General features: G+C 41.7%; 3 protein-coding genes and 1 long non-coding RNA gene across 7 annotated transcripts; 2 read left to right on the top strand and 2 right to left on the bottom strand.

Moving 5' to 3' along the window:
• Nucleotides 1-10,846: 10,846 nt before the first annotated feature.
• On the top strand, nt 10,847-29,444 carry LOC106573775 (repulsive guidance molecule A-like). Its single transcript, XM_014149126.3, has 4 exons — nt 10,847-11,546; nt 16,266-16,384; nt 21,621-22,132; nt 24,612-29,444. The coding sequence occupies exons 1-4, from the start codon at nt 11,533-11,535 to the stop codon at nt 25,317-25,319; spliced, it is 1,353 nt and encodes a 450-aa protein (XP_014004601.2). The 5' UTR covers nt 10,847-11,532; the 3' UTR covers nt 25,320-29,444.
• A 1,775-nt stretch (nt 29,445-31,219) lies between these two features.
• chd2 (chromodomain helicase DNA binding protein 2) lies at nt 31,220-62,910 on the bottom strand. 4 transcript variants are annotated; one of them, XM_014149129.3, is made up of 42 exons: nt 62,689-62,910; nt 61,089-61,151; nt 60,863-60,922; nt 59,485-59,545; nt 54,789-56,566; nt 54,347-54,458; nt 50,101-50,326; nt 49,462-49,548; nt 49,152-49,213; nt 48,347-48,463; nt 45,992-46,168; nt 45,773-45,906; nt 45,096-45,321; nt 44,896-44,996; nt 44,636-44,677; nt 43,216-43,397; nt 42,936-43,060; nt 42,534-42,750; nt 42,168-42,257; nt 41,782-41,972; nt 41,459-41,647; nt 41,168-41,327; nt 40,771-40,923; nt 40,207-40,278; nt 39,312-39,461; nt 38,933-39,081; nt 38,724-38,820; nt 38,489-38,581; nt 38,188-38,361; nt 37,419-37,588; nt 37,148-37,329; nt 36,684-36,822; nt 36,349-36,499; nt 36,124-36,240; nt 35,863-35,985; nt 35,539-35,679; nt 35,156-35,269; nt 34,737-34,915; nt 34,091-34,190; nt 33,762-33,966; nt 33,371-33,632; nt 31,220-33,230 (listed from the first exon to the last, which is right to left on the bottom strand). In XM_014149129.3, exons 6-42 carry the CDS (start codon nt 54,406-54,408, stop codon nt 32,939-32,941), a joined length of 5,451 nt encoding a protein of 1,816 aa, XP_014004604.2. In that variant the 5' UTR covers nt 54,409-54,458; nt 54,789-56,566; nt 59,485-59,545; nt 60,863-60,922; nt 61,089-61,151; nt 62,689-62,910; the 3' UTR covers nt 31,220-32,938. The 4 variants fall into 4 exon arrangements, with proteins under 4 accessions (XP_014004604.2, XP_082818795.1, XP_082818794.1 ...); XM_082962669.1 differs by having other exon boundaries at nt 35,156-35,260; XM_082962668.1 differs by having other exon boundaries at nt 62,693-62,879.
• A 20,654-nt stretch (nt 62,911-83,564) lies between these two features.
• On the top strand, nt 83,565-89,385 carry LOC106573778 (uncharacterized). Its single transcript, XR_006759724.2, has 3 exons — nt 83,565-83,712; nt 84,618-84,749; nt 87,211-89,385. It is a non-coding gene; the product is annotated as an uncharacterized LOC106573778 (long non-coding RNA).
• Nucleotides 89,386-89,676: 291 nt separating this feature from the next.
• On the bottom strand, nt 89,677-133,350 carry st8sia2 (ST8 alpha-N-acetyl-neuraminide alpha-2,8-sialyltransferase 2). The gene is made up of 6 exons (XM_014149133.3): nt 132,865-133,350; nt 121,158-121,214; nt 120,558-120,701; nt 120,205-120,462; nt 94,619-94,912; nt 89,677-93,687 (listed from the first exon to the last, which is right to left on the bottom strand). The coding sequence occupies exons 1-6, from the start codon at nt 132,951-132,953 to the stop codon at nt 93,402-93,404; spliced, it is 1,128 nt and encodes a 375-aa protein (XP_014004608.2). The 5' UTR covers nt 132,954-133,350; the 3' UTR covers nt 89,677-93,401.
• Between the last annotated feature and the right edge of the window lie 10,829 nt (nt 133,351-144,179).

Raw genomic sequence — 144,179 nt, 5'->3', positions numbered from 1 at the left:
AGGGTTCTACATGGAAGCCAAAATAATTATTCCTGGAACCAAAAAGGGTTCTACTGAGAAACAAAAAGTGTTCTATGCGGACTAAACATTAGGAACACCTTCCTAATATTGAGTTGCACCCCCTTTTGCCCTCAGAACAGCCTCAATTCGTCGGGGCATTGACTCTACAAGGTGCCGAAAGCGTTCCACAGGGATGCTGGCTCATATTGACTCCAATGCTTCCCACAATTTTATCAAGTTGGCTGGATGTCCTTTGGCTGGTGGACCATTCTTGATGCACACATGAAACTGTTGTGATTGAAAAACCCAGCAGTGTTGCAGTTCCCTGACATACTCAAACCGGTGCGCCTGGCACCTGCTAGGCACTTATAAATCTTTTGTCTTGCCTATTCACCCTCTGAATGGCGCACACACAAAATACATATCTCAATTGTCTCAAGGCTCAACAATCCTTATTTAACCTGTCTCCTCCACTTCATCTACACTGATTGAAGTGGATTTAATAGGTGATATCAATAAGGGATCATAGCTTTCACCTGTATTCACCTGGTCAGTCTATGTCATGGAAAGAGCAGGTGTTCCCAATGTTTTGTACACTCACTGTATTACAGGTTCCACATAAAGTCTAGTCTATTGAAATGTATTTTTATAGAGATTTAGTAATAGCTTGGATAAGCATGACAGATCTCTATGTATGATTCATAATACAACAGCTTACACAGATCAGAGTAGAAGATTCATATTTATCCAGTCATATTTTGTGGATTATCTGAAGTCTCCATGCAAGGTGGCTTCTGTTGACATAATCTGTATTGCACTGTAATTTCCCCTCTCACATGAATGACAAATAATGATCTTTACCTCTTTCACCCACATGTATAATTTCTGCAATGTGTACCAACATTTGGGATGAAGCGATATGAATGTTTGATCAAATACTAAACACAAAATGGCAACACAGGCTCTTTCTATGACAACTAAACCAAAGATTGGCATGGTGTCAATGTATATTCTGTTGTTAATTTTGGGACTGTCAGTGAAGTAATTTCCCTTATATATTATTTGACTAAAGACAGCCATCTACGATAATGTGCATTCCAAAGTCTGTACAAAGTGGCAGCTCATCTAAATGTGGGAAATTATAGTCCATGTCTTGAGAAAATTGGGATCTGCCCTCTCCATTTGGGAGACGTTATGCAGCAAGAAATTCACAAGACAGCTGTTTTATTGAGATAAGCCTCTATACTGTGGGATAAATTAGCAAGACCAAACATGCAAATAGCAGCAGGCCTGTTGTTCTCCAACCCATACTGCAATGCAATGTTTTTGACAAACCACATGCATTATTCCAAGGACCATTCTGTTCGCTGTGTATGGCTCTGCACTAACCAATGTTCCTAATGGTCATTAAGTTTGACATGCAGTGTCATTCAGTCTGATATTCTCTATTTTGCATCAGGACTGTTTATACTCGCAGTCCATACACATTCCCTCGTCCCGGTTTGGTACATGTCTAGAATGAAACATTGCACATAATTCTCACTGGATCAGTGTCTGGGCTTTTAAAAAAAAGATTCACCTTCACTGCCTAGAATGAGAATGTGTTTTTTTAATGAGGGTGTAAGCATTCTACTCCGTACCTCAGTGTGTAAGGTTCTGCCAATTTACGGCTTTCCTGCATGTCACATTGTTACTGACTACGTCTGAGTAATTCTATGCAGTGCCTGCTCTCTACATAACACCAGCAAATAGATTAAATTAATTCTAACTTCTCATTATCAATGACAATGATGCTGGGCATCCCCCCCCTCATTTCAGACGTGATTCATCCAGTCTATGATACCTTTGAGTCCAATTTCATTTGAGTTTGTACACCAGCTGTGAAGAGAAGACATGGACCCGTCTTCATTTTTCTTTGTTTGCCGTTGTATTCAATTTAGTTTGATATCTGATACTCAGATTGGGAAATAGCACATCATTCTTTATTCAGCTGAACAAGGCGCCTAATACATAATGTATGTGTAATATATGCAGTCCATATCAGTGTAGTGTGTTTACACTCTGTGAAGGCCTCCAGGTCAAACTGGTAACAATGAAATCAGATTTTAATGTCTATTTATCTTCTTGATGGAACACATTTCCTTTTCATATCGACTTTGTCTTGAAACATGTTTGTTTTTTAGTATGTAAGCAAATTAGATTTTTCTTACTCATGATTCAATAATACAGTCAATAATACCATAATGTAATCATTCTAAAATGTATGAAAAGAAAAGAAAATGTACCTGTGTTGTTTTACTCGTGCTCTGACTAGAATGTATGTCATCATCTCTGTGATCTGATCTCACACCCTTATACAGTGTCACATCCGAGTGACACATTTTTTGGGCAGTAGCCTATTGTTTGACTTACAACACTGGCATCAATAGTTTGACTCATGGATCAGAGGACAAACAAAGATACACTACAGGGCCAGGGGTATGTGGACACCCCTTCAAATTAATGGATTCGGCTATTTCACCCACACCCGTTGCTGATAGGTGAATAAAATCGGGCACACCGCCATGTAATCTCCATAGACAAACATTGGCAGTAGAATGGCCTTACTGAAGAGCTCAGTGACTTTCAACATGGCACCGTCATAGGATGCCACCTTTCCAACAAGTCAGTTCATCAAATTTCTGCCCCGCTAAAGCTGCCCCAGTCAACTGTAAGTGCTGTTATTGTGAAACGTCAAAAAATTGCCTGTTCATGGTTGCAACATCCACTACTGAGTTCCAAACTGCCTCTGGAAGCAACATCAGCACAAAAACTGTTCGTCTGGAGCTTCATGAAATGGATTTCCATGGCCGAGCAGCCGCACACAAGCCTAAGATCACCATGCACAATACCAAGTGTCGGCTGGAGTGGTGTAAAGTTAGCAGCCATTGGACTCTGGACCAGTGGAAACGCGTTTTCTGGATTAATGAATCACGCTCACCATCTGCCAGTCTGATGGACAAATCTGGGTTTGGCGGATGCCTGGAGAACTCTACCTGCCTGAATGCATAGTGCCAACTGTAAAGTTTGGTGGAAGAGGAATAATGGTCTGGGGTTGTTTTTCATGGTTCAGGCTAGACCCCTTATTTCCAGTGAAGTAAAATCTTAAAGTTACAGCATACAATGGCATTCTAGACGATTCTGTTTGGGAAAGGCCTTTTCCTGTTTCATCATGACAATGCCTCTGTGCTCAAAGTGAGGTCCATACAGAAATGTTTTGTCGAGATCAGAGCCCTGGTTTATCGAGATCAGAGCCCTGAACTCAACCCCATCAAACACCTTTGGGATGAATTGGGATGGCAACTGCTAGCTAGGCCTCATCGCCAAACATCAGTGCCCGAACTCACTAATGCTCTTGTGGCTGAATGCAAGCAAGTCCCAGTAGCAATGTTCCAACATCTAGTGGAAAGCCTTTCCAGAAGAGTGGAGGCTGTTATAGCAGCAAAGAGGGGACCGACTCTATAGTAATGCTCATGATTTTGGAACGAGATGTTCGACAACAAGGTGTCCTCATACTTTTGGTCATGCGGTGTACAATGCAAATCACTGGCAGTATTAATACCTAAATTGCAAACAGTCTCAAGCATGGCTTCTCTATTGCCATTGGTCACCAGTATGTCACTCAGTATGTCACTTCTCTATTGCCATTGGTCACCATTGGTCACTCATGGTGCCTCCATCACCTCTCTCTCTCTGTCCTGACGTGTCATGATAAAGATGTCAGTTCAGATGTGAGCTTTGGGAAAAATTGACCAGTGGAACTAGTGCCCTAGGGCTGTTGGTACAGTGGGGGGGGGGGGGGGGGGGGGGGGAGTATTTGATCCCCTGCTGATTTTGTACGTTTGCCCACTTACAAAGAAATGATCAGTCTATAATTTTAATAGTAGGTTTATTTGAACAGTGAGAGACAGAATAATAACAAAAACATCCAGAAAAATGCATGTAAAAAATTGTAGAAAATGATTTGCATTTTAATGAAGGAAATAAGTATTTGACCCTTCTGCAAAACATGACTTAGTACTTGGTGGCAAAACCCTTGTTGGCAATCACAGAGGTCAGACGTTTCTTGTAGTTGGTCACCAGATTTGCACACATCTCAGGAGGGATTTTGTCCCACTCCTCTTTGCAGATCTTCTCGAAGTCATTAAGGTTTTGAGGCTGATGTTTGGCAACTCGAACCTTCAGCTCCCTACACAGATTTTCTATGGGATTAAGGTCTGGAGACTGGCTAGGCCACTCCAGGACCTTAATGTGCTTCTTCCTGAGACACTCCTTTGTTGCCAAGGCCGTGTGTTTTGGGTCATTGTCATGCTGGAATACCCATCCACGACCCATTTTCAATGCCCTGGCTGAGGGAAGGAGGTTCTCACCCAAGATTTGACGGTACATGACCCCGTCCTTTGATGCGGTGAAGTTGTCCTGTCCCCTTAGCAGAAAAACGCCCCCAAAGCATAATGTTTCCACCTCCATGTTTGCCGGTGATGGTGTTCTTGGGGTCATAGGCAGCATTCCTCCTCCTCCAAACACGGCGAGTTGAGTTGATGTCAAAGCGCTCCATTTTGGTCTCATCTGATCACAACACTTTCACCAGTTGTCCTCTGAGTCATTCAGATGTTCATTGGCAAACTTCAGACGGGCATGTATATGTATTCTTGAGCAGGGGGACCTTGCGGGCGCTGCAGGATTTCAGTCCTTCACGGCGTAGTGTGTTACCAATTGTTTTCTTGGTGACTATGGTCCCAGCTGCCTTGAGATCATTGACAAGATCCTCCCGTGTAGTTCTGGGCTGATTCCTCACCGTTCTCATGATCATTGCAACTCCACGAGGTGAGATCTTGCATGAAGCCCCAGGCCAAGGGATATTGACAGTTCTTTTGTGTTTCTTTTATTTGCGAATAATCGCACCAAATGTTGTCACCTTCTCACCAAGCTGCTTAGCGATGGTCTTGTAGCCCATTCCAGCCTTGTGTAGGTCTACAATCTTGTCCCTGATATCCTTGGAGAGCTCTTTGGTCTTGGCCATGGTGGAGAGTTTGGAATCGATTGATTGATTGCTTCTGTGGACAGGTGTCTTTTTTACAGGTAACAAGCTGCGGTTAGGAGCACTCCCTTTAAGAGTGTGCTCCTAATCTCAGCTCGTTACCTGTATAAAAGACACCTGGGAGCCAGAAATCTTTCTGATTGAGAGGTGGTCAAATACTTATTTCCCTCATTAAAATGCAAATCAATTTATAACATTTCTGACATGCGTTTTTCTGGATATTTTTGTTGTTATTCTGCCTCTCACTGTTCAAATAAACCTACCATTAAAATTATAGACTGATTCTTTCTTTGTCAGTGGGCAAACGTACAAAATCCGCAGGGGATCAAATACATTTTTCCCCCACTGTATGTTTCTTTGCCCGTTCAACACAATTAATGACCACATCATTTCTTATCGCCCATTAATAGAAAAACAGAAGAAGTCTCTTGATAACATTTACTGTATTGTAGCACTGCATTTTATGAAGGTTACATATTATCAAATGCAACTCTTTATTTATTTATATCTATTGTTCTTCTAATTTGTGAGGAGAATTACACTTAAATAATTGCCGTACTCTCACCTGTCAACTGTAGTCGTGGATTAAGTTAATGCATTTTTCATGAAGTCCACAGGACTAGGGATTATCTCGTTAAACGCTGTGTGAAAGAGAGATAAATAAACATATTTATTTCAGTTGGCACAACAATCACAGGAGGGGGTGTGCTTCTCTGACAGCCCTGACAAATCTGTCTGGTGTATGTCTGCAAAATGCACAGACACCTCAGCAGATATTCAGCTCACTGACAACTGCCTGATTAACTTTTGGCACCTTGTTGTTATGCTAGGTAGTAGACAGGTGGGCTAGGCAGCCATTAGGCAGTCAAAATGCTAGCATCCCGTCATATTCAAGTCAATGTAAACACTCATTTAAGAAATAATCTCTGTAATTTGTTAGAGAATCCTGAATAATTATCTCTGTACCTCTATAATCCCCTAAACACTTGTTCTGTCAATACATAGTTCAGTGGTCAATTTACCACTTAAAGTAACACATTACAACATTATCCACATTTTGTAAGTGACAAATTGAAAAAAACTTGTATGACTGATTGTTACTGTTCAATGTTTGGTATTAGGTGAAATTTAACATTATGTGGGTTCTGCACCTATTTGCATTCCTGTGCAAACAAATCAGAATCTGGAATATCCACCAAGCAAAAACAGAGCGATGGCTGAGAATGTAGACAAACCTGTATCCAAACAGAGGCTGTCATCACAAGCTTAGATATACGAGAGGTTCTAATGATAAGCAGATGAAATGAATAATGTTTTTGAAAAAAGGTTATTGTTTATTGTCATACAATACTTAATATTTAATTTGCGGCCAAATGCAAGGGAGGCACATATAGCGTGCAAAATTGTTGTGATCTTAGCTATGTGCTGAAAAATAACTTTAAAAACAAACCCAGACATATGATGTCCTTGCAGTTGACCTTTGAACATTAGGAAGACAGTTACTCTTTCCTGTATAGCTCTCTGATGGCTCATTCCTCCTTTTTCACTGATGATGGGGAAAGTAAAAACATTGAGAGGAGCATTAACCTAACAGAACCCATATTAATTACCCTGGTTTATTTATCTTCTGTCGCCACCATTGTTTTTTCTTTTGTTGTCCCATGTATGACCCCAGTCTGTTATATAAGTTTGATTATCATGTATAGCCAAGGTGACATTTACACACAAAATGTGATTTAAAGTTATCATTTATAGAGCTAGAATGGTGTCAGATAGAGGGGTATTTACTTTTACCTTGCATTTAAATGCCAACATACACATTACAAAGGTGTTTCATATATTAGCCTGACCCTTCCAACATCTTATCTGCCACCTTAACCTTTAAGCAAAATAAATTAGATAAAGCTTTGAAAGTGCAATCAGAAATATTTCCTTTTCAAAACAGTGTCAAAGCGACACTTGTAGAAATGTAAGGTATAGAACAGGGTGATACTATTACAGGTTAATACTACTTGATAGAGCAGTGTCTACATCATTACATCTGGATTCATCATATAATGAAACACTATTAATGCTGCGCTGTAATGTGTTCCGTAATGTTTTATGGCACAATAGATAGCATGGGCTAGTTAATGCAGTATAGGACATTTGGAAAATCCCCTTGAGTTGAATAACCACATCTATACTTTATTGTCAGAAACACTTTTAGTCATAGTGAGCAAAAATAACATGGTTTGTTTATTATGGCTATTTTTGTATTTTTGGGTCATGCATAGATTAATTGAATAAACATAAAATAAAGTCTAGTATGTAACCATTTGATTTCTTACTCCTTTTTACATGAACAAATTGGAAAATAAATGGTTTCGCTAGTATCAGGGGCTCATGATCTCCTTTCATGATAATTAAAAGGAATATCCTGAGCTGACAGTTGGACCCTTCCCAAATCCGATTTTCACCTCCAGTTTCTGTTTCACTGGCTGGGGTTTTCTGTGGGTGTCACGTCCTGACCATAGAAAGATGTTATTTTCTATGGTAGAGTAGGTCAGGGCGTGACGGGGGGATTCTATGTTTTCTATTTCTATGTTGTCAGGGTCTAGTTTTGTATTTCTATGTTGGGGTTTTGTTTGGGATGATCTCCAATTAGAGGCAGCTGGTCCTCGTTGTCTCTAATTGGAGATCATACTTAAGAAGGGTTTTTTTCCCACCTGGGTTTGTGGGAGATTGTTTTTGAGTAGTGTATGTTTCACCTCTGCATCACAGTTTGTTGTTTTGTTCTTTAGTTTATGTTTATGTATTGCATAGTTTCACAGTGTGAATAAAATGTGGAACGACACACACGTTGCACTTTGGTCCGTTTCTCCTTACGACAACCGTGACAGAATCTCCCACCACCAAAAGACCAAGCAGCGTGCCCAGGAGAAACAGGAATGGACTTGGGAGGAAATTATGGACGGGAATGGACCCTGGAGCCAGGCTGGGGAGTATCGCCGTCCGAAAGAGGAGATTGAGGCAGCTAAAGCGGAGCGGCGATATTACGAGGCACTATACCAGACACGAGGCAAGTGCGAGAGGCAGCCGCAAAAACAAATTTGGGGGGGGGGCACACGGGGAGATTGGCAGAGTCAGGTTGGAGACCTGAGCCAACTCCCCGTGCTTACCGTGGGGAGCGAGTGATGAAGCAAGCACCGTGTTATGCGGTGATGCGCACTGTGTAGCCAGTACGCATTCACAGGCTGGTGCGATCTGTGCCTGTGCCCCGCATTTGTCGAGCTAGGTTGAGCATCCAGCCAGGACGGGTTGTGCCAGCTCTATGCTCGAGATCTCCAGTGCGCCTCCACGGCCCAGTATATCCTGTGCCTGCCCCACGTACCCGGCCTCCAGTGAGTCTATTCAGCCTGGTACGCCCTGTGCCTGCTCCTCGCACTTGCCCTGAGGTGCGTGTTACCAGTCTGGCACCACCTGTGCCAGCCCCATGCATCAGGCCTCCAGTGCGCCTGCCCAGTCCGGGGTGTCCTGTTCCTGCTCCCCGCACTCGCCCTGAGGTGCGTGTTACTAGTCTGGCACCAACTGTGCCAGCCCCACGCATCAGGCCTCCAGTGCGCCGCCCTAGTCCGGTGAGACCTGTTCCGGCTCCATGTAAGAAGCCTCCAGTGATGATCCATGGTCCGAAGCCTCCAGTGATGATCCACGGCACGAAGCCTCCAGTGATGATCCATGGCCCGGAGCCTGTTGTAATGATCCATGGCACGAAGTCTCCAGTAATAATCCATGGCCCGGCGCCACCTGTGATAATCCATGGCAAGAAGCCTGTAGGGATGATCCATGGCCCGGAGCCTGTAGGGATGATCCATGGCACAAAGCCTCCAGTGGTGATCCATGGCGCGGAGCCTGCACTGATGATCCATGGCATGGAGCCTGCGGTGACGGTCCCCAGTCCGGAACCTCCTGAGACGGCCTTCAGTCCGGAACCTCCTGAGACGGGCCACAGTCTGAACTCTCCGGCGACGGCCTGCAGCCCAGAGTCTCCGGCGGCGACGGCCTGCAGCCCAGAACCTCCGGCGGCGGCGGTCTGCAATACAGAGCCTCAGGCAATGATCTACAGTCCGGTTCCACCGACGACAATCCACGGTCCGGTGGCACAGAAGCAGAGGGATCAGCGGGCGGAGCGGGGGTTATGCCCCTAACCGGAGCCGCCTCCTCTGTTGGAGGATCCGCGGGATGAGAAGATTATGTGTACTGCACCAGAGCCACCATAGACAGTAGTTACCCACCCTACATAAAATGTAGAACGACACACATGCTGCACTTTGGTCCGCTTCTCCTTACAACAACCGTGACAGTGGGTGTAGACCTGACAGACTTGGTATAATGGATTAAATGAAACTATTTAATCCATTATACCAAATAATGAGATTCCTCATGTCAGTATTCAGTGGTGAAAGCAAATTAAAGGAACTCACATGGAGCCACAGGAAGGATTTATTGATCCTTTCTTTTACTCTGTGTAATAATATGGTTGATTGCATCTGACAATGACAGATGAAATACAATGAGCTTGACATCTTTATATCTTAAAGCAAAAAATACAGTGGGCCTTCTATAGTGGTTCTATCTACTATGTCAGCACAGTAAATCATTCTACAAAACTGCAGAGTCTGTCATACTGATGTCAACTGACTAGTTGTATTAATTGACCATAGGCCTCTTGCTGCAGCGAGGCAGGCACCCGCTCCACCAGCTGTGTTTGAGATGGGGCCAGCATCCGGCACTTCTAAAGCCATTATTTTCACACTTGGGTGGCAGCCTTTCATGTGTGTGCTGTTACATCAATGTTAAAATGCTGCTTCTTTAAAAAAAAATGTTTTTTACCTTTATTTAACTAGGCAAGTCAGTTAAGAACAAATTCTTATTTTCAATGACAGCCTAGGAACAGTGGGTTAACTGCCTTGATCAGGGGCAGAACGACAGATTTATACCTTGTCAGCTCGGGCATTCAAACTTGCAACCTTTCGTGACCAGTCTAACACTGTAACCACTAGGCTACGCTGCCGATGGCTATCAATGGCTATCAATGATGGGCAGACCTAAGCTGTGACTGCAAATGACTACATTGCTACAGTTGAAGTCGGAAGTTGACATACACCATAGCCAAATATATTTAAACTCAGTTTTTCACAATTCCTGACATACAATCCTAGTAAAAATTCCCTGTCTTAGGTCAGTTAGGATCACCACTTTATTTTAAGAATGTGAAACGGCAGAATAATAGTAGAGAGAATGATTTATTTCAGCTTTTATTTCTTTCATCACATTCTCAGTGGGTCAGAAGTTTACATACACTAAATTAGTATTTGGTAGCATTGCCTTTAAATTGCTTAACTTGGGTCAAACGTTTCGGGTAGCCTTCCACAAGCTTCCCACAATAAGTTGGGTGAATTTTGGCCAATTTCTCCTGACAGAGCTGGTGTAACTGAGTCAGGTTTGTAGGCCTTCCAATAGTAGGCTATTTTGGCATAAATGTGAAATAGGCTTACTGTCTAATGAATTGTTAGATACTTCTGAATTTCGCTATAACCGCAATAACATCTGCTAAATATGTGTATGTGACCAATACAATTTCATTTGATTTGTAGCCTACTATAACAGTCTTCATTACTATTATTACCATTTGATAACAGTGGTTATTGTTGTTATAGTTGTAATACAAAGTAGTGGGAGGAACGAAATGTGGAGGAGGAGCATGAATCTTAGTTATTGTGGTTTATTAACATTTGTTGCAGCAGTGGATAATAATCATACCCACTCTAAACATTCGCCAATTGCCTGAAACGGCGTGAGGTGTCGGGGGACTGAAGTGGGGTCCCAGCGGCGTCATGCAGAGACGATCATTGTCTCTCTCACACTTTCTAACTAGCCATTTCACAACAGCGAGGGGAGGAAACGAGCCAGGCCAGAGATATCAGCAGTCCATGTGGAGCAGCAGCGGTGTCCCGAGGGCTCTTCCTCTCAACATCAACGAGAACCAACTAAACTGAGTGCAGGAATACAAGCGCAAAGATGAGAACAACTGTTGGAGTTAAATTCCATTCATATTTTATGAGACATGTTCGTTATATCGGGTGACTGTTTAGTCAAAGGAATGAGGCAGACGAATTGCCTCCAAGTGTAGGAGAATCAGTTAATTGACCAGGTTCTCTATCTCAACTACCAGCGAATTATTGTGTGAAAAAAAATACTTTAATCACACTCGTTATCCGATACACCATCGAAGGAAACCATGCATGGAATGCGGCATTTCCCACCAATTTAAACAATGTTATACGCGCTACATTTGGATTAGCGTGCTGTACAACACCTAGCTACCGGTATTTCGGGTGGAATATCGGAGTGGCTTCTTGCTCGCGCATTTTCGCTTTCCTCGCGTTCGGCAGCTAAACTTGGAGAGCTCCATGCAGTCGCGAAGGTTGGTATTGGCCGTTTCTCAATATAATGACAATTGGGCTATTTTCAGAGAGAAATTGAAGTCTGAAATCTAAACTCGTAATGTCGGTGGAGATTGGTGATATTTCTGTCAATGGGTCATTTTTGTCTCAGGGTTCTTTCCTATTTTTGTCAGTGGACTATAGGAGACAATGTATATTGTAAAGAGTAATGATTATCCATGTGTTGATTACTCTTTTAATAAATTAGACCCTGCTTTGTGTGCTAGGCTATAGACATTTTCTTTATGCTACATTTTTTGGGGCAAAATAGACCAATTGCATACACAGTACAGGCTACAAAATAGAATTCGCAATGCAAGTTGTCCAACTGTAATAATATGTTTTGAATGTTATTATAAGCATGGCAATGTGTTGACATATGGCATTGCTTTATCAATAATTGTATAACCTCATAGGCCTATGTGTAATTGTAAGTGCATCATTGTGAAGAATATTTATATTTACTCAATATGATGATATTAGGCCTACAATATCATATGCTTCTCCTCTTTCACATTGCTCAAATCAAACACTTTACGCACGCATTATTCAGGAAAAAACTGCAATTGGAAGCTTATAAGACAGCTTCCAATTAAGCGCCTATCATATTTGTGTTTTGAATAAATAAAAAACAGAAAGAGATAGGCTTCATTATTCGCAGTGATAGAAAGGAAACGGGAAAGTATCAGGATTCAATGTCGATGACTGATTAACAGTTGTAGGCTACTGTAGCCTAATAATTGCGCTAAAGCGCCACAAAGACAAGTTTTATGACATATAAACTTATCCCCGCACTCATAATGCCATGTGCGTTTGCCATGATGAGAGGTTTGATATCTAGAGTTAGTAAAGGTGTCATCTGTTGGAAAGTGTGAAGTAATTTCCCCGGTGTCATACAGTATAGGCTAAGACAGACCATGTGTCTATGGGCCAGATGCATTATTAGTGTATCTCCCCAAAATACAGCCTAATTAAACCAACTGGAAAATTGTAGTAGACTAAGTTTATGAATTTCAATCGACATGTAGGCCTTGGTATTGTAAGCGTACGGATAGGCGCTGCGTTTATATTCCAAGGTCAGTGATGGCAAAATAAGATCAAAACATCCATTTGTTCCATGGACTGATTAAGTTTGGGGTGAATGTGGTTTTATCTAGCATTACAGGAGGCCTTACATGGGGGGCCTTTGATATTGCTATTAGGCCTACAGATGTAGGATCTTAATTTGATCACCCTGTTGCAGGAGAACATTCCTGCAATGCAGAAAATGTAAAAATGTAGTGTATTTGAGGTTTAAAAAGGCTTTTGAAGTTTGTAATTTCCACTTTTAAATTTCATACTAGATTAACTAAGAAAAATGTATCAACCCCTACCAAAATGTCCATTCATTATAATCCACATAATAATTCACATTTCCTGTTGCTGCAGGAGTATTTTGCTGGTGTAGCAAACTGGCCCAAGTTAAGATCCTACATATGTACAGTGAGATGTCATTAAATGTTCTACAAGTCTAGGCTACATGTCAATTACCACACATTCATAAGCAATGCAAAACACCTCCCAGACCTTACAGAACATAAGTTAGTATGTTAAGAAATATAGCCTACTATCACTGTAATACCACTCAAGTGGCCCAACCAAACACAAACACATGTAGTTCCAACAAATTGGTTTGATAATTCAGAGTCATATTAATCTATAGCCATTGCCCATGTTCTATCTCTTTCCAGAAAAATAGTTAGTCTAGATGGTGTTTGGTGGTTCTCCAGTAGGCTAATGTCCCCAGGGTTTTTCATCAACCCTAATAGACTAGTATAACCCATAGGGATAGAAGACCCATCTTTGTATCTGTGCCATGATAACGCATGTGACAAAATGTCAATTTTAAAGTAGTACATTTTCGTCTTCTTAATTGGCTGATTTCTCCCAACTCATTGGAATCCCCACCCAGTTGACTCTTTTAAAATGGCGAACACCCTCAATGGCAATGTCCATTTTAAAATGGGTTATATCCATGATGAGTACTCAATCTATCTCAATGGTATAACCTTATTAGCCTACACAGTATGTATGTAAGCCTACATAACCTCTCAGCTGGATATTATTCTAAATATCTTCTCATTGAAGTGTAATTGTGCAGCAATAAGTTCAATGTCTTATTACATCAGCCACCTTAATTGCCTGATATTTAAGGATAAAAAGAATGGATCAACATGGTCAGAAACATTTTATGCCATACAAAGGACATGACTTGCTTTAGTGACAGCTCTACTGGTCTAGTTGAGAGTGTACTAACCAGCATAACATATCATTTGACACAGCTTAAAGAACAAGATTTGCTTAAGTATCTTTTTTACTTATATCAGGATTTCTCATCCTCTTTTTGATTAGTAAGGCTACTGTCTTTTTTGCTGTTTTTTTATCTCCATAATTTTTCACCCATTTTCAATTCTACACAGATTAGATGCTATTTGTGACAATCATCACTTAACTGAATCATTCTGTGTAGATCTCATTTGTTTTTGTACCCTACATGATGGCTTTAAGTTGCCTATGTCACTGTAATCATTTGACATTGTCAGGTGTCAGTCATCATGGTGTCATAGATAGAGCTTTTGTACTACTATTCAGTGCTTGACTTGAGCAGGAGCTAATTTGAGCTGAGTAGCGGCACCTCAAATGTTCTACTGCTTGAGCTTCTGCACCTCTTATAGCAGGGTTCCCCAACTGAACAGTACTGAACAAAGATATAAATGCAACATGCAGTGTTGGTTCCATGTTTCATGAGCTGAAATAAAAGATCCCAGACATTTTCCATATGCACCAAAAGCGTATTTCTCTAAAATGTTGTGCACAAATTTGTTTACATCCTTGTTAGTGAGCATTTCTCCTTTGCCAAAATAATCCATCCACCTGACAGGTGTGGCATATCAAGAAGCTGATTAAACAACATGATCATTACACAGGGGCACCTTGTGCTGGGGACAATAAAAGGCTACTCTAAAATGGGCAGTTTTGTCACTCAACACAATGCCACAGATGTCTCAAGTTTTGAGGGAGTGTGCAATTGGCATGCTTACTGCAGGAATGTTGTCAGAGAATTGAATGTTCATTTCTCTACCATAAGTCACCTTCAATGCCGTTTTAGAGAATTTGGCAGTACGTCCAACTGGCCTTACAACCACAGACCATGTGTAACAACGCCACCCCAGGACCTCCACATCCAGCTTCTTCACCTGCAGGATCGTCTGAGTGTGGAGGGGCTGCTGAGGAGTTTTTCGTTCTGTAATAAAGCCTTTTTGTGGGGAAAAAGTCATTCTGATTGGCTGGGTCTGACTCCCAAGTAGGTAGGCCTATGCCCTCCCAGGCCCACCCATGGCCGCGCCCCTGCCAGTTGTGAAATCCATAGATTAGGTCCTAATGAATGTATTTATATTGACTGATTACCTTATATGAACCGTAACTGTTGCATGTTGCGTTTATATTTTTGTTCAGTGTAGTTAATAAGGATGGTTAGTACGTTTCATATGAACTATAGGTCAAAGCACACGATAAGTGCGATTCACCACGTTACAGGCTTACCTGCTCCAACATATATTTACGCGACATATACTATTATTTAGGTTAGCATGTGCTGTTAGCAGCAACGCAAAACACTGTTCCCATTAAACAATTGACAAGAGACCCAACGTGACTACAACGAACAAATCTACACATTGAGGTGTAATTTGACACTTAGGAGGGGCCGAAAGCTGGAACAACCGCACCTCATTGGCCCAGTCAGTAGTAGGCAATTGCCTAAACTGCACCTTCTTGGCACTGAGGAAGTTCGATTAAACTGACTCGCGGTGCACCAGTCTATGGCCCGTGACGTGACCGGGCAAAAACGGTGAGGGAGGAGAGCCTGCTCAAATCGAACAGTAATCTGCGCTGCTCCATTATGTTGTCAACAAAGGAGCGCGCCCAGGCACGGCTTGGTCTTCGTTCCGAAACATACATCTCTTTTCCATAAAATATATGTTCAAATTTTCAAACTAGTCTTCATTGGGAAGGCAGATTTTTTTATAAATCAAAAGCAATTACTTTTGCGTGTGAAAACAGAAAATCGTACTCATTACTCCACGTGCATAATCTAGGTGACTACTTCACATTTGTTTTGAGCCAGTGTAGGCCAGTTGTTTGGCATCTGATTCAGGCAGGTTTTGTCTAAGGATACAGCTTTTGTCAAAATGTTGTTTTCATAGCAGGTTTAGAAGAACTTACACGGCAGGTTAGGATAATTAATGTAGCAGTTTAGGATGATTTGGTTAAGGTTAGGGGGGTTAGGGGCTATAATGCACCCCACATTTTTGGGGATAAAAACTGTATCCCTTCTAGACATGACAGGAAGCAACAAAACGAACGCAATCACTTTTCAGCCGTGCGAAACCGGGCCAGATAAAATCGAATCCCCTCACGCCGTAAATGGAAGATCGATTACCAGCTTTCACTGTTTGCTGAGGAATTGGAGTGCAGTCAATAGGCTTCTAGAAAGAAGGCGAAGTTGCTTCGAGAGTTCGAACCAAGTTCTTGTTCGGGGACATGACTGCATTCCTTAACTCCAGACCTCATGTAGCCTTCTGATTTGGGTTATTAAACCAGATAGACGATACGTATTGCTCCTAATTCATTTTTTCCACCTTCTCATTTGATTCCACCAGGGAGAGGAGAGAAGTGCGACCCCGTGCTGGATGGATGGTTATGGGGAAAGGAGCAGGAGGACCTTCGGCGCTTGAAGTCGGCAAGATCCTTGTTGTGTTTCTTTGCCTGTTTCCTTCTGGTAAGATAATATTAGAGATACTAATTGAATCATGCGTCTGTAAACAGTGTTAATATGATTTTATGTAGTTATTACAATCCTTGTTTAGTTACTCTCTTGAGGTCTTGCAAGGTTAGCCCAGTACCACGATGATGGCAAAATCCACACAATGAAAAGGACAAGACACATTGTTACATTGAGGCAATATTCACGGATACAATGTTAAATCGAAACAAGCTTTACAGAATGGATACATAAATACATTGTTACATTTAGCAAAAGCGTTTGCCGTCGTGCCAAAGCAGCACATTTTCTACAAATGTAGCATCCACTTGCAAGTTTTGCAGCTTACATTAACATTTACGTCATTTAGCAGACGCTCTTATCCAGAGCGACTTACACTCAAATATTGTATATTTAATACTATTTGTATCAACAAAAATTGAAGACTTACTTAATAAATTGTATGTCAACACTGGTAAAATGCATAAAATATCAGACCTGCGGAATCGACTGTCGGTGCAAACAGCATATTATTTCGCCTTTCTTGTGCTCCATGTTGTGAGTTTGAGGCCTATGCTATTCGTAGTAATTTTTCTGATAGTTATAGAAATAACGTCTTATTTTAATTTAACCGTTTTACGCAGCTCTAGGCTACTCAAGGGCTACACCCCCGTGCGGTTGTTTGTTTGGGGGGATGGGGGTAGGGTTTACCGATTCTATCCCCCTTTACTAAAGTAGCCTACTTTTTTGATTTGACTTATTTTGGCGTCGGTCAAAACAAGTAAAGTTAACCTGAACTGTACATCGAATTTCCCCATGAGCAATTCCATGCTTAGGTTATTCATTGTTTTGACCTGCATGGTTCTAGTAAAAGTAAACATGAAATAAAACTTGATCAAGCACAGCTAATAATGGTCTTACTTTCCTGTTTATGAGATACAAAAATACCATATCTCCATGCCCCATAGAACTCAATTTGCCCATTTTCCAACCTTTATATTAAAAAAAAATACTTTTATTGAACTAGGTATTTATTTAACAAGTTGGTTAAGAACAAATTCTTATTTACAGTGATGGCCTAGCATTTTCATCGGTTTCTTTCAAATCACTTAATGACAAATGCAAGTGTTTGTTTTTGAAGTTTATTATAGTTTATTAGTTCATTGCCATTTATCAGAGAGGTGATACATGCCTTTTGTTGCTGAGGCGGGAGTGGTGTGTCATTTGGGGGGGTGGAATCGTTGTTGTGGTGTGGTAGAGCCATCAGCATTCAACTGAAAGTGTGAAAGTGTTGCCTGCTCAGTTCTGAGGGAAAGTTTGGTGGAGTAAATGAAGACCTAAACTGAAGTTTGTTTATTAGGCGACAGCTAGGAGATCCAATTGTATTTGCTTTTAATTATATCTATTATTTTCCTATATACCCACCCCATATTTCATGCCTCCCAAAGAAACTTAAATTTCAGGTCATGTAATTTAAGTACCAGGGAATGCCTGTTGAAAATTGCATTACTCTTTGATTACAGCCTTCTGCGATGGACAGGTGGATATCTTATATCCAGTTTGAACTGTGGAATAGTGAGACCTCTCTTCTGTTCCAACTTCTGGTCCTGGAGCCCCCCCCCCCCCCCCCCCCCCATTGCTGATGAAACTCAACCTAATCCCTTTACAGGGCTAATTTATGACTCTGCTGGTCTCTTCTCAATGGCAAATTACATTGTCTTCATTCAGAGCTATAAGACTACCCCCTCCCACATTGGCTCACATAAACTCATACCCCCTCTGGTTCACTTCAACGAGCTGGATTCTCCAAAGGGAAGGTCTTTCCTCACCCCTGGTGGGTTTTTTTTTTTAAAGACTGATTTCTGGTTTTTAACCATGCACCAGGAGGATATAGTATAAATGAAAACACTGGGTAGGATACCAACTGGGGAATTTATGCAGTTAACACTGAGTAGCTTGTTCTGACTAATTCAAATCAAATTGTATTTGTCACATGCGCCGAATACAAGATGTGTAGACCTTACAGCTTACTTACAAGCCCTTAACCAACAATGCAGTTTTAAGAAAAATAAGTGTTAAAGTATTTACTGAAATAAACAAAGTTATTAAAAAAATGTAATTCAAGAGCAACAATAAAATAACAGTAGCGGGGCTATATACAGGAGGTAACGGTACAGAGTCAATGATGCAACCTGTCAGGATGCTCTCGATGGTGCAGCTGTAGAACCGTTTGAGGATCTGGGGACCCATTCCAAATCTTTTCAGTCTCCTGAGGGGGTATAGGCGTTGTCATTCCCTCTTACTGACTGTCTTGGTGTGTTTTGACCATGATAGTTCATTGGTGATGTGGATACCAAGGATCTTAAAGCTCTCAACCTCCTCCACTACAGCCCAGTCAATGAGAATGGGGGCGTGCTCGGCCCTCCTTTTTCCTGTATTCCACGATCATCTCCTTTGTCTTGATCACATTAAGGGAGAGGTGTTATCCTAGCACCACACTGCCAGGTCTCTGACCTCCTCCCTATAGGTTGTCTCATCGTTGATGGTGATCAGGCCGACCTCTGTGTCATCGGCAAACTTAATGATAGTGTTGGAGTCGTGCTTGGCCACACAGTCGTGGGTGAACATGGAGTACAGAAGGGGACTGAGCACACACCCCTGAGGGTCCCCCCGTGTTGAGGATCAGGGTGGCAGATGTGTTGTTACCCATCTTTACCACCTTGGGGTGGCCCGTCAGGAAGTCTAGGATCCAGTTGCAGAGGGAGGTGTTTAGTCCCAGTGTCCTTAGCTTAGTGATGAGCTTTGAGGGCACTATGGCGTTGAACGCTGAGCTGTAGTCAATGAACAGCATTTTCATGTAGGTGTTCCATTTGTCCAGGTGGGAAAAGGTGTGGATCTGTTGGGGCGGTATGGAAATTGGAGTGGGTCTATAGTTTCTGGGATAATGGTGCACCTAATGGCTACAGACGTGAGTGCTAAGGGTCGGTAGTCATTTAGGCAGGTTACCTTGGTGTTATTGGGCACAGGGACTATGGTGGTCTGCTTGAAATGTTGGTATTACAGACTCGGTCAGGGACAGGTTGAGAATGTCAGTAATGACATTTGCCAGTTGGTCAGCGCATGCTCGGAGTACACGTCCTGGTAATCCATCTGGCCCTGTGGCCTTGTGAATGTTGACCTGTTTTAAAGGTCTTACTCATATTGGCTACGAAGAGCGTGATCACACAGAGGTCCAGAACAGCTGGTGCTCTCATGCATGCTTCAGCGTCGCTTGCCTCGATGCGAGCATAGAAGTCATTTAGCTCGTCTGGTAGGCTCATGTCGCTGGGCAGCTCTCGGCTGTGCTTCCCTTTGTATTCCGTAATAGTTTAAGCCCTGCCACATCCGATGAGCGTTGGCGCTGGTGTAGTACGATTCAATCTTAGTCTTATATTGACACTGCCTGTTTGATGGTTAGTTGGAGGGCATAGCGGGATTTCATATAAGCATCCGGATTAGAGTCCCACTCCTTGGAAGCGGAAGCTCTACCCTTTAGCTCAGTGCGGATGTTGCCTGTAATCCATGGCTTCTGGTTGGGGTATGTGGGGACTACGTCATCGATGTACATATTGATGAAGCCAGTGACTACTGTGGTGTACTCCTCAATTCCATCAGAAGAATCCCGAACATATTCCAGTCTGTGCTAGCAAAACAATCCTGTAGCTTAGCATCTGTGTCATCTGACTACTTCCGTATTGAGCGAGTCACTGGTACTTCATGCTTTAGTTCTTGCTTGTAAGCAGGAATCAGGAGAATGGAGTTATGGTCAGATTTGCCAAATGGAGGGCGAGGGAGTGCTTTGTATGCGTCTCTGTGTGTGGAGTAAAGGTGGTCTAGAGTTTTATTTTCCTCAGGTTGCACATGTAACATGCTGGTAGAAATTAGGTGAAACGGATTTAAGTTTCCCTGCATTAAAGTCCTCGGCCACTAAGAGTACTACCTGGATGAGGATTATCTTGTTTGCTTTTGGCCTTAGACTGCACTCAACGAGCTGTATTAGTGTCAGCATCGGTTTGTGGTGGTTAATAGACAGCTACGAAAAATGATAACTAGTGTGGTCTACAGATTCTCTACCTCAGGCGAGCAAAACCTCAAGACTTCCTTAATATTAGATTTCGTGCACCAGCTGTTATTTACAAATAGACACAGACCGCCACCCCTTGTCTTACCGGAGGCAGCTGTTCTATCTTGCCGATGCACGGAAAACTCCGCCAGTTGTATGTTATCCATGTCGTCTTTCAGCCATGACTCAGATAAACATAAGATATTGCAGTTTTTAATGTCCCGTTGGTAGGTTACTCTTGATCGGAACTCATCCATTTTTTAATCCAATGTTGCACGTTGGCTAATAGGACTGATGGCAGCGGTGGATTAGCCACTTGCCGTCGAATCCTCACAAGGCACCCTGACCTACGTCCCCGATATTTCTGTCTCTTCATGCAACTGACGGGGATTTGTGCCTTGTCTGAAGTAAATTCTTCGCGTCCGTCCAGTACGAGGTGAGTAATCGCAGTCCTGATATCCAGAAGCTCTTTTCGGTCAATAGAGACGGTGGCAGAAACAAAATAAGTTACAAATAGCGCAAAAAAGGACAGCACAATTGGTTAGGAGCTCGTAAAACGGCAGTCATCTCCTCCGGTGCTATTACAAGAGTGGCCTGAGGTGTATGTTGGAGTTTTTAATAATTTATCCCCAATGTCCCTGTTGAAATAAAGTTTAGTATATTTTTTTACAAGTTAAATTAATACACCTTGTCTTCCACAAAAATATATATTTTGGTGATGCATTAACTTTTGCATGTCCACTGTATCTCTTAAACTGTGAATCTCACTTTATGTGCTGTATGTTCTTTAAGAATGCGGTTGTGTTCATCGAGTGTTGTGAAATCTCAGAGCAGAATTGATTTGAACTTGGCAAATTGCAGCCAGTTGGAATCCACATGTGGTGGAATTTTGGGTTTCTTTACACATGAGGTCAGAGTTATTTAATGGAAATAAATGCTCAATTTGTCTTGAGACACTGGGGAAAAAAACATGGAAAAACTAAAAGGATGCTGCAGGGCTTTTTGGAATTATAGAAGTCTAAAGAGAAGGCATTGCCCTTATATAGGTTATTGTTTAAGGTTTCCAAACACACAGATAAGACTGTATAACACTTGCTTTTATTTTATTTCTTTAGTGCATATGGTCCTAATGTTTTCTTCTTCTCTCTACAGTGAGTCTGCAGTGTAAGATCCTCAAGTGTAACTCAGAGTTTTGGGCCTCCACCTCAAGCTCCGGCCCAGAGGAGGAGTTCTGTACTGCGCTGCGGGCGTACAACAACTGTGTACGCCGCACCGCACGCACCTGCAGAGGCGACTTGGCCTACCACTCAGCCCAACATGGCATAGAGGATCTCATGAGCCAGAACAACTGCTCCAAGGAGGGGCCTACAACTCAGCCTCGAGCCCGGACCCCCGCTCCACCACCACAGCTCCAGCCTGACAGCCAGGAGCGCTCCGATGGGCCGGAGCAGTGTCATTACGAACGCAGCCTTCATCGCCAATCCTCGCCACCCAACTACACCCACTGTGGCTTCTTTGGAGACCCGCACCTCCGTACTTTCAGCGACGACTTCCAGACCTGCAAGGTTGAGGGAGCATGGCCCCTTATCCATAACAAATACCTGTCTGTTCAGGTGACCAACACACCTGTCGTGCCTGGCTCCTCTGCTACGGCCACCAGCAAGGTGAGAGGAGCCTCTACATCTCTCTATCATATTCACATGTTGAATCCATGACATATTGACTATATTGTGGGCACAGCACAGTTATCAATGTCAGGCATCCCCAGACACTCTAACTACTGATCAAGTATTCTGTGATTAATTCTTTGCCAAGGACCGAAACCTTGCAAAACTACTCGAAGTAAAATGTCACCACTTCTCTTATCATAGAATTACCAACAGACCTTGCAAAAAACTTCTGATAACACCTGTCTTCTCACTGCTGCGGAGGAGTGTACAAGTGTTCTAAGTAAAGAACTCAGAAATAGCAAAAAATATAGCATGTTAGCTAGCTATGTCCACTATTACATAATTGAGCTTCCAATATGGGCCCATAAAGGAAAGCTGTGTTAAAATGCCAGGTAGATGTTTTTAGGAAAGGGAACATTTTGTTGTCTGCCCTGACCAAGGCTGGTACTCCTCTATTCTGCCATTTTCTTACTAAAGAAAGCCCTTTCAGGGAATGGGAAAATATGTTGGCCTGCTTGTTTGAATCAGTAAACGCACAAATTGTACTGCAGTGATTAATTTGTAGGAGCTCTCAAATCAAGAAATAGTATCGTAAGTAAGACCTTCGTATGTAAGGTTCTGGGCCTCTTTAATGTGGGTAGAGAAGTAGGAACAGCCGTGTGGACTCTGGTTAATGTTTGGATCAGTTCCATCGCAGACCAAGAGGCAATACACAGACCAATTGTTGATCTTGATAAGGTTTACAAATGATATGCCAGTATTAAAACAGCAGTATAAACATCAAACGTTACCAGGTGGCTCCTGCCCTCTCGCTTTTTTTTGTTTTGTTAACAGCCAAGACTAATGTTAGGCCCACTGTATGTGTAGCAGTCCATACCCTAGCATTGTGTGTATGTGAATTAGAAACTGTTGTTTTAACTAAGTGCTCAAGCCATGCAGGAAACTGCCAACATTTTCTCCACATTAGTTGGCCCTCATACCTCATCAATTATCATTGTTTTGCTTCTATGGTACATTGGACGGCCTGGAGGGTTTACCCTGAAATGGCTTTCACTAACTTAAGGGGAAAACAAAGAACCCTGAGCATTTGTAGTCTGTGAATTCACTTAATATTCGGTCCACATTTGGTGACATTTTGGCAATCGTGATTGTGTGACCAAAAGGCCTCTGTGCGCTGTATCAGGGTTTACACTGAAACTTTGTCCTCGATCACATAAAGAGAGAGACCAATTTTCCATCATCAGACCTAATGATGCACTTTCAGCATTCAGGCTTTTTTTCTGTGCACTTAAGGTAATTATATTTGTACACAGCTGTACTTGGAAACAAATTAGACAGCTTTTTAAGTTATTCAGTCTGGACAAAGGGAAAACCATGCTACAGCCTATACAAACAAGACTTCCCTGGGTATAGCTGGACCATGGCATTGCTGGAGCTCTGTTTAACATTGGCTCCTGCTGCAGTGTATGGGAACTGTCGGTTGTATACTCTACCAGTGTGACATGCTAGCTGTTCCCTTTAGACTTCCAGTCATTGAGCCAACGACTATCCATTTAAAAGCTCTTCTCAGCAGAAATATATAAATGACATATTATTTTAGCGGTGGCGACAATTTAGCAGCGATGGGCCACCGCTGCCAAATGAATATAGGGGAAACACTGACTACCTTCATTAAGGGGGACGGTTAATGAAGCAATTTGTTTCTTTATGCACAGAGTTTTTGTAGAGGTTTTTGCTTGTTCTTAGATAAAGTTGTCCTTTGAAAACAGAGGAGATTGAGGGGTGTGCTGGGTGGCAGATGACTTCATTGGGTAGGGCATTTTGGTGCTCCCCTCCCCTGCCCCCTCCACTCTGAGATCAGAGCCTCTCGGCTGTACCGAGGTCACTTCTGTGACAACGGCTCACTGGCGTCCTAATGAAACCATGCAAGCGGAGAAGTGACCAACCTTAGTTAATTAGCCGCAGAGCATGCTCTCCCCTACTGGCCCAGTGCCACTCCCCAGAGCACAGTTCTGGGGTTCACAGTCACGTTTTTCACCACTATGAATGGCTCATCTTTGTGTCTGCACACTAAGGCCCGATTTAACATGGCCTATACCCATGTTTTCTGAGGCCGTTTACTTTGGCCTCCCCTATGTTGAGGCAGAGCTGAAATGTGACACTGGGGTGGTGGTGTAGATGGGTCTGCATTACACAAACTACTGGTGTTCTTAATGCCAAAGCACAAAGATACCCCTCAGTCATTTGTGTAGCCCTACCACTAACTCTTGTCCACATAAACATGACAATAGAGAGCATCCATACAGTTTCTAAATTCAACTGGTGTTCAATGATTTCATTCATTTGCTGTCTATATGTACCGTTTCTATTTTCAGCCTCAAAAGGCTCCACCATTACCTGAAACGTATTGACTGAGTTAACTATTGTTGTGCTGACTGCTATTTCTAATCTCCTCCCCTCTCTCTTGCTACAGTTGACAATCATCTTCAAGAACTTCCAGGAGTGTGTGGACCAGAAGATGTATCACGCAGAGACAGACGAGCTGCCTGCAGCGTTTGCCGACGGCTCCAAGAACGGCGGAGACCGCCACGGGGCCAACACGCTACGCATCGTGGAGAAGGTGCCTGGGCAGCAGGTGGAGATCCACGCACGCTACATCGGAACAACCATTGTGGTCCGGCAGGTGGGGCGATACCTGACCTTTGCTGTGCGGATGCCAGAGGAAGTAGTGAACTCTGTAGAAGACCGAGACAACCAGGACCTGTACCTCTGCCTGCACGGCTGCCCCGCCAACCAACGCATCGACTTCAGGACATTCAGGGCCCGTGCAGTGGAGGGCCACGGCCTGAGCAGGACTGGCAGCCCGCCCCATGGGTTTACCTACAAGGCTGCCATGGCTAAGTGTAAAGAGCACCTCCCAGTGGAGGACCTCTACTTCCAGTCCTGTGTGTTCGACCTGCTTTCCTCTGGGGACGTCAACTTCACCATGGCTGCCTACTATGCCTTTGAGGACGTGAAAATGCTCCACTCCAACAAGGACAAATACCACATTTATGAAAAGGATGCATTTGGGAGTAATGCGGCGCCAAGGGGATCAGATGTGTTCTCGCTAGTCCTCCTCAACTTTCTGGCTGTGTTGTTCATCTATAGTCCCCTGCCAACATCATCCTCACTATGCTAGCTGTCAGTGGGTGTGAAACAGTGCTCTCACCGTGTCATACTTCACCACCACTGCTCTGTCCTCAGTGGGTGGTGGCCAGTGGAGTCAGCGAGCCTTCCCATGCCTCTGAGGGGACAGCAGCCCATGTGCAATCAAACTCATCCCAGCCATGGTTTCATCGTTTTGTTGTTGTCGTCATATGTTGACTTCCATCTGGTGGTGAGGTGAGCTCTATGTGCTCCCACCTATCATTACATTCATTCTGCTGGTTTAAGGACTGGTCCTTTGAAGGGGAGCAGTGGTGAGTGAGGAGAGCCCAGGAGCCCCAGTACTTTGGATATCAAGCTGGGATTAAATCCCACATTCCCACTGGGACTGCATGCGCCTATGGGGAGCGAGATGAGATTATCTCTTGCAGAAAGAGGAGTTTGCTGATCTCCTCACTGGTTCCAAGCCAGTGGAGCACTCTGTGGCTCATGGGTCTGGGCTAGAGGACATGACAGGGGCTTTTGTTAACCTCTGGCCAGAAGTAGCTCCCTGTTTGATCATCTTCCAGCTTTGGAAAAGCTGTAGCTTTTTGGAGGAAGCTCTCAGCCAAAAGGATGTCAGTGCAGCGAGTCTAGTTGTCTGCTGTGGAGATTAATAGGTCATAACGCCAGGTCTTTTGTAACATTGTGTTTGTTTGTCTGTGTCTGTTCTGTGTGTGTGTGTGCGTGCGTACCTCTGTGGTTAATTGTGTGCTCCAGAAACGGTTGTGTGTGAGTGAGTGAGAGTGTGTTACTCAAAAGTGCAAGAAATCTTTCCTTGGGAGAAATATTTCCTAATGTTGTAATATTGCACCCCAGGTTCCAATATAGAACCGTCATGGTGGCCTAGAGTCAGTTGAAACTGCCTCTGCCTGCCAAGTGGTTACTTCTAAGTGAACTGGCAGACAGTAAAAAAATATTTTCACAACTTTTTACCTGTCAATCAGTGTCAAGGAGACTTAGTTCAAATATTGCCGTTTTAAAGTGTTAAGTATGATAAATGTATTTTTTGTATCAGGTCTAATTAGGAATGGAGATGTTCATAAGGAAAAAGCCCTGAACAAACTTTACCAAGGGCACACAATGCAGGAACGCAGATCACGTTTACACAGTATCTCTCTTCATTCACCTATCAACCAACCAACTTTCATGTACAATGTATCATGGCCAAGAAATTGACTTCTACAGATCATTTGTGACTGATTTTCTTTTGTCTAAGCAGTCAACAGTTCTCCGCAGATGTCGGTATATTGGTAATGTGATGGGTTTGAGAGAGGTAAAGTCACACTAGGTTAAAATAAAATGTTTTCCCACCCGTGGTGTTTCCACCAAATGGACTTGTTGCGGATACAAATCAGTGTGATGACATAGTGCACACAAAATGTACTTTAAGTTCAATGTGTTTCCATCGTATTTTCAACTCTACCGATAGTTTTGTCACAAATTGTAGAAAATGTGCCTACTCTGGTCTTGACACATGCGCTCTAGCCAACAGCTGGCAGATACAGTGCAGGTAAACTAGTCTACATTATGAGATTATTATGGATAAGAGCAAGAATGACACTCAATCATCATGTCACCAGACCCTCAACATTTATTGGAAAGGAGCATCAAGCTCATCACTGCACTTTCACCACCCTGTGAAGTAAATTATTTATTTCATCTGTAGTCTAATAAACGGCATTGTTTCCCTAGTCGGAGGACACACCATATCATCACGTGACTCCAAGTTCTTCGATATGATGGTTATTCTATTAATATTTGCGCATAAAGGGGTTTCCACTGCCATTTCTCGCATAATTAATTTTACCAACACAAAAAGATCCCACCATGTTGAATGAACAAATTATTTCTCGGCATTTATAAAATTGTACCAAAACCTCCTGTTTCTAACACCGCTGTCGTGATTTGTTTTATACGGAATGATTTTAGTCACATGGAAACGTGGTTACTGACCACTGTAGAGAGCAGGCCCTGTATGTAAAAGAGGGTGTTGACATGGCTCCGCTATAAGTAACATACGACTTGCATCTGTCTGTAGACCTGTTAATTTATGGCTTTAATCTTTGCCAAAGAACAAGCCCTGATGCCAACCATTCTCCCAACAGCTGAATTTTCACCTCTCTCTGTGAACTTTTGCGATAGTTTCCATTTGGATTGTGTAGAACGCTGGTGCTACTCAAACTTAGTGGATGGACTTATTCAGCGCAGCATGGTAAATAAGCTGTCAGTTTCTGGTTTTGAATTTGATCTTCTGTCATATGTGACATGCATGTAGCTACAGCAGTGGAGGCTGGTGGGATGAGCTATAGGAGGACTGGCTCATTGTAACGGCTGGAATGGAATCAATGGAAATTAGTCAAACGCATGGTTTCCATATGTTGTTTAATTCCTTTCCATTTATTCCATTCAGTGGTGTAAATTACTTTAAAGTACTACTTAAGTAGTTTTTGGGGTATCTGTATTTTACTATTTATATTTTTGACAACTTTTACTTCACTACATTCCTGTAGAAAATGATGTACTTTTTACTCCATACATTTTCCCTGACATCCAAAAGTACTCGTTACATTTTGAATGCTTAGCAGGACAGAATGGTCAAATTCGCACACTTATCAAGAGAACATCCCTGGTCATCCCTATTGCCTCTGATCTGGCGGACTCACTAAACACAAATGCTTTGTTTGTAGATGTCTGAGTGTTGGAGTGTGACCCTGGCTATCCGTCTGGTTGGCTTCATATAAGGAATTTTTAATTATTCATACTTTTGATACTTAAGTATATTAAACACATTCTTTTAGACTTTTCCTCAAGAATTATTTTACTGGGTGACTTTTACTTGAGTCATTTTCTATTAAGGTATCTTTACTTTTATTCAAGTATGATATTTGAGTACTTTTTCCACCACTGATTCCATTACAATGAGCCTGTGCTCCTCCCACCAGCCTCCACTGATCTACAGTACCATTTTGATGTGTTGTAGTTTCCCCATTGCATTGTCTGTGTAATCATTTCATTCACTAGTAAGCCTAGGGGCTCGTTTAAATTCGTACAGCGGAACTTCAGCGCTATAGCGAAATTGAAAGGTAATTTCTGATCGAGCCGACACATGCAGCGTTTACCGTGAATGCAGTCTCCGCGAGCCAGGAACCTTGCCTTTAAATGTCAATCATGCTATGGTACTAATACTTCAAAGGCATGTTATATGAAGAAAACATTGAACCTTTCATTCTGGTTGAAATCTTGATTTGCATTATTTGTTGTATATCCAAGTAAGGATAAAACCTTGTCAGATGATTTGCTTCGGGTTTTTTTTCTATTTCATCTCGGTTGAATATTTTGGGGTTTTACCTTCCTAGTCCCTTAGCACTCATCTATTAAACAACTTAACAAGGTAATATCCTTACACTGAAGTATTTGGCCTAACTACTGCTATGGGAGCATGTGCAGTTTGTTCTTAGTCTGGCCTAAAAAGATGATCAAAGAAACAAAAATGATTGTAACACTGAATCTTGTGTTTATAGATGTAATTTGTATTGTGAGTTTGATATATGGTTCCACATGTGTGATTGTATATGTTTGTGTTGAATTGCTAAAATATTGTATTATCTGTTGTGTTGAATTTATCACTACAGTTTTGTATATGAGAAGGTTTGGTGAATGTGACCTTTTTTTTATTTAAAAAGGATTTAGTGAAAACGTGAACATTACAAAGCTGTTGGGTTGTCAGGGCCTAGTTTTCAGCTATCAATTAATGGCAGGAATCTTACTGGTTACTGTAGTTTCAGAGCATTCCTTTACCTGCTCAGGAGCAGACAAGTTAACCTTGATTCCATCCACCTAGATATCTACAAAGGGAATACAAGAAAGTTTGTTTGGTGTTCATGTCTTTTCATTTTAAAGCACTTTATGTTTTTTCACCTGGCTCTTACTTGGTTTGAACTTGATTGTGAATAGAGGTTGTCAGACTTGTAACGGTAGAAAAATATGGAATAAAAAAAAAAAACGTCCGATTGGGAGAAGCCAGAAAGATCAAACTGTATGTAGGACAAAAGCGGTGCCACACAAACTGTTTATGCTGTAAATTATTTATTAAATAAAAGATAGCACACAAAGTTAACCTTTTTGTTTCATAGTGATGATGAAAAGCATTTTTTTTAATTCTTGATTCCCAGTGGTGTTGCATTCAGTGCCTTGATTTGCTTAGTTACACTGCCCCCTGGTGTAAGCGTTTTTAATGGTATGAATACATTTGAACTGCTCCGGGGGAGTCCTGACATATCATACAAAACAAGCATCTCGAAGGCTTGCTGAGCCATAGTAATCCAGGTGATCGCCATGGATGTTTAATATTAGTGTATTCAGACCCCTTCACTTTTCCCACTTTTGTTACAGCCTTATTCTAAAATGTATTAAATAAAATATTTCCTCAATCTACACACAATACCCTATAATGTCAAAGCGAACAGGTTTAGACATTTGCAAATGTATTAACAGAAACCTTATCTAAATAAGTATTCAGACCTTTGCTATGAAACTTGAAATTGAGCTCAGGTGCATCCTGTTTCCACCTGTGGTAAATTCAATTGATTGGACATGATTTGGAAAGGCACAACTGTCTATATATATATATATTTCATAGTTGACAGTCCATATCAGAGCAAAAACCAAGCCATGAGGTTGAAGGAATTGTCCGTAGAGCTCCGAGACAGGATTGTGTCGAGGCACAGATCTGGGAAGGGTAACAAAACGTTTCTACAGCATTGAAGATTCAAGAACACTGGCCTCCATCATTCTTCAATGGAAGTTTGAAACCACCAAGACTCTTCCTAGAGCCTGCCGGCCGGACAAACTAAGCAATCGGGGGAGAAGGGCCTTGGTCAGGGAGGTGACCAACAACCTGATGATCACTCTCCCATCTGTGGAGATGGGAGACCCTTCCAGAATGACAACCATCTCAGCAGAAGTCCACCAGTCAGGCCTTTATGGTAGAGTGGCCAGACAGAAGCCACTCCTCAGTAAAAGGCAGGACAGCCTGCTTGGCACCAAAATGACTCTGACCATGAGAAAGTAGATTCTGGTCTGATGAAACCAAGATTGAACTAGTTAGCCTGAATGCCAAGCATCAGGTCTGGAGGAAACCAGGCACCACCTGGCCAATACCATCCCTATGGTAAAGCATGGTGGTGGTAGTATCATGCTGTGGGGATGTTTTTCAGCTGTAGGGACTGGGAGACTAGTCAGGATCAAGGGAAAGATGAACAGAGAAAAGTACAGAGATCCTTGATGAAAACCTGCTCCGGAGCGATCAGGACCTAAAACTTGGGCAAAGGTTCACCTTCCAACAGGACAACGACCCTAAGTACACAGCCAAGACGATGCAGGAGTGGCTTCAGGACAAGTCTCAATGTACTTGAGTGGCCCAGCCAGAGCCCAGACTTGAACTCGATCAAACATCTCTGGAGAGATGCTCCCCATCCAACCTGACAGAGCTTGATAGGATCTGCAGAGAAGAATGGGGAAAAATTCCCCAAATACAGGTGTGCCAAGCTTGTAGCGTCAGACTCGAGGTTGCTAAAGGTGCTTCAACAAAATACTGAGTGAAGGGTCTGAATACTTAGCAAATGTGTAACATTTTTACATAAAATTTCTAAAAACCCGTTTTTGCTTTGTTATTATGGGGTATTGTGTGTCGATTGACGGAAAAAACGATTTCATCCATTTTAGAATAAGGCTGTAACCTAACAAAATGTGAAGGGGTCTGAATGCACTGTAAATGTGGGAAGGGTCAAGATTCCCAATGACATTAATAGCATTCACAAAGCAATTAACTATCATAATCAGACTGATTGTTGGTCTTATATTTTACTAGATGAATAAACAAGTGACGATGCGTTTCATAATGTAGGAAAGTTTAATACATATGTCTATTAACATTTTTACAGTACATTTCATGTGAAGAGTGGCTTTCACAAATATAAATTATTTCGGCTTGTTTTCAAGAGGAGAGGTCCAGTAGCATGGAGAAAAGGAAGGAAGGCGGTGTTGGTTGGCTATTTCTTGTAACAGATCTACCCACAGAGGACATAATACACAGATTCACCTGTGTAATGCTGTTTATCCTTTTCCCAATAACTTGTGGGAAGTTACAGAAGAACATGACAAACTAAACAATTTGTTCCCACCTCCAGTCTTCACTTAACAAGCATCCATTGAGAACAGTCTCAAACATGACTGTTTAATACTGCATCATTGCTGTAGCAGAGTACACGAATGTACATGAACCCATATACAGTATGAAAATATACACAAAAATAAGGCACAAATGGAGAAGCACACCAAAACACCAGAAATCATAAGAACCAGAGCAGGGCCAGTCTCTGGTTTGGCACTGAACCAGATTGACCAATAACAGCTCGTCATCAACCACATCCGTAAACACTCAAATGTCCCTTTGAAAATTTACCAGAAGTTAGTTACATTGCTGTCGCTGGGAATCAAACAATCTTTTAACTTTAGAGAAAGAGAAAATGATTTCCAGTCTTCTCAAACATCGTTCAATACTTTTATGGGTGGAATAAAGCGGTAGAGTGCAGTATTTCTAGTGCAATGTAAGATGCAAAAGTACCATTCATACATAAGACACAGAAATAAGGTTGAAATAGCTTCATTCTTTGCACATCTACAAATAAATGTTATTAGGGATAGCTTAAACATAGTCATAGTGTTCTTCTGAACCTTTGCACAAGGAATTACCTTACACTGCTTAGAAAGTTGTCCTTTCATTAGGTCCTCAACTTATCAGCGAGTAAGTGGTTTTTATCAACTTAAAGAAACTTGCAATGATGAATGTCTTTACAGAAGAATGATTATCAACAGTAATGAGAAATGCTCATTAAAACCTTTTAAATAGTCATTCTGAGGACTAGGTACTGGCAAACTGACTAATTTACTATTCTCCACTTCAATTTAGACAAAGATGCACTCCCATTTGGATTTTGGGAAGAAGGTGCATCTCTTTATGAAATGATAGTTGCACAACCATCTCAACATTAAGATTCATAAACATTTGAAGGTGAGGGTGACATGATAAATATTACATTTTTACAGAAACATTTCCTATGGACATCATAATGGCATAAAGCTAAACACAAAAAAGAAAATCAAAGTCATGGTTCCTTTGGGAATAATCCCATACCTCTAACAGTCAAAAAGGCCAAATACTGTAGGCACTTTTATGTTCCAAGATCAGTCAACGTCAACCTTTTAGGCATTGTAAGCTTTCCCCAGATAATAGTCCATGGGACTAGTGATCCACAGGCATTTTACAGACTCATCACTAACACTGACTGATCACCTGTCATTTCATCTAAAAAAACATCTGTAATAGATTTCAACATGGGCACAGACAGTTCACTACCACAGTCACACCTGGAGGAGGGGTTTGGAGTTTGGTGTTTGCTGGTAAACAGAGTATTTGCGACTGAGGGTGTGTCAGGCCAAGCAAACCAGTGAGTCTAGCCAGCCCAGACATGTCCTTCAGCAGCATGTGGAGTTCACACTGTGTTCATCACCTGAACAAAATACACTCACATTGTCCTTCAGCGGCAGTCCTCATGTCTTCCTGTTGTTCCAGTTGAAATCAGCCCCAGCTGCTTTCTGCTCTGCAGTCCGCTCTGCGTTTGGCGAGCGCGAGTCCTGGGGGGACTTCTGCGCCTGTGGGGAGCGTGGGTCCAGCAAGGGGGGGGGTTTGTTGTCTGGATAGGGCCGGGTGAAGTGTTCTGGCCCTGCTGGCCCCCTATGCTCTGGCATCCTCACCCTGAAGTCCTGGGGATGGCCTCCACTCCCCCTGAAGTCTTGGGGAGGACGGAAGTCATCGCCGCGTCTCCGCTTTGAGTCTGGATGTCTGGAGTGAGAGGGATGATGTCTTTCAGAGCTTACTACTACAGAGCTACAAGCTTTCACAACACATATGGTTTTAGCATTACATTCCAATACTGACAAATACAAATCTCTACATTGTGTTTGAAAAGGCCTAATTCTCACCTGTCGTAATAGGCATGACGGTCCCGGTGTTCTCGGTCGCTGTCATACTGGTCATACGGCCTCTTCCGAGGGGAGCTGCTGCTGCCGCCACTACGGTAACTACTAGAGCTGCTGCGGTAGGAGTCTTCACGCGGACGACGGTCGCCATAGTGATGGTCCTTATACCGATGGCCGTCATATGGATGATGTCGCTCGCTTTGCCAGGGCTGGTTGCTATTTCCAGGGTAGTTGTATTTACGATCTCTCTGCCAATCTCCTCGATCTTTTATAATGAGATAACATAGTGGCCGATGAGGTGTCGTGCACATATAAAAAAAATTGATAGAAATCCACACAATTGCTACCAAGTGGTAGAATTGTGCATACTTCATACAAAATGAACAACTCTTACCATCATTTCCAAAGTGTCGCTTGTTGGACTGGTTGTAGCCTTCTCTGTGAGGACCATGGGGGGACGTTGGAGAGGGGTGGGGCATGCCTGGATGAGACTTGGACAATGGCTGGGTGCCGGTGGAGTCTCGACTGGAACCAGACGCCTCTGCTCGGAAAGACTTCTTCCTGCCTGACGGGTCATCCCCCTTTTTTCTATGCTCCTTCTGAAAATTAGCAAAGGGCAATGTAAGGGTTAAGCATAGGACCAAGCAAAAATAAAGTTTGTCTGATTTTACTTGTTACAGAAACCTGTGAGTTTTCATTCTAGGAGAAAAGAGACCAGCTCACCTCCTCCTCCCGAGACCGCTTCTTCTGAGCCATCTTGTACAGCTTGTGAAGCTTCCTCGCTCCAAATTCTGTGAACTTAGACACAAAAATCCAGAGGTTCCTGCCAAACAAAGAGACATCTTGGTAAGTCATGTTAAGTCACAGACAAGAGAGTTGCCCTTAATATGGAGAACTATTTTAATGAAACTCAATGGCATCAGAATTAAAAACATAGATTGACCTAAATGACCAAGGAGTTGGTTTCATAATCAAACCTTCAGTGCGCATACACCGAGTGTAAAAAACATTAGGAACACCTGCTCTTTCTATGACGGACTGACTCGGTGAATCCAGGTGAAAGCTATGATCCCTTATTGAGGTCACCTGTTAAATCCACTTCAAATCAGTGTAGATGAAAGGGAGGAGAAAGGTAAAAAAAAACGCTCAACTGCTTCCCATGTGTATCAAGAATGGTCCACCACCCAAACGACATCAAGCCAACTTGACAACTGTGGGAAGCATTTAAGTCAACATGGGCAAGCATCCCTGTGGAACGCTTTCAACACCTTGTAGAGTCCATACAAAAAAGGATGAAACTCAATATTAGGAAGATGTTCCTAATGTTTTGTACACTCAGTTTATAACTTATGGTTGGCTGCGGGCTTACCGACGCCATGTTTTGACATGCTCTGGGTCGCTGTAGGCTTTAAGGCACTCAGTGATGCGGTCTCCTATCTTCAGCAGGCAGGTGCGTGTGTGTTGGAGCTGCTCCTGAACAGACAGGCCCTCGTCAGGCTTATCCAGCTGTTTTAGGGCCTTCTTCACCGGCCTCATGCGCTCCTTACACTGGACAGACACACACAGACACAGTTGACTCCGCTAAGTACAAGAGAGCTCCAAGCCAAAGATGATCCATGCTTCAATTATCCTCAGCTGTAACAGAACATCCATTATGTTTGACATATTAAATGGCTTATTAACACCTACATTAGTCTTCAATGTAGTTAATATGTTTCCTTATCCTGTCCATGCCGGTGGGTAACTAGCATGGCCATGCTCTAGTCGTGACAGGATGCAATAACTCACTATGCTGAAGTTCTCCTGGTCCAGCTCATCGTCCTCCTCTCCGATGGGAACAGGGTCACTCCCAGCAGTAATGTGGACTGGCCCCTGGGGCTTCTTCCCTTTAGCTCCTTTAGCCTGAGACACAGACAAACAAACAGACACACCACCAAGCAGGTTAACACAGATCTCCATACAATCACCTGCACAGTGACACTATTCCCCCCGGTGATCCAGGAGCAATCTTATAACCTAATCTGTACACCCCATCTTCCTCCTACATCCACCACCACCAACACAGACAAAGCTAAATGTTCCCCCATTTGTTAAGAAACAGGAAAGGTTAGTGGGTGTGAAATTGTATATTACCGCAGCACAATGCATAAAGTTTGCCACTGCCAAAGTACCTTTTCTTTTTTTGGTTTCGGACGTTTTTTGTCTTTGTCCGCGTCCTTCTCTTTTTTAGGAGTTCCGTGTTTTTCTTTGTTCTCTTTGTTATCCTTTTTCTTCTGCCTCTTCTTTGTGGGAGTTTTTTCAGTCCCGTCATCCTGGTTAAATAAAGAACACAGAACGGTAAATAAGTAAACTAGTTCTGGTGGACTACCAACAAAGACTGCATCACATTTCCCTTGTGTTCTCTATCCCAGTATTCTGTAACCAACAGGAAACTCCCTTGTGAGAAGGCTGGTGGTTGATAGGCAGGTAGAGCTGGGTGTTTCGAGATGACTTACCCTCACCTCCCCTTCCTCTGAGGGGTTGTCTGAAATGCGGGGGGAGGAGATGTCATTGCCCTGTTCATCTTTAGGAGCCTTGTTCTCTTTCTTCACCCGAGGCTTCCTCTTCTTCACTTTGGCCTGGGGGGGGAGAGATATGATGAGCCAAGGGGGAAACAAAGCTAAATGTTCTACTGTGCAGAAACCAATACCAGACAGACTGCACATGTATTATTTAAGAGAGGTCCTGTTAAACAGAGCAGCCATGTCTTTTCTAACCTCCTCCTTAGTAACATCTTTACAGTCCGCTTCTTTCTTCAGCATCTTCAGAAGGTAGTCTGATCTGGCCTGCAACTGCTTCCCTTGAGGTTTCTTCTCTGGGTCATCGGGGAGAATCTGTGCATATAGAATACAATTTGTTACCAGGAGCCAATCTAACACACAGTTTCATTGAGTTCCACAGCTTTCTGAGAACATTTTTTATTCTGACATTCTGATGGTTACCTTGTCTGCGAGTTTGAGATCCGGGTCGGTCTTCATCAGATCCCAGTTGCCGTAGCCATGCTCATAGACCCCCAGCAACAGTTGAGTGTCATCCTGCAGATCCCAGTCCACGTCAAAGTGAGGCACCTTCACTCTGCAGGTCAGTTGAAACCTGTGGCGGGAAGAGGAGAGGTGGTCAAACCCTCTGCTACTGCAGCCCATCATGACGATGCCCTGGTGTCTGCATCAGTTTTACCGCTTTTACCCACATCTGTTACAGTAATATTTATTTTCTGTGCATTTTCATCTGATAAAATGTTTCACAGGCCTCGGATATATCTGCAATGGTAACTTACTGGTTTCTCTCAGCAGGATTGGCTGGCACAGCTTTGTGCAGTGGCTCAAACTCCTCCTCGTGCTGAATGATGGACTTGGCATTGACCTGCACTCCTGAGATCTTGATGTTAATACCTCTGCGCTTCCCAGGACCTTTGGCTAAAGGAACCGGGTATACATGAGTCAAAACATTAGAACACACATTCTAAGCCCTAATTCCTAAAAATCTGAATCAGACAGGCCGTCAGACAGGCAGACAGGCCGTCAGACAGGCAGGCAGGCAGGCCGTCAGACAGGCCGTCAGACAGGCAGGCAGGCCGTCAGACAGGCCGTCAGACAGGCAGGCAGGCCGTCAGGCAGGCAGGCAGGCCGGCCGTCAGGCAGGCAGGCAGGCCGTCAGACAGGCAGGCAGGCCGTCAGACAGGCAGGCAGGCCGGCCGGCAGACAGGCAGGCAGGCCGTCGGCAGCAGTCAGACACACTCACCTTCACTGGGGTTCTCTCTGAGGTGCTCTTCATGCTCTTGGACAGCCGTCACACAGCTGCTATGGATCAGCTCTCCCAGTCTCTTCAGGTCTGCCTGGGATTTGTCCACCAGCTCTGAGTCCCGGGCAATGCCCTCCAGCCTTTCAAGCGGAGCTCCAAATTTCTTATAAGCCTTGATGAACCTGGTGAAGGAAAGAGTAAAACATGAACTAAGTGTTTAATGAAACACTGAGAAACCATTCAGTCTAAATGGCCAAAGAGACCTACAAACCTGCGGATCTCTGCATCAGTAAAACCCTCCACGTTGTTCTTGCGGGCTCTGGGCCTGCCTCTCCTCTTTGGCTTCTTGTCATCGCCGCTGTCGTCCGTCTCGCTCTCAGAGCCAGAGGAGCGGTGCTTCAGCTTGGAGCCAATGTCACTGTCACTGTCGTTGGCCTGGGCCTGTAATTGATAGACACAATACAACCTTCAGACAACAAGCAAAACCTATTTCCTACTGATTGTAATTGCCCAATGCCTTTTTGAGTTATGAATACCGAAATGTTTAAGGATGTTTGTTTTCTCTACTATAATATGAAATAAAATCAAGAGAAAATCTAATCAATAATTATAATTGAGTCACACTAATGAATAATTTTGAGGTGACTCTTCCATGCATTTCATGAATTTAGATAACCTTCAACAGCATAGGATATTATCTGTGTGATATAAATACCCACTGCTGCATCACAAGGGACAACGCTGCTATAAGCCCTAATGATTCATTAAGGAAGCTTCTCATGCAGTAGATTCACATACACACGTAGTGGAATCACCAGGGATTCACCTACACCGTGAGGCAGTAAACACCTCATTACCACCCCATCAGACCCCCAACCCCCGACAGAGAGCAGGAGAGGATGAAAGTAAACAGTTCAGCAGCACACACACTCCCTGGGGGAGCCCCTTCACACACAGCTACCTGAGCTGCACCATGGAGCAGTCACATCTCTGTCATGCTCCAGAGATCTAACGTGAGATGTGTGTTCTCTCCTGTATACCCTCTTATTGGAGCTCCTGCTTCTAGGCAGCATGTAGATGTCCTCCATCTCCTTCTGCTTCTGCTCCTCCTCTAGCCTTCGCCGTTGGTCCTCCGGGATGATGTCGTCCCAGTCAGGCACCGTCCGCTCCACCATCTCTGGAGCACTCTCCTCCATGTTGGAGAAGTTGGCCACCTGGAGGGAGACACACATGTACTGTCTGAGACTGGGAATACTATTCTATCTTTAGTTAGAATAGTAGCTAAAGGTATTCCGAGAAGTATTGTGAAAAGCAGACAGAGTTAGATCAACTTCCAGGCACCTTGAACTGAGAGAGAAGCGCATCTGTGGCACTTGATCCCTGGTCGCTTTCTCTGGTTTCAGCCAATCGCAAGATCTCATCAATATCCATCTCCTGCAAGGGCGAAGAGAGAAAGGTACAACGTAAATTACAAGAAACACAGACATTCTGCAAATTTGGAAGTTTGAAAATCGATCACTCATACAACTTAACTTTCAACAGAGCACATAATCAATAGAAATGTGTGTCTGTGTACCGTAGGTTCAGTCTCCTCTCCTTCTGCCTCTTTGAACAGATCTTCAGCTCCAAACTTCAGAATGGCAGTCAGCTCATCTTTATTGAATGGGTTGGAGCTGTGAAAAGATGTTGATGTTAAGTTAATTAAGAACCTGAGGGACCTCATGTTTTCAGTCAAACCAAAATATCACTCAAAGACTAGTAGACCGCATGGTGAAGTTTCCTCACTTTGAATTTCCGGAGTTGTTATCCAACACAGTTCGACCAGTGGTGTCCATTCTCTGAATTACAAGATGGTCCAAAACCATCTTCTTCTTGGCTCTCTCAATAATGTCCTCCTCCACAGATCCCTTTGTGACCAAGCGATATATATTCACCTGTTCAGAAATACAAGAAAGGAGACATTTAAATGTCTCACAAAGTTGGAAGACAAACATTTTCCATGATGGCTCTGCCAAAGAAAACGTTTGCCAAACTGATTACTAACTTTCTACTGTTCCTCACAGGTTTTATTCATTAGGATCAAGTCACCAGAATCAGACCAACAATCTTGTGCGTAGCTAAACCTTCCCTCAATACTTAGGACAGTGGGTCTAGTTGTAGATACCTGCTTCTTCTGGCCAATCCTGTGAGCCCTGGCCTGAGCCTGCAGGTCGTTCTGAGGGTTCCAGTCAGAGTCAAAGATGACCACAGTATCTGCAGAGGCAAGGTTGATACCCAAACCTCCAGCTCTTGTGGACAGCAGGAAACAGAAGTCCTGGACAGAGAAGGGGAGATTATTATTCTCAAAACAATTCACATAGTGCACCACTCCAAACCTGCTGAACATCACAGGTGAAGGGACGAAATGCCTGAAGTAGAGAACATGTCAAGTGTGATAACCGTTCTTGTGGCTTTTATGGTGTGGGTTCACACTTTATTTGGATATTCCCATATAGATGATCCACAAATGGTCATATATCAACAAACTACCTATTGCTAAGGTTACAGTAAGGGTTAGGTTTAGAACAAGTGTTAGGATAAGGGTTAAGATTTGAGCTAGGGTTAGTAGATAGTTAGTTGAAATGTTGTTGACAGTTATTGAACATCTACAAACCATCTACTTGGGACGATCCAAATAAAGTGTTACCTGATGTGGTAAAACACACCAGGTAACAGTCACAGCCATTTTGTTTTTACTTGGTTGAGCTACGCTATCACAGGTCAGTAAATGTGTCTTGCTAAGTTGACCTCAAAAGAATGATAACTTCTGAGGAAAATAAATCTTAACACTAGATGAAACAATGTACTGGCTGTCATGTTAATGTATGGTATCACTATGGTTATCTTCACGGTAGATACGTCGCCTGACGCACAAACATCAACATTCGCTGAGTAAGTGAAACGCATACCAACTGAGTTCCGACGCATATTCAGGGCTGACATAGACACTTCAAATATCAACGCCTCGAATGTCCAGACCTGCAATCTGCAATAGCTAAAACATAGTATAGACGACATACCTCAGAGCCTTCAGCATTAAAGTGGTCAAGTGCTTGTTTTCGTATTTCTCCCTTTATGGAGCCATCCAGGCGCTGAGAAGAGAGGGAAGGAGAGAGTTCAGGCCTTGGAACCTTGCCTGAACTCCAACCCCTAAGATCCCACTTGGGAATGCTCAGCTATACATGGCATTATATGATCCATCAGGCAAGCAGCATATTGTCAAAGAGAATTACAGCAGTAAAACTATGTCTAGTTATTTACCTGTGCTAAGACCCAGTGGTCACTCTGGCTCTGGGGACCAGCCAGTCCCCATCAAAAATAACTTGAGGATAAAAATAACTATGCCAGAGCATGTTTGCGGCAACACTGACACATGAGTCGGTTAACATCTGAGTGGACACTGCTCCAATATCTCAACAGCTACTGAAAACACCCTCACTAAGTCACCATAATAAAGATGGATTAACATTTCATGGAGATGTAAGAGAACAAGGACAAGTCATACAGAATAAAAGAACAGCAGGTACACTACTGAAGGTTTGGACCTGCTGCCTTGCCATCCCCTGGGCTGTGTTATACCCTACCTGGAATGGGTAGCGCTTCAGGGCCAAGTACTCAGCCAGGATGTCCAACATGCGCACCATCTGGGAGAAGATGAGGACTCTGTTGCCCCTGTCCCGAAGTCTGGTCAGTAGCTTGTCCAGAAGAACCAGCTTCCCACTGCCCCTCACCAACGCCTGAGATAAGCAAAAGGTCAAAGGTCAAACATAGGGAAATTAACATCTCTTCTCCACCCTCTAACAAACCGATACATTAGTGTGGCTACATGTAATCATGCTCTGCTGCCATTTTAACCAATGAGGGTATTTCTAAATGTTCAAAACAGCAAAAGTAGAGATAATTAGTCCACTGCATTATCACATGGACATAACACATCTTTTACCATAATGCGCTGAGCTGAGCTCTTCTTGCTAGTCCTACCTGCAGGTGCTCCTGTGGAGTGTCACACTCTTCCTCAGGCTGTTTGATGAGGAAACCATGGTTAGTGCACTTCTTCAGCTCCATGACGATGTTGAGGAAGCCAGAGGAGCTGCCTCGGGTGCCTTTCTGCAAGGCTCTGAAGTTCCTGGTCAGAATCCACCTGAAACAAGCACCAAAACACACCACCAGTTAACTTCAGGGACAAGGAGTAAGACCTTAGATACTCCTCAAATCATCTGTCCAGACAGACAGACATGGATAGACAGAAGCGCTACACATGAGGGAACGTACTTGTAGTACTGCTTCTGCACAGCAGACATGTCCACACGGAGGATCTGTTCTACCTTGGCAGGCAGGGATTTCTCCACATCCTTCTTTACACGCCTCAGGAGGAAGGGCTCAAGGACTTTGTGGAGGCTCTGGTAGCCATTGTCAGTCCCTTTACCATGCTCACATTCAAAATCTTCCCAATTTTCAAACCTTAAGAGGGTGAAAGTACAATTGCATTGGGATAAGAACACTGTAAATGAATACAAATGCACAGGTTGTTCTTCTCAAAGTCCACATTTGCCAAAAAAAAAATTATGTATTTTATAGAGAGGAGAAGTACATACTTGTCAGGCATGAGGAAGTGCAGAAGGGACCACAGCTCTTTGAGAGAGTTCTGCAGTGGTGTCCCTGTGATTAGAAGTCTGTGGTTGGACCGAAACTCGATCAGGGTTTTGTACAACAGGGAGTCGTCATTCTTTAGCCTGTGAGCTTCGTCCACACCCAAGAAAGCCCAGTTTATGTTCCCCAACACCCCCTACAGACAGACCACACACATTGAGTGAGTGGAGAGTTGTATTCAATCAAACAATTCATGTTTTCTTTGTCTTTTATTTAAAAAAAATTGTAATCAACTAAATGTGTACTATTTTGGTCAGTACAAATCGAAGCCGATTCAGTATATCGAAATACATCGGTCTGAAAATACTTCCAAGAAATACAGATGCCTTACCTTGTCTTTCAGTAGAATTTCATACGTGGTTATAAGTGCATTGAACTTTATTCTCTTCGTCTGATGGCATACCCACTCATAGTCACGGATCTGTTCAACACAAAAGCAAAGCAGAGGGGCGGCAGGTAGCCTAGTAGTTAGAGCGTTGGGCCAGTAACCGAAAGGTTGCTAGATCGAATACCCAAGCTGACAAGGTAAAAATCTGTTTGAACAAGACAGTTAACCCACAAATAACAATTTGTTCTTAACTGAGTTGCCTAGTTAAATAAAGGTTAAATAAAAAATTAAAGAGGGGGAAATTCATTTTTGGTTGGCAACAAGACTACAATGCTTCTTTCGAGTTTTGTAAAGAGGAGATTTCCGTACCGATTTCCTGCTCATCACGTCTCCCAAGTAGACCACCACGTTCATGTCGGGGGCCCAGGTGTCAAACTCTCTCTGCCAGGAGGTGAGGGTGGATAGGGGTACCACCACCAGGGAGGGCCCATACAGCTGGTGCTGGTGGAACATGTAGGACAGGAACGAGATGGTCTGGATGGTTTTCCCCAGACCCATCTCATCAGCCAGGATCACACTATTGCACCTGAAAAACACAGAACATGGAGTCTTATTAGGGTTACATTGATGCAAAAATTACCTACAAACTATCTAATTCCAGGTAATTAACAGTACACCTCAGTACAGTATCAGTACATCCACTAAATGTGATGAACAAAACCTTAATAATCTCTACTGTTTCTCGAGTGTCCCTCGTGACTTGATGTGTACCTGCACCAGGAGTGAGCCAGCCAGTTCAGTCCATCTAACTGGTAATCTCTCAGCTGCAGGTTCTCATCCCCAATGTACGATGGCTGGTTCTTTAGTGCAACAAATCTGGGCCTCTGTTTCAACACCTGAAATTAGAGTTAAAAAAAAATCACTGCACTGTTCTGAAATTACCATAGCTATATATTGTACATTTTTGTGTTCTAGCTGATATTAGTAAACGTAACAATTGTGATGAGTATTGATGTGCAATCTATCTAGTCGGGACACTTTCCTCACTCACTTTGCAGTCTTTGGAGGGGACTGTTTTACTGGAGTTCCTGTTGGTGAAGCCGTCTATACAGTGCTGGAACTTCTTCCCCAGCAGAGCTCCATCCTCCCAGCTGCACTCTGAATAAGGCAGGCCCATCCACTTACACAGGTACTCTGGCTCATTGGAAGAAGCACCATTCTTGTGGCTGTGAGCTGGTGTACAGTGAAAAGAACATCTTCAGTGAAAATGTTTTTCAAGACGTTTTAATCAAAATGTGCTTAGTATGATAATAATGAAGGTGCACTACATGACCAAACGTATGTGGACACCTGCTCGTCAAACATCTCATTCCAAAATCATGGGCATTAATATGGAGTTGGCCCCACCTTTGTTGCTATAACAGCCTCCACTCTTCTGGGAAGGCTTTCCACTAGATGTTGGAACATTGCTGCGGGGACTTGCTTCCATTCAACCACAAGAGCATTAGTGAGGTCGGGCACTGATGTTGGGCAATTAGGCCTGGCTCGCAGTCATCGTTCCAATTCATCCCAAAGGTGTTCAATGGAGTTGAGGACAGGGCTCTGTGCAGGCAAGTCAGATCTCAACAAACCATTTCTAGACCTCACTTTGTGCACAGACAGGGGCATTGTCATGCTGAAACAGGAAAGGGCCTTCCCCAAACTGATGCCACAAAGTTGGAGTCACAGAATCGTCTAGAATGTCATTGTATGCTGTAGCGTTAAATTGGAACTATGCAGTCGGGCAGGTTTCATTCTCCTGGCACCTGCCAAACCCAGATTCGTCCGTCGGTCTGACAGATGGTGAAGCGTGATTCATCACTCCAGAGAATGCGTTTCCACTGCTCCAGAGTCCAATGGCAACGAGCTTTACACCACTCCAGCCAACGTTTGGCATTGCGCATGGTGATCTTAGGCTTTTGTGCGGCTGCTCGGCCATGGAAACCCATTTCATGAAGCTCCAGACGAACAGTTCTTGTGCTGACGTTGCTTCCAGAGGCAGTTTGGAACTTGGTAGTGAGTGTTGCAACCGAGGACAGATGATTTTTACGCGCTTCAGCACTTCCGTTCTGTGAACTTGAGTGGCCTACCACTTCGCGGCTGAGCCGCTGTTGCTCTAGACGTTTCCACTTCACAATAACAGCACTTACAGTTGACCGGGACAGCTCTGGCAGGGCAGAAATTTGATGATTTAACTTGTTGGAAAGGAGGCCTCCTTTGACGGTGCAACGTTGAAAGTCACTGAGCTCTTCAGTAAGGCCATTCTACTGCCAATGTTTGTCTATGGAGATTGCAAAGCTGTGTGCTCGAATGTATACACCTGTCAGCAATGGGTGTGGCTGAAATAGTAGAATCCACTAATTTTAACAGGTGTCCACATACTTTTGTATATATAGTGTATGATAATGTTGGTGATGACATGAGAGACTTACAGGGGAAATCCGAGAGTCCCTGTGTCTTCCCGGTTTTAGTCGCTGAAAAAATACAAACAAAATAAAAAAAAAAACACATCAAATTACATTCCCCAAATAGCCATAATTGTTGATTACACTAATTCTGTAAATATATTATAAAGTGTGAAGAAAGAAGGTAAGTCTGTTGTAATAATCACCATTTTGTCAAATATATTTTCATCGATGAACCATTGCTGCTAGTCAATGAAGACACATTTCAAAGGAGTTTAGTTTCTTACCAATGACTCTCTCCAGAATATGGAACTGCTTATTTAAATCAGTGGTTAGCTCTTGCTGGCAGTTGTAATATTCTGAATCCTCAGGGGATGCTTTGCTCAACCTATGGAAGATAATCAGTGTCAATAAGTAAAAGAACACAACACTGAAAGGTAAAACTTCAATTGAAGCTACTTTACATGTGTACAAAACAAGCCCTCACCAAGCATTGAGCTCATCGTTCTTCTTCTTGAAGTTGTCTAGTTTCTTGAGTCCCTTGACCTTCTGTTGAGTGAGGGAGTCGATGCTCTCCCAGGTGTTGTGGATGTAGGACCAGCCTTTCCACTTGATCAGGTAATGGGTCTCTCCCTCATCCTTCTCTGGGTCAAAGTCGGCTCCTGGGTCCCCATTTTCCTCCACAGCATACTGGGTAGTGGAAGCCCCACAGGCTAAAATGGATACACACACAAAATTCAGACATTAATAATTTCAATATCTGAATATTATTCACACAGTTTAGATTCCTAACCAGGAGGCAGCCGCTAGTAAACAGAAGCCTTGTCTAGCATGGTAATATGAGCACCTTGGTTACGGTCTCTTTCAACACCAGAGGGTACTATAAAGCAGGATCAATTAGTTATCCAGCTAACTTTGATAAACAACCACAAATAATTGATATTCTGGTTTATTAAAAAAGAGAAACTTAGATATGAGTTTATATTTGTTGAATCAATTAGACCATGCCCATTTCAAGCCCATCAGAATATTTAGGCAAGTTATCTGGCTAACTCCTTGATCCTGCTTTGTAGCAAAACCCTTCTGCTGGCAATGTCTATTTAGATGGGTTAACACAATACAAGTGAGATACCGATAATAAGACACTAAGTGAGGATGCATCACCTCCTTTTTTGCCTGTCCTGGTATCCATGATCTTCTCAATGGTCTCGCTGTCATCTTCCGGCTCCACCTCAGCTCCCTCCATCTCTATCAGGTCGTCAGAGTCCGTCTCAAAGTCATTTTGGTCCTCCTTGTAACTGGCACAAACCAACACAATGCATGTCATGCACGGTAAACAATTTCCTTCAGATTTTATATTGAACAAGTGAAACATTGACATACCTGACTTTAGCAGACACCCTTCGCCGGGTTTGTCTCTTTGGGGTATCTTCGTCATCATCATCATCATCGTCGTCGTCATCATCATCATCATCCTCCTCCACAGATGACTCTTGTTTCCTGGTTTTCCTTCCCTTTGGAGGCTGCGGTTTTTTGACTGTAGATGATTTGTTCTGTGGTCTGTAAAATAGAGTAAAAAACACACGTATACCACTTCTAACCACTCTGCAAGACAGCCTACTTACTAGTTTTCCTCTAACAGCTCTAGCTGACTATAATCACTCCTAGCAATCTGACTCACACCAATGGCCTTGAGACAGCTTTCAACCCTCCAACCTCAGCAATATTAATAATTTATTGTTGATAGGTTTACAGGTGAATTTCTTAATTAATTGCTTTTAGAATACCAATTGATCAATGGGGGAAATCCTAAAGCCAACCCACAAAAGGGAAAAACAACAGGACAGTACAAAAATATTTAATGTACAGTGCATCCGGAAAGTATTCAGATCCCTCAACTTTTTCCACATTTTATTACATTACAGCCTTATTCTAAAATGTATTATAAATAGTTTTCCCCCCCTCAAGCTAAACACAATACCTCACAGTGACAAAGCAAAAACAGGTTTAGAAATTTTTGCAAATGTATTACAAATAAAAAAACTGAAATATCACATTTACATAAGTATTCAGACCCTTTAGTCAGTACTTTGTTGAAGCACATTTGGCAGCGATTACAGTATCGAGTCTTCTTGGGTATGACACTACAAGCTTGGCCCACCTGTATTTTTGGACTTTCTCCCCTTCTTCTCTGCAGATACTCTCAAGCTCTGTCAGGTTGGATGGGGAGCGTTGTGTCAAATCTTTCTTCAGGTCTCTCGAGAGATGTTCGATCGGGTTCAAGTCCGGGCTCTGGCTGGGCCACTCAAGGACATTCAGAGACTTGTCCCGAAGCCACTCCTGAGTTGTCTTAGCTGTGTGCTTAGGGTCGTTGTCCTGTTGGTGGGTGAACCTTCACCCCAGTCTGAGGTTCTGAGCGCTCTGGAGTAGGTTTTCATCAAGGATCTCTGTACTTTGCTCCGTTCAGCTTTGCCTCGATCTTGACTAGTCTTCCAGTCCCTGCCGCTGAAAAATATCCCCACACCATGACACTGCTACCACCATGCTTTGCCGTAGGTATGGTGCCAGGTTTCCTCCAGACGTGATGCTTGGCATTCAGGCCAAAGAGTTCACTCTTGGTTTCATCAGACCAGAGAATATTGTTTTTCATGGTCTGAGAGTCTTTAGGTGCCTTTTGGCAAACTCCAAGCGGGCTGTCATGTGGCTTTTACTGAAGAGTGGCTTCCGTCTGGCCACTCTACGATAAAAGGCCTGATTGGTGGAGTGCTGCAGAGAAGGTTGTCCTTCTGGAATGGTCTCCCATCTCCACAGAGGGACTCTGGAGCTCTGTCAGAGTGACCATCAGGTTCTTGGTAATCTCCCTGACCACGGCCCTTCTCCACCGATTGCACAGTTTGGCCGGGCGGCCAGCTATTGGTGGTTCCAAACCTCTTCCATTTAAGAATGATGGAGGCCACTGTTCTGTCTTGGAGTTCAAGGGACAATTCCTTCGACCTCATGGCTTTGTTTTTGCTCTGATATGCACTGTCAACTGTGGGACCTTATATAGACAGGTGTGTGCCTTTCCAAATCATGTCCAATCAATTGAATTTACCACAGGTACAAACATCTCAAGGATGATCAATGGGAACAGGATGCACCGGAGCTCAATTTCGAGTTTCATAGCAAAAGGTTCGAATACTAATGTACATTTATTTTTAATACATTTCTAAAAACCTGTTTTTGCTTTGTCATTATTGGGTATTGTGTGTAGACTGATTAAATAAAACATTTTTCTCAGCAATTTTAGAATAAGGCAGTAACATAAAATGTGTAAAAAGTCAAGGGGTCTGCATACTTTCCCAAGGCACTGTAGCTGATAATGTTAGCGAGCCTTCATCAGAACATAATTTTGGTTGACTTTAGGATTTTTAACTGTTCTTTTTTTGGTCATCCTTCTGAGTCTAAATACAAATATTCACTGCAATATAACAATATAGAATAGTATAATGCATATCATAGTTGATACAACATATTAAATGCACAGTAATAAATACACAGAAGAACATTTTGAACAATTATCAGATTGGAATTGACAGATTTCATATTTTCTATGTGACTGAAGGCTAAAAAGAAACCCAGTCATACAGCACTTTCAGACCCAAAAAAGCACTACAATAGCCAGTTTCTGATCACACACGATGGACATGAAAGTGGACAGATTAGCTGTCTGAAGGCCAGGCTTCACTACACCCTTACCTTCTAGCAGGAAGTCGTCTGGATCTAACTTTTTTCTCTTCCTGCTCACTGTCTGCACTGCTGGCATCCTCCTCATCATCATCATCATCATCCGATTCATCACTTTTCCAGGTATTTCTTACAACACAGAAATACCACAAGTTCACCCATTTGGGTTTATTAATGCTCTACACCGGGCTTAGGGTGCTCTGGTTAGCAAGATTTGATCAGATAACTAAGCATAAAGTAAAGTTCTGAAGACCACCTCAGTCTTGCTGTCTGAATCTCCTAATGAGCCACTTTAGACAAGTACAAACATCCACATATGCATGAAAATGGCAAGGACAGAATCCAGAAAATGTTTGGAAAAAAATAATGACAAATACCACTGAATTGAAAGATCAAACCAAATATATGTCTTGCACTTAGATCCAGATTGTCATGGGATACTATGGCTATATGTTCATGATATCAAGCAAGAATGTGATCCAAGGTTATGGAAGAGAGTCTAATTGGATGGCAGAAAGTGCATTTTGGAAGCAAAAAAAAAAAACATGGATTGCCAGTAATGCAAACATGTGCTACAGATAACGAACGTCATCTATGGCATTTGTCTGTTTTACTAACCCATTTACAATTGATTTGACAAGTAGACCTAAGTCATGATTCAATTGAGTTATTGTACAAATAGCCTAACTTTGAGCAGAATTTGGCACAACATAGAAAATTCATCCCATGACATGATATATTTAAGTGGATAAGAATAAATCAAAATCGAGAAGAAAATAAAACTGAAAAGTACAAATCTAATAATCTCAATACTCACTCTTTCTTCTTCTGTCGTGGTGCTTTTCTTTTAGGACTTTCACCTTCGGAGTCACTGCTACCCTGCAAGTGTGTTGAAATTGATTACATCTCAATGAGAGATTAGGCTTTGCCATAAGGGGTTGCAGCTAAATCGACCGAGACACCAATAAATCCACATGACATACACTAGATGGTGAAGCTTCTGCATATGAAAACCCCTTTGGGGAAAATTGACATTTTCAGTGGGGTCGGACTTTCAGTACGTGGAAGTTTTTTTTAAGCAATTCCATTCAGCAGTATTTCAGTAGATTTCATGTTGCACTTCTTACCCCAGCTCCAATATTGAGACGAGCAGGTTCTTGTCTACTGCGATTTGATCGCCTGACCCCATAGACATCTGGATGCTCTTCCCACATCTGGAATCAAATACCAAATTGGATCATCGCATCCTTGCCATTTTCAGTTTCCAACCCAATTGAGACAGGACTCCCTTTCTAAATATGCAGTGTCCATGCATAAAAGCTGTTGTGTAACTGATGGCGCGATATATCCCAGAGCCGACTTGGTGAAAAACCTGTTGATGTGCCCTTGTGGGCACTTAACCCTAATTGCTCCTGAATCTGAACGGAATATGAAGACACTCTGGATAAGAATGTCTGCTAAATGACTAAAATGTAAATACAGTACATGTCTTCTTCCGGCCTGGTATAGAAAATCTGATTTACAATTTAGAAACCATCAGGCAAATAATCATCAGGTAAATAATAGTATAACCAAATATGGGGAAAGTGGGATACCAAGTCAGTGGTACAACTATACCCATTCAACTGAAATGGTGCTTACATATTTGCATAGACCACAGACTTGGCATTGGGCTTCAATTTATTTCCAACTCTGCAACGGCCTTTCAGCCCTGCATAATATAACTCAAGCAAACTAGTTTGCAGTACAGGCCTTGCTTTGTTTACCTTCTTCACATCTGACAGATTGTCTTTCTTTTTAACTGGTTGTCTGTCCTTGACCTCTGCCGAGGCCTGCTGGGATTCACTCTCAGACCCGGACTGGCTCCCAGATTCAGAAGAGCTGTTGGATTCTCCTGAGTGATGCAATCTTCTCCTCTCCCTGCCCTGCTCACTCTCCGACTGACTCCCAGACTCCAACCCAGAGTGGTTCGATTCTTCTGAGGCCGAATTGCTATGGCATCAAAAATTTGGAATTTCAGTCTAAAACATTACCACATTTACTTAATATCATCCCTTTATAGTGCTGTACTTTCATTTGGTAAGCTATGCAAAGATTTCCCTTTTCAATAACAAGCCCATTTCCTTAATGGTTTCTCCAATCTCCCACCTAGTGTTGTCAAACACTGATTTGGCTCAACAAATTAAGACACTTTATTATTCAAAATTGTACACAAGGGCCAAAGGAAATTTGACTTCCCCTTTATCCTAACACCTCTGAAAGACACACATTCAGGTTGGAGCAGGGGACTGCCACGCTGGGCACCCATGGAGCCGTTGTTGTGGGGTGTTAATTAAGCGCCTTGCTCAAGGGCACAACAGCAGCCAATGTCATCTAGGATGTGTGTGTAGGAAGTTAACAGAGGCTTATTTCACAAAGTAGAAAAAGTTGGAGAATGTGTAACATGTTGTTTTCTAAGTGAATGGGGTTCCTGTAGTACTGAAAAGACTACACACAAAATGCTAATGCCTTTAGGTGGAAAGGAAACATCATTATATCACCATAGAGTGCTCAGATTAACTTTGTCATAACAAGACCACTCTCCATGCCAATCCAATCCTCTTAAAACAGATCTTTAAAAATAATTCCATAACCCCATGCAGGAGAAATTGCTGAAAACCACACAAGTGCTTCTCAATCTGGGATGTGTTTTATGTCCATACTATTATTGTTACGTTAAAATCTTTTCAAAGTATTTAAAAGTTGCCCACACTAAAAATATCTTTGCATTCATTCAATTCCTAACATAGCCTACAAATTTTCACAAATAACCATTACTGTTTTAAAACATTAGAGGGCGCCAAATAAGTCCTATGGTTGCCAGTGCCACATCAGTACATACATAGGGCCAACAGTGACTCCACCAAACACGAAGCTCCTACTGAGATTCTATCCAAAAACCAATTATAACATGAAGTAATATTCACCTCAAGAGCACATCATAAAATTTTGTCAATGCAAACATTAGACTACATTTAACTAATGTATGTAAACCATGACAGAACCATGCCCTGATACAGTCAAAACACCGCACATTTTTAGCAATCTAACCAAAAAATGGCATATTCATACTGTACTTTACTGTGAAAATGTTACATGCAACTAAAAAAGATTAGAAGAAATTTCAACATTATTCAATTTAAATGGAATGTCTTTATTTAATGAAACCAGAACACATTAATCACTAACATGTATTTATTAAAACTGTAATTCTTACATAATAAGGCCAGCAAATTACAAGAGTGTAAACCTGTATATGCCCCATACGAACATGGAATGTGCAGTACCTTGAACAGACTACAGGGGGTACCCACATCCAGCATTATTCCATTTTCAAAATAGATCATATCCACAGTCAGCCTACCTTAAAATGGTTAAAACATGGAGCAGGCTGCACCAATAGAACAAAAACAATCCCTTCATTTGTAGCCATGCTTTATTACCTATGTTTAGTCACTTATGACAGTATTTATGCATATAACTACAGCTATTCTATTAGTACATAGATGTATATTTTTAACTATAAAAAAAAATCTAACTGATTAAATGTTTATATAACCATTCAGATAAGAAAAATTAAGATACATTTCTTATTGTGATATCAAAAGCTAATGAATTGTGATAAAGTTATTGTAATTTATTGACCAGTCAGTCACCCAGCGACAAATGCTCAAACCCCCACGAGCAAGTGACTCCCTTCATTGAGTCTGAGGTTAGACATAGGCGGGACAAAAAACTGAAGTAAATGATTACAGGCTGGTGGGTTGCTAGGTGAGGAATGAGCCAATCCCAGCTCAAAATAAAAGCCTCTCTGACCTTTGAAACACTTCCTGTTCCCCTTTCCTGTAGTTCTGAGCACACTTTTATTACAGAAAGTACAAAACAAGAGCCATTTTGTGAATTAAAAGTGGACTCCACTTCATGCCCTGTATTTCAAAATAATATTTATTGAAGTGATCTGCTCTCCCAGTGTCTTTTGCTTACGTGTGCTTGAAAAGTAGTCCTCTATCAAGACGAGAGCAGTCAAAAGTGTGGTAGAGGATTAGTATTTTGAGGGACAGACTTTGGATAAAATGTGCATGGTTACTAAAATGGCTGCCAACAGGATAGCAAATGCACTACACAGCCTTTAATTGTGTGACAATGTCTTCATGTCATGTATGTGCATCATTATCAATTGAATTAAAGGCTATGGGCAGTTAAGCTGAAACATTTGCATGGTTTGACAATCTAAAACCAATGCAATACTTCTCTCTTGAAGAGAAACCCAAACAGGCCTGTAGTTGTAGTAGTCATGTAGGCCTATGGTAAGAAATGTAAGCCATGTAATAGATGACAACATGTTGGCCCCATCAGGCTTTAATTACGATATCTAGTCACCAATTATACATAGGCCAAAAATAAGACAGTTACTTCCATGACTGAATTCTAAAACTATCAGAGATGTAAGCAATGTGCACTTACCATCCCCCATAGAATGAAATGATTTCACTATGATGGATAAGCAGATATTATGTTCCACTCAAGATTACCATGATTTTGCAAGCAAGAATGGTTATTTGACATAAGTATGCCTCAAAATAACCTGAACACATGTATAACTTTTTTATTGATTATAATAAATTACATTGTTTTGTGTTCCAACACAAACAGATAATACATTTCAATCATTTGAATCCCAACTTCTGTATTATTTTACAAATAAAAGTATAATCTAATCACTCAAGTTGTTGAGACCATGAAAACATCTGCAATACATGACATTTACCATCTTGGCACTTAGCTATTAGCCTATTCCATGGTATCAGAATATAAGCCCCTCTTGTCACAAATACAGGCACAGCTGAATAACGGGCTACTGTGCATTGAGGACATCACTTAATTGAATCAGCTGTCCTATCAAATCTGAAAATGTAGCCTAATAGAAAAGCCTAATCTATAACTTATGAGTGAACACCAAATCTGTGCAAAATGTAGTATGTCAATGGTTAGTCTGATTTGTGTACCAGTGAAGATCACTTCAGAAAGAGCTACATCAATGCCAATAACCCCTCTGAAATTGTTCTCTGAATGCATACTTTTTCAGTATATACACCTTACCTAATAACTATTTCAAATGGCTATCCATAAAACATGTAAAAGTGAAATACATTTACAAGAGGACCGACTATCAGTGAAGCCGGTTTCAAAAATAGGCCTACAATAATAGAGGCTCCATTTCTTATGGACAGAAGCCTGTAACAAATGAAGTTAACTGAAGACAAAATATCCAGGAGGTAAATAGATCTACAACAGCCTAAATAGAAACTAAAATCTAGTGAACATTCAGTCATGATTGACTGTATGGCCTACTATACATTTAACAGTTCTCATTCAAATAATGCACACTTTATAATTCAGGCTACCCACATTTAAGCTTACTAAAACCAATATTGTCAACTGTTTCAAATGATGACAAATGCGTCTTTAAACTTAACTACATTGCTGCCAATGCAGAAAAAAAAGTGGTATAGCGCCTACTGGATATTTATTTGAATACTTCCCTTCAGCCACACATGCTGTTAACATGAGTAAATTAGAATTCTAAAACGTTTAAAAAAAGAATACGCGTTGCATGTTCAAATGGTGCAATGCAGTATCGACTAATATGACAAGGTCATATCACATTGTAACGATGGAACAACAAACATTGAAATCATGCATTTGTTCTTGGGGAAAAGCCCAATTAAACTTATTCTAGGTTGTATACATGTGGGTAAAGATGCAATAACATGGGCCTGAAAGTTCAGTCTTTAGTGTAACAAAATGCTAGCAAAATTAGGGTGTGGCTATTAAACAAGACCAAGGTCATTGGTTTGAAACTGGTACAAATCGTTAAAACTATGTAACAAATGTGTCCACAGGCGATCAACCATGCTTGTCAAGGTAAACAATGAAAACAGATGTCAAAAAAGTTAAAATAGATGATCGTACCTTGATGCATTGCTTTGAGTCGAACCTTCATCTTCTTGCTTTTTATTCTTATTCTTCATCATCGTTTTAACTTGAAAACGTTGGATTTGATGATCTTATGTGCTGGTATTTGCTGTCAAAAGTTAGAAGAGTGATGAACTATCATAAAAGTCCCATAAGATAGTTTTTCTCAGAGGACAGTAAAATCCTTGACGTTACGAAATAAGACAACGTTGTGGTAGGCGTTTAAATTGGATATATATTAATATATAAATTATCGATGAATAAATGACAACTGATGACATCCTGTAATTAAAAAGCCAAGTGTTGAGAATTACAATTAGATCCACCGACCGAGCCACATGCACTAATTCTAACTGCGTCATCAGACAAAGGACGACCAAAATGTGTTAAATAAATAAAAATTCAATCGATTGTAGGCATTATAAAAATGTAAACATACCTATTCCATGTACAGTAAGGTATAATGAAGTATTAGATTCACATCCGCAAAGTAGGCTATAGACTATATAATACTCATGACCAAAAAAAAGGTATTTAAAAAAAAAAAGGTTGAATGAAAGTAAACATTAGGGGGGAAAAAAACATTAATAGGATATTGAAGCGTCAACACAAGTGATCGTGATACGAAAGGCTAGAGCTCTTCACAGAGCAGACGAAAAATGGAGGCGCGCCATGGCTGCCAGACCTAGGCAGAGAAGACAACGACTCGCGCATACACTCAGTAAAACCGATATACACGACGAAAAACGAATTAAATAAAAGCAGTAAACCTAATCTACTGTTCACTATAGTACTAGTTTTTATTTTAAATAAAAAAATATTCATAGAGCGGCATATTCCAGCTTGATTTCATGAAAAAGAAAAGGGCTGACGAAAGCCCAATGAATTGTTCCCCTTCCCAAGGCTCATCCGCCATCTAGAGCTCCTTCCTAGCTCTGAAAGCTTTGCCTTTGATTGACGTTATTTCCATTTACCCCACACTCAGGTGATGTCCCAAAGTCCCACCCCCTTTATTTTGAATAAAAACGGCAAACCTATATTACATTTTTATTTCATAAAAAGTTGCTTCACTTCAAGAGGATAGCCTTTGCCAAAGTCATATCCATATTTTATCAATAAGAGTTATATTTGTACAAAAAAAATGAAACACTAAGACCCATCACTTCCTGCTCAGACAGGAAGTATGACTTCAGGAGCCATTTTAGAGGCAGAGCCTTGGCCACCATTTCGGTTCTTGCCAAAGGCTCTGTTTTAAATGTGTATTATGTAGAGCTATGTAGAAATGCAGAGTATAACTGTATGGATTAGCCAGCCCCAACACCATGTAATGCGTTGATCACTAGAAGCCATACCCTTTCATTTGACTTCAGTATTTTTCAAAAAAAATAAAATATATGTTTGCCAATTACGAGTTGGATTGTGAACACAGAACAGTCCTACAAAAAGTGTAGGAAGTAATAAACTGGTCAATTAAATTAACCAGGGATATAAATAGTAAAAGAAAGTTGCTACATTGTTAAGTATTGCTCGTAATGGAGACAAGTAGCGTAAACGCTTGAGCAAAAAAACCTTAGCGTAATAGGTGTAAAAGTTCACCAAATAAAAAGTTGTGTAAACTATGACTTGCGTTTACCCTCCAATTCCTCCGATCTTATTTAAAGTTAGTAGGCCTAATTTAGCTAGCACTATTAAATGTCAATTTAGATTGTACAAGGCAAATGTATCATACCTTCCAGTAAACAGGAGTAATCGGAAGCCCCAGAAAATACCAGAAACTTGATTACATTTGAGTAAAATTGATTCAGTTGGAGAGAATTTTCACATTTAGCGAAAATACAATAGTCTTGTAACATTCTTGAGTAGCATATTGATCAATGAAAGAAAGTCAGAATAGTGAAAATTGCAATGTTTTATTTAACATAAATAACATCCTATTAGGAAATCACAGAAGTACAAAAGTAGTGTAACTGAATTCAGTAAAGGAAACTATTACAATATTCAAACAATTGAATCCAAAGAATTGCCAGCACATCCAAAACACAAGAGTCCATGTCAAAGTTTTCAAAGTAATTCCAATTGATGCATCTTATCCAGTAAAATAAAATCTTGAAAAGTCCATACAGTCAGCTTTTCAAAAATCCAATTAGCTCCCAAATCAACGCCGCCATCTTGATGACAAAGCAGTTGTCTCCACTTCAATGTCCAGTAGAATGGGGTCTTTAATGGAATTAAGAAAAAGAAAATGAGTCGAAAACTCCAATTACATTTAATTAGGACTTCACTTTTGTCCTAACCCATCAGTTGGAATTTGCCTGCGAAAATAGCTTCAACACCACAAAAGATTCCAATTCCAATGCTCAATAGCTAGCTGAAAGTCGAGTTGGTAATGAAACCCAAAGTTAAAATGTCTGTATCATAGCAGTATGCAGTGACAAATATCGCAATTCAAATAAATCCCCCAAAATCCAGAATGTTTACCTAAGAGCATTAAGGGCTGAATCCTTACTACCCATACAAATTTGTAATATGCAGACAGATTGGACAAAGCGTGAATATAATTGGAAGATTCAGCCCTATTCGCCCCAAATGACCTTGTGCCCATGATTTTCAAATATGAATGTTTGATAATTAAGTGAATATTTTTGGGGGATGGAATACTAAAAGTAATGCAAGTCAGCTGTTCAAATTTCCACAAAAGCAATCATTTAAAACCTTTACAAATCTATGATTCTCACGAGTGTTTTAACAATAAATCTAAAGTCAAATATTATTATGCTTCGTTCACATGTTCCCCGGAAGTAGGAAACCCAAAACTACCTGAACGGGGAAACATTGGGAGTACAACGACTATTTCATACTTGGGCGCTCGTTATGATTGGTTTTGGATGTCGGAAACCCGTAATTACGTAAATTCTGGGAGCTTTCCAGAGGTATCCCAGTCCCAAATTTCCGATGATTCCGAGAGCACACGAACGCAGCATTATGCAATTTAATAGCAAGCATTCAACAAATTTTACAGCTGAATAATTTGAAAACAACAAAGACAAAACAGGAAATGCTGGTGAAAGCTAAGCAAATGGAATGTTACAAAATGTCTGTTAATCAAAACATATTACAGATCAGTATAACGTATCATTTTAGCATGGATAATGTAAAGTAGTTATTTATATCTGACAAATGAAAATCGTTCATACAACCCATGGCTTGTGATCTACTTTTGGGATTACACTATGTTCATTAGAATAGATATACAATAAGGTGGTGACATTAATTTGATAGGATTTATTATTATTTTACTGTCAAGCTAGGCGAAACTACTTAAACTGCCCACTAGGGGGTTCACAGGAATCAAAGTGAGCACACGCTGGCATGAGTTAATCTCATAATCCACTTTTGGCCAATTGACATTGATAAACTATTAGAGTTGTATCTAAACTACTGCTGCTTTATTTGTTAACAAAACTCCAACAATAGTAATCATGCATGGAGTTAAACTGCATAAAATATGCTAAATGTGCTTCCTCTGCATGCACCCTGCCTCAAACTTCCACACATGACCAGCAGAGATTCACCAAGGAAGAGAGGAAATCACAAAAAATGAGAATAATAATTTTAATAAGAACCAGAATAATAAAAAGTTCTCAAAATCTATTACGCATTCACATGAGCCAAGAAACAATAGAGGCAGTTTCCGACCCAAGATGTCAGTTCAACAAGTGAAAACAAAGTGAGGATTTTGAGGATCCTGCCAAGAAAACAACTGAATTATTACGAGAAACCATCTCGTATTCAAAGTACAAGGAAATATCCATTGGGCCTTTAGTTTGAAGTTATAATTTAGGGGACATGCAAAAAAATCCATTAGTAGAGGTGGGTTGGGTCTAATTAATACAGCATTATTTCGCATTTCACCTTTTTACTGAAGAAAAAAAGACAGCATGGCCTAAGTGTGATCGTTTGACTTTTAGAAAAGTGAAATTCCTCCCGAATAAGTCAGAAAATACTGAATCATAATAGTAGTAGGTAGGTTACTTTATTATCCCAAATAGGAAATAGGTAGAATAGCATAATGCAGTAGTTTATGTTTTATGTCAGAATACACTGACCAAGTGAAAAAAGGAGCTTCAATCTATTACGTTTAAAATTAAAGGTGATAATGAAAGAAAAGAAAAAACACTGGAGGATAAATTTGGGCAGTTGTGAATAATTATAGTACATGTTGACCTGGCATAGGCCACAGGCAAGAGAATAATCAAGGAATATTTGAAAGTTGGAAGAAAGCTTCTTTAAGCATCAGGAGTTATCAACAATGAATAGCAACTTCCTGCTTCTAGGGGAAGTATGAGCATATTTGAAGTACAGCTTTAAAGGGCGAGTCCTTTACGTATCATACGCTAGCGTACCTGAAGACTTTGTCATTGCGCTTACGCTAGTTAGCATTGGCTGGCGAAACTAGCTCCAACTTCCGTCATACTTCACACAGAGGCATAAAAATGGTATCCACAAGTTCATTGGACGCTGGGTAAGTAGAAAAACAGAATCTCGCAGTATCCCTTTAAATCATTGTGATAAAATAGGATGCCCTTCTAACAGGGCTTCATATACCAAATTAAGAGATTAGTAACTTTAAACTGATTTAGCTTAATTTGAAGTGTCTGTTCAGTGGCATGCAACAATGAGTGATACAAATATAGCTTTCACCATGCAAACTTTTTTTTTAAAGTTTTTTTTAATAGGGTAAACTTTCACTGTAATATACATATTTTAATAACACTGCAAGAAGAGGTAGAATGTGATGGTGGTAGATCTCTGTTGATCTCAATTGGTTAAAATCATTTTTCCAAATTATACCACATCACTGGGAACCCTACTCCCATTACCAATAAATAGGCCTAGCTCTGGATTGTTATGGATGTTAAAGATCAAGTGCTATGTTTAAGGCCCTTTGTTTTGGGCAAACATGACATGCCTGGATTTTAACTTTTATTTAAAAGTTATGTTACTTCAATGTTATTAAACAGAACTTAATGTTTTTCTAAGAAATTGATTTAGTACAGAGTATTGACATTACATTTACAGCAGACATTTGAAGAAACATTCCATTTGTTACAGCACACAACACAGACTAGACTTACATAGCTGTCTTCTTACTTCATGGGGAGGGAATGGAACAGGCAGCCAGTCCATGTCTTTATTCTGTAAGGGATACGATGAGAAATTAGGTGACCATCAAATACACCAGACCACAAGTTGTTTCATGAATACTCACTCATACTGGCCAATTATTTGAAAATGTGGTCTCTCTGAATGGAGTTCCTCATCTAGGCTTTTACTTGAATACCGTTTTTGCAAACCAAAATACAAGTTCCCCAAAATGTGATCTCTCAAGTGATCAGGTTTCCTAGTGCTATGCGTTATGCTCAGTTCAAGTAGTGCAGAAGTATACAAAAAATATGGGTTCCTGACTTTAAAAAAAATCTATGACCCCAAAGACGCCATTACAAAATTCTGCAACCCTAGTCTACGAGTTGTGACATTATATTACAGACCTTTCACCTTTTCAACCAAACAAATCATTTACAGATTTTCAAACATGTGTGTATTATCAATTATTATGATAACCATGCTTCATATTAACAGAATACAACATGGCATCTTCTTGATTGGTAATATTGCCAATTTGACCAATTTAGCAAGCTAGCTAGCTAACTTAAGTTAGCTTATTAGTATTACTTACTACATTAACTCATCTCATTCAACCAGAAACATTCTAACTGATAAAGAACCTGAACAGACTTAAGCCATATAGCAACTTAACTGGTAAATACTAGCTTCCAAGGAGCACTTGAACACAAGGATAATACTACTTTTACGATAACGATCATACATTTTAGGCCTAGGCAAGATTGAGTTAAGCCAAATTAATAGGCATATTATTAAAAGCCCTTTAATTTCCGATGTTCTTTACTTGTCCGAGATCATTTCTTTACTTACCCATTGGCTAGCTAGCCATTTTTTTCGTACTGATGTATGGATGTCAGTTAGTTCTCCCAAAGAGGATAAATAGCTTTTTTTTTTTACAAGCACTTAACAGAGACCTTAGCAGAGAATCAAATTTCAAAAATAAGTCAAACCACAAAATGTGAATAATCTGCGAAGATTTGAAGCAGCGTCATGGTAGCAATAAGAGCTAACTTTAATAGTGAATAATATTGCCCTCTTGTGGTCTTAACAAGCATAACACTGCCCACAAGTGTGTTCAGCGATTTTTTTAAAGTATTTATTCATTTTAAGAAATGTTCCTATTTCCTCTTGTTTTCAAGTATTGAATGGGCACAGACTAAATAAATGCCAAGTGAGTACACAATGCAAATGTTACAATGTAGTGTTAGGATACACTATAACACACACCTATATAATATTTTACATGGAATAGATGTTATTCAAAATGTGTTGTTTTCAGGTTATATCTTCTTCTCAGTCTTTAATTAAAAGCGAACACTTTATACTTACAAGTCTTGATCATTCCGATCCCCCTAGTCATCGATTTGGTGGGCCATCCGGGTGACAAACCTTCAAAAGTACAAATACAAAAGTGAAAACAGGCCAACAGCACAACCTATTGGTTAGTCTAATATAGCAGTCAGGAGAAACGTACTTGCTAAATTAAAGATACGCACTGTTAATAATTAATAATCATAAAATGCAATTACAAGCTCAGTTTATTACACAAACCTACCATTTTTCGAGTATCAAGACTTCGGTATTCTTCTTTCCCCCATTTTTCAAACTTCAATGGTTCCTGAAAAAATAAATATACATATTAGATTACGATGATTATGTCACAAAATCTGGCAGAATGCCATACATTGTCTGATACAAGAGATTCTATACATCTGTACAGAATTTTATATTCTAAATGTTACTACAAATACTACAGAGGCATATACTCGATCAAATAATATCTACCCATAATTAACTTGTGATCTAAATTCATTTGCAGAAGCAACTTATAACCATTTACACTTCTCGAATACATGCATGTCCAAAAATACTATACTTTCAACTTGAAATATACGTTGTAGCCATTTATCCAACGATTTTTGTATCAAAATTAGTAAGAATTGTTCATGGAACACAAAGATTAAACCGGCAACCAATTTATGACCACAATATAGCAGCTGATCAATGATACCTTATTTAAATATATAGTGTACCTAAATATGGAAATCTTGAAACTTGGCTGAATCAATATCTCAGCATCAGGGACCTTTATAATTAGCTTTTATAAAGATGATAACACAGCATCAACTTGATTACATTGAATATCCATGAAACAAATCTCATCCTCACTGTATGGACATATTTCAATAACCTGGTCAAGATAGCATTAAGTAGCTTTTGTGTCTTGGAAAAGGGTGTATTTCTTAATAATTCCTCTATGAAATGTGATCAAGTGAATCGTTCTGTATTTGTGAAGTGTGAAAAACCTACTCCCATAACTACTAAAATAATAACCCCAAACATAGTTATGGTATTATTTCAGAGACTTTTATTTCCATTCTGTAACACAAAGAGTTAAAAGCCAACACCCTATTTACAATTTTTTGAAAAATAGCTTATATATGCTCCTCAAGACGTTGCAGTTTCATTTGAACATAAAACTTGTGTTGTGTATTGAAAGAGCAACATTATCGAACATATTGTTTAACTTCAAATTTAATTTAATAATTTTAACTACTGTTAAAATTAGCTGAAATATTAAGTTAGCCATAACTATACCTGTCTGGAATGTTTTCCAGCATGTAAGACCTAAACCTGGCAATAAAGCCTTTTCAAACAGATATATATTTTTTTGTATGGAAAAACATCGAAATGCACTATATAATAGAACATCCCTTGAAATCACAATATAAAGCTTCATACTTTCATCTTACTCTCAACCCACTTAAATCAACATTTATTGTTAAGGTGTAACGTTACTCAATTTAGTTAATTATCTGTCAATTTCAGACAAGGGCATTTGCCCTTTCAAGGACAAAGCACATTTTAAATGCGTAGGTTCTAGAACTCGAAAGTGTACCCAATAATAATGTTACTTTGTATTTGACTTAAATAAACGCAAAACATTTTTTCTTTCTCCTATTCATCCCACGATTTAGAATTTCAACCACACTAACATTAGGTCCGAATTTTTGTTGTTGTATAATTCTTAACCGGGAACACACCATGGCCATTTTTACAACAGACCGTAGAACCTTCACTCTTTCCACCATATTGCCACATCTTCTAAACGCGCCTTTATAGGGGAAAACTGTTTTTGTTTTTTAGTTTCTTACCCACATGTGAGACGGGCGCTATCCCCCGTCTTCTACCAGCGCGACCGCCGCATTTCTTGCAGATTTTCGTCATTTTATCGGGATCTTCACCCTGACAGTTGTGCGTCTCTGCCATTCTGTGCTGGATGCTGGTCTCTTCCGTCTGTCCTTCTCACTGGGTCTGCATGAACTGTTATCCTATTCAATAGCTCTGCCCCCTCTTTTTCAACGTAAGCGCACACAACTTCCTCTGAAACACACCAGCATCCTGGCTAGCAAGCAAAGCCTCTGCTCTAATAGTTTAGATAATTACTATAAAGCGATTTATTGAGGAAAATATGCAACATTGTGGCTCTACATTTATTTTATACACTTGTCTGAAATGTATCAAATGTTAAAACTAGGAGATACATTGTGGCAACATTTCCCTTCTATTGTCCAAAGATCTATGCTCAAAGGTTTACTGTCTGTTTTGCATTTAATGTTTGTTCTTCTTAAGAAATGTTTTGTGTTTATGAGGAAAGATGTATAAACCAACTTCATTGGTGAAATAGTTTAGTTTTGAACATTAAACAATGCTGAAGTTGTGTTTTACTACCTCCTGTTCTGAATTTCATTACATTTCAGTACGTGTTGCATAGCTAAAGGCTATTCAATTAAATAATTATAACACAGTAGATATGTCCTAATCTACCAGTGTCAAACTAATATAGACTACCACATTTGTAATTGTTTGCCTATAATATGTTGATGTAATTGCTTGTATTGATAGTAATTTGTATTAATATTACAAATAATATGCAATGACCATGTAAGAACCAATTGTATACAGATATAATTGAAGAATGTCATGCATAGACCATAATGGCGTTGCTTTGTGGGAAGCAGCAAAAACACATACGCCATTTTGAATGTACTGTTCAGTCCTCAGTACTCCACCCCATCACCGACCAATAAGATGTGAGCGGAACAGCTTTGGCTGTTTTGCAGTGGAAGATTTCCTGGAAAAAGATCCACAGCCTAGCAACAAGAATTGTAAACCCCCATTCAAATGAAAAACGGCACCCTTCGTTCCCTCATTGGACAGAGCACAGAAACTTATTTGCGCAGGAAAAACAAAATGGTGCCAGTTGAGCTAGAAGTTACCCTTCACTATAGATCTGGGATCAGATTACCCTACCCAAACTGGGGGGAAATATCTTATCCTGTATCAGTAGTTAGGGGCAAGTTCTACCTCCTGCTGAAATGCAGAAAGACACATTGTGATGTGATGGGCGAAAAGAGGATATATTAATGCAACATTGATCAAACTTGTTATTGTTGAACATTACAAAATATAGCTTTTCTTTTTTTAACAGCCCATAAAATCATAAAGGTTGTAGTTGGTTACACGTGCTTGCTTACACATGCTCTAGAACTAAAGTATTGCCAGTTGATATGCCATTTATGAAGTTGGTCATTTTAACTGCAACATTTGTATTGTATTAGACAAAGAGTAGACCACCGTTTCCTGTCAGTAGAATTTTGCTGTAGCCCTTATTCACTGGTTTGAATAACAGGTATCCAAGCAACAGTAACCAGATCTACTAATTTTCTGCGTTGGCGTCCGACTTACAATTCCTGCCGAACAGACAACAGATCTGATAAAAACAAATATAGAGTTGTTTTATTTTGATTAAACCAGTAGTGTGTCAGACAAAGAGTAATTGTTGTTGTAAAATGAATAAATTAAAAAGCAGCATTTGACAGCCCATACTCAATAGTTAGGCTCCACTCCTTAGTCCAAGGACCTTACATGTCTGTTTAAAGGGTGATTTGGCTCTGGAAGACAAAGCTGCCAAATACTCCAGCTAAACGTGAATCGATTCTCAATTGCAGTAAGGTTCTAGAAACATAAATCCCTCTACTTTCATATAACATAAAACTAATTTCACAAATGCAAAATACACACACTGTACAACAGAGGAGGCTGGGTGGAGGAGCTACAAGAGGACAGGCTCATTGCAATGGCTGGAATGGAATAAATTGAACGATATTAAATATATGGAAACCACATGTTTGACTCCATCCATTACAATGAGCCCGTCCTCCTATAGCTCATCGACAAGCCTCCACTACCGTACACTGTTTTAACCAGTTTTAACTGTTTCAGCAGACAGTATTTTTCAGTGACAACACCGTTGTGGCGTCTGTCTACCGTTTACACACAGGTGTTCGGAGATGCAGATAGCAAATTAGCACAGGTAGTCCACTCAGTCTTCCATCTGTTTTCCGTAAAAAAGCGCTGTAACATGGAAATATGGCAGTGTGGGAACCCTAACCCTGCTTACGAACAGTCGGGAAGCAAAGGGCTACGCTGATCCCAGTGACATGGTGAATAAATGCCGCCATCTAGTGTCTATTGGAGCGCAATTGGTTGTAGATGCCCTCATTTTATTATGTGGTCAAAAACCATAATATTTTTGCATCAGCTTGTTTACAACAATGGAGGCTCCTCAGAGGAGCAAGGGGAGGACCATCCTCCTCAGTGAATTTCATAAAAAATAAAAATTGTAAAACAGAAAAAGTTATCCATTTAAGATAAAACTATACAAAATATATTTGTCACCAAATAATTGATTAAAACACTGTTTTGCAATGAAGGTCTAAAGTAGCCTCAACAGCACTCTGTAGGGTAGCATGTCCGTCCTCTTGGTACATTGACTTCAATACAAAACCTAGGAGCCTCCACTACTAGGATTATTCACCTCAAGTTGGACGAGGATTTCTTCTTCAATGAGTCGGACGCGAGGGATATACTACGGACACCCGACCAGGCCCATATCCTCGTGATTCGCTGGAAAAGGAAAGATAGGTTTCGCTGAAAGAGATCAGGATGCCTTGTGAGGATCAGGCAACGAGTGGCTAATCTGCCCTTGCCTTCCGTTCTGCTAGCTAACGTTCAATCGCTGGAAAATAAATGGGATGAACTGAAAGCACGTATATCCAACCAACTGTAATAAAAACTGTAATATCTTGTTTCACCAAGTCGTGGCTGAACAACGACATTAAGAAAATACAGTTGGCAGGTTATACACGATCGGCAGGACAGAACAGCAGCCTCTGGTAAGACACGGGGCGGGGGCCTATGCATATTTGTTAACAATCGCTTGTGCACAATATCTAAGGAAGTCTCAAGGTTTTGCTCGCCTGAGGTAGAGTATCTCATGATAAGCTGTAGACCACGCTATCTACCTAGGGAGTTTTCATCTGTATTTTCCGTAGCTGTCTACATACCACCAGAGACCGAAGCTGGCACTAAAACCACACTCAATGAGCTGTATTCCGCCATAAGCAAACAGGAAAACACTCATCCAGAGGCGGCGCTCCTAGTTGGACTTAAATGCAGGGAAACTTAAATCAGTTTTACCTAATTTCTATCAGCATGTTAAATGTGCAACCAGAGGGAAAAAAATTCTAGACCACCTTTCCTCCTCACACAGAGACATGTACAAAGCTCTCGCTCGCCCTCCATTTGGCAAATCTGACCATAAATCTATCCAGCTGATTCCTGCTTACAAGCAAAAATTAAAGCAGGAAGTACCAGTGACTCGGTCTATAAAAAAAGTGGTCAGATGAAGCAGATGCTAAACTACAGGACTGTTTTGCTAGCACAGACTGGAATATGTTCCGGGATTCTTCCGATGGCATTGAGGAGTACACCACATCAGTCACTGGCTTTATCAATAAGTGGATCAAGGACGTCGTCTCCACAGTGACTGAAGGGCAGTGGACTTTACACCATATTTTTTTTTGCACTAGGGGTTGTAACCCCTACCCTAACCAGAAACTGCATTTAACCATGGCAAGGTGACGGGGAATATGGCAGAATACAAACAGAGCAGTCGTTCCCTCAGCAAGGCAATCAAACAGGCAAAACGTCAATATCGAGACAAAGTGGAATCGCAATTCAACAGCTCAGACACGAGACGTATGTGGCAGGGTTTACAGACAATCACGGACTACAAAAGGCAAACCAGCCACGTCAGGGACACCGACATCTTGCTGCCAGACAAGCTAAATACGTTCTTTGCCCACTTTTAGGATAACACCGTGCCACCAACACGGCCAGCTACCAAGGACTGTGGGCTCTCCTTCTCTGTGACCGACTTGAGTAAGACTTTTAAACGTGTTAACCCTCGCAAGGCTGCCGGCCCAGACAGCATCCCTAGCCACGTCTTCAGAGCACGCGCAGACCAGCTAGCTGGTGTGTTTACGGACATTCAATCTCTCCCTATCCCAGTCTGCTGTCCCCACATGTTTCAAGATGGCCACCATTGTTCCTGTACCCAAGAATGCAAAGGTAACTGAACTAAATGACTACTTCTGTCATCATGAAGTGCTTTGAGAGACTAGTCAAGGATCATGTCACCTCCACCTTACCGGTCACCCTAGACCCACTTCAATTTGCTGACCGCCCACAGACGATGCAATCGCCATCACACTGCCCTATCCCATCTGGACACGAGGAATACTTATGTAAGAATGCTGTTCATCGACTACAGCTCAGCATTCAACACCATAGTACCCTCCAAGCTCATCATTAAGCTTTAGGCCCTGTGTCTCAACCCCGCCCTGTGCAATTGGGTCCTGGACGTCCTGACTGGCCACCCCCAGATGGTGAAGGTAGGAAACAACATCTCCACTTCGCTGATCCTCAACCCTGGGGCCCCACAAGGGTGCGTGCTCAGCCCCCTCCTGTACTCACTGTTCACCCATGACTGCGTGGCAATGCACGCCTCCAACTCAAGCATCAAGTTTGCAAACGACAACAGTAGTGGGCTTGATCACCAACAATGACGAAACAGCCTACAGGGAGGTGAGGGCTCTCAGAGTGTGGTGTCAGGAAAATAACCTCTCACTCAACGTCAAATACAAAGGAGATGATCGTGGACTTCAGGAAACAGCAGAGGGAGCAACCCCTATCCACATCGATGGACAGTAGTGGAGAAGGTGGAAAGTTTTAAGTTGCTCGGCGTACATATCACTGACAAAGTGAAATGGTCCACCCACACAGGCAGTGTGGTGAAGAAGGCGAAACACGCCTCTTCAACCTCAGGAGGCTGAAGAAATTTGGCTTGTCACCGAAAACCCTCACAACCTTTTACAGATGCACAATTGAGAGCATCCTGTCGGGCTGTATCACTTCCCGGTATGTCAAATGCACCGCCCACAACCGCAGGACTCTCCAGAGGGTGGTGTGGTCTGTACATTGCATCATCAGGGGCAAACTACCTGCCCTCCAACACACCTACAGCACCCATTGCCACAGGAACGCCAAAAAGATCAAGGACAACAACCACCCGAGCCACTGCCCGTTGACCCTGCTACCATCCAGAAGGCTTGGTCAGTACAGGTGCATCAAAGCTGGGACCGAGAGACTGAAAAACAGCTTCTTTCGCAAGGCCATCAGACTGTTAAACAGCCATCACTAGCACAGAGGCTGCTGCTTACATGCAGACTTGAAATCATTTTAATAAATGGAACACTAGTCACTTTAATAATGCCGCTTTAAACAATGTTTACACATCTTGCATTACTCATCTCATATGTATTATTGTATTCTATACTATCTATTGCATCTTAGCCTATGCCGCTCTGACATTGCTCATCCATATATTTATACAAATTCTTATTCCATTCCTTTACTTAGATGTGTGTGTATTAGGTTTTTGTTGTGGAATTGTTAGATATTACTTGTTAGATATTGCTGCACTGTCAGAACTAGAAGCACAAGCATTTCGCTACACTCGTAATAACATCTGTTATCCATGTGCATGTGACCAATACAATTTGATTTTAAGAGTGTACTCCGGCAGAAGGGGAAGAAACAACATTGAGCTCAGGTGTACAACTTAGTCAATGAGATGATCTTGGTAATTATACAGACCTCCTGTACTCCCTGTTCACCCACGACTGCATGGCCAGGCACGACTCCAACACCATCATTAAGTTTGCAGACGACAACAGTGGTAGGCCTGATCACCGACAACGACAAGACAGCCTATAGGGAGGAGGTCAGAGACCTCGCCGGGTGGTGCCAGAATATCAACCTATCCCTCAACGTAAGGAGATGATTGTGGACTACAGGAAAAGAAGGACCGAGCACGCCCCCATTCTCATCGACAGGGCTGTAGTGGAGCAGGTTGAGAGCTTCAAGTTCCTTGGTGTCCACATCAACAACAAACTAGAATGGTCAAAACACACCAAGACAGTCGTGAAGAGGGCACGACAAAGCCTATTCCCCCTCAGGATACTAAACATTTTCGCATGGGTCCTGAGATCCTCAAAAGGTTCTACAGCTGCAACATCGAGAGCATCCTGACTGGTTGCATCCCTGCCTGGTACGGCAATTGCTCGGCCTCTGACCGCAAGGTACTGCAGGAGGGTAGTGCATACGGCCCAGTACATCACTGGGGCTAAGCTGCCTGCCATCCAGGACTTCTATACCAGGCGGTGTCAGAGGAAGGCCCTAAAAAGTGTCAAAGACCCCAGCCACCCCAGTCATAGACTGTTCTCTCTACTACCGCATGGCAAGCGGTACCGGAGTGCCAAATCTAGGACAAAAAGGCTTCTCAACAGTTTGTACCCCCAAGCCATAAGACTCCTGAACAGGTAATCAAACGGCTACCCGGACTATTTATCATATATGCAGTCACTTTAACTATACACTCATGTACATTCTACCTCAATTGGGCTGAGCAACCAGTGCTCCCGCACATTGGCTAACCGGGCTATCTGCATTGTGTCCCGCCACCCACCACCCCCTCTCTTACGCTACTGCTACTCTCTGTTCATCATATATGCATAGTCACTTTAACCATATCTACATGTACATACTACCTCAATCAGCCTGACTAACCGGTGTCTGTATGTAGCCTCGCTACGTTTATAGCCTCGCTATTGTATATAGCCTGTCTTTTTTACTGTTGTTTTATTTCTTTACTTACCTATTGTTCACCCAATACCTTTTTTGCACTATTGGTTAGAGCCTGTAAATTAGCATTTCACTGTAAGGTGACCTGTTGTATTCGGCGCACGTGACAAATAAACTTTGATTTGATTGGTTTCACCTGTGACAAACTGTTTAAAAAAAAGCAACCCACTGACATCTTTCTAAGAAAAACAAAATGCTAGGTGAAGACTCGATAAAATGAACAGATATTTAGATGTCTAGCTTGCTAAAATAATGTGGGCCCAAATATTGCATTTGTATAGATTTCAGACAGCTACATGCAACTAACTATCTGAGTGAGAATACTGGTGGTGCTTTCAGGCTAACTGGGAACTCGGAAAAGAAAGAGGTCAAGTCATGACGTCAGTGATCTTAAGGTCGGAACTCTAGAAAGATGCCCAAGTTTCCGACTTGGAATTCCGAGTTAGATGACAGTTCAAAACGATTTTTCCTAGTCAGAGTTCCCAGTTGTCTTGAACACACTGAAGTCTGACATTTTCAGGTTCCCAGTTGTTTTGAACACAGCATATGCTATTCTTCAAAATCCACACATCCAGCATCATCAAAAGGGTCATACAACTATAGTTAACCCAAATTATGAAATTACATATTGGTTTCCTTACAACCTATGGACAAGGTATGACAGCAATCCATACTTTATCTTAGTTGTTTTCCTGGCACTGTTTCCACATACTAACGTTTTAGCATTTGTGACACAAATACAAGGACTGATAAACATTTCACACATCATGTTCAAATAATCAGTGACTTGAATGTGATTTGTGCTACAAATGGTCAAATGTTAGCATGTGGAAACAGTGCCAAGGAAACTAAACCAATGCATGGATTGCAGTCATACCTTGTCCATAGCCTGCTTACAGGGTAAGGGACCCAATGTGTAATTTGGGTAAAATATCCCTTTGAAGACATTTCAATAGATGTACTCTCAATATAAGGCTCCCTACAGATCAGTGTCTGGAGTGCACACAATTCTCAGAATGTTATGTTTATGTCGCCTTTAATGAATGCATGAAAAGGAAAATGTCCAGACTCCCACTGTCCTGCAGGGCTCTAGCATCATGAACAGTGGCCGACCTGCACACACGAAACAGGGCTCAGTCTTCCGTCAGTAGATAATCCTCATTCCTTCTTCCCTACAAGCATTCCAAATGAAATCAAAGGATTGTAGGCCACAAAGAGCAACGCACCTTGACAGAACTAAGGTATAAAGAACTGGAGACGGCGTCCAAAATTTGCCGACCGTTGTCTTCAACATAATCTACTCACGTTCGCATAGGCCCTTCCGTGGGGTCTTCACTAGCTGCCACAAAGGCCCGCCTTCTCAACCAATCAGATGAGGCAATGTGATGACGTGTGTGCCCCCACCCAATTTACAGGGGCTGACGAGGGACATTCATATATTTGATCTAGTTATCCAGAAATGATTTGGTTATTTATTAGCTATAATAAAACCAACCGTTGTAAATGCAAAGTGGTAATTAGATTTCTGATTCAAGATTAGCTTGCAAGCTTATCATGATGTTTGTCCTTACTCATAGTTACTTGTATTAACCAAAAATAGGTTTACTCCAATATCTGCATTGTTTTTAAAATGGCATGCAGACAAACAAATCGACATAAAATCAAGTTATTTTGATTTTCAAATACAACAAGTAATCCACAAGTAAAACGTACACAGTTTCACAGAAATTGGCAGATTTAAGATTGAACTTCAATCCTGTTACTTTATTTGGCACCTAGGCACTTACCATAGTCACTTATTTAACTTAACATAGCCTTGCAGTCCACCTTTTTGGTATTTTGTACAAGTCTCTATCTCTGTACAAAAGCATGGTCTTCAAGCTATGGAAGATGGCTAAACATGTAGTAATACTAATTGAATGGACTCAGTGTAAGGGGAAACTCACCACCCTAACCCCACTTACATACTCTTATTTATTGACCCATCCACCCCCCTCTTTGGAGGACAAAAGTAACTTTGTTTCACGCTTGTTTTATACAAATATTTTGTTACATATACATTATTCATACATGGTACTTTTATACAGAGTATTGCATGATAGGAATACAGCTTGATATACACATTGCACCTAAAATGGTACTCATTATACTCTTGCAATAAGTGCCATGGGATCTTTAGTGACCACAGAGTTATGACAACCGTAAAGTGCCACCTTCTTAAATTTATTTATTTATTTATTTCACCTTTATTTAACCAGCTAGGCCAGTTGAGAACAAGTTCTCAATTACAACTGTGACCTGGTCAAGAATAAGCGAAGCAGTGCAACACAAACAACAACACAGAGTTACACATGGAATAAACAAATACACAGTCAATAATACAATAGAAAAAGTCTTTATACAGTGTGTACAAATGAGGTAAGATAAGGGAGGTAAGGATATAAATAGGCCATAGTGGAAAAATAATTACAATTTAGCAATTAAACACTGGAATGACAGATGTGCAGAAGATGAATGTGCAAGTAGAGATACTGGGGTGCAAAGGAGCAAAAAATAAATAACAGTATGGGGATGAGGTAGATGGGCTATTTACAGATGGAGTATGTACAGGTGCAGTGATCTGTGAGCTGCTCAAAAAGTTGGTGCTTAAAGTTAGTGAGGGAAACATGGGTCTCCAGCTTCAGTGATTTTTGCAATTCGTTCCAGTCATTGGCAGCAGAGAACTGGAAGGAAAGGCAGCCAAAGAGGAATTGGCTTTGGGGGTGACCAGTGAAATATACCTGCTGGAGCGCATGCTACGGGTGGGTGCTGCTATGGTGACCAGTGAGCTGACATAAGGCGGGGCTTTACCTAGCAAAGACTTATAGATGACCTGGAGCCAGTGGGTTTGGCGCCGAATATGAAGCGAGGGCAGCCAACGAGACCATACAGGTTGCAGTGGTGGGGAGTATATGGGGCTTTGGTGACAAAACGGATGGCACTGTGATAGACTGCATCCAATTTGCTGAGTAGAGTGTTGGAGGCTATTTTGTAAATGACGTCGCCGAAGTCAAGGATCGGCAGGATAGTCAGTTTTACGAGTGTATATTTGGCAGCGTGAGTGAAGGATGCTTTGTTGCGAAATAGGAAGCCAATTCTAGATTACATTTTGGATTGGAGATGCTTAATGTGAGTCTGGAAGGAGAGTTTACAGTCTAAAAAGACACCTAGGTATTTGTAGTTGTCCACATCTTCTAAGTCAGAACCGTCCAGAGTAGTAATGCAGGACGGGCGTGCAGGTGCGGGCAGCAATCGGTTGAAGAGCATACATTCAGTTTTACTTGCATTTAGGAGCAGTTGTAGGCCACGGAAGGAGAGTTGTATGGCATTGAAGCTCGTCTGGAGGTTAGTTAACACAGTGTCCAAAGAAGGACCAGAAGTATACAGAATTGTGTCATCTGCATAGAGGTGGATCAGAGAATCACCAGCAGCAAGAACGGCATCATTGATGTATACAGAGAAAAGAGTCGGCCCGAGAATTGAACCCTGTAGCCCCCCCATAGAGACTGCCAACGGTCCGGACAACAGGCCCTCCGATTTGACACACTGAACTCTGAGAAGTAGTTGGTGAACCAGGTGAGGCAGTCATTTGAGAAACCAAGGCTGTTGAGTCTGCCGATAAGAATGTGGTGATTGACAGAGTCGAAAGCCTTGGCCAGGTTGATGAATACACCTGCACAGTATTGTCTCTTATCAATGACAGTTATGATATCATTTAGGACCTTGAGCGTGATTGAGGTGCACCCATGACCAGCTCGGAAACCAGATTGCATAGCGGAGAAGGTACGGTGGGATTCGAAATGATCGGTGATCTGTTTGTTAACTTGGCTTTCGAAGAACTTAGAAAGGCAGGGTACGATAGATATAGGTCTGTAGTAGTTTGGGTCTAGAGTGTCTCCCCCTTTGAAGAGGGGGATGACCGCGGCAGCTTTCCAATCCTTGGGGATCTCAGACGATACGAAGGAGGTTGAACAGGTTAGTAATAGAGGTTGCAACAATTTCGGCTGATAATTTTAGAAAGAGAGGGTCCAGATTGTCTAGCCCTGCTGATTTGTAGGGGTCCAGATTTTGTAGCTCTTTCAGAACATCAGCTATTTGGATTTGGGTGAAGTTGAAATAGGGGAGAATTGGGCGAGTTGCTGTGGGGGGTGCAGGGCTATTGACCAGGGTAGGGGTGGCCAGGTGGAAAGCATCGCCAGCCGTAGAAAAATGCTTATTGAAATTCTCAATTATTGTGGATTTATCAGTGTTGACAGTGTTTCCTAGCCTCAGTGCAGTGGTCAGCTGGGAGGAGATGCTCTCATTCTCCATGGACTTTACAGTGTCCCAGAACTTTTTGGAGTTTGTGCTGCAGGATGCAAATTTCTGTTTGAGAAAGCTAGCCTTTGCTTTCCTACCTGCCTGTGTATATTCGTTCCTAACTTCCCTGAAAAGTTGCATATCGCGGGGGCTATTTGATGCTAATGCCGTACGCCACAGGATGTTTTTGTGCTGGTCAAGGGCAGTCAGGTCTGGAGTGAACCACGAGCTATATCTTTTCCTGGTTCTACATTTTTTTGAACAGGGCATGCTTATTTAAGATTGTGAGTAAAGCACTTTTAAAGAATAACCAGGCATCTTCTACTGATGGAATGAGGTCCATATCCTTCCAGGATAGCCGGGCCAGGTCGATTAGAAAGGCCTGCTCGCTGAAGTGTTTTAGGGAGCGTTTGACGGTGATGAGCGGTGGTCGTTTGACCACAGACCCATTTCGGACGCAAGCAATGAGGCAGTGATCGCTGAGATCCTGGTTGAAGACAGCAGAGGTGTATTTGGAGGGCAGGTTGGTTAGGATGATTTCTATGAGGGTGCCTGTGTTTACGGATTTGGGGTTGTACCTGGTAGGTTCACTGATAATTCGTGTGAGATTGAGGGCATCAAGTTTAGATTGTAGGATGGCCGGGGTGTTTATCATGTCCCAGTTTAGGTCACCTAACAGCACAAGCTCTGAAGATAGATGGCAATCAATTCACATATGGTGTCCAGGGCACAGCTCGGGGCATAAGGTGGTCTATAGCAAGTGGCAACGGTGAGAGACTTGTTTCTGGAATGGTGGATTTTTAAAAGTAGAAGCTCAAATTGTTTGGGCACAGACCTGGATAGTAAGACATAAGTAGATTGCAACTCCACCCCCTTTGGCAGTTCTATCTTGTCGGAAAATGTTATAGTTAGGGATGGAAATTTCAGGGTTTTTGTTGGCCTTCCTAAGCCAGTATTCAGACACAGCTAGGACATCCAGGTTGGCAGAGTGTGCTAAAGCAGTGAATAAAACACATTTAGGGAGGAGGCTTCTAATGTTAACATGCATGAAACCAAGGCATGAAACCAAGGCTTTTACAGTTTTATTGAGGAACATTCCATTGTTAGTTTGGAATTCAATATCAAAATTAATGTTGTAAAAGTGTATGGTTTAAATAACAGTGATCAGCCTTTGAACTTACTGCCTTTTCAGCAGGATATTTCTCTTTGTCTTTCGTTTGTCTGCCTTTCCCCAGGTGGCATTCTTACGTGTCCCGCAACTTGAAACAGACACCATTGAATTGGCACCAGATTAGACAACAATCACCCCATTAAAAGGTGGACATCATTTTACCAATCACACCATTTATATGGTGAATGTGGCATGCCACATATGTAATCAGGTGGAATGGGAGATAGATGTATTTTAACTCGAGACATGCCATGTCGATAAGTAGGTGTTTCCCGCGAACCGGAATAGAGTAGGTCATCATACTTCCTCATCTGATTGGTCAAGTAGGCGTGCCTTCTGACTTTGTGGCAACAACCGTTTCGTGGCTGCTGCAATCTTGCTAGTTCTGGTTTTTCTAGGACTACTCCACTCCGCCTGTGTGGTGTAGTTTTTGGGCACTCCAATGTTGCCAGGGACGTGGCTCTGCATGGCTGCAACTAGTAGGGAGGGGAAATCTGCTTTTGCACCACCACCATTGGGGAACGGGAAATCTGCAGGCATCACAACCACTCTAACCATGAAAGGTCATTTTGTGTATGCAGTTGTGTGCACGTAACTTATTGAGAACTAAATCATACGTGCTCTAATTAGCGCTACAACTGCCAGGAGACCTGGCAGTTGTATATTTTCTATTCAACACAACATGCCACTTATTACAAAATGAAAAGTTGTTGAAATAAGTTTTTGCAAAAGTTATGCCGTTATGATTTGACAATTAATCAGTCAATTAATCAGTAAAGTTGCATTTGCACATTCTAAATGAGACAGTATGATAAAAGCAGCGTTATGTACAAGTACTATAATATTCCAACTCCAGGATTCTATAAGACGCTCACAACATTATGTATTTACAGAGCCACTGACATAGTGAGTTATGACAGATATACATTTTGCTGGGTCTATCCTTTCTAACCCCTGCCAAGAGATCTCTTTGACCTCTCTTTTTAGCATGAGTACAGCATGAGGTACTTTATTTCTGTCCTGCTATTCAAAAACAATCAACAAGTGCTTCAACATAGTAAGAATGGCAAAATAAAGAACTCCTTACAGAAGTGGAAGGTTGTGATATTCTAATCTGCTCCTACTTATATGTTTTGTAAATAGTTCAATAAAGTTTACTTGTACTGTCCGCCTACTTGTTTTCTTTCTTGTTCTATACAAATACCGCCAAGACCTCTAGTGAATGGAGTTTGACTTAACATTGCAGCCCTGAGGGATTGGCGGAGGGGGAACTCCACTTTACAGGACTACAGGATATGATTAGAGATTGGTCGGAGAGTCACAAAGCAATCATATAGAGTGGAAAAATCCACAGCTAATCTTTTCATATGTAATACCTTAACTAATTATGAGAAGATATTAAACTGTTTAATAACCAGCCAGCTTCTAAGAGACACACAATTTTAAAATGCAATAGCTAAAGGATTTATGCATTAAAATGTTAATCTGTTTGGCTGGGTAGCAAATGGGCCAAATCAAGCGCAGGTTGAGCAAATGTCTGTTGTCCCCACCAGAAATTGGACAGTGATGAGCTGAGCTGGTGATCCCTCTTCTCTGCATCTGGGGACATAGGTGTCCAACAGGGCATGGATATCATCAGCCTGAAGTAGGAGTTACTGGGTGATAAGGGGTTTCTCCAGGCATGCATGTAAAATTATATTGGATGGGAATTATAGTGAGCAGACTGTCATTGGAAGTCAGAAACTTAGTTGTGCAACTAGAAAGATAACACATGCATACATCTACCATTATGAGCAAAACAAATCTAAAACACTGAGTATACAAAACATTAAGAACACCTAACCTGTATCCCAGCACATTGACTCTGTACCGGTATGTCACGTCCTGACCATAGTAAGATGTGATTTTCTATGGTAGAGTAGGTCAGGGCGTGAGAGGGGGTGTTTTGTTTTTCTATGTTTTCTATTTCTATGTTTAAGTTCTAGTTTTTCTATGTTTTTTTGGGGGGGTTGATCTCCAATTGGAGGCAGCTGGTCCTCATTGCCTCTGATTGGACATCATATTTAAGTAGGTTTTTTCCCCCACCTGTGTTTGTGGGTAGTTGTCTTCTGTTTAGTTTTCTGTACCTGACAGAACTGTGCGCGTTCGTTTTCTCTTTGTTACGTTTTCTTTAGTGTTCTGAGTACTGGAGAATAGAATGTGTTGGACTATGTTAGTCGCTTTCGTGAGCGCCTACACCAAGCCTGTGCTCTCGCTAAGGAAGCTCTGTCTTCTTCGCAGACAGGTATGAAAAGACACTATGATAAACAGGCTGTATCTCGTCCACTACAGCCAGGTGACCAAGTACTGGTGTTATTGCCTGTTCCAGGATCTTCACTATCAGCTCGTTTCTCTGGTCCTTATTTGATTGAAAAGAAGTTAAGTGAAACTGATTATGTGCTTCAAACTCCTGATAGAAAACGCCAATCTCGTGTATGCCACATTAACATGTTGAAAGCATACCACACCCGACCCATCACCCAGGAAGAGTTCAAAAACAGCGGAAGATGCTGTTGTCTCTTCTGCTTCTACTGCTATGATAGTGGACTGTCATATTGATGATGTTGATGGCGATGGATTAACGTTGCGCAATACTCAGCAGCAGTGTGTGAGATTGCCCAACTCAGAAATGCTACTCTCTCTCCAGTCAGGTCTGGTTCATTTAACGGACGGACAGGCCGACGATATTGTGCGGCTACTACACAGTTTTCCATGTCTTTTTAATGACGTTCCTACTCGCACAAATGTGTTGGAACATGACATTAATGTTGGAAATGCTGCCCCTATCAAGCAACACCCATATCGTATCAATGCTTCTAAGAGGAAGATAATGAGGGATGAAGTGACATTTGTTGGAAAATGACCTGGCTACGCCAAGTTCAAGCCCTTGGAGTTCTCCTTGCATTCTGGTTCCTAAACCTGATGGTACGTCGAGGTTATGTACGGATTATCGAAAGGTAAATTCTGTCACACTGCCAGATTCGTTCCCGTTACCCAGACTGGACGACTGTATTGACACTGTTGGTGCTGCTACTTATGTAACTAAGTTGGACCTCTTAAAAGGTTACTGGCAGGTTCCGTTAACCTCACGTGCTTCTGAGATTTCTGCTTTTGTGACACCAGACAACTTCCTACAATACTCTGTCATGGCTTTTGAGATGCGGAATGCACCAGCCACTTTTCAACGACTGGTTAACACCGTATTAGCTGGTGTTCACAATTGTAGTGCCTACCTAGATGATCTAGTGATTTATTCATCTGCGTGGACAGATCATGTTAATTCTCTAAAGGTAGTATGTGAACGTTTGGCAGCTGCTTCTCTAACACTGAACTTGGCAAAGAGCGAGTTTGGGAAGGCTACTGTTACCTATCTCGGTAAAGAGGTAGGCCATGGACAGGTGCGCCCTGTTGATGATAAGGTCTTGGCTATAACTGCATTCCCTTCGCCTACCACCAGACGAGAGCTACGCCGCTTTTGGGGGATGGTTGGCTACTACTGTAGCTTCTGTGAACTTCTCTGCGGTAGTTGCTCCATTGACCGATTTGCTCAGTCCGGCAAGATCGTTTGTGTGGTCCCCGGACTGTAAGGTAGCTTTTGAGACTGCTAAAGCACTCTTATGTAATACCCCTGTACTTGCTGCTCCGGATTTTGAAAAACCATTTAAACTTGAGGTAGATACTAGTGCCAGAGGTGCTGGTGCTGTTCTACTGCAGCAGGACAAGAGTGGAGTGGATCATCCTGTGTGTTATTTCTCCAGAAAGTTTAACAAATGTCAGTCAAACTATGCCACCATCAAGCAAGAAGCTCTAGCGTTGTTGATAGCTCTGCAATATTTTGAGGTGTACATAGGTTCTAGTGCCCTACCTGTGACTGTATATACAGACCATAACCCCTTAGTGTTTCTCCACCGTATGTACAACCAAAACCAGCGCCTTATGCGTTGGGCGCTTATTGTACAGAATTATAATTTGGAGATACGCCACAAAAAGGGTTCTGAAAATGTGTTAGCAGATGCTTTGTCTCGTGTGTAATGATTTTTGTATGTTTTGCAAGGTTGTCTTTGAATGTTGATCTTGTAAGTATTCTGTGGAAATACTTTTGGTCGCAATCCCCCCTGGGGTTGCTCTTTTAAGGGTGGGAGTGTTACGGATACAGGTATCCTGTGTATGTATCCTGTGTGTGTGCTTTTGTCACCTGTGAGGAGGAGAAGGAGAGAATCATCACTCCCCAATCAGTCATCAATCAGTCCCCAATCAGAAGACCTGTTCCTTTTCCCTCAACCTATCACAGCCCCTTTCCCTTGGTTTAAAAACCCAGTCAGTTGTTTTCTCCCCAGATAAATCTTTGTGTTCATTCTCTCAATCGCTCTGTGTCCAATCTCGATTGCTCTGTGTCCCCCTCTCTCTAGCTCTGTATTGATCTCTTTTGTTTTTACAACTACATGTCACATTTGTCTGGTAATCCTGTGAGTATTGTTTTGTTGTTTGACTGTTTGTTTGGTGGGAAAAGGGGGTACTAAGACAAGTTGCCCATGGGCATTCATTACCCGTAGGAATCCTTTGTCTAAGTACCCTAGTTAGAACTGGGTGGACCACCCACTGTATTTTTGGTTAGTTAGCTAACTGTTCTTGAAAGAGGCTTGTCTAGCCTAGGGGTATTTTTGGCTTATTGTTTCTTTGCTTGGGTCCAGCTCAGCCCCTTTTCTCACATCCCTTTACCGTGTGTTTAAAATAAACCTTTTGAGTTTGACGGTAGATTTCAGTTGTTTTTGGTTCTCACTGTTACTTGTCACGATTATAATTTGCATGATTTATGTTACGGGTCTCGTATCCATCCCCCCCTAGACCGCTGGGCCAAAGGGATTCGTAACAGTCTGCGATGCAGAAAAACAAATGCCCATGCTATGTTTTCCAGTTTCTTTAAATATACTGAATAAAAATATAAATGCAACATGTAAAGTGTTAGCCCCGTGTTTCATGAGCTGAAATAAAATCCCAGAAATGTTCCATCTGCACAAAAAGCTTATTTCTCCTAAATGTTGTGCACAAAATTGTTTACATTCCTTTGCAAGATAATCCATCCACCTGACAGATGTGGCATATCAAGAAGCTGATTAAACAGCATGATCATTACACAGGTGCACCTTGTGCTAGGGATAATAAATGGCCACTCTAAAATGTGCAGTTTTGTCACACAACACGATGCCACAGATGTCTCAAATTGGAGGGAGTGTGCAATTGGCATGCTGACTGCAGAAATGTCCACCACAGCTGTTGCCAGAGAATTTAATGTTAATTTCTCTACCATAAACTGCCTCCAACGTCGTTTTAGAGAGTACGTCCAACCGGCCTCACAACCGCAGACCACACGTAACCACGCCATCCCAGGACCTCCGCATCTGTCTTCTTCACCTGTGGGATCGTCTGAGACCAGCCAGACAGCTGATGAAACGGAGGAGTATTTCTTCTCTGTAATAAAACCCTTATGTGGGGAAAAACTCATTTTGATTGGCTGAGCCTTGCTCCCAGAGGGTGGGCCTGGCTCCCAAGTCAGTGGGCCTATGCCCACCCATGGCTGCACGACTGCCCAGTCATGTGAAATCCATAGACTAGGGTCTAATGAATTTATTTAAATTGACTGATTTCCTTATGAACTGTAACTTAGTAAGATTGTTGAATGTTGTGTTTATATATTTGTTCAGTATACTTTGCACTGTAAGAACGGCCCATGTTCTGAATTCTGTTGCTGTACATTTCAAAAGTGCTGAACAAATAGATATATTGACTACGTCCGTCCAAGCTCGCTCATTAATGTCTTAATCAAAGTTACGGATTGTCTCTTATCCACTTGTCGTCCCATTATGCCATAGTTTGTACATCTCAATTGTCATTAGAAACCACATTTGTTTAAGCAAGTCAGCCATATCAGCTATGTTTTTTTAGAAGGCAGTAAATGAGGCTGAATGAACTGTTTTGCTGCCAGACAAGGCTCCGCTGATAGCCAGGTGAAGCAGTCATAAGGTGTTGGGACTGCTGTTGGGACTCTGTTGTTGGGACAGCTTTATGTAGGCCCTAACAGTTTGTGGGCACCATTTGTCACCGTTATAGTGCAATTCATGTATTCTTTAGTGTTGTGTTGTGTAGTGGCTTTGCTGGCATGTATCCCTTTTTTTGTTGTTGGCCCCACCAAGATTTACATTCTAAAATTGCCACTGTATATACATATATAAATCTGAAAAATAATATATATATATATATATATATATAATTTATATATATATATATATATATATATATATATATATATTATTTTTCAGATTTATATATGTATACACAGTGGCAATTTTAGAATGTAAATAAAAAATAAAATATATATATATTTAAATGTCTTGTATGCTGCTGCATAAATATATATATATATTGAATCGGAAGCCTAAATATATATATATATATATATATATATATATATATATATATATATTGAATAGGTAGCCATGTCTGTCCGATTGTACAGTATTCACAACTTATTTCACAAGAAACTATACAGTACCAGTCAAAAGTTTGGACACACCTTCTCATTCCAGGGTTATTATTTTATTATAGAATAATAGTGACTACATCAAAACCATGAAATAATACTGTTGGAAAGCATTCCTCATGAAGCTGGTTGAGAGAGTGTGCAAAGCTGCCATCAAGGCAAAGGGTGGCTACTTTGAAGAATCTCAAATATAAATTATATTTTGATTTGTTTAACACTTTTTTTGGTTACTACATGATTCCATATATGTTATTTCGTAGTTTTGATGTCTTCACTATTATTCTACATTGTAGAAAAAGGTCAAAAAAAAAAAAAAACTTGAATAAGTAGGTGTGTCTAAACTTTTGACTGGTACTGCAAAACTCTCTGAAGCTGGAGACTCTTACCTCCCTCACTAGATGTAAGCACCAGCTGTCAGAGCAGCTCACAGATCACTGCACCTGTACATAGCTCATCTGTAAATAGCCCATCCAATCTACCTCATCCCCATACTGTATTTATTTATTTATCTTGCTCCTTTGCACCCCAGTATCTCTACTTGCACATTCATCTTCTGCACATCCTACCATTCCAGTGTTTAATTGCTATATTGTAATTACTTTGCCACCATGGCCTATTTATTGCCTTACCTCTCTTATCCTACCTCATTTGCACATGCTGTATATAGATTTTTCTACTGTATTATTAATTGTATGTTTGTTTATTCCATGTGTAACTCTGTGTTGTTGTATGTGTCGAACTGCTGTGCTTTATCTTGGCCAGGTCGCAGTTGCAAATGAGAACTTCTTCTCAACTAGCCTACCTGGTTAAATAAAGGTGAAATAAAATAAAAAATAAAATATTATTATTCAAATTCTTCAGGGGATACTGCAGCACCCTAAGCACCTCTACTTCACGTGGCTATGGAAGGGTTAGCTAAAAAAGGTTAAGTATTTTTTTTACCTTTAGTTAACTAGACAAGTCAGTTAAGAACAAATTCTTATTTTCAATGACAGCCTAGGAACAGTGGGTTAACTGCCTTGTTCAGGGGCCGAACAACAGATTTGTACCTTGGGGATTCAATCTTGCAACCTTTCGGTTACTAGTCCAATGCTGTAACCACTAGGCTACGCTGCTGGTTTAGTTAACATGCTAAGTAGTTGCAAAGTTGCAAAAAAGTAGTAAGTAGTTGAAAAGTTTCTAAAATTGTCAGTGATGAGATTGAAACTCACAACCTTTGTGTTGCTAGATGTTCACATTATACACCCAACCCAACCCAACCCAACCCAACCCACAACACTACTTTCGTTTTTGCCTTCAGTAACCATATGTCTTATGTAACAATACCATACGTAACATATCATAGAAATGAGTTTCCCGGATTTACGTTTACTATGTTACGTCCAGCTTATGAGACCAGGCTGTCCAGACCGGAAGCCTGGCACCTTTTGCTTTGACAGCAGTTAGGAGAAGCAGCGTGCAGCGAAAGAAGCAGTCCGCAACCATTCAGGAGATATTATTGTTGGGTTATACAGATGGGATATTTACACCGTTTTATGGAATCGTTTCAATCTCGTTTGGCGAGCGGAGGCGCAATTTTAAACACCTTTCTTGAAATGTCACAGCATGTCATTGCATATCTTCAATCACATATCTTCCTTGGCTTCGTGAAAGGAATTTAGATAGAAAGAACATAGACGATCATTTTCACAAGAAATTTGCTCTTATTCTTTGAAGCAGGATGGTGTCATACAGTTTCATATTCACTTTGGTTATTGCTGTGGCATGGGAAGTTATCGGTGAACCACAAACTCTACCTTCACCCTCAACGCTAAATTCAACATCATCCATTCATGGAGGGGATTTGTCAAATAATGGCACAGATAAGACCGAATCAAGAATTTCTTCAATGTTACAATATCTTCCTACTCTTAAAAATATTGTAATTATTATTTGCGCGCTAACAGCTGTTCTCATCACGTGCTTGGTAATCAAAGTGATCAGGTAGGCTGATTTATGTTTACGCCAATAGGCAACCAATAACTCTATAGGCAACTGTATTATCTTAATTAACATTATAAATATTCCTACTGTAATATACTATACTATTCTTCTATGAAATCGAATTGAAGCTTTCATAAAGATCTTACTTAAATAACGTAGTATGTGCGTCATTATTGATTTCGATCAGCCAGTATGTAATAGGAGAGTTGGCAAACAGGGGATGTGTCTTGGTGTTATTTATATTGCAGCAACTATCATATTGTGTCAGTAATTGTACATCTAAATATGTTAAACACCACTACATTAGGCTACATCAGCGATGACATAATCATTCCCCACACCAGGTGGGCAGTAGGCCTTAACCACAATGCAGGTTGTCATTTACTGTCATGAATCTTACCCTAGAGGCACAACGGAGCGATTTCTCTAGATGGGCCAGCTGCAAAGTCAAAATGGGCTATATTGTAAAAATTCATGAAAACAAACTTTTTGGTGTTAATTTAAGGTTAGGCATTAGGGTTAGTAGTGTAGTTAGGTTTAAAATCAGATTTTATGACTTTGTGGCTGTACCAGCTATTGACCACTCTGCAGAGCTGCCTCCAGAACAAGATTAATGACGAAAAACGCTAAACTGCAACCACAATACACTACGTTAATCCTGTCCATATGGCAAAGCAGCCATATCAGATTATTTTTTGTTCCAAGTGAGAAACTACTGCACACCTCAGCTGCGTTTACACAGGCAGCCCAATTCTTATCTTTTTTTTCTCACACTAATTGGTCTTTTAACCAATCAGATCAGCAATTTTTCCAATAATTGGGAAAAATATCAGAATTGGGCTGCCTGTCATGAATGCAGCCCTCTTGTCATGTCATTATTACAACCCTTCTCTGTTTTGTCATAGATCTGGACGGAGAATCAGGAAAACACGAAAGTATGACATAATCACGACACCAGCAGAGCGAGTAGAGATGGCTCCTTTGAATGAGGAGAATGATGATGAAGAGGACTCCACCCTCTTTGATGTCAAGTACAGGTAGGCCTACTCTCATCAGTTCAAGGTGGTCCGAACTTGAGGTGAGGGAGCACCAAAACTTTTCCCAAACCCACAAGAGTGGCATAGCCGTTCAGTCTTTTCTTTTTGATTCAGACAAACCTGTTTATGAGGATGCTTTCTATTTTTTGACCTTTATTTATAGCTCACTGATTATTCCTGTTTCAGAAGTCTTCAAAATATTTCAGTGTCATTAATTAACTCATTAGATGAATGTTATAGATATGTTTTTGTCACATCCGTGAATGGGTAACTTTCTCTGTGATATGTTCAGTTTGTAATGCAAAACGCATGTGCCCTGAGCCCTTCTTCATACTATCTCAGTTTAAAAACATAAGGACAAAATTAGAGCATACGGAAATGCGTCATATTGGCTTTTTTGTTTAATCTCCACTACTTTCATTGCCAGTGCTTAAGCAAAATTAAACATTTTACAAGGTAACAATAATGTTCTTGCCTTAGATGTTTAATCATGAAAGGTTTTCTGTGTGGAGCTGCCACACACATTTCCCTTGCCATAATTGCACATTTTGAAAATGTATGAAAGTAGGATATTTAGATTTTAGACTGTCTGCTTAATAAACACTAAATAACAATAACCATAAGAGTGGGAACTGTTTGAGCTCAACCCAATACATTCAATATCATCCATCTCACATGGTTCGGGAAGTTCTTGGAGTTAACTGAACCTATGGTTGCACTTTATTTCACGGTATAGTAATTAATAGCTATTATCTAAGAAATGACATGCAAAAATGTTAATTACATAGTAATTACATAGTAATAATATAAATAACATATGTTTCATTGTGATTCCATAAAACAAACACCACCATGTAACATTTGGTACCAGGTAGCCTAGTTCCAATGTTATTGGTGTTAAATTCTTTGAAGTAGCCTTCAAGAATGTATCCATTGCTACTAAAATACCAGGGAAAATGGAAACAGTACTGTAAAATAAAGTGCTTCTGGTCTCTGCACAGCTTTACGTCACATATGCTTTCATGTGTAGCAAAATTTAAAGTGTTGATATTAGGCTTCTCCCATCCGTCCTTTCAATTGTTCTTTGACACAGTCCCAATTTCCTGTGAGAAAGATATGGCCTCCTGTTTACCTTATATTCTACAGTATCCTTATAAGTCAAACTCAGCTCAGCAAGGCTATTTCCTCCCACACCCAGTGGACAGTAGAATTACAAAAGCAAACGGATCAGTAGTAAATCAATAGGTATTATTTCTCAACATTGTTCTTCTGTAAGATGTGGGGTTTCAAATAAAATGTATTTTGTCACATGCGCCGAATACAACAGGTGTAAATCTTACCTTGAAATGCTTACTTACAAGCCTCTAACCAACAATGCTATTTGTAAGATGTGATAGCTTATGTTGATTGAATAGGAAGCGAGGTCTGTCCGATTGTACAGTATTCACAACTTGGAATCGTTTCACAAGAAACTATACAGTACCAGTCAAAAATGTGGACACACCTACTCATTCAAGGTTTTTTCTTTATTTTTACTATTTTCTACATTGTAGAATAATAGTGAAAACATCAAAACTATGAAATGACACATATGGAATCGTGTCGTAACCAAAAAAGTGTTGAGGTCAGGTGATTGGGGAGGCCAGGTCATCTGATGGAGCACTCCATCACTCTCCTTCTTTGTGAAATAGCCCTTACACAGCCTGGAGGTGTGATGGGTCATTGTGCTGTTGAAAATCAAATGATAGTCCCACTAGGCGCAAACCAGATGGGATGGCGTATCGCTGCAGAATGCTGTGGTAGCCATGCTGGTTAAGTGTGCCTTGTATTCAAAATAAATCACTGACAGTGTCACCAGAAAAGCACCCCCACACCATCACACCTCCTCCTCTATGCTTCACGGTGAGAACCACACATGCGGAGATCATCCGTTCACCTACTCTGCGTCTCACAAAGACACTGCGGTTGGAAAAAAAATCTCAAATTTGGACTCATTAGACCAAAGGACAGATTTCCACCGGTCTAATGTCCATTGCTCGTGTATCTTGGCCAAAGCAAGTCTCTTCTTATTATTGCTGTCCTTTAGTGGTGGTTTCTTTGCAGCAATTCGACCATGAAGGCCTGATTCACGTAGTCTCCTCTGAACAGTTGATATTGAGATGTCTGTTACTTGAACTCTGTGAAGCATTTTTTTGGGCTGCAATTTCTGTGGCTGGTAACTCTAATGAACTTATCCTCTGCAGCAGAGGTAACTCTGGGTCTTCCTTTCCTGTGGCGGTCCTCAGCCAGTTTCATCATAGCGCTTGATGGTTTTTGCGACTGCACTTTCAAAGTTCTTGAAATATTCTACAATGCAGAAAATAGTAAAAATAAAGAAAAAACCTTGAATGAGTAGGTCTGTCCAAACCTTTGACTGGTACTGTATATGTAGCCTTATTCTGTATTTTCACTTGTTTTTCAGGTGAATGCCAGCATTAAACAGAGGATGTTGGATTTTGAACGCACCATTTTCTCCAGTGGGAACACAACCCAAGGATATGTTTCCTAAAGCTGTTTCCTGATATATTCAGTGTTTGGTAACTTCAGTTAAGTCTAGTCAAGTTACCCATCTCACCCAATATTTGCAGAAGAGGTTACCTCGGTGGTCTTGTTTTCTAGAATGTATTCTGATTGTGAACATGCTGTATTTACAATCATTTTGTACACATCATACACATCTAATGCAGAAGACTCATCTTCAGAGGGATACTGCCCCCAGCTAGCTCAGTAAATGCATATCTTCTTTAAGCTAAAACTAAATACATAGAGAACATTTGATGGCTTCTGCGTAAAGGCAATCCTCTGGCTATCCTCTAATGCTTATGGTATATTATTCACTGTAATATTAGATGCATTCCTCAGATAATTATTTTCATATGTATGGTTTGCACACTGAAGAATACGTATTTACTAGTTTGGTGCAAAGATTATTTTAATTGTCAACTATTCGGCTATTCCAAATATTACACTAACCACTAAAACATGCATACACTGTATATTGTCTGAGGCTTTCTGTCCTCTGTCTCGTGGTTGGTTTGGGTGCATATGTTTTACTGTATGTGTTTGAGAGTCTCCCAGTTTGCTGCTATCTCTAACTGGGGGTTGGTTAAGGTTTTAAGTGCATATAAGTATAGTGGAAAGCCGGTCATAGAATAGACTTTGCAGGGTATTGAAAATAAATGTATGTTTCTCAAAAGCTGGATTGTAAAAGAAAAATACATATATGTAAGAATATGTGTGTGTATGTGTGTGTGTGTGTGTGTGTGTGTGTGTGTGTGTATATATATATATATATATATATATATATATATATATATATATATATATACACACACACACACATAAAGTAGCTCATCTTTTTCTATCGATACAACCTTGCAAGACATGTTTCAGCCCCCAAGGAATGGATAAAGGGTAATTTTGCATGTACACTGCTTTTTAATTGGACCATACCTCAGTAAATGTACACTACCCCAAACCTAAAACCCATTGTTGAACACAAGTTACCCATGGACTCAGGTGACCTTATTTGGTTAACCAGTTTTGTTATCTGAGAGAACCCTACACTATCAACTACAGTAAATGTAGGGGTTTTCAGGCCTGATAAGTCATACACCTGTATGCAAATAATCAACTTTCCTACCTTTTTCCACAAGGGAAATGTGTACTAACCCATAGTAGATAGCTGGAGCATTTTGCATACAAACATTACAAGTTAATTTTCTATTATGAATATTTTCAGAATACAATGTATTGATTCTATTCACTGTTATTATATGGTCAAAAGTAACACCATTAAGGAACTCACCACTTTCTGTTCATTCTTCCTATGCCACATTGACAGACGGCACATTATGATTTAAAGCTGTTTACTTGTTTTCCATCTAGATTGATATATTTTAGCCAGCAGTTAAAATACATTACTGTTGAAGATTGACAGTAAGATTCAAGTTTCCCATTGTATACTAATATAAAAAACTGTAGTCTATTTCGTATTTCAGTCATCAGAGTATTTTTATTTAGATATTTTGTGTGTGATTAAGTAAGCTTCAGTTTTCAGTAATGCACAATTGGCGTCTTGTTCCTTTGATCGTATTCTTGATGTATTTGTTTTAGATATTTTGTTGCTAGAACATTTCCACCTTCATCGTCCCTCTCCTTCTCAGCAATTTATCTCTTCTACAATATCCTCTCCAAAAGGATAATAGTGGGAATGTTTCTGATCTTCAGTGCAGTGTTTGAATGTACAAGTCATTTATTTTTGGGCTTATGTCTTGTAACAATGTTCATTAGAACTTTATTGAGAACTTTTATTTGAAATTAATCATCTGGTTTATGCAGCTTTTCATCTTGTAAATGAAATGAAATCTGCCATGCTATATGTAGACCTTCACTATTTACCCTCATCCCAACTCTAAGCCAAAAAAGCTTAAGTCAGAAAACCAATGTTTAACGCTTCTTTTATAAAATATTGAAAGCATGTCTACGCTTGGTTTTTCTGTCACAGAAAATGTAGTTGTTATCAACCCACTGGCTGGCTCCATGGATTTCCATTTATATAAAACAACCAAATAAAATGACTCTCCCCTACCATCAACTATCTCCTGTCTTGGTCTGTCTGCTGAAACATGTCATTCATTTTATTGAATAATTGTACTGAAATGTGACAAATGTGTACTTGGTCTGTACAAATCTTTGCTAAGCCCTTGGCTTATGGAGTTCCATATGAAGTCAAGGTTGTATATCAACAATACCCTCCCTCTCTTGGGACTCTGTCATCATGTTATACACCTTTCCATTAACTTTTCCTCCTTTCTGTAACATTTAAACCATTCCTGTGATACTATAGATTAACTTTCTTAGAAAGAACCATTCCTGACGAAATGAGCCTATTTCAACAGATTTACAAAGGGAATTTTAGTATGGTGTCCTTCCAAACAAAAAGCACTTTCAGATCCAACACAATAATGTGCATCAAAGAAATTAGAACAAAAAAGTTGACAGTGTTTCAGAGGACATATATAGACTTCAGAAGGGAAAACCTCAAAATAGAATACCAAAGAAAGTTCATAATGATCACATTTTGACAGAAGGATATGTGAACATCTCTTCAGTATGTCCAACAAGCTGTGATCCCAAGGCTGTTTCAGGGGTAATTCATTTAGTTGTATTGGTCACAGACCGTTTCTACTTGCAAAACACAGCAGTTCTTTTAGGAATAAATGCGTCTATTACTCTGGATGGCCTTCTGACATCTATAGTAAGACTATATCTATGTTTAACTTAATTGTCAGTGTAATAAGAGCAACATGTAATTCTACAGAAGGATCCTATCAAAACAACACTTTTTTGCAGACTGATCACGTGTGTGAGAGCACATGAGAGGCTGCGACTGGAGTAGGCCATACTACAAATATTTTAAATACTTCTACTAACTTCTATTAACAGAGGCAAGTTCCCGCCGTGGAAGTAAACATTTTCTACAGTGCTGAACATCTTGCCAAACCTTTTGAAACGACTTTTAGAATTAAATATAACTTTCTTTAACACAGCTCCCTTGAGCTAGAGGTGCATATAAACAGACTGCTAAATATTTACACACATTCCATCTCAAGCCCTGGTTTTGTTTAGAAACAATGTTCACATTATTTGTTGATAACAAGTTGTCTGACGATTATGATGTCCAGTTGACAACATAAAACATTTTCACAGGAACTGCTTCCTACTTATTGATGAGTGGGGCATTTAGTAAAACAACCACAACCTTCTGAATAACAGCAAAGCATTAGCCAATGTCAACCTAAGGTCTTAAAAACACCTATATTTGGAAATGGTCTTAAGAGGCACATTCCAAAAAAGTCATTGTCAAAACCTCAGGGAAAGGTTGAAGATGTTGGCTGTTCCTGTGTAAACAGTAGTGTGTGAACACCTCGGTGTATTCCCTGTTGGACTGTATTACCTCAAACCTTTTCCATACCAGTTGAGTGCCTCTTTTCAACATTACTACCCTACACTGCCTTTGACTGAGCACCCTAGGTAAACTAATAATAGCCAATGTCTGCCCTGGATGACTGGAGTCCTGTGGCTTGAAGAGGTTCCTCTCACAAAGCAACTGGTTGTTGTCTACAACACTTGCTGTGGCCTCTGTAGATCATCTGTAGGATCAATTTAATAAGCTGTGAAGGTGCTGAAACCATCTTGTTTTTGTTTTGATTATAAATGTTCTGTATTTTCAGCCATTCATGCTTTATCCAGGGATTTCTGTGTGCAGTTACCTCTTATCTCCAAATTGAATTAAATGAAAACATTCATAAGTGAACACACTATATTCAAAGACTCATACACCAAACTCCAAACAGAACAGAAGGAAAGAAATGCAATTCTGTCATTCCTTGTAAAACAAACACAGTTTCCCTGATGAGGAAGAAGTTAAGGCAAGATAAGAAACTAGGCCTACACCTACTACTTCAATGATCAAATTCCCAATTTAAAGTGAGAGCTCACAAACCATCACACATGAAAATTAGCATGTACTTGAACCCATGTTCACTAATTAAAGGTACTACATAACAACTCAACAATGAACTGTCTCTTGTCAAATTGACTGGGGCCAGCAAATCTCTTGTTGTCAAATTGACTAGGGCCAGCAAATCTCTTGTCAAATTCACTGGTCCGTTGTTGAATTGACAACAAAAGATTTGCTGACCCCAGTCAATTTGACAACAAGAGATTTGCTGGCCCCAGTCAATTTGACAACAAGAGATTTGCTGGCCCCAGTCAATTTGACAACAAGAGACTTGCTGGCCCCAGTCAATTTGACAACGAGACGGTCTGTCTTTCGCTAATCAATAAGAAGCCTGCACCATTAGAATGCAATTTTGTGTGAGCCCAATAAAACATTTTGGGGAAATATTGTTAAACACTATCATTTCACTATTACTGTAGATATATTAATGATTTTTTAAATGTATTACAATGCAATAATATTACATATAGCTCCCCTATGAAGAAGTGCTTCCATCTTGTGGTTCAACTACTGCCCTGCAGACTGGTGTTTCTGCCTTCAATCTGTCTAATATGATATGATATAACATAATGTCTCCAACAGTACTGATGAAGTAGATTTATCGTAGAATTCAAAGGAATAATGACCAAAATGTCAGGACGAATTATTGATAACTTAGTAGTTCAATTCACATTAACAATGCCCTTGGAGGAAGTATTTATAAACTTTGAAATTACATTAATTTTACATGACACACTTGCCATGCAAATGCAGTAACATTTTCAGTCTTCTCATTGACAAAAAGCAATTTGCCTACCAACAGCAATTAGGTTGATTTAACAATGAACAAAGCAACAAGCTTCAGTTTTAGATCATTTTCACAGGTTACTGTAAACATGTTTTCAAAATTATTCACTGCTCATGTCTCTTGTAGGGCAACAATGTGAGCCCAAATTAGACATGCAGTATCCTACATACTGTCATTGAACTCAATTCATAGCTTCATAAAAGTGTCCTGTAACAGTTTCATACAGGAAGTATTTCCTTTGAGATGTCTGTGTCTGATAAACATCAACTCAGCAAGAGGTCTTTTCCCAAAAGTGTATGGGTCATTTCGATGGCGATATACACTGAGTATACAAAACATTAAGAACACCTGCTCTTTCCATGACGGACTGACCAGGTGAATCCAGGTGAAAGCTATGATCCCTTATTGATGTCACTTGGTAAATCCACTTCAATAAGTATAGATGAAGGGGAGGATACAGGTAAAATAAGGATTTATAAGCCTTGAGACAATTGAGCCACGGATTGTGTATGTGTGCCAGTCAGAGAGTGCCTTTGAATAGGGTATGGTAGTAGCTGCCAGGTGCACCGGTTTATGTCAAGAATCAAGAACTGCAACCCTGCTGGGTTTTTCACGCTCAACAGTTTCCCTTGTGTATCAAGAATGGTGTCACGTCCTGACCAGTATAGAGGATATTTTGTTATTGTAGTTTGGTCAGGACGTGGCAGAGGGTAGTTTATTTATGTATTACGGGGTTTTTGGTCACTAGTCTATGTTTGTATTTCTATGTGTATATTCTAGGGTAGTTTTTCTATGTGTCGGTTGGGTGCTGGACTCTCAATTGGAGGCAGGTGTTTCTAGTTGCCTCTGATTGGGAGTCCTATAAATAGGTGTGTGTTTCTGTTTGTCACTTGTGGGTAGTTGTTTGAGAGCACTGATTTTGTTGAGCCTGCGGCTCTGTTCCTGTCATTAGTTTGTTTATTGTTTTTCCGTGGCGTTCTCATTTTATTTAATAAATATGTTGAGCACGCAACCCGCTGCACCTTGGTCCCATTCTCTCTTCCACGACAGCTGTGAGAAATGGTCCACCACCCAAAGGACATCCAGCCAACTTTGTAGGAAACATTGGAGTCAACATGGGCCAGCATCCCTGTGGAACGCTTTTGACAACTTGTAGAGTCCATGCCCGAACGAATTTAGGCAGTTCTGAGGGCAGAAGTGTGTGTGTGTGTGTGTGGGGGTGGGGGGGGGCGACTCAATATTAGGAAGGTGTTCCAAATGTTTGGTATACTCAGTGTACATTCCATGCTGCTTTTTTAGATTACATTCCTGCATCACAAGAGCCAGTGTTGAGTCGCAGCGCCCCCTGTCTGTGGAGTGAACTCAGTGTCCTAAACTCCAATGGCATAGCGTGTGGACTGGCATGGGATGTGTACTCGTAGGTCAGAGTGTCATAGTAATGGTACTTGACTGGTTTCCCCTGTGAATCCCGAGGGAAAGGCCAGAAGCCGTACAGGTGGATCTCCTCACAGAAGCGAGTGGCCATGGTGTACATCAGCAGACCAGTAGTGGGTCTCTTGATCTGGACATTGTTAGTCAGCCAATACCTGATGAGGAAGAATGAAGAGGGAGAGTAAACAATCAAAAGGTCTTTCATGGCACCCAGAAACCTGACATCTGAGAAATAAATCACAGATGTCTTAAGAAGAATGTTTGTTTTAGGCTTCAGCTATTTATCAGTGAGTGTTCAATGTTTTCCTTAATATCTGAACATTTTTCTATAAAATCTATTAAACTAGCATACACTTGTAAACACACCACAGTCCTATTGAATAAAACCCAACAATAAGCGCCATTCACTCAGATCTCTGGGTGGATACATGCTTAGGAGCCAGTGGACTCGAGTACAGGAGCTGAATTGTGATAAGACAGAGGGGTCTGGGGCCCGCAGTAACAAAGCAAGGTCCATCTGGTCCTCTCACTCAGAGTCTGGCCCACCAGGACCTATAGATACTCTCCTAGCAGTGGACTCTCTGGACTAGCAGGTCAATGGGGAAGCCAGAGGATTATCTATTTAAAGGGCATCTAGTAGTCAGAGAAGCAGAAGCCCATGGGAAAGTATTCAGTTTGGCATACTGAGCATTTATCAAAAACCATTATAGCTAAAATGTCATAGACACGCACTGCATTTCATTAGCATTTTCCCTGCATTTCAAAACATTTATTGCCCTTTCAGAGAAGATTCCAGGCTTTTTGCCTAACTATACTACAGAAAATACCAGTCCTGCTGTCCCTGTCTAACTGTCCTCCTTCTGCAAATCCAACAGGTAGACAGAGAGGCCAGCAGCAGTAAGCGGCAGTAAGTTGGTCACCAACGGCCTTTAGAGTAGCTGTAATGCTGTTTAGAAATAGCAGGGGACCTGTGAACTGCTGCTAGATTAGTGGCTACCAGGCACTGGGTTGATGAGTTCACAGGTGTACAGACAGACCACATGCTGCAGTGTCACAAAGGGCACACGTGTTCCCTCCTTGTCTTACCCTCTGACAGCATGGAGAAGGCGCAGTGAGGGGAAGGCGGTGTGCACATCCACCGTGTGCAGCAGGATGAGACGGATTGCCCACTCCACCCTCTCCTCTCCTCCCTTGGCCATGAAGGCTGGGATCCACAGCACGCTGCCGCTGAGGCCCCGGAGCCGCTGCAGGAAGCGCTCCCTCCACTGCTCACTGGCCAGGTCATGGAAGGCCCGCTGCACCACCGACGGGTTCATGGTCACCAGGTTGGTGCGCTGCCCCACATCCCCAGCATACTCCTCCACTGGCGCCAGGTTACATCTGCAAAGAGACATGCATATAAATTATTATGCTATCACTTCATCCTTTTGATTAGTCTGCCAGAAATATTGAGGTCAATCCCCAGAAGTCATAAATTGGCCATAATATCCTCCAGATGCTCTAAGCACCACATACACAAATTTAGGTAGCTCAGACATTGTTTAACCTGAATTAGGCACATAATCAGTCAGCTAAGAATAATCCCATACCAAACACACCTAGCTCAGGGTTGAAAACCTTAATTCATGTATTCCATGTGTCATGCTGCTGTGTATTGGTATGGCGTTCACAGAAAGTTACTTGACTGACCTCAGTAAAAATGATTACTAAACAGTGCCAATGCACAGAGAGTTAATGACCTAAAATGAAATAAAATGTCCTATATCTATGAAAGTAGAATGTGAGGCTACTGTGCGAGAGCCAGAGGTGGGTGGAGCTGAGCACTGCTGTGAGTAGAGGGATTATTTCCCTGCCTGAATACCTCAGCAAATCCCTCATCACTCCTTCCCAGCTAACTGCCCTTGCTAAACCATGTCTTTCTCTGCCAACTCATCCTGACCTGTGTTGCAATTTCCCTGTTGATCGGACACTCCAGCAGCAAGGGGGTTGGGAATTTACTCTTCCACCATATACAGTGCCTTTGGGAAGTATTCAGACCCCTTGACTTTTTCCATTTTTTTTTACGCCTTATTCTAAAATGGATTAAAAAAAATGTTTACTCAGAAATATAGACACAATACCCCATAGTGACAAAGCGAAAACAGGTCTTTAGAAATGTTTGCAAAGGTACAACAAACACGAAACAGAAATAGTGGAGAGAACAAGTATTTCATACACTGCCGATTTTGCAGGTTTTCCTACTTACAAAGCATGTAGAGGTCTGTAATTCTTATCATAGGTACACTTCAACTGTGAGAGACGGAATCTAAAACAAAAATCCAGAAAATCACATTGTATGATTTTTAAGTAATTAATTTGCATTTTATTGCATGACATAAGTATTTGATCACCGACCAACCAGTAAGAATTCCGGCTCTCACAGACCTGTTCGTTTTTCTTTAAGAAGCCCTCCTGTTCTCCACTCATTACCTGTATTAACTGCACCTGTTTGAACTCGTTACCTGTATAAAAGACACCTGTTCACACACTCAATCAAACAGACTCCAACCTCTCCACAATGGCCAAGACCAGAGAACTGTGTCAGGACATCAGGGATAAAATTGTAGACCTGCACAAGGCTGGGATGGGCTACAGGACAATAGGCAAGCAGCTTGGTGAGAAGGCAACAACTAGAAAATGGAAGAAGTTCAAGATGACGGTCAATCACCCTTGGTCTGGGGCTCCATGCAAGATCTCACCTCGTGGGGCATCAATGATCATGAGGAAGGTGAGGGATCAGCCCAGAACTACATGGCAGGACCTGGTCAATGACCTGAAGAGAGCTGGGACCACAGTCTCAAAGAAAACCATTAGTAACACACTACGCCGTCATGGATTAAAATCCTGCAGCGCACGCAAGGTCCCCCTGCTCAAGCCATCGCATGTCCAGGCCCATCTGAAGTTTGCCAATGACCATCTGGATCATCCAGAGGAGGAATGGGAGAAGGTCATGTGGTCTGATGAGACAAAAATAGAGCTTTTTGGTCTAAACTCCACTCGCCGTGTTTGGAGGAAGAAGGATGAGTACAACCCCAAGAACACCATCCCCACCGTGAAGCATGGAGGTGGAAACATCATTCTTTGGGGATGCTTTTCTGCAAAGGGGACAGGACGACTGCACCGTATTGAGGGGAGGATGGATGGGGCCATGTATCGCGAGATCTTGGCCAACAACCTCCTTCCCTCAGTAAGAGCATTGAAGATGGGTCGTGGCTGGGTCTTCCAGCATGACAACGACCCGAAACACACAGCCAGGGCAACTAAGGAGTGGCTCCGCAAGAAGCATCTCAAGGTCCAGGAGTGGCCTAGCCAGTCTCCAGACCTGAACCCAATAGAAAATCTTTGGAGGGAGCTGAAAGTCCGTATTGCCCAGTGACAGCCCCGAAACCTGAAGGATCTGGAGAAGGTCTGTATGGAGGAGTGGGCCAAAATCCCTGCTGCAGTGTGTGCAAACCTGGTCAAGAACTACAGGAAACGTATGATCTCTGTAATTGCAAACAAAGGTTTCTGTACCAAATATTAAGTTCTGCTTTTCTGATATATCAAATACTTATGTCATGCAATAAAATGCAAATTAATTACTTAAAAATCATACACTGTGTCTGATGATTTAAAATGTTTTGTAATTCTATGAATCTTACCCAGTTGATTAACTCACCCACTCGCCCAAATCTAAAATGCCCAGATAAATCTACCCTGATTGATTTGATATTGACAAATGTTCCACATAAATATTCTGCGGTTGGTGTTTTTTGTAATGATTTAAGTGACCATTGTGCTGTTGTTGCTGTTAGAAATACTAAGATTCCTAAAACTAACCCACGTTTTATTCGTAAGAGAAATCTGAAGTGTTTTAATGAGCAGGCTTTCTTTCATGATTTGTTTTATTTTGACTGGAGCAAGATTGAGCTAATCCCTGATGTGGAAACTGCCTGGAAATTCTTTCATGATGGTTTTCTCCAAATAGTAAACAGACATGCTCCATTCCGCAGGTTTCAGGGTTAAAGGGAGGGATAATCCATGGTTTTCTTCTGAGCTGTCTTGCATTGTTCACGACTGTAATCTAGCCTGGGCTAAAGCAAGGAAATCGTGTTCTGAGGCTGATTGGCTTGTTTTTAGGCAGTTACGAAACAAGTGTTATTTTCTTCTTAGGAAGGCCAAGTCTGAATATTTCATGTCTGTTACCACTGATAACCTGAATGACCCTAGAAAGTTTTGGAAGGCTATTAAGTCTGTCTGGTAACAGTAATGTTAATGAATTACCGTCATGTGTTTTGAAGGACTCTGTTGCTGTATATGACAAAACTGAATTGTTTCAATGAGCACTTTGTATCATCTGGTACGCTGTTTGATTCAGTGTCCTCTGTCTCTGTACAACCTTGTGTGGATGAACCAGTGAGAGCTGGTCAAACTTTTAGCTTTTTGCCATTCTCAGTGCAGGTGGTACATAAAGCCCTGAAATCCTTAGATCAGAGAAAGCCTGCAGGTCCTGATCTTTTGGATCCCTGCTTTTTAAATCTGGCAGCGGATTTCATAGCTGAACCACTTACATATCTGTTCAATTTAACCCTGGAATGTAATGAAATTCCAAAGATCTGCCACTTTTAAAAGGGGGAGATCCAACTCTTTAAAAAAATTATAGGCCAATCTCAAAGCTGTCACCCCTGGTGAAAATACTTGAAACCCTTGTGAGTGAACAGCTAAAATAGATTTTATTTACTAACTCTATTTTATCAATGGGCCAATCGGGTTTCAGGAAGAAGCATAGCACAATTACAGCAGCCATGAAGGTTTTAAATGATATCACTGAAGCTCTTGACAAAAAACAGCATTGTGTCTCACTTTTTATTGATCTCTCTAAGGCTTTTGATACAGTTGATCATGCTATACTAAGGCAGAGATTGTCGAGTGCAGGTCTTTCAGAGCATGCAATTGCATGGTTTGTTAACTATCTGTCTGATAGAACTCAGTGCACTCAATTTGATGGGCTTAGGTCTGTTAAATTGTCTGTCTGTAGTGGTGTGCCCCAAGGCTCTCTTATTCACTATTTATATAAATAATTTAGACAATAATGTCCAAAATGCGCATCTTCATTTTTATGCTGATGATACTGTTATTTACTGTTGTGCCTCGTCTCTTACAAAAGCTTTCCTGAACTTGCAAACTGCTTTTTATACTGTTCAACATACCTTGTGTCAATTGAAGCTTATCCTCAATACTGACCAAACTAAACTAATGGTGTTTTCTAAAGCAAGAAATAGACCTGTGAACCTTTCACCTATCACTACCTGTCAGGGCAAGGAGATTGAGGTTGTAACCTCATATAAATATCTTGGAATTTTGATTGATGATGGCCTCTCTTTTAAAATGCATATTCAACAACTTACAAAAAAATTGAAGCTGAAATTAGGATTTTTATTTTAGGAAGGCTTGTTTTTCTTTTGAAGCCAGAAGGAGGCTAGTATCAGCTACATTTATGCCTTTACTAGACTATGGGGATATTTTATATATGAATGCTTCCGCTCAGTGTTTGAGATCAATTGACACCCTTTACCATGGCACTTTGAGATTTATTTTAAACTGCAAAACCCTTACGCACCATTGCACTTTGTATACCAGGGTTGGCTGGCCTTCTCTAGTCACTCGTAGGCTCAGTCACTGGTATACTTTTATTTACAAAGCCACTTTGGGTTTACTACCTTTTTATTTGGGCATTTTTATTGTTCAGGAATGTGGTGGGTACTCTCTTCGTTCGCTGGACTTTATCCTGCTAACTGTTCCAAATGTCCGAACTGAATTTGGTAAAAGGGCTTTTATGTACTCTGCGCCGTCGTCTTGGAACGCCTTACAAAATACTTTTAAACTGGAAGAACTTGTACCGATTGGTATTTTTAAATCACTGATGAATGATCTTGAGTCTGATTCCCTGACCTGTCAATGTTTTTAATTTGCTGTTTTTGATTTTGTTATACTCTTGTGAATTCTATGGTTTTTACTAGATTAATTGTAGTTTTTCATGTTGTTTGTCTGTCATTTTTGTAATGACTTGGCGCTGCCTATCTTGGCCAGGACGCTCTTGAAAAAGAGATTTTAAATCTCAATGAGCCCTTCCTGGTTAAATAAAGGTTAAATAAATAAAAATAAATACAATGTGATTTTCTGGATTTTTGTTTTAGATTCCGTCTCTTACAGATGAAGTGTACCTATGATAAAAATTACAGACCTCTACATGCTTTGCAAGTAGGAAAACCTGCAAAATCGGCAGTGTATCAAATACTTGTTCTCCCCACTGTACCTTATTTACATAACAATTCAGGCCCTTCGCTATGAGACTCGAAATTGAGCTCAGGTCAAATAAAATAAAATTGTATTGGTCACATACATGTGGTTAGCAGATGTTAATGCGAGTGTAGCGAAATGCTTGTGCTTCTAGTTCTGACAGTGCAGTAATATCTAACAATTCCACAACAACTACCTAATACACGCAAATCTACGTAAGTAAAGGGATGGAATAAGAACATGTACATATAAATATATGGATGAGCGATGACCGAGCAGCATAGGCAAGATGCAATAGATGGTACAGAATACAGTATATACATATGAGATGAGTAATGCAGGATATGTAAACATTATTAAAGCGGAAATATAAAAGTGACTAGTGATCCATTTATTAAAGTGGCCAATGATTTTGAGTCTGTATGTAGGCAGCAGTCTCTCTGTGTCAGTGATGGCTGTTTAAGATAGAAGCTGTTTTTCAGTCTCTCGGTCCCAGCTTTGATGCACCTGTACTGACCTCGCCTTCTGGATGGTAGCGGGGTGAACAGGCCGTGGCTCGGGTGGTTGATGTCCTTGATTATCTTTTTGGCCTTCCTGTGACATCGGGTGCTGTAGGTGTCCTGGAGGGCAGGTAGTTTGCTTCCGGCTGTGGGCGGTGCAGTTTCCGTACCAGGCGGTGATACAGCCCAACAGGATGATCTCAATTGTGCATCTGTAAAATGTTTGTCAGGGTTTTAGGGGCCAAGACAAATTTCTTCAGCCTCCTGAGTTTGAAGAAGCGCTGTTGCACTTTCTTCACCACACTGTCTGTATGGGTGGACCATTTCAGTTTGTCCGGGATGTGTATGCCGAGGAAGTTAAAACTTTCCACCTTCTCCACTGCTGTCCCGTCGATGTGGATAGGGGGATGCTCCGTCTGCTGTTTCCTGAAGTCCATGATCATTTCCTTTGTTTTGTTGACATTGAGTGAGAGGTTGTTTTCCTGACACCACACTCCGAGTGCCCTCACCTCCTCCCTGTAGGCTGTCTCATCATTTTTGGTAGCCAAGCCCACTACTGTTGTGTCGTCTGCAAACTTGATGATTGAGTTGGAGGCGGGCATGGCCACGCAGTCATGGGTAAACAGGGACCCTGGTGTTGAGGATCAGCGAAATGGAGATGTTGTTTCCTACCTTCACCACCTGGGGGAGGCCCGTCAGAAAGTCCAGGACCCAATTGCATAGGGCGGGTTGAGACCCAGGGCCTCAAGCTTAATGATCAGCTTGGAGGGTACCATGGTGTTGAATGCTGAGCTGTAGTCGATGAACAGTATTCTTACATAGGTATTCCTCTTGTCCAGATGGGATAGGGCAGTGTGCAGTGTGATGGCGATTGCATAATCTGTGGACCTATTGGGGTGGTATGCAAATTGAAGTGGGTCTAGAGTTGCAGGTAAGGTGGAGGGGATATGATCCTTGACTAGTCTCTCAAAGCACTTCATGATGACAGAGGTGAGTGCAACGGGGCGATAGTCATTAAGTTCAGTTACCTTTGCTTTCTTGGGTACAGGAACAATTGTGGCCATCTTGAAGCATGTGGGTACAGCAGACTGCGATAGGGAGAGATTGAATATGTCCGTAAACACACCAGCCAGCTGGTCTGCACATGCTCTGAAGACGTGGCTAGGGATGCCGCCTGGGCTGGCAGCCTTGCGAGGGTTAACATGTTTAAATGTCTTACTCACGTAAGGGGGGGCCGCAGTCCTTGGTAGCGGGCCGCATCGGTGGCACTGTATTATTCTCAAAACGGGCAAAGGTGTTTAGTTTGCATCCTGTTTCCAGCGATCATCCTTCAAATGTTTCTACAACTTGATTCGAGTCCACCGGCGATAAATTCAATTGATTGGAGATGATTTGGAAAGGCACACACCTGTCTATTTAAGGTCCCCATGTCAGATCAAAAACTAAGCCATGAGGTCGAAGGAATTGTCTGTAGAGTTCCCGAGACAGGATTGTGTTGAGGCACAGATCTGGGGAAGGGTACCAAAACATTTCTGCAGCATTGAAGGTCCCCAAGAACACAGTGGCCTCCATCAATCTTAAATGGAAGATGTTTGGAACCACCAAGACTATTTCTAGAGCTGCTGGTTGGGGGAGAAGGGCCTTGGTCAGGGAGGTGACTAAGAACCCGATGGTCACTCTGACAGAGCTCTAGAGTTCCTCTGTGAAGGTGGGAGAACCTTCCAGAAGGACAACCATCTCTGCAGCACTCCACCAATCAGGCCTTTATGGTAGAGCGGCCAGGCGGAAGCCACTCCTCACTAAAAGGCACATGACAGCCCGCTTGGAGTTTGCCAAAAGGCACCTGAAGACTCTCAGACCATGAGAAACAAGATTCTCTGGTCTGATGAAACCAAGATTGAACTCTTTGGCCTGAATGCCAAGCATCACGTCTGGAGGAAATCTGTGAAGCATGGTGGGGGCAGCATCATGCTGTGGAGATGTTTTTCAGCGGCAGGGACTGGGAGATTAGTCAGGATTGAGGCAAAGATGAACGGAGGAAAGTAAAGAGATATCCTTAATGAAAACCTGCTCCAGAGTGCTCAGGACCGCAGACTGGGGCGAAGTTTCACCTTCCAATAGGACAACAACCCTAAGCACAAGTCTCTGAATGTCCTTGAGTGGCCCAGCCAGAGCCCGGACTTGACCCGATCGAACATCTCTGGAGAGACCTGAAAATAGCTGTGCAGCAACACTCCCCATCCAACCTGACAAAGCTTGAGATAATCTGCAGAGAAGAATGGGAGAAACTCCCCAAATACAGGTGTGTCAAGCTTGTAGCATCATACCCAAGAAAACTCGAGGCTGTAATCACAGCCAAAGGTGCTTCAACAATGTACTTCGTGAAGGGTCAGTTACTTATTTGTAATAAATTAGCAAAAATAAACAGTTTTTGCTTTGTCATTATGGGGTATTGTGTGTAGATTGATGAGGGAAAAAACGATTTAATCCATTTTAGGGATAAGGCTGTGACCTAACACGAAATTAGTGCCTTTTGCGTCCCTTTGATATTTTAAGTAGAAATTGTGAACCAATACTGAATTTTAAAAGCCTGTTATATTAATTTAAGTGCCCTTTAATATAGACCACATGGGGAATTCAATACATCTGATTTCTTTTTATACAACTAAAGGCTTGCTAAAGTGCCAAAATGCAGCATTTTGACATGTCCCTCCATCAACTCTGTGTCACTCCTAGGAATATTTCCACTCAGTTAATACAAAAAAGTTTCACCATCATTGTAAAGCCCTAGTTTATTTTCTTTGATAAAGTTAGTTCTAAGGAGTATTATTTATTTCATGTGATTTGTGATTAATTTACATCTGTCCCTCATTTTAAGGTCAGCCCTGTTACGTGAACTGAACGTTTTAATATGTTTAAACTATTCCTTTTTAAATATTTTATTCAAAAGAAACATTGAACATATAAAGGTCAAATCATAGTGTAAAAGCAAATGAGCTGGTTCTACTGTTTTAAAAAAAACATTTCCTGTTGTTTTTTGGTGAAAACTAAGCGGGTAGAGCATACCACATCAACCCTGTTACCCAGAGATAGACAGGCTAGAAATGTACTTTTTTGTGAACCTTGTATTCAATTTCCACTCCTTGTTGCACACAACAAGCTTCCATTCCCCTTGTCACATGGGGATTTATGGCTGATTTAAGATGAAATCGTCAACCCTATTACAGTCAACCGTGTTACTTTATTTGGCACTTAATAGGCGCTTACTATAGCCATTGTTTTTTTTTATTCAACTTCTTGAGATGGGAAAACTAGTTTTTTATTAAGTTGAACAAGTTCTCTTTATGACAGAATTTTTTTGAACAAGTTACACTTCTCAAAAGGCACCGTTTTACGGTCCACTAAACAATTGCGCTATTGTGTGTCCAAAACGTTTCTGCCACCGTCTCTTATGACCGAAAAGAGCTTCTAGATATCAGGACAGCGATTACTCACCCCGTACTGGAAGAAGATTTGTTCTTTAACGAGTCGGACGCAAAGGATTTACTTCAGACACCCGACAAGGCCCTCATCCCGTCATTCGCAAGAGAAAGAGACGGAGACATCGGGGACGTAGGTCTGGGCCCCTTGTATGGATCTGGCGGCAAGTGGGTAATCTGCCTTTACCATCGGTCCTATTAGCCAACGTACAATCCTTGGATAATAAAATAGACGAACTACGAGCAAGTATATCCTACCAATGGGACATTTAAAAACTGTAATATCTTATATTTCACTGAGTCATGGCTGAACGACGACATCAAAGAAATACAGCAGGCGGGTAGAGTATCTCATGATAAGCTGTAGACCACACTATTTACCAAGAGAGTTTTTATCTATATTCTTCGTAGCTGTCTATTTACCACAACAAACAGGAAAACGCTCATCCAGAGGTGGCGCTCCTAGTGGCAGGGGACCTTAATGCAGAGAAGCTTAAGTCCATTTTACATCATTTCTACCAGCATGTTAAATGTGCAACCAGAGGGAAAACAACTCTAGACCACCTTTGCTCCACACACAGAGTCGCTCTCCCTCGCCCTCCATTTGGCAAATCTGACCATAATTCTATCCTCCTGATTCCTGCTTCCAAGCAAAAACTAAAGTAGGAAGCACCAGTGACATGCTCAATAAAAAAGTGGTCAGATGAAGCAGATGCTAAGCTACAGGACTGTTTTGCTAGCACAGACTGGAATATTTTCTGGGATTCTTGCGATGGCATTGAGGAGTACACCACATCAGTCACTGGCTTCATCAATAAGTGCATCGATGACATCGTCCCCACAGTGATGTATGTACAGTGAGGGAAAAAAGTATTTGATCCCCTGCTGATTTTGTACGTTTGCCCACTGACAAAGAAATGATCAATCAATAATTTTAATGGTAGGTTTATTTGAACAGTGAGAGACAGAATAACAACAAAAACATCCAGAAAAACGCATGTCAAAAATGTTATAAATTGATTTGCATTTTAATGAGGGAAATAAGTATTTGACCCCCTCTCAAGCAGAAAGATTTCTGGCTCCCAGGTGTCTTTTATACAGGTAACGAGCTGAGATTAGGAGCACACTCTTAACCTGTTAGGGCTAGGGGGCAGTATTTGCACGGCTGGATAAAAAAATGTACCCGATTTAATCTGGTTACTAATCCTACCCAGTAACTAGAATATGCATATACTTATTATATATGGATAGAAAACACCCTAAAGTTTCTAAAACTGTTTGAATGGTGTCTGTGAGTATAACAGAACTCATTTGGCAGGCAAAACCCTGAGACAGATTCTGACAGGAAGTGGATATCTGATGTGTTGTATTACCTTTAAACCTATGCCATTGAAAAACACAGGGGCTGAGGAATATTTTGGCACTTCCTATTGCTTCCACTAGATGTCACCAGCCTTTACAAAGTGTTTTGAGTCTTCTGGAGGGAGATCTGACCGAACAAGAGCCATGGAACGATGATGTCCCATTAGACACCTGGCGCGCGAGTTCATGTTGGGTACCCTCGTTCCAATACGTTATAAAAGAGAATGCATTCGTCCACCTTGAATATTATTCATGTTCTGGTTAAAAAAGGCCCTAATGATTTATGCTATACAACGTTTGACATGTTTGAACGAACGTAAATATATTTTTTCCCCTCGTTCATGAAGTGAAGTCCGGCGGGCTTAGATCATGTGCTAACAAGACGGAGATTTTTGGACATAAATGATGAGCTTTTTTGAACAAAACTACATTCGTTATGGACCTGTGATACCTGGAAGTGACATCTGATGAAGAGAATCAAAGGTAATGGATTATTTACATAGTATTTTCGATTTTAGATCTCCCCAACATGGCGGCTAGTCTGTATCGCAACGCGTATTTTTCTGGGCGCAGTGCTCAGATTATTGCAAAGTGTGATTTCCCAGTAAGGTTATTTTTAAATCTGGCAAGTTGATTGCGTTCAAGAGATGTAAATCTATAATTCTTTAAATGACAATATAATATTTTACCAATGTTTTCTAATTTTAATTATTTAATTTGTGGTGCTGACTTGAATGCCGGTTATTGGAGGGAAACGATTTCCTGAACATCAACGCCACAGTAAAACGCTGTTTTTGGATATAAATATGAACTTGATAGAACTAAAAATGCATGCATTGTCTAACACAATGTCCTAGGAGTGTCATCTGTTGGAGATTGTAAAAGGTTAGTGCATCATTTTAGCTGGTTTTATGGTTTTGGTGACGCCTGTCTTTGAATTGGCACAACATTACACACAACTCTTGTAAATGTACTGTCCTAACATACTCAAAATTTATGCTTTCGCCGTAAAACCTTTTTGAAATCGTAAAACGTGGTTAGATTAAGGAGATGTTTATCTTTCAAAGGGTGTAAAATAGTTGTATGTTTGAAAAATTTGAATTTTGACATTTATTTGGATTCAAATTTGCCGCTCTTGAAATGCACCTGCTGTTGATGGAGTGCACCACGGGTGGGACGCTTGCGTCCCACCTAGCCCATAGAGGTTAAAGGGAGTGCTCCTAATCTCAGTTTGTTACCTGTATAAAAGACACCTGTCCACAGAAGCAATCAATCAGATTCCAAACTCTCCACCATGGCCAAGACCAAAGAGCTCTCCAAGGATGTCAGGGACAAGATTGTAGACCTACACAAGGCTGGAATGGGCTACAAGACCATTGCCAAGCAGCTTGGTGAGAAGGTGACAACAGTTGGTGCGATTATTCGCAAATGGAAGAAACACAAAATAACTGTCAATCTCTCTCGGCCTGGGGCTCCATGCAAGATCTCACATCGTGGAGTTGCAATGATCATGAGAATGGTGAGGAATCAGCCCAGAACTTGTCAAGGATCTTGTCAATGATCTCAAGGCAGTTGGGACCATAGTCACCAAGAAAACAATTGGCAACACACTACGCCGTGAAGGACTGAAATCCTGCAGCGCCCGCAAGGTCCCCCTGCTCAAGAAAGCACATATACATGCCCGTCTGAAGTTTGCCAATGAACATCTGAATGATTCAGAGGACAACTGGGTGAAAGTGTTGTGGTCAGATGAGACCAAAATGGAGCTCTTTGGCATCAACTCAACTCGCCGTGTTTGGAGGAGGAGGAATGCTGCCTATGACCCCAAGAACACCATCCCCACGTCAAACATGGAGGTGGAAACATTATGCTTTGGGGGTGTTTTTCTGCTAAGGGGACAGGACAACTTCACCGCATCAAAGGGAAGATGGACGGGGCCATGTACTGTCAAATCTTGGGTGAGAACCTCCTTCCCTCAGCCAGGGCATTGAAAATGGGTCGTGGATGGGTATTCAAGCATGACAATGACCCAAAACACACGGCCAAGGCAACAAAGGAATGGCTCAAGAAGAAGCACATTAAGATCCTGGAGTGGCCTAGCCAGTCTCCAGACCTTAATCCCATAGAAAATCTGTGGAGGGAGCTGAAGGTTCGAGTTGCCAAACGTCAGCCTCGAAACCTTAATGACTTGGAGAAGATCTGCAAAGAGGAGTGGGACAAAATCCCTCCTGAGATGTGTGCAAACCTGGTGGCCAACTACAAGAAACGTCTGACCTCTGTGATTGCCAACAAGGGTTTTGCCAACAAGTACTAAGTCATGTTTTGCAGAGGGGTCAAATACTTATTTCCCTCATTAAAATTAAAATAAAATTTCTAACATTTTTGACATGCATTTTTCTGGATTTGTTGTTGTTATTCTGTCTCTCACTGTTCAAATAAACCTACCATTAAAATTATAGACTGATCATTTCTTTGTCAGTGGGAAAACGTACAAAATCAGCAGGGGATCAAATACTTTTTTCCCTCACTGTACATACCCCAACCAGAAGCCATGGATTACAGGCAACATCGGCACTGAGCTAAAGGCTAGAGCTGCCGCTTTCAAGGAGTGGGACTCTAACCCGGAAGCTTATAAGGAATCCCGTTATGCCCTCCAATGAACCATCAAACAGGTCAATACAGGACTAAGATTAAATCCTACTACACTGGCTCCGACACTCGTGGGATGTGGCAGGGCTTGCAAACTGTTACAGACTACAGAATGAAGCACAATGACACGAGCCTACCAGACAGGCTAAATTACTTCTATGCTCGCTTCAGGCCAGTAACACTGAAACATGCATGAGAGCATCAGCTGTTCCTGACGACTGTGTGATCACACTCTCTGTAGCCAATATGAGTAAGACCTTTAAACAGATCAACATTCACAAGGCCGCAGGGCCAGACGGATTACCAGGACGTGTACTCCGAGCATGCGCTGACCAACTGGCAAGTGTCTTCACTGACATTTTCAACCTGTCCCTGACTGAGTCTGTAATACCAACATGTTTCAAGCAGACCTCCTGTGCCCAAGAACACTAAGGTAACCTGCCTAAATGACTACCGAAAATTGACTACCGAAAGGCTGGTCATAGCTCACATAAACACCATTATCCCGGAAACCCGAGACCCACTCCAATTTGCATACCGCCCCTACAGATCCACATATGATGCAATCTCTATTGCACTCCACACTGCCCTTTCCACCAAGACAAAAGGAACACCTATGTGAGAATGCTATTCATTGTGTCATGATGTTGGCTTGTGGGTGAGGTTTATGACCCCCCCCATAAATACCTTTCTCCCTTTCCTCTCTCTTGACTCTACAGAAGAACTCTTGAAAAGCCTTTGTTAAACATATAGAGTCTGGGAACATTAAAAAGTGGGGGGAAAGGAACCATATTTCGGTAATCCAACCAGTTGAAAATATGCGTTGGTACTTAATGAATATGATGCCAGATCAGTTGGCGTCTGAGACATTCTTACTAATGATAGGATGACATAGACTGTATCTTGGAAAGTCTACACATTATAGTTATCAGATTCACATGGAATTGTTGTGCAATTTAAATGTTTAAATATGAAACTATTTGTGAAAAGATTAAATGTAATTTTAGCTTCCAAATGAGTGAATTGGGTTTTCATAAGGTTAAAGCTCTGCTCACTCAGTGGCCCCGCCCATGTGAAGAGACATTGGTTATAAACTATGAAACACGCCCTTCTCTCCCCTCCTATATAAAGCCCTTGACGAAAATGTAACTTTGTGTTCCGAGGACGTTAGGGCGACAGTCCTACATTTAAAAGGGCTCAGATAATAAGCTGTTCCAAGGATGTGTGGACTTGAGGTCCCCACGTTGAAAGGACAAAGACCACCTACAGAACTAAGCCAACCTTAGAGAACCTAACGAAATTAGCATCGAATTTCAATGTGAAGGTGACAACCTACACCCCGGAAGGATGAATTTTGACTATACCAGCCAGAATATAGCATGAGCTTAAAAGTATGGCAACTTGGTGTGAACTTTGAACTCTTATTCACTCCAGAAGTGATACCTCCTAGCCGTTGAGTTAGCAGCAGTCGCTAAACGTGGGCTAGGAGGGGACGGACAGAGTATTCATTCTACCACGCTCCAGTTCACCACTAGACAGTCTTCAGAGGACCAGAGATCCATGCTGGACAACCCGGCCTCCCATCTACCGAAGCGCAGCGCAGAGTAAATATTTATTGCATTCTCCTTTTTCAAATGGCCGGTTATTTAGAATGCATAAGATTCTGTATTTACGATAGCATAGCTTCTCCCTTTGTTACTCAGTCTTCCCGCTCTTTCACTCAAACCCAACCCCCTCTCTTTGTGTAACCAGCCATCGTATCTGTTCCGTCCACCAGGGACGTTTTCTTTATGACATAATTTGTAATCAATGTATGATCCATTCTGTGTGATTATTTAGTAAATAAATAATTCAACCAAATTTTGTATTGCTAATTCAACTTGTTAGCCAGGGTTTGTGAAGATAACCAAGAATGTTCCGCTTAATATTGCGGATAGAATATTGCTTCCATCAATGTAATTGTCTGCATAATTTCCAATCCCCCATATATTTTTTGGGTAAATATATATATCCATATACACACGCATGCATACATATACACATATATACATACACACATATCGACATACATACTTTTTTAAAGAATATACCTTTATTATTATTCCCCGCAAACCCTACCACGGATCCCCCAATTGGCGTAAACTAATAAACAGTTTGGCTTTTACCTTCAATTTATTCATCTTATACACATTTTACAGACACAGTCTATTTTACAATAGTTCATTTTTGTTTGTTTTTAGTCTTTCCTCTATTTCTGATGTCCATCCAGTTTGATTTCTATTTGTAACTGTGCTATTTCACAAAAGTTCTGAACCTATATACATTTTACAGACCCCGTATGATTTACATTGTTTATGTTGTTATTAGTCCCACCCTTCAGCTCCATTCAGCCCCTCCCATCTATCTCTCAACATCATCCATTTCGGATTTCTATTTGCCATATATTTTTCAATTGTGCTGTGATGCTTCACAAAACAATTGAACCTTTCTATTCTCATAGCTTCTACAGATTGTAAATTAAAAATAAAATGTTTTGCTAAAATAATTATTATATTATTGATTGATTGACTATTGGCTTTTCAAATCACCCAGTATTGCTATCTGCAGCGTTAGTTCTAGGCAAATGTTGCAGTTATTCAGCCATTCCTGGACCTGTGACCAAAAACGAGCTACATATGGACAATACCAAAATAAATGATCTAATGACTCTGCCTCCTCACAGCAGAATCTGCAGAGCTGGGAAGATTGTATCCCCCATATATATAACATTCTATTAGTTGCAAGAATTTTGTATAGTAATTTAAATTGAAAAATTCTAAGTTTTGAATTCGGCGTTGTTTTGCGTATCAATTCATAAACCATGTGCCATGGAATGGGTACATCGAAAATCAGATCAAATGATTGACATAAAGAGCCGTTGTGTTGAACACTGTGCGATGTTTAACAGTGAGAATAGCAGAATGGTGAACTTACTAAATGACTGAGAGTTTGACTGTGTGATATTAGGTTGCTTCGTCTTGACTACTAAGAAAGTAGTCAAGACGACCAGCATGATTAAGCCTCCGCCATGTATATCTCACTAGGTCAGGGTATTTAAGTCTCCATATATCCACTAATTCCAATATATCCATGACATTCATGATTTCCTTAAGTGCCTGAGGGTGATAGTTTGTAGTGTGATTTCCTTTCCGGTCCATAGAGGTATTTAAGACCGTATTAAAATCTCCCCCCATAATAATAGAGTCTAGTGTTGCTTGTAGAGTTGATAAATTCTTATATATATATTTTCAAAGAAGCTTGGATCATCATTATTCGGACCGTATAGGTTAATAAGCCATATCTGTTCATTGTCCAATAACATATTTAAAATAATCCATGTACCTTGATAATCTGTTATAACAATTTGCACATTTGGATCAAAATGACTGATAATTAAAACCATCACCCCTTTTGAATTTCTTTGCCCATGGGAGAAATATATTTCACCCCCCCAGTTATTTTTCCACAAAACTTCATCTAAAATTGTTGAATGGGTTTCCTGTAAACAATAGATATTATATTCCTTCTCTTTTAGCCAGGTAAATACTGATCGTCTTTTCTTATTATCTGCTAGGCCATTACAATTGTAACTGGCTGTACTTATTTCACCACTTAATGAGACACAACTTTAAATTCTATTTATGAAAATATATGTTTGTAAACGTACCATTAAAAAGTAACATGATGATTGAGTGTCTATATAGCTGTACCATGATATTTGCATTGCTACTAAGTAAACCTCCTATTGGTCCCTACTATTCTACCCGCTAAAAGCCTTCCTCATCCCGAGTTGGGTTGTCATCCCAATGCCCGGCAGACCACCCCCGATCACCCGTATCCCATAGCCCTGAACTGACTGGGATCCATCCTTCGAAAAGAGCACACAGTGCCATTTACTGAATTGAAGTAAATCAATTGCCAAATTAATTTCCATCGCCCTCACCACGATTTGTATTATATATAGCTGTGGATCATCCTCTATTGTCCCTAACATATTTTACTCCTTCGCAACAGTTGTGGGATACACACATACACCCACACACACTCAACCCTTTCCCCCCACACAACCATAATGTCACGTCCGTCGCAAGAAGGAGACCAAGGCGGCGTGCGTGGAGTTCCACATCTTTTAATAAATGAAACTCACCAAACAAAACAATAAAGCACAAACGAAACGTGAAGTAAATGGCGTGCTCACAGGCAACTAAACAAAAAACAAGATCCCACAAAAACCCAGTGGGAAAAGGCTGCCTAAATATGATCCCCAATCAGAGACAACGAATGACAGCTGCCTCTGATTGGGAACCATATCAGGCCAACATAGAAATACAAAAAACAGATATTCCCACTCGAGTCACACCCTGATCTAACCAAACACAGAGAATAACAAGGATCTCTAAGATCAGGGCGTGACACATAAGCTCACATTCTCAACAGTTGCACCATCCCAGAGCCCAACTCAAGAAAGGTCTTGATTTACAAATGCACTTACAGTTGCAGCTGCATTAGAAGGCCTGCAAGACCGCGCAAAAAAATGGGCAGAAATTAACAGATTTTATTAACCATTGTCACATCCTAGAAAATGGAGGTCAAATGTACACCTTTTCCCTGAAACACCCACAATATGGTCACCCGTATTGACCATATTCCCAAGCATCTCCATGCAGTCAGACTTTTGATTTTGTGCCACCAGGGCCACAATAATATACCCCCTCTCTGAATGTCCAAGTGTGACCCCCTCCCCATGGGTTACTGCAGCTAGTGTTGCCAGCACTGCCACTGCCTGGGTGGGGGCACTGCACCGGAAATCCCACCGGCTAGGTACAAGGTCGTCAAGGTTCTCATTAGCAGATTTGAGAATTTCCTTGTGTAGTATGCTCTCCCTTTAGGGGGCTTTGGCTTTGCAGGACCAACCCTGCCAAGCGGGCTCAGAATCTTGAGGGGGCAGTGCTGCTCTTGGTCTCTGACCGCATTTTGGCTGCATAGAGACCGTTTACAGCAGGCACATAAAACAGTTAGGGACTCCTCCTTAGTATCTGGGTCGTTCAGGTGGGTGTCTAGGGTATAGGGTTGTGGACCGTAGCATTAAATTAGGATCATAAATAAATAATTAGATATAATTTATTTTAAAAATGTAGTTCCCCATGATAGGACAATAAATAAATGAAATGTATAATTTATTTTAAAACTGTTCCACCATGATAGGACAATAAATAAATAAATAAATAAATAAGACGTATAATTCATTATAAAAGTATATCCATCATCTGAACAACATTGAAAGCCCTTTCATACCCCGGCTCACAGCAATACATTGGTTCTGGGATATGCAACCATTTCATTACTCACTCACTCAACTTTCCCAAACATAACAAATAAAATAAAAAGATAAACACACACCCACCATCCACACATACTGTGCCTTCTGTTTACTTAGTTTCTATCTTCACCATGTTGAATTAGTACTTGTGTGTTCCAATTAGTTATATGTGAATATATACTGCTCAAAAAAATAAAGGGAACACTAAAATAACACATCCTAGATCTGAATTGATGAAATAATCTTATTAAATACTTTTTTCTTTACATAGTTGAATGTGCTGACAACAAAATCACACAAAAATAATCAATGGAAATTCAATTTATCAACCCATGAAGGTCTGGATTTGGAGTCACACTCAAAATTAAAGTGGAAAACCACACTACAGGCTGATCCAACTTTGATGTAATGTCCTTAAAACAAGTCAAAATGAGGCTTAGTAGTGTGTGTGGCCTCCACGTGCCTGTATGACCTCCCTACAACGCCTGGGCATGCTCCTGATGAGGTGGTGGATGGTCTCCTGAGGGATCTCCTCCCAGACCTGGACTAAAGCATCTGCCAACTCAGGACAGTCTGTGGTGCAACGTGGCGTTGGTGGATGGAGCGAGACATGATGTCCCAGATGTGCTCAATTGGATTCAGGTCTGGGGAACGGGCGGGCCAGTCCATAGCATCAATGCCTTCCTCTTGCAGGAACTGCTGACACAGTCCAGCCACATGAGGTCTAGCATTGTCTTGCATTAGGAGGAACCCAGGACCAACCGCACCAGCATATGGTCTCACAAGGGGTCTGAGGATCTCATCTCGGTACCTAATGGCAGTCAGGCTACCTCTGGCGAGCACATGGAGGGCTGTGCGGCCCCCCAAAGAAATGCCACCCCACACCATGACTGACCCACCGCCAAACCGGTCATGCTGGAGGATGTTGCAGGCAGCAGAACGTTCTCCATGGCGTCTCCAGACTCTGTCACGTCTGTCACATGTGCTCAGTGTGAACCTGCTTCATCTGTGAAGAGCACAGGGTGCCAGTAGCGAATTTGCCAATCTTGGTGTTCTCTGGAAAATGCCAAACGTCCTGCACGGTGTTGGGCTGTAAGCACAACCCCCACCTGTGGACGTCGGGCCCTCATACCACCCTCATGGAGTCTGTTTCTGACCATTTGAGCAGACACATGCACATTTGTGGCCTGCTGGAGGTCATTTTGCAGGGCTCTGGCAGTGCTCCTCCTGCTCCTCCTTGCACAAAGGCGGAGGTAGCTGTCCTGCTGCTGGGTTGTTGCCCTCCTACGGCCTCCTCCACATCTCCTGATGTACTGGCCTGTCTCCTGGTAGCGCCTCCATACTCTGGACACTACGCTGACAGACACAGCAAACCTTCTTGCCACAGCACGCATTGATGTGCCATCCTGGATGAGCTGCACTACCTGAGCCACTGTGTGGGTTGTAGACTCCGTCTCATGCTACCACTAGAGTGAAAGCACCGCCAGCATTCAAAAGTGACCAAAACATCAGCCAGGAAGCATAAGAACTGAGAAGTGGTCTCTGGTCTCCACCTGCTGAACCACTCCTTTATTGGGGGTGTCTTGCTAATTGCCTATAATTTCCACCGGTTGTCTATTCCATTTGCACAACAGCATGTTAAATTTATTGTCAATCAGTGTTGCTTCCTAAGTGGACAGTTTGATTTCACAGAAGTGTGATTGACTTGGAGTTACATTGTGTTGTTTAAGTGTTCCCTTTATATTTTTTGAGCAGTGTATATACAAAAGCAATTTTTTTTAAATTGTATTGTTACAATCCATAACCGGGCTAGAATTGTGTTTCATTATTTTCCTCATCTATGAGAACTTTGTAATTTAAAAAAAAAACATTGTCACGCCCTGACCTTAGAGATCTTATTTATTCTCTATGTTTGGTTAGGTTAGGGTGTGACTCGGGTGGGAATATCTATGTTTTCTATTTCTTTGTTTTTGAGCTGAGTGTGGTTCCCAATCAGAGGCAGCTGTCTATCGTTGTCTCTGATTGGGAATCATACTTAGGCAGCCTGTTTTCCACCTGAGTTTTGTGGGAGGTTATTTTCTGTTTAGCTTATGTGCCTGATGTGTTTATGTTTTCCCTTTTGTTATTTTGTTTGAGTGTTTCTTGAAAATAAATATCATGAACACTTACCACGCTGCGTTTTGGTCCACTTCTTCTTCACCTTCAGACGATCATTACAACCATGGAGTAGTCTTTGTGTCTCTAAACAACTGGTTATCAATATATAGTTTATCAACGACGAGAGCTACTCGTTTCCCTTTTAATCTATTTTCTTTGAAAATTGTATACAGAACTTTACGCCGTTCTGCAATTTCCTTCGGAAACTGATCATTCATGCCAATTTTGGTCCCAGCAAGTCTTTTACCCAGGCTTTTAACCATTATTTTATCTTTAAATGAAGCAAATTTGGTAACGATTGGGCGTTCATACGTTTGGCCTCTCTGTCCGAAGCGGTGTACACGTTGAAGTTGGATTTTTTTCGATAGCTTCGCGTGGGATCTGAAGCGCTTTAAGGAGGAACTCTCTAACTACAGATTCGGGAACTTCCCCTTCTTTCTCCTGGATACCTGTAAGTACCAGATTCTCTCTCATGGTTCTAGTTTGTAAGGCTTCTCTCAGAACGGTGTTCTCCTTTTTAATTTCATTCACTTCGGTTTCAATCTTGTTGACTGTCCCTTTTAGCTTGTGTGTTTCATTCTCCAATGTCGCAGCTTTTTCATCACTCATCTCGAGGCTTGCCTTCAACTCTTTTATATCCTTACTAACTAATTCAAGTATACCCAGTTTGTCATTTATTGATTTTAACAGATCGGTTTCGACCTTTACCATTCCCGGTGGTGAAAATATTAAATCGTCTGTGTCTGTAGAAGAGTCACGTTTTCGTTTTGAAATCGGTTCCCCTGTCTTACTCTCCGTTATGTTTGGGTGTTGCTTGTTTTCGTAATATTTGTCGATAAATGTCTAGTCTTAAGATTTGTTTTGTGTTATTATCCAGATTGAAAGTTATCACCCACCAGATTGTGAAGTGCTAATATTTTAGTCTAACTTGCCAATATTGAATATTACGTTTTATCTTGAGGTGCTCTACATAACTTCGTTCAGTCCGCTATTACCCCCTGTCTGTTTCGACCTAATAACCAAGAACTTACAACTTTCAGATGAGACTAAACAAGGTGACGATTAAATATTGACTGCTATTGATGTAAAAGATTACGATCTTTAAGAGCTTATTCGGAAGATAACAGCTCTATAAACATTCTTTCATGGTGCCCCGAATTTCTAGTTGATTATCTAACTGATTAGCTTAATCAGGTAATATTAATTACAGAGAAATTATTTTATAGAATAGCACGTCATATCACTTAAGAAGCCTTTTGGACCTAGACTTGGCGCTCCGGTACCACTTGCCGAGCAGTAGCAGAGAGAACAGTCTATGACTAGTGTTGCTGGAGTCTTTGACAATTTTTAGAGCCTTCCTCTGACACCGCCTGGTATAGAGGTCCTGGATGGCAGGAAGCTTGGCGCCGGTGATGTATTTGGTCGTACGCACGACCCTCTGTAGTGCCTTGCAGTCGGAGGCCGAGCAGTTGCTATACCAGTCAGAATGCTCTCGATGGTGCAGTTGTAGAACTTGCTGAGGATCTGAGGACCCATGCCAAATCTTTTCTCCTGAGGGGGAATAGGCTTTGTCGTGCCCTCTTCACGACTGTCTTGGTGTGTTTGGACCATGATAGTTTGTTGGTGATGTGGACACCAAGGAACTTGATGCTCTCAAACTGCTCCACTACAGCCCCATCAATGAGAATGGGGGCGTGCTCGGTCTTCCTTTCCTGTAGTCCACAATCATCTCCTTTGTCTTGATCACGTTGAGGGAGAGGTTGTTGTCCTAGCACCACACGGCCAGATCTCTGACCTCCTCCCTATAGGCTGTCTCATCGTTGTCGGTGATCAGGCCTGCCACTGTTGTGTCATCGGCAAACTTAATGATGGTGTTGCGGTCATGCCTGGCCATGCAGTTATTAGTGAACAGGGAGTACAGGAGGGGACTGAGCATGCACCCATGAAGGGCACCCATGTTGAGGATCAGCGTGGCGGATGTGTTGTTACCTACCCTTACCACCTGGGGGCGGCCCATCACGAAGTCCAGGATCCAGTTGCAGAGGGAGGTGTTTAGTCACTGGGTCCTTAGCTTAGTGATGAGCTTTGTGGGCACTATGGTGTTGAAGGCTGAGCTGTAGTCAATTGTCGTGTCTTTGGCTATGCCGGATTAACAGCTTCTACCCCCAAGCCATAAGACTCCTGAACATCTATTCAAATATCTTCCCAGACGCCGCTTTTACGCTGCTGCAACTCTCTGTTTATTATCTATGCATAGTCACTTTAACCTCTACCTACATGTACATATTACCTCAATTACCTCGACTAACCGGTGTCCCCGCACATCGACTCTGTACCGGTACCACCTGTATATAGCCTCGCTATTGTTATTTTACTGCTGCTCTTTAATTATTTGTAACCTTTATTATTTTTTTTACTTATCTATTTTTTTCTCAACACTTCTTTTTCTTAAAACTGCATTATTGGTTAAGGGCTTGTAAGTAAGCATTTCACTCTAAGGTCCTGTTTTATTTGGCACATGTGACAAATACATTTTTATTTTATTTTACTTTACTTGATAGGGATTTGGACTTGTGGTTTCACTTAATTCTGCATACTGGGCAATGATTATAATGGCGATTCTGATCCAACAATAAATTCATGCATTGTGCCCCTGGCCTGAGAGGATGGAAGTTCAATATGTAGCTAAATGTAGAAGGCTAATGTTAACTAGCTAACATTGCCCATGAAAGGAAGTTAGGCTAGCGAGCAAGCTTTTTAGCCAGGTAGTCTAAGACAACAAAAAATGAAAATGTGTACTGTATGACAGTGATAGACCGTTTCTTCAACATGAAAGAGAGGAGTGTAACGACGGTCGTCAGGAATGGACCAAGGCGCAGCGGGTTGAGTGCTCATAATTAACTTTAATGAAAAACACTTCTACAAACAAAAACGATGGACGACGAAGACAGACTTGAAGGCACAAGACAGCAATTCAAGTGACAACCTCCCACAAATTACAAACACACCCTAATATATAAGACTCTCAATCAAAGGCAACTAGACAACACCTGCCTTCAGTTGAGAGTCCACACCCCAATTAACTAAACATAGAAACAGACTAACTAGAAAGAACATAGACTAACAGAGCAGTGACCAAAAAACCCCGGAATACATAAATCAACTACCCTCTACATAATACACACACCCCGAACCACATAAACCAAATACCCTCTGCCACGTCCTGACCAGCCTACACTAACAAAATAACCCTCATACTGGTCAGAACGTGACAAGGAGGATGGCATTGGCATTCCTCTACAAGTAGGGCAAGTCAACATGTTTTATCTACTTGCACAAATGCGCACACACGCACACACACACACACACACAGAAATCAGAGCCATGGACAGTCACATCATATTTAGCTTTTGTTGATCGGACTAAATTATTTTTGGTATATTTTAGTTGGTACTGTATTAGACTACGCATAGGTGATTTGATGATGTTGGAATGTTGAAGTTGAAATGGTGCTGGAGGCAGCTCCTGTTTTCTTTGTGACTTGCGGTAACTCTCCGTGGTTCTAAATCAATAGTTGTTTCGTGGTCCAAAAATTGCGGAAACCTTAACTTGCTTGACCATACTGTAGGTCCTGTAACTGTTTGTTACATGTAATAAGCTTTGTGCACTTCACCGGACAGAGGTTGCTCTCCAGTTTTGTGATGTAACAAAGGTGGTTGAATTTATTCTGCCACTGTGTCTTCTTATGGTCTCTGCCTTAGGCCTATAAATCATGGTGGCAAGGCATATGAACTGGTTATCAAGCAAACAAAGCAATTATCACATCACATAGGTTGTAATATGGCTTTTTTTCTGGCTGGCTTCACCAGTGATATTACCCACGCACCTCTGCTGATGGCTCTGCATATCCAGAGGATGGTAGATCAATTACACTAAGGCCCTGTAATAACAGCAGGGGTTGCAGCTGAAGTCACACAAGGAGGATGGGGAAAAATCCCACCCCAATGTAATGAGTCACAATTATTGTACAGGAATCAAAAGATCTATGCTATGATTTTCCATCCAAACAATCCATGTACTATTGATATGGTTTCACATATTTCCCAATTCCCATTAGTTAGTTCAGATACCTATCTCTTCATCATAATCACAATGCCTTGCCGTACTGGCGACACAGTAAGGCAAACTGGATTTCTTCCCCCTGTAACATTACAATGCATAGTTGTACTTTGTTGTTACTGACAGACAAACCGGTGAGTAGCAATAAATAACCTACTCACAGAAAGCCATTTGCTGACACACTCGCACAGAGCAGCACTGACGGATGGTTTCAGACAGACATTCTCCCCTGGTAAATGAGTGTTGCAGTCCTAGGAACTAACGGCAGTGCTTCTCTAAAGCACCTCATTAACTTTTGGGGAGACAGCAGTAACTTTTTAAAATGTCACATTTACCCAGAAGGTATTTAATTGCTGTAAGTATTGCTGCTCATTTCTAAAAGTCTGCAAATCATCAAACAAACTTGAAGGTCAAAAAAGTAGCAGGTATTTCAAAGGTGTGGACAATGCGTGTTCTAGCTCGGTGGCATTGATTCCTCAAGGTGAAGTATTTGTTCAATCCAAGGGACTGTGCTTACATAACAGTTAGATGAGTATAAAGATGAATAGTGCTTTTATAGAGAGAGACTCATTACTATCCTGAATATTTCACTGCAAATGCTGCAATAAATTAACTCATATTTCCCTTTTATACAAGAAGATTGCTTAATTAAATGGAGAGGCCTTAATGCACTACTGAAAATCACCTGTATCAATTAAATTTATGGAATAGCTGTTATGGGAACCTCACCTGATAACAAAGTCATGGGAGTCTATCTCTGGCCCACAGCTGCTATTGAGTAGGATCCCAGAGTTCCCTACGATGGCACAGCGTCTGTGGTGCTGGTTCTTCATGGGGGATGCAGTGGGTAGCAACCGGTACAGGTTCTCTGAGATGTTGGTAGTGCTTTGACGGTCAAAGATGTAGTGGATGACATCTCCAGGTTTCAATGTGCCCTTCAGAATAGAGATGTCCCTCTCTGGGTCAAAGAACCCCAGGATGTTCTTCCTATAGAAGGAACAAAGTCATCCATGAAGGAATACCCAGCTTATGGGAGTGTGAGACCTAATAGAGACCATTGCAGAAGAGGATTGTATTCCTACCTGATGAGGCTGGAGAGGGTTCTGTTGAAGGTCCAGTTATCTGAAGAGAGCCTGGTGGAATTTTTAGAGCCTGAAGGAGAAGCAGGACTCTTGTCCTCCCCTTCATTGACTAAAGGTGTAGGATTGGCTTTCACTGCTACATTTCTACAACAGGACAGCGAGGCATCCATTAGAAATGAAAGGCAACATGACTTTGATACATGTGATATAAGAACTCATATCATCACTTGAAAAAGCAGTGTGAATGAACAACGATGTCATGTGTGTAAAGCCATCCAATGTGTAATGAAAGCCAGTCAATTTCATGTCTTCATTAATGTGATACTTATTTTCAAACCCCAGGGAAGTTCTATGTGTCTATCACTTGCACATCTGAGATTGTACATTAATTGGGTGATTTATCAATTATTTAAATTAGATACACACAATTCTGTAATCCAGTGCTGATATGTTAATGTATATTAAGTCTGTTAATTATTTTACAAGTCTGCAAGCATAATAGCTCAAAAGGGGAAGCAAATAAAAGGCTAGAATAACAGAATTGATGAGTATTATAAAACCAGAAGGCAATGGAAGAAGGAGCAGGTCAGCCTGACAAACCTGTTGGGCTTGGGGATGAGGCTGTGCAAGTACAATGTTCTGGAACCTCCAATATTCCTAGACCAACAAAAATGTTATTTTAGCCACCATCAGAATAATTCAGCATATTATTTTCAGATGAATAGAATCGTGCAGAACATGAAGTGTGAGGGGCAAGAGGTGGTTTAATCAAATTCCAGGCATCACATATAATTTAGGCTGTCAGAATATCCATGGCTCTGCTCTTAATGTGTATTCAGATGAGCAGTAGGCTCATCACATTTACATGAACGTGAAAGAGAAGAGCATGCATCAAAACGCAGACAGACTGTGAAACAGAACTGTTGTTGGTGTAACACTGATACATGAGTGCTGAAGGCCATTCATGTCGTTAAACAAGCATGTGAGCAAAATGTGTCATATGATCCCTGGTAGAGCTAGGTACCTCAATGTCTCAGGTATCTTATGTATACACCTGAGGGGAAAAACAGGAAGTGCCAACTGATCTACCAATCTTACTGTTACCGGTGCTTGTGAGTCTGGATAAAGAGATTGTAGTTTGTCAACATTGCTTAAACATCCTCTATAAATCTTGTATAAATAAACCCTGAATGATATACAACCTGTACACTATGAGCAGCATGCACTTCTGCTCAAGACATACATCATTATTGTCTTTTATGACTGCAACCTCAATGTATTAAAGAAAAGACGATTAAGTCGGCTAACATATCTGCTTCAAAGTCCCAACTCTCATGGGGTTTATAAAACCATAAAGCTCCAGAAATTAAATTAGAGCAAGCACACAGTACCATAATACAACGGCTCCATTATGTCCAATAGGACGTTGCAAATGGAGTGTGTCTCAATTAAGTATGTACAATTGCATCTTGAGTCAGTTATTACAGAGGCAAGGAGAATCACTAACATGCCAGGCAGTAGACAAGGAGCCAGGAGCATTCAGTCTGCTCAAATGAAGGTGACAGGCCTAGCTGTGCTATCTGGGGAGCAACACAACTATTCTATTGTTCTTGGAGTGGAGAGATATACCAATATAGGCAAGCACCTTCATGAAACAGTTGTAATTAATAGGTTATTACTCTGTAATTACCACATACACATGATTATTATTGTGATATTACTACCATCATTTTGTAATAAATACCTGGTCATCTCTGTACTGTAAAATAAAGTGCTACAGTACCAACTGTTCCAGCTACTTAACATTTACAGCCACAAGAAGCTTGATTCTTGTTCTATCAGAAGGCAGAACTGTATCTTCCAAGCTTCAAGAGTTGTATTTGTGTAAGATAGAAGAGTCTTCTGATGCAGGGCTCAGTTATGTCTGTGCCCAAGAAAGCAAAGGTAATCTGCCTAAATGATTACCGCCCCGTAGCACTCACGTCGGTAGCCACAAAAGCTGTTGAAAGGCTGGTTATGGCTTACATCAACACCATCATCCTGGAAACCCTAGACCCACTCCAATTGGCATACCGCCCCAACAGAACCACAAATTATGCAATCTCAATCCCACTCCACACTTCTCATCCCATCTGGACGAAAGGAACACCTATGTGACAATGCTGTTCATTGACTACAGCTCAACATTCAACACCATAGTGCCCACAAACCTCATCACTAAGCTAAGGACCCTGGGACTAAACACCTCCCTCTGCAACTGGATCCTGGACATCCTGACGGGCCGCCCCCAGGTGGTAAGGGTAGGCAACAACACATCTGCCATGCTGATCCTCAACACTGGGGCCCCTCAGGGGTGCGTGCTTACTCCCCTCCTGTACTCACTGTTCACCCACGACTGCATGGCCAAACATGGCTCAAACACCATCATTAAGTTTGCTGACAACAGAAGTGGTAGGCCTGATCACCGACAACGTCGAGACAGTCAATAGGGAGGAGGTCTGAGACCTGGCAGTGAGGTGCTAGGACAATAACCTCTCCCTTAATGTGAGCAAGACAAAGGAGCTGATTGTGGACTACAGGAAAAGACAGGCTGAACAGGCCCCCATTAACATCGAGTGGTGGAGTGGGTCAAGACTTTCAAGTTCCTTGGTGTCCACATCACCAACTAACTATCATGGTGCAAACACACCAAGACAGTCGTGAAGAGGGCACCACAACACCTTTTCCCCTCAGGAGACTGAAAGAATTTGGCATGGGTCCCCAGATTCTCAAAATGTTCTACATCTGCACCATCGAGAGCATCCTGACCGTTTGCATCACCGCCTAGTACATCCATCTTCTATCCACACATCCGCTCGGCATCCGACCGTAAGGCACTACAGAGGGTCGTGCGTACGGTCCAGTACATCACTGGGGCCAAGCTTCCTGCCATCCAGGACCTATTTACTAGGCGGTGTCAGAGGAAGGCCCACAAAATTGTCAAAGACCCCAGTCACCTAAGTCATAGACTGTTCTCCCTGCTACTGCACGGCAAGCGGTACCGGAGTGCCAAGTCTATGACCAAAAGGCTCCTTAACAGTTTCTACCCCTAAGCCATAGGACTGCTGAACAATTAATCAAATGGCCCCCGGACTATTTACATTGACATCCCCCCCAACCCATTGTTTCACACTGCTGCTACTCTCTGTTTATTGTCTATTTTTTCCCTTTTTTTCCCTTTTTCCTTTTATTGTGTTACTTGTTTGTTTGTTTTTACTTTATTTAGTAAATATAACTCTATTTCTTGAACTGCATTGTTGGTTAAGGGTTGGTTAAGCATTCACGTTAAGGTCTACACCTGTTGTATTCGGCACATGTGACAAATACAAATTGATTTGATTTGAAAGGGAACTGTTCATTTTGTCTCCAGTCTGTTGCTCTCAGTAACAAATCAAACAGTAATCTTCTATCCTCACATCCACCCACCAAACAGCCCTCTATACCATAACATGACTGGAGCTGGAGTGCACACAGGATACACTGAAATGTTGAACAAAACCACCAAGCGCACGCCATTTGTCAAGAAGCCCTGGGGTGCCTCAACTCAGCCTGATGATGCAATTGATTCAAGGTTTGATGTGGAAAGCAAAATGGGCTTCCAAGTCTTGGGCTGGTTCCTTATGATACAATGGTCTGGTCTATTGTGTTAGTAGGTCTTCTAAAACAGTGACTATACACAGTTTTTATTATGAAAGCGCAATAGAATTAGAGCAAAATCCAGTTGACACAGCTGTTAGAGAGTTCAGTATTATGCAGTGAAGAGAGTTAACAGTGTAGAGTTACACCTGAAACTATCTGATTACCAGTCCATTCTCTCCATACTAGGTAGCCTACTTTTGATCCCATGTGTTAGTACTCCCCTAGTTTTGTAGCAATTATTCCATCCATGCACCCCATAAGTAAAGTGCCAAGATTACACACGCACACACCCACGCACATAGGATCTGAAGGTAGTGCTTCAAGATACTGTAGCCTACTATATAATGCATGGATGCTACACTGCAGACAAATTGGTCTTTGTAGATCCAGGTATAGAGCGTCTGTTGAACATCTGTCGTCAATTGCATTAGACTATTATACTGGGATATCACAAAGGGAAAGCTAAAGTGAAAGGTCCGATTAAAAATTCAAGATGTACAGTAAAGAAATAGGAGTAGAACGTATCAACAAATGCATAGCGGTTTGTAACATTGAAATGGACACAAATGAAGAGTTTATTTCCAAAACGCTATATCCCCCAATTCTTCACATTTGTGTTTACAGTTCACAGATTTTTTTATTCATAGATTTTAAATGTGTATAATTGTATTTTTTGTTGTTGCAAAAGGCTATACATTCCTTGTTTAGCTAACATGGTCCAAGCACATCAAGACAGTTGTCAAGACTACAAAACCTATTCCCCTCAGGAGACTGAAAAGATTTGGCATGGATCTTCAGATCCTCAAAAGGTTTTACAGCTGCACCATCGAGAGCATCCTGACGGGTTGCATCACTCACTGCCTGGTGTTACGCGGAGTGGAACAGGGAAACCATAGAGCAGACTCAGACGAGGAGACTGGAATGAAGTAACCAAGGTATTTATTGAAACACAGGGGAAAGATGGAGTGCAGGCCAGGGGAAGCTCGGGCGGGTTGCAGGAAACCAGGTGCGGCGGCTGAGGCTGGAGCGAGAGGGGTTGGGACAGGGTAAGCAGGTCCGGTGGGGAATCCAGGGCAGAGTAGCAGAATGAGGAGACGTGGGACTGGAGACAGGAACTAGAGTCAGAGTGGGCAGAACTGTATGAGAGGAAAGCCGTGTCAGGCAAGGAAAACAGGCACAATCACACACACAGAGAGAGAGAGAGGGAGAGAGCACTGGGGGAGTGGTGGCAGGTGAAGGAGACACAGGATGAGCAGTAAAGGACTTGGCAGGAGCAGATGTAACAGTACCCCCCCCCCCCCCCCCCCCCATGGGATACTAGCAGGGATACATGGGATACTAGCAGGTCCGCAGTCTCCCTGGAGGACGGGACCTTGGAGAGGGGAATGAAGTGAGCCACCTTGGAAAACCTGTCAATAATGGTGAGGATGACGGAGTTACCGTTAGATGGGGGAAGGCCAGTGACAAAGTCCAGAGCTATGTCTGACCAGGGGTGACTGGGTATGGCGCAGCAGCCCAGAAATGGGTTTAGTGGAGGTTTTGTTCCGAGCACAAGCCGAGCAGGCTGAGACAAACTCCCGGAAATCTCTCTCCATGGTTAGCCAGTAGAAGCGCTGACGCAAGAAGGCGAGGGTCCGGTACATACCAGGGTGACTGGTGAGGTGAGTAGAATGGCCCAATTGAAGAACCTCAGAGCGAACACAATCTGGAATAAACAGAGCATTCCTAACCATTACCCAGGTCAAGCTGGTTCTGCTGAGCCTGGCAGATACGGGACTCGATCTTCCAGGTGACGGCGGCAACGATGCAGGTGGGTGGCACAATGGCTTCTGGCTCGGTACCCATGTTGTCGGTGGTTCAGATGTTTGGCGGTCTGGATATAGGACAGGTTTTTATGGTCCGTCCACACTATGAAGGGGGGGACAGAACCCTCTAGCCAGTAACACCATTCCTCAAGAGCCAGCTTAACTTAAGTTCCCGGTTTCCTATGTCAAAATTCCTCTCTGCAGGTGAGAACTTACGGGAAAAGAATGCACATGGGTGGAGCTTCTGATCAGAGGAGGAATGTTGAGACAGAACAGCACCACCCCGGTGTCAGAGGCATCCACCTCCACAATGAACTGGAGTCCTGGGCTGAGTAAGGACCGGAGCGGAGGTGAAGCGACGCTTGAGTTCCAGGAATGCTGCCTCTGCCTCAGGAGTCCAGTGGAACGGAGTGGAGGTGAGAGGTGCAGCCAGATGGCTGTAGTTGCGGATGAAACTTCTGTAAAAATGTGCAAACCCCAGGAAACGCTGTAGCTGCTTCAGGTTGGAGGGCGCATGCCACTCTGTGACTGCCATGACCTTGGCGGGGTCCATTCGTAACTGTCCCTGTGCAATAATATAACCCAGGAAAGACACTGAGGCAGCACGGAACTCACATTTTTTAGCTTTAACTTCTTTGGGATAGGGGGTAGTATTTTCACGGCCGGATAAAAAACGTACCCGATTTAAACTGGTTACTACTCCTGCCCAGAAACTAGAATATGCATACAATTTGTATATTTGGATAGAAAACACTCTAAAGTTTCTAAAACTGTTTGAAAGGTGTCTGTGAGTATAACAGAACTCATATGGCAGGCCAAAACCTGAGAAGATTCCATACAGGAAGTGCCCTGTCTGACAATTTGTTGTCCTTCTGTTGCATCTCTATCGAAAATACAGCATCTGTGCTGTAACGTGACATTTTCTAAGGCTTCCATTGGCTCTCTAAAGCCGCCAGAAAGTGGAATGGGGTGTCTGCTGTCTCTGGGCAAAGAACAGCAGCAGAATTTGTGAGTGGTCAGCCTGGGGACAGTGAGACTGAGAAGCGCGTTCACGAGACGACTTCATTTTTTTCTTTCAGCCTTTGAATGAATACAACGTTGCCCGGTTGGAATATTATCGCTATTTTACGAGAAAAGTAGCATAAAAATTGATTTTAAACAGCGTTTGACATGCTTCTAAGTACAGTAATGGAATATTTTGAAAATTTTTTGTCACGAAATGCGCTCGCGCGTCACCGTTTGGATAGTTACCTGAACGCATGAACAAAATGGCGGTATTTGGATATAGCTATGGATTATTTGGAACCAAAACAACATTTGTTGTTGAAGTCCTGGGAGTGCATTCTGATGAAGAACAGCAAAGGTAATCCAATTTTTCTAATAGTAATTCTGAGTTTAGGTGACCCCAAAGTTGGCGGATGTCAAATTAGCTAGCCATGATGGCCGAGCTATGTACTCAGTGTCACGACTCCTGCCGAGGTTGACTTCTCTCCCTGTTCGGGTGGCGCTCGGCGGTCGTCGTCACCGGCCTACTAGCTGCCACCGATCCCTTTTTCCTTTTCTGTTGGTTTTGTCTTTATTGGTTTTACCTGTGTCTCATTAGTGTTTAGTTAGGTATTTAAGCCCGTTTCCCCACCTGTTCTGTGTGCGGGCTTATTTCTGTTGTTCACTGTGTTTCGTGTAGTGGTACATGTTTTTGGATCTTGTGTTTTTTGGATTACACCCTGTTGTTGTTTCTTGGGTGTATATTCTTTTGACGGTGCATTTCATTAAAGCCCGATAGCAAACACTCCTGTTTCCTGCGCCTGACTCCACACCCACTACAGTAAGCGTTACACTCAGAATATTGCAAAATGTGCTTTCGCCGAAAAGCTATTTTAAAATCGGACATAGCGATTGCATAAAGGAGTTCTGTATCTATAATTCTTAAAATAATTGTTATGTATTCTGTCAACGTTTATCGTGAGTAATTTAGTAAATTCACCGGAAGTTTTCGGTGGGTATGCTAGTTCTGAACATCACATGCTAATGTAAAAAGCTGTTTTTTTTATATAAATATGAACTTGATTGAACAAAACATGCATGTATTGTATAACATGATGTCCTAGGAGTGTCATCTGATGAAGATCATCAAAGGTTAGTGCTGCATTTAGCTGTGGTTTGGGTTTATGTGACATATATGCTTGCTTGGAAAATGGCTGTGTGATTATTTGTGTCTATGTACTCTCCTAACATAATCTAATGTTTTGCTTTCGCTGTAAAGCCTTTTGGAAATCGGAAAACGTGGTTCGATTCAGGAGAAGTGTATCTATAAAATGGTGTAAAATAGTCCTATGTTTGAGAACTTTGAATTATGACATTTTGTGGTTTTAAATTTGGCGCTCTGATTTGTCACTGGCTGTTGAATAGGTTAGGACGATTTCGTCCCACCTCCCCTAGAGAGGTTAAAATCTGACACCGCGATTGCATAAAGGAGTTCTGTATATATAATTCTTAAAATAATTGTTATGTATTTTGTGAACGTTTATCATGAGTAATTTAGTAAATTCACCGGAAGTTTTTGGTGGGTATGCTAGTTCTGAACATCACATGCTAATGTAAAAAGCTGTTTTTTCATATAAATATGAACTTGATTGAACAAAACATGCATGTATTGTATAACATAATGTCCTAGGAGTGTCATCTGATGAAGATCATCAAAGGTTAGTGCTGCATTTAGCTGTGGTTTGGGTTTATGTGACATATATGCTTGCTTGGAAAATGGCTGTGTGATTATTTGTGTCTATGTACTCTCATAACAATCTAATGTTTTGCTTTCGCTGTAAAGCCTTTTTGAAATTCGGACAATGTGGTTAGATTAACGAGAGTCTTATCTTTAAAATGGTGTAAAATAGTTGATTGTTTGAGAAAATTGAATTGTGGTATTTTAGTTGGTTTTGTATTTCGCGCCGTGTGATGCCATTGGCTGTTGGCTAGGGGTTCCACAGGCGGAACGGGGTTCCGCTAGCGGAACGTCTGTCCTCAACAGGTTAACAAAAAGCTTAAAAAGCTTCAACAGCCGTTGAAAAACTTGGCGAACGTGTTGCTGGTGAGCCTCAGGGTCCTTGGAAAAAATCAGGCTGTCATCTAAATAGACATAAACGAAGCGTCCAATCACATCCCTCAGAACATCATTGACTAGGTTCTGGAAAACAACAGGGGCGTTAGTCAGACCAAAAGGCATGATCAAATACTCAAAGTGATCCAGTGGTGTGTTGAATGCAGTCTTCCACTCGTCCCCCTCTCTTATGCGGATAAGGTGGTAGGCATTCCGGAGGTCGAGTTTGGTAAACACCATGGCACCATGGAGGGGAGCAAAAGCAGAGCTGATGAGGGGCAAGGGGTAATTGTTCTTTACTGTTTTATTATTCAGCCCACGGATGTCTATGCACGGCCTCAGGGACCCATCCTTCTTCAAAGAAAAACCCAGCACCCACCGGGGAGGAAGATGGCTTGATAAGTCCTGCAGCCAGAGAATCCTGGATGTACCTCTCCATAGCCTATTGCTCGGGCGAGAGAGGTTAAATAACCGGCTACTGGGAAGAGGATGGAGGTCAATGGGGCAGTCGTATGGCCGATGAGGCGGCAGAGACAGGGCGTGGTGCTTGCTGAACACAGGAGCTAGATCGTGATACTCGGAGCAACTGATGACAGGTCTGGAGGTTTTGGAATCGACTGGGGCACAGACAAGGCAGGGGCAAGGCCAGAATGTAGACAATTTGAGTGACAAAATGAACTCCAAGTGGTTACCTTTCCGGTGGTCCAGTCAATCTGTGGGTTGTGTAGCTTTAACCATGGATGGCCAAGAACCAGGGGGGAGTAAGGACAGTCGATTATGTGGAAACGCAGGTTGACAGGGACATTTCTCTCACAGACTAGGGCGAGGACCTGTATGTTGAGAGCGTTGCATCGAGGGGTGAATCGAGTGGGACAGTGTCCAGGCCCAACTGAGTAATGACACCTCGGTCCAGGAAGCTCTCGTCGGCGCCCGAATCAATGAGAGCAGACAGAGGGAAAGCCTGGCTCTGCCACACAAGGTTGCCTTCAAGCAGGCGTCTGGGGGAAGATGGGCAGGCAATTTGGCTCAACAGTATATCCCCCACTACTACCAAGCCCCCTCTTTTGATGGACCCAGGGAAGTGAAGACAAAGTGACCAACCTGGCCACAGTATAGGCAGCTCCTAGCGCCGATGCGCCGCTGCCTTTTTCTGGAGAGATGGGCCCGGCCGAGCTGCATGGGTTCAGGATCAGGAAGAGCCTTGGAAAGGGATGCAGTTGGAGAAGGAGGACAAGGCGCTGAAGCAGATGTTATGGTGCATGCAACCCTACCTACTCTCTCCCTCCGTCGCTCAAGGAGACGGTTGTCAATGCAGGTGGTGAGAGAGATGAGTTCATCGAGTTCATCAGGCTCATCCCTGGACACCAACTCATCCTTGATGGTCTCAGTGAGTGCGGTCTGGAATGCTCCCTGAAGGGCCTCCTCATTCCAGCCGCTCTCACCGGCGAGGGTGTGAAACTCACATGCCATCTCAGCAACACTATGAAGGCCTTGACGGAAGGACAGGAGTCGTTTAGCGGCATCCTTACCACAGACCGGGTGGTCGAAGACTTTCTTCATCTCCTCCGTGAATCTGGATTAGGAGAAGCAGATGGTGTACTATCTCTCCCACACCGCCGTGGCCCAGGAAAGCGCTGCTCCACGGAGACAGCCAATCAGGAAGGAAATCTTGGTCCGTTCGCTAGCATAAGAGTAGGGCTGTTGCTCAAATACTAGTGAACATTGTACTAAAAAGACTCTGCAAGCTCTGAGGTTGCCATCGTAGCGCTCGGGAGTCGGAACAAACGGCAAAAGGACTTGGGACTGGTTGTGAGCTCTGGGCGAAGGTTTGGCCCTGTAGGTCAGACAGGCTGCGTGAAAACTCCTTGATGTGCTCCAGAAGGGCTTTCAGGGCTTGGTCATGTTGCTCAAGCAGGGCGCCTTGGCCAGCAAGGGTTTGGTGGAGAGGATCTGAGTCGGCTGGGTTCATCTCTTTGGCCAAATCGTACTGTTACACGGAGTGGAACAGGGAAACCCAAGAGAAGACTCAGACGAGGAGACGGGGATGAAGTAACCAAGGTATTTATTAAAACACAGGGGGAAGATGGAGTGCAGGCCAGGGAAAGCTCGGGCGGGTTGCAGGAAACCAGGTGCGGAGGCTGAGGCTGGAGCGAGAAGGGTTGGGACAGGGTAAGCAGGGCCGGAGGGGAATCCAAGGGAGCAGTAGAGTGGGGAATCCAGGGCAGAGTAGAAGGATGAGGAGACATGGGACTGGAGACAGGAACCAGAGTCAGAGCGGGCAGAACTGTAGCGGAGAAGAAAACCGTGTCAGGCAAGGAAAACAGGCACAATCACACATCAGAGAGAGAGAGGGAGAGAGCACTGGGGGAGTGGCGGCAGGTCAAGGAGACACAGGATGAGCAGTAGAGGGCGTGGCAGGAGAAGATGTAACACCTGGTATGGCAACTGCTCAGCCTCCGACCACAAGGCACTACAGAGGGTAGTGCGTACGGCCAAGTACATCACCAGGACCAAGCTTCCTGCCATCCAGGACTTCTATACCAGGCGGTGTCAGAGGAAGGCCCTAAAAATTGTCAAAGACTCCAGCCACCCTAGTCATAGACTGTTCTCTCTGCTACTGCACGGCAAGCGGTACTGGAGCGCCAAGTCTAGGTCCAAGAGGCTTCTAAACAGCTTCTACCCCCAAACCATAAGACTCCTGAACAGCTAATCAAATGGCTACCCTCTGTTATTATTTATGCCTAGCCACTTTAATAACCCTACCTGCATGTACATAATTACCTCAATTACCTCAATACCGGTGCCCCCGCACATTGACTCTGAACTGGTACCCCCTGTATATAGCCCCCTATTGTTATTTACTGCTGCTCCTTAATTATTTGTTTTTCTTATATCTTACTTTTTGGCGTTTTTTCTTAAAACTGCATTATTGGTTAAGGGCTTGTAAGTAAGCATTTCACTGTAAGGTCTACACCTGTTGTATTTGGAGCATGTGACAAATACAATTCGATTTGATTTTAAATAGAATGTTTGGATCCTGTATATTTGACTGTGATACTTTATGTGGTTGTCTCACCTATCTATTTTAAGATGAATCCATTTACTGTAAGACGTTCTGGATAAGAGCATCTGCTAAATCACTAAAATGTCAAATGTAAATATTTTACATACAGATCTCATATTACTGTATTATTACAAAAAAATATAATAATATTGACGTCACAAATGTATAATTTGGTACATTTCTTCATAAAAAAAAAAGTTATTTAAAACCTAGCAGTACTACTCATTTATTTGAGCGTTAAGCTGATATATAGCATTTTGCACAAGAAACCATCAAGGATACATTTGAAACAAATACGTCTGTCATTGAACAACCCCATACCATGATTAGATAGTGAAAAAACACACTCATCTCTTTCATAATATCTTTAAACAATAAAAGCTAATTTACCAACATTTCAGAAAATGTATAGCGTTTTGGAATGAAACTCTGCAAATGTATCCTAACAGCCTACATCCTACTGGAGAAATGTTCATGTTGGAGGAGCACTCAATGTCTTCTAAAGTTCTACTGAATGAGTGAAGATAACGCAGCATCGAACATAATTTGAACATGAACATAAGATTCAATTTCTTTGAATAATGCATTTTCACATCTAGATAACACGTGTATAGTGTCACAGAAATCATGAACAAAACGAATGAGAAACACCGCTATACTTACCCAATTTCTTCCTGGACTTCAGCAATGATCAGAAATACGACCAGCAGTGTTACAATTCCAAACATCAATGTTCGGAATTCTAAGTGCATGACTGAGAAGGCTGCAGAACTAATCCAAGCGACAAAAATCTAAATCGATTGAATACATTATCCTTTTAATCGCCGAAATTTATAGATTTTACTCGATTATCTCCACCAATATTCTTCAATGTTAATCTTGAACGAAGACCATTTGTCTCGGAACAAATCCCAGGTTGTTATATTTTTATAACGTATTTTTTTCTCTTCCTTTTTCTCAACGGCAGCGGCACTGTTTTCATCCTCACCTCAATTCTCCAGTCAAACTTTGAAAGATTGTGCTTGAAACTACATTGCGATTCAAGATACGAACAGTATGGACAATACCATAAACCTTAAAGGTACAGGCACTTTATGGCTTTCTACAGTAGGGTAGCCCATGGCTGCTCTTTGAGGCTTTAGGCTAGGCTGCTAGTGGATGCTATCTATTACCTTTGTCTGATCATCATTGAATTGGAACTCACTATTGCTGCATGACTTTGATAACCAGGTTCAAAGGACCATCAGGCATTAGTAGGCTAACATATGTCATCAAATGAATATTCACCTTCTATATTCAACCATTCACCATGTGAATAGCATTATAATAGACACAGAATAATATAATCTGTCATTGGTGCCATTGTGAGATCAGGTTTGTTGAGATAATGTTAAAAAAAAATCTAATTTTGTATCATAAAGAAGTTTACTGGGTAGCCTTCTGGTTTCATCATATCATAAATTGTCCTTTGAATAGCTTACTGTCCTGTCTGAGTTGTATTACTGGCCTTGCTCCAATATGATCAATGCAAAACCTTTCAGTTTTCAACTGCCTGGTTGTCTTGTATTATTTATAGTCATGTTGAGTCAGTAAAAATGTCCTTTGTCAGTCAGATGGTAGGGTGAGAGATTGAAGACTTAAGAGAGGAATTAAATAGAGCAGGTTCTCAAATCATATGCATTTGCATATACATTTGGTCACTTTACTGGCTCAGCGTACTGGTACTCTGTATTTGATTTATTTCATAAACCAATAGTGCTCTTTCAGCACAGCATTCCAATAAATCTGTAAAGTGACATTGGAAATGGATTGCTCCATAAAACCTTTTAAGGATTTTGTTGCATGGAGTGATATGGGCTGTGATACTGAGGTAAATGAATAGGATTTTTCTACAACTGTGAGTCAGCACAACCACATCCTGCAAGTATATCTAAAAGACCGACAAAAAGCGTCTCCAAATCATTCTAAATGTTCAGCATTCTGATATCAGCAGACAGCCTGTCAATACCGCACCACCTCCGTTTCTCTGTCTGGTTTTGCTTCAAGTCCAGCACTTTGAACACAAGCAATATAATATATTCAGCTGTTGTCTGTTATGCAGTGGGAACAACAACACTGACCTTGATTTAAAGTCTGTTATAAAATATATTATATTTCATCCTGTCATAAGATTAAGGACAAAACAATAAATTGATGTGTAAAATGCACAATCACTCAAGCTGAGCCAGGTTGATTTTTCAACAGCACCTACTTGGCAGACTCCCAAACAACACTTTTAGAGTGATCAGTTTGTATGCATCAAAGTCAAGAACATGTATTGGGTAGCAACAAATGTTTGCAATCAGGGATGTGGGGGGGAGTAACTGTTGGGGAGTAATTGTTTGCAGAGTTATTCTAAACAACAAAGTAATCTCAAGTTTGTCGTATAAATTCAACGTTTTGTTGTAGGATAGTGGCTTGTTAATGGGAACTCTATACAAATGAGCTCATCAGCTCAGAGCAGTGCATGGTGGAGTAGCAGCTGTTTAATGTGGAGGGAATTTCCGAATTAATTAGCCTCATTCTGAAAAATGAAACTGAGTCAAAAGATTGAAATAGAAATGAAACGATCTTAATGCAACCAGAGCAACTTTCATGGCTGACCTAGAGTACAGCTACTTGATTTCATTGTATCATCGTCCTAGCTGTTGACAATTAAAATGGTCAAGGAGATACAGCAGTAAGCATCTTACATGTCAGCTGTACCTGTGTGACATAACCCTGGCTACAGCCAAGGGCTGCTGTAGGGATTAAAGATGTGGATTAGTTGTGTCCTCATTAAAAGACTTGCTGTCTCTTTTAATGTGTGTAAACATTAAAAGATGTTTGGAATCACATGCTTTGGGATTTAAAATGGAGCAAAAAGGGCTGTCCAGATGAGATTAACTTGATGTGTGTTTTTGAAGTCAGTGACAGTATATTGCAGGGATTCTTCTTATTCTCTGTGCATCTTGTGGGAACTTGAACTAACTAAATAAATAACTTAAGGCATTGTAGCTAAGGACAGGTCATTTTGTTGCCTACCAGTACACCATGTACCAGCTCAACATTCTTGAACCCCATGTTTGAATCATGTTTAGAACCTGTTTGAATCCCAAAACACTCATAGACTAAAGAACTGCTTGAGGGGGCTGAACTTGGCTAAATTAATGAGATTCATGGATCTGTTTTCCAAGTGAGGAGAGAAATGCCAGTAACACAAAGCATCAAGTGAATATCCAGCACTGTCTACTGCAATTTCACATTTTCTCTGCTCAGTCTCCATTGTCTATCACGCATGTCTATCCAATTGTATTCCAGGGGGCAATAGGCATTCATTTCTTCAACTGTAGCCTTTAGACCACATCTGATTTCATGAAGCCCATGGCTCTAAAGCAGACTTGGATTCAAAAACCAGCAATAACAAATGCAGTATATCTTTTTTGTAACTTTTGTTTTGACTTTATTTATCGCCCAAACCACATTCTGTAGCGAAAAACAGAGTGAGGAGTTTTTCTTTACATCGCAAAAGTCAAATACTGTTTACAGAATTGTTTGTGGGCCATATCTCAACTATGCAAACCTCTCTGAAATCAATCTCTGTGTCACGTCCTGACCAGTAAAGAGGTTATTTGTTATTGTAGTTTGGTCAGGACGTGGCAGGGGGTGTTTGTTTTATGTGTTTCGTTTTTTGGGGGGTATGTTCTATGTTAGTCTATTTCTGTGTCTAGTTATTCAATTTCTATGCTTAGTTTATTGGGTTGACCTTCAATTGGAGGCAGCTGTTCCTCATTGCCTCTAATTGAAGGTCCTATTTAATAGGGGTATTATTTTCATGGGTTTTTGTGGGTAGTTGTTCCGTAAGTGTAGTAGTTGTTCCGTAAGTGTAGCTGTGTGCCTCACAGGACTGTTTTCGCGTCGTTGTTTTGATTAAGTGTTTGTTTTGGTTTTTCTTCATAATAAAGAAGATGAGCATACACATTCCCGCTGCGCCTTGGTCCCCATCTTTACGACGAACGTGACACTCTGACCTCTACCGTAACCCAATTAACATCAACCTCTCTTTTTTTAAATGTCACCCAGTCAACCTCCATTGGGCCAAAATATAAACATTATTTTGAATATGAACGCCTGAATTTAAGTGTGATGCTAAAAATTATAATTCATCCTTATGTTTTGTTTGCACTTTGCAGTTTGAAACTGTCATGTTTTGTGATGCTGTGTTTGATTCACAAGGGGAAGCATTCATTTGTTTAATAGCACTGGTTGGGATGAACAAGCCTGGAGACAGAGGCTGATCGTGCATGGGTTTTACTTTCAAAATAAGTTTTGTTTGAAGAAGGATAATTGCGTTTGTGGGGCTTTGGTGTGTTTAGCATCCCGAGTGTGATACATGTGGAGGAGTGTGTTAGGAATCTGAGGTGTCTATGATGCTGGAACCAATAGCATTGTTATTCATGAGCCTCTCTCCTTTATTGAAGTGTCTCACTGTGCGGTCTGACACAATGGTGGCTAAAACCCACAGTAGAGAAATTAACAATCTATATCAACAATTGGTTGTAATTACCAAAATGTGGATTGTTGTTGTTGTTGCTGCAATCAGTTGCTTTTAGCAGTGAACTGTAATTTGAGAATATGATGAATTTTGTTCAAGGTAACACTGTGAGTGCACTCCTATAGCTCTTGAAATTTGTCCTGTATGTTCCTATATATTTTGAAGCTCTTACAAATGATAATTACATTGTGATCTTTGATTATGAAAACACTTGCCATAGCAGAAAAAAATTGTTAATTAATGTAATTATCAGATCAAATTGGGTGATTGAATGAATTGTGTATGTGTAAAAAATACTAAAAACCAAGATAAAAGTTTGTTTGAAAAATATCCTGAAGATGAAATAGAATTATTTATTTATTTTTTTTGGGGGGGGGGGATTTGCAATCATAAAAGGCCTGGAACTACTTCAATAGACTAGACTTGAGGGATAGACTTCTGCTACATTACAGAGGCAGTAGTTTGATTTATAAAATGTTTTACAGTAGTATGTACTTTCACAAACTAGAGGTGCAGGTCTTTGGAGAAATTAGCCTCAACGATGAATCCCCAAATGAATGATGTGCAGTGTGATACAATGGCCTAGCAGCTGATGGATCACCACACACACACACGTACACACACACACACACACACACACACACACACACACACACACACACACACACACACACACACACACACACACACACACACACACACACACACACACACACACACACACACTGTTTAGAAACATTTTCAATTTCTCAGAGACCATATTATTCTACAGTGTTGGATGTCCACAGTGTTGGTTGTCCATTGTAATCCTTGATTGCATCCTTGATTGTATGCAGTTGTTTACTGTGGTACAAAGCCAATGGTTTACACCTGAGGGAAAAAGCAAGATATCTGTCAGCAGGACAAAAGAGCTATTCCTTCCTGTCGATTCTTACATGAAAACACTTTATCTTAACCCAAAGCAAATGTGTGTGTGTGTAGAACCAATGACAAATTACTGAATCCAATGCTTTACAGATCCAATGGTAACAGTGTTGTGTTCAATACTTATCTGTGTATTGCAGTCTGACTATAACCCTATTTTCCTATGGGTCTGGTCTTGTTTGTCGTTGATAGGGATGACAGGAATTGATGATAGTGACAGTTTGCGCTATAAATATAATTAGAGTTTGTACTCCAGGGAGTAACAAATCCACAGATGATGCAATCTCTATTGCACTCTACACTGCCCTTTCACACCTGGACAAAAGGCGCACCTATGTTAGAATGCTATTCATTGACTACAGCTCAACGTTCAACACCATAGTGCCATCAAAGCTCATCACTAAGCTAAGGACCCTGGGACTGAACACCTCCCTCTGCAACTGGATCCTGGACATCCTGACAGGCCGCCCCCAGGTGGTAAGGGTAATAACTCTACCTACATGTACATATTACCTCAATTACCTCGACATATTGACTCTGTACCGGTACCCCCGTATATAGCCCTGCTATTGTTATTTTACTGCTGCTCTTTAATTATTTGTTATTCTAATCTCTTTTTAGGTATTTGCTAAGAACTGCATTGTTGTTTAAAGGCTTGTCGTGTCTTGAACTATAATTAATGTGAAGACCGTTATATTATCAAATCACTTCTCTATGTGTAATTGTTACGTGATTAAACTAATCATGTAAACATGAATTAACTAGGAAGTTGGGGCACCACAGGAAAATGTTGTTTAAAGAGTTACTATTTCCCGATTTTTTTTCCCGTCACTTATTAATATATTACCTCATCAGTCATATTCTGAATGTCGCAAACTCTTGGATATCTGCACGAACCCCAGCATAAATTATGAATCAACGGCATACCAATTGGCTTAATTATTTATTTACTACTAACTAAATAATCACACAGAAGTACATAAACACACACAGGATAGGCTATGCATTGGTTACTATCATGATACAATGAAAACTCCCTAGTGGACTAAACTGAAATAACAGCTTGTTATATCAAATGAAAAGGGAGGGGCAGGTAAGAAAGAGCGGGAAAAAAGACAAAGGACTCCACTGTCGTACACACAGCTGTTAAATAGGCTTATGGAAATGCTAATACTTTGCACATGAACATCCGCTCATTTGGAAAGAAATAGCAAATCATATTTTATTGGTCACATACACATGGTTAGCAGATGGTAATGTGAGTGTAACGTAATGCTTGTGCTTCTAGTTCCAACAGTGCAGTAATAACTAACATATAATATAACAATTCCCAACAACTACCTAATACACACAAATCTAACAAGTAATCTAACAATTCCCAACAACTACCTAATACACACAAATCTAACAAGTAATCTAACAATTCCCCAACAACTACCTAATACACACAAATCTAAAGGGGTGAATGAGAATATGTACATATAAATACATGGATGAGCGATGGCCGAGCGGCATAGGCAAGGTGCAGTAGATGGTATAAAATACAGTATATACATGTGATATGAGTAATGTAAGATATGTAAACATTATTAAAGTGGAATTATTTAAAGTGACGATGTTTAAAGTGACTAGTGAGCCATTTATTAAAGTGTCAGGTGATTGGGTCTCAATACAGTATATACATGTGATATGAGTGATGTAAGATATGTAGACATTATTAAAGTGGCATTATTTAGAGTGGCATTGTTTACAGTGACTAGTAATCCATTTATTAAAGTGTCCAGTGATCGGGGCTCAATGTGGGCAGCAGCCTCTCTGAGTTAGTGATTGCTGTTTAGCAGTCTGATGGCGTTGAGATGGCCTTGAGAAGCTGTTTCTCAATCTCTCGGTCCCAGCTTTGTTGCACCTGTACTGACCTCGCCTTCTGGATGATAGCGGTGTGAACAGCCGGTGGCTCGGGTGGTTGTTGTCCTTGATGATCTTTTTGGCCTTCCTGTTACATCAGGTGCTGTAGGTGTCATGGAGGGCAGGTAGTTGGCCCCCGGTGATGCGTTGTGCAGACCACACCACCCTCTGGAGAGCCTTGAAGTTGAGGGCGGTGCAGTTGCCGTGCCATGCTGTGATACAGCCCGACAGGATTCTCTCGTTTGTGCATCTGTAAAAGTTTGTCAGGGTTTTGGGTGGCAAGCCAAATTTCTTCAGCCTCCTGAAGTTGAAGAGGCGCTGTTGCGCCTTCTTCACCACACTGTCTGTGTGGGTGGACCATTTCAGTCTGTCTGTGATGTGTACGCCCAGGAACTTAAGACTTTCCACCTTCTCCACTGCTGACCCTTCGATGTGGATAGGGGGGTGCTCCCTCTGCTGTTTCCTGAAGTCCACGATCATCTCCTTTGTTTTGTTGATGTTTTGTGAGAGGTTGTTTTCCTGACACCACACTCAAAGTGCCCTCACCTCCTCTCTGTAGGCTGTCTCAATGTTGTTGGTGATCAAGCCCACTAGTGTTGTGTCATCCGCAAACTTGATGATTGAGTTGGAGGCGTGCATGGCCATGCAGTCGTGGGTGAACAGGGGGTACAGGAGAGGGCTGAGCATACACCCTTGTGGGGCCCCTGGGTTGAGGTTCAGTGAAGTGGAGATGTTGTCTCCTACCTTCACTACCTGGGGGCAGCCCTTCAGAAAGTCCAGGACCCAGTTGCACAGGGAGGGGTTGAGACCCAGGGCATCCAGCTTGATGATGAGCTTGGAGGGTACTATGGTGTTGAATGCTGAGCTGTAGTCAATGAACAGCATTCTTACATAGGTATTCTTTTTGTCCAGATGGGATAGGGCAGTGTGCAGTGCGTTGGAGATTGCATCATCTGTGGACCTGTTGGGGCAGTATTCAAACTGAAGTGGGTCTAGGGTGGCGGGTAAGGTAGCGGTGATATGCTCCTTGACTAGCCTCTCAAAGCACTTCATGATGACAGAAGTGAGTGCTACGGGGCGGTAGTCATTTAGTTCAGTTATCTTTGCCTTCTTCGGTACAGGAACAATGGTAGCCATCTTGAAACTTCTGGGGACAACAGACTGGGATAGGGAGCGATTAAATATGTCCGTAAACACACCAGCCAGCTGGTCTGCACATGCTCTGAGGACGCGGCTAGGGATGCCGTCTGGGCTAGCAGCCTAGCGAGTGTTAACATGTTTAAATGTTTTACTCACGTCAGCCACTGAGAAGGAGAGGGGGGGGGGAGGGAGCGCAGACTTTGTTAGCAAGCCGCAACGGTGGCACTGTGTTATCCTCAAAGCGGGCAAAGAAGGTGTTTAGTTTTTCTGGAAGCGTGACGTCGGTATCCGTGATGTGGCTGTTTTTGTTTTTGTAGTCTGTGATTTCCTGTAGACCCTGCCACATACGTCTCGTGTCTAAGCTATTGAATTTCGACTCTACCTTGTCACTGTACCGGCATTTCGCTTGTTTGATTGCGTTGCGGAGGGAATAACTACACTGTTTATATTCAGCCATATCACCAAACCTCTTTCCATAGTTAAATGCGGTGGATCGCGCTTTCAGTTTTTCGCGAATCCCGCCATCCATCCACCGTTTCTGGTTAGGGTAGGTTTTAATAGTCACAGTGGTTACGACATCTCCATTGCACTTATTTATAAATGCACTCACCGAGTCAGCGCATAGATCAATGTCGTTCTCTGAGGCTGACTGGAACATATTCCAGTCCGCGTGATAAAAACAATCTTGGAGCGTGGCTTCGATTGGTCATTCTTGCGTGGAATGGTTCTCGTCACTATTACATCCTGTTTGAGTTTCTGCCTATGAGCCGGGACAATCAAGATGGCGTCGTGGTCGGATTTGCCGAAGGGAGGGCGGGGGAGGGCTTTGTATGCATCGCAGAGGTTAGAGTAGCAGTGGTCGAGAGTATTAGCCCTATGTGTCGTGCAATCAATATGCTGTTAAAATTTAGGTAACATTGACCTCAAATTTGCTTTGTTAAAATCCCCAGCTACAATAAATGCAGCCTCCGGGTATATAGTTTACATAGAGTCGAGTGAAGTTCCTTGAGGGCCGTCTTGGTGTTCACTTGAGGGGGGGGGGGGGGGGGGGGGGGGGTGTACACAGCTGTGACTGTAATTGATGAGAATTCTCTTGGTAGGTAGAATGGCCGGCATTTGATTGTAAGGAATTGTAGGTCGGGTGAGCAGAAGGACTTGAGTTCCTGTGTTGTTATGATCGCACCATGAGTTGTTAATTATAAAGCAAACACCCCCGCCCTTCCTCTTCCCAGAGAAGTGTTTATCTCTGTCGGCGCGATGCATGGAAAAGCCTGGTAGCTGGACCGATTCCAACAACATATCCCGAGAGAGCCATGTTTCTATGAAACAGAGAATGTTACAGTCTCTAATGTCTCTCTGGAAGGCAACCCTTGCTCGAATTTCGTCTACCTTGTTGTCAAGAGATTGGACATTGGCAAGTAGTATACTCGGGAGTGGTGAGCGACGTGCCCGTTTACGAAGCCTGACCAGAAGACCGCTCCGTGTGCCCCTTCTGCATCGCCGCTGTTTTCGGTCAACTGCTGGGATTAGATCCATTGTACTTCGTGGTGGTTCGAAGAGAGGATCTGTTTCGGGAAAGTCGTATTCCTGGTTGTAATGTTGGTAAGTTGATGTTGCTCTTATATCCAATAGTTCTCCCCGGCTGTATGTAATAAGACTTAAGATTTCCTGGGGTAACAATGTAAGAAATAATACATAAAAAAACAAAACACTGCATAGTTTCCTAAGAACACGAAGCGAGGCGACCATCTCTGTCGGCGTCATCTTAATTTAAATAGGCCTGTCTGTAAACTAGTTGTAGCTTGTTCCCTTGTTCCCTTTGTTCTGGAAGTGTTTGTTATAGATATTATCGTTTGATAGGGAAAAGTTCTCCAGAATGGATCTTTCAAAGTACCACCCGTTGGTTCTCCTTCGCATTTACCAGACTAATTTACTTAAACAGCTGCAGAGACTGAATGTTCCTGTGTAGTCTTTAGTTTTGTAGAAATGTTCTTCTTCTCTGTTGAAAGTTTCAGAGTTCTAGCCATTATGTCCCTCTCAGCTCACGCTGTTGGTCTCGTTGGCCTAATGTAAATTTTGTCGGAAGTGGGTTTTATACACTTCTGGGAAAAGGGGGTTCCATGATGCCGATGTGGGCATGGCCATTGTCTTGGTTGAGACTTCATATGAAAAACAATTCTCTCATTTAGAAGGCTAACATCACATTACATCTTCTCACAAATAGTTTCATATTTAAACATATACGTTCCCCCACATTTGGATGTGACCCTGACAACTGGGAAATATATACATTCAGAGATACAGTTATGTTGTTAGACTGTCTTTAGTTACATCACAAACTATTAACAAATTCGACAGGATTGTTCTTTAAATACCCACAGACCATTCCAAATGTTTGGAATACAGAAATACTGTTTCATTATTCAACCTTTTGATGTTACCGGGCTCTGGCTGGGCCACTTAAGGACATTCAGAGACTTGTCCCGAAGCCACTCCTGCGTTGTCTTGGCTGTGTGCTTAGGGTCGTTGTCCTGTTGGAAGGTAAACCTTCTCCACAGTCTGAGGTCCTGAGCGCTCTGGAGCAGGTTTTCATCAAGGATCTCTATGTACTTTGCTCCGTCCATCTTTCCCTCGATCCTGACTAGTCTCCCAGTCCTTCCGCAGAAAAACATCCCCACAGCATGATGCTGCCACCACCCTGTTTCACCATAGGGATGGTGCCAGGTTTCCTCCAGATGTGGCGCTTGGCATTCAGGCCAAAGAGTTCAATCTTGGTTTCATCAAACCAGAGAATCTTGTTTCCCATGTTCTGAGAGTCCTTTAGATGCTGTCATGTGCCTTTTACTGAGGAGTGGCTCCCTTCTAGCCACTCTACCATAAAGGCCTGACTGTCACCTCCCTAACCAAGGCCCTTCTCACCAGATTGCTCAGTTTGTCTTGGTGGTTCCAAATGTCTTCCATTTAAGAATGATGGAAGCCACTGTGTTCTTGGGGACCTTCAATGCTTCAGAATTGTTTTGGTACCCTTCCCCAGGTCTGTGCCTCGACACAATCCTGTCTCTGTGCTCGACGGACAATTCCTTCGACCTCATGGCATGGTTTTTGCTCTGACATGCACTGTCAAATGTGGGACCTTATATAGACAGGTATGTGTCTTTCCAAATAATGTCCAATCAATTTAATTTACCACAGGTGGACTCCAATCAAGTTGTAGAAACATCTCAAGTTGATCAATGGAAATAGGATGCACCTGAGCTCAATTTCGATTCTCATTGCAAAGGGTCTGAATACTTATTTCTGTTTTTAATTTTTAATACAGTTGCAAAAATGTCTAAAAACCTGTTTTCCCTTTGTCATTATGTGGTATTGTGTGTAGATGTTGGGGTATTGCTGAGGATGTTTTATTTATTTAATCCATTAAGGCTGTAACACAGAA

Source organism: Salmo salar, chromosome 16 (genome assembly GCF_965601325.2).
Source record: "Salmo salar chromosome 16, fSalSal1, whole genome shotgun sequence".
Classification (NCBI taxonomy): Eukaryota; Metazoa; Chordata; class Actinopteri; order Salmoniformes; family Salmonidae; genus Salmo; species Salmo salar.
Note: the sequence above shows the minus strand (reverse complement) of the source record. Positions and strands in the feature narration are given on the sequence as shown.

Coding starts and splice junctions, on each gene's coding strand:
- chd2 (XM_082962667.1), bottom strand. CDS start 54,408: ATGATGAAGAATAAGAATAAAAAGCAAGAAGATGAAGGTTCGACTCAA. Junction 38,362..38,488: donor CGCTTCTCTCTCAGTTCAAG/GTGCCTGGAAGT, acceptor GTCTCCCTCCAG/GTGGCCAACTTCTCCAACAT. Junction 36,241..36,348: donor ATCTCAAACTCGCAGACAAG/GTAACCATCAGA, acceptor CTATATGCACAG/ATTCTCCCCGATGACCCAGA.
- LOC106573775 (XM_014149126.3), top strand. Junction 16,385..21,620: donor TCTTTGCCTGTTTCCTTCTG/GTAAGATAATAT, acceptor TTCTCTCTACAG/TGAGTCTGCAGTGTAAGATC. Junction 22,133..24,611: donor CTGCTACGGCCACCAGCAAG/GTGAGAGGAGCC, acceptor CTCTTGCTACAG/TTGACAATCATCTTCAAGAA.
- st8sia2 (XM_014149133.3), bottom strand. CDS start 132,953: ATGCACTTAGAATTCCGAACATTGATGTTTGGAATTGTAACACTGCTG. Junction 121,215..132,864: donor GAAGTCCAGGAAGAAATTGG/GTAAGTATAGCG, acceptor TTGTTGGTCTAG/GAATATTGGAGGTTCCAGAA. Junction 93,688..94,618: donor CTTCTCCATGCTGTCAGAGG/GTAAGACAAGGA, acceptor CTTCCTCATCAG/GTATTGGCTGACTAACAATG.